The 116009-nt window shown below is 50.3% G+C and overlaps 3 protein-coding genes across 4 annotated transcripts; 2 read left to right on the forward strand and 1 right to left on the reverse strand.

Moving 5' to 3' along the window:
- The first annotated feature begins 27346 nt into the window (after positions 1 to 27346).
- On the forward strand, positions 27347 to 37195 carry EDEM2 (ER degradation enhancing alpha-mannosidase like protein 2). Its single transcript, XM_066330560.1, has 11 exons — positions 27347 to 27510; positions 27579 to 27689; positions 27762 to 27801; positions 28161 to 28266; positions 29321 to 29446; positions 30684 to 30895; positions 32014 to 32155; positions 32427 to 32551; positions 33240 to 33384; positions 34399 to 34520; positions 35401 to 37195. The coding sequence occupies exons 1-11, from the start codon at positions 27392 to 27394 to the stop codon at positions 35890 to 35892; spliced, it is 1740 nt and encodes a 579-aa protein (XP_066186657.1). The 5' UTR covers positions 27347 to 27391; the 3' UTR covers positions 35893 to 37195.
- Positions 37196 to 38809: 1614 nt separating this feature from the next.
- TRPC4AP (transient receptor potential cation channel subfamily C member 4 associated protein) lies at positions 38810 to 73414 on the forward strand. The gene is made up of 19 exons (XM_066330554.1): positions 38810 to 39016; positions 49691 to 49819; positions 50067 to 50183; positions 52673 to 52730; positions 53693 to 53748; positions 55257 to 55385; positions 56463 to 56664; positions 58119 to 58307; positions 59349 to 59491; positions 63955 to 64086; positions 64781 to 64839; positions 66810 to 66911; positions 68258 to 68341; positions 68638 to 68728; positions 69242 to 69382; positions 70458 to 70566; positions 70771 to 70883; positions 71101 to 71307; positions 72257 to 73414. Exons 1-19 carry the CDS (start codon positions 38876 to 38878, stop codon positions 72392 to 72394), a joined length of 2340 nt encoding a protein of 779 aa, XP_066186651.1. The 5' UTR covers positions 38810 to 38875; the 3' UTR covers positions 72395 to 73414.
- A 1675-nt stretch (positions 73415 to 75089) lies between these two features.
- On the reverse strand, positions 75090 to 103719 carry MYH7B (myosin heavy chain 7B). Of its 2 annotated transcripts, XM_066330555.1 has the most exons (43): positions 103715 to 103719; positions 102836 to 102984; positions 101832 to 101935; positions 100037 to 100180; positions 99803 to 99959; positions 99675 to 99702; positions 98663 to 98759; positions 97760 to 97783; positions 95964 to 96056; positions 95214 to 95277; positions 95015 to 95113; positions 93921 to 94024; positions 92926 to 93064; positions 91583 to 91701; positions 90676 to 90825; positions 90168 to 90338; positions 89296 to 89475; positions 89079 to 89211; positions 88558 to 88634; positions 86942 to 87029; positions 86395 to 86512; positions 85722 to 85845; positions 85227 to 85363; positions 84566 to 84821; positions 83805 to 84047; positions 83260 to 83436; positions 82776 to 82921; positions 82128 to 82218; positions 81178 to 81567; positions 80682 to 80808; positions 80261 to 80379; positions 79878 to 80074; positions 79348 to 79697; positions 78711 to 78835; positions 77702 to 77817; positions 77411 to 77603; positions 77130 to 77333; positions 76898 to 77023; positions 76613 to 76783; positions 76232 to 76336; positions 75742 to 75837; positions 75452 to 75586; positions 75090 to 75254 (listed from the first exon to the last, which is right to left on the reverse strand). In XM_066330555.1, the coding sequence occupies exons 2-43, from the start codon at positions 102933 to 102935 to the stop codon at positions 75249 to 75251; spliced, it is 5823 nt and encodes a 1940-aa protein (XP_066186652.1). In that variant the 5' UTR covers positions 102936 to 102984; positions 103715 to 103719; the 3' UTR covers positions 75090 to 75248. The 2 variants fall into 2 exon arrangements, with proteins under 2 accessions (XP_066186652.1, XP_066186653.1); XM_066330556.1 differs by lacking the exons at positions 97760 to 97783; positions 98663 to 98759; positions 100037 to 100180; ... (1 more) ...; positions 102836 to 102984; positions 103715 to 103719 and having other exon boundaries at positions 99803 to 99862.
- Positions 103720 to 116009: the final 12290 nt, after the last annotated feature.

The following is a 116009-nucleotide window of genomic DNA, read 5'->3' on the forward strand; positions in this document are numbered from 1 at the left end:
ACAGCCCCAGGGAGATACGGTGCTTTCAGGCAGAACCTGTGCCACCACACCTTCAGAAGAGGAGCAGGTGCAGCCTCAGGGACCAGTTAGACATGGGCAAGTGCCAGAGCACCATGGGCACCAAACAGTGAGAGCTTTCATCCCTGGTTTGTGGGAAGGCCATGTTGGACAGTGATCACTGCAGCTCTCTCCCCTTCACAATGTGCTCTGCAATAGCAGGGGTTGTGTGATCCAGATCCAGCCATGCTCCAGTGCTGCCCTGCTGGGGAGGTGTTTGCCTCTTTTCCTGGACTGCTTTGTTCTTCCTCATGTTCAGCATTTGCCCTGGGCTTGAAAACATGTTTCACACCAAGCAGCCCAGAAAGCTCTTGCTGCCAGCCAACAGCTTTTCCAGGTATCAGCATTCCCATGGCTCAAATCCCCTGTAAAAACCCAGAGCTGCTCTGTCTTTGAGGGCTGTACAAACACACACCACTGCGGCTCCAGAGGAGCCCTGGAGCTCCAGAAACACAGGCACAGACTGGATACCTAAACACAGATATGTTCTACCACAGAAATGGGATAGCTGAGAATTTCTCATGGATGCAATGGGACCTATGGGAGACCCACTCCCTCTTGATACCCTGAGGCACCTTAAATTCCTGTCTTAAAGGCACTTTATTCACAAACCCCTGCTTTCTTTTCGGGTTCACGTGAGAATGTTTGAACGGGTGGTCCAGGATCTGTGGAACACCTGCACCCCACGTGTGGTGGGTGCTGTGTACAAGGACCATGGGGTAGGAGTGTGGTCAAAAACTGGCCTAAGCTATGAGTGGTTTGGAAAAATACCATAGAGAACTTTGGCAACAGAAATATTCCTGCAAGTTACCTGGACTGACAGGATGGGGGTACATTACGGGACTATTGACTGGATCATGAAGGACTTTCCTCCTTGCCATGAGCCCAAGGGGACTTTCACTTCTGGCATGGCTGTTTCCAAAGGCCAGTATAACAAAGGACTAAGGAGAAACTTTCTGGCCTTCTGCACTGTAAAAGCTGAGAACTGCAACAAGAAAGGGAGAGGAGAAGGTGGGGCAAAAAGGCAACTGTGAGTATCAGTGTGTAAGACTGGGTAGGGAACTTCACTGCTACTTTTACCAGGAGTTACCCGCTCATCGAACATTTCTGAGCCAAAAGAACTTTCTGAAAGCAGCAAAAGTGGATCTGGTCTATCATCTTGTCTCCAATCTGTTGCTCTTCCTTGAGATGAGGGAGGAGACCCTCACTTTCTCATGGACAATAGAGAGGATGTGTTAATTATGCCTTTATTCCATGAAGACAGTGAAAAGCAAATCCAAGTCCAAATCCTGGATGGGCTCTCAACCTGGGGAAAACTCCCTCATCTTGCTGCTCCAGACTGGAGCTGTCACTGCATTCTTGTGAGCTGCTCCCTGTGGTTCCTGGACTGAGATGGCTGTTCCCAACCAGCCTTTGCTCCTGGATTTGCTCTGGTCTCCACACAGGTCCTGGTTTCATGTCCCTGGTCAGTGCTGGACGATTCTCTGTGCTGTGACAGAGATAGCTGTGCATCAGCAGCTCCTCCCTGCTGCCCTCAGCTCTGTTCTCCTGGCCAGGAGAACACCCAGGAGAGGGTCTGGGGGGCTCCAGGGAAGACTCCAGAGGGTCAGAGACACTGCCTGTGCTGCAGAGCCCAGAACACAACACATCTCTTCTTTCTAGAGGCAGCACGTCAAGCTAAATTGAAGATACTACACGTAATTGCAGTTTGCTTTAGCAAAACACACTCCCAGCTGTCTGCAAGAGACATTCAAGCACTGAGTGCTCCTGATCCAAATATTAGCACATTTGTGGGATTACAGCTGCAGCCCACCCCTGGTGGGAGCTTTGCACTGGCTTCAGTGGGCACTCCAGGGCTGGGAGCAGCATCAGGGAGTGCCCAGGGCAGGTTAACCCCCTCTGCAGACACCAGGGGAACAGGATGGCAGCATTGTCCCTCCAGGTGGAACAGGATGGCCAGGAAGGCCACCCCAAGCCAGGAACACTTGCCATCAGCCTCTGCACCATGGAAACCATTGGCTTTAGCAGGAAGGACCTGGTCAGCAAACCAGGAGTTCCTACAAAACCAATCAGAGGCTTTGTCATAATGAGATGAAATGGGAATATCAGGTGGGCAGCAGGAAGCTTGAGTAATTTCCCAGAGTGAGATTCATCAGGTTCTGGAATAATCTCTCCAGGGAAATGGTGGCAGCCCCCCAGCTTTGGAAATTCAAACTAAATTTAACACAAGACAATGAGAGGGATGTATCTGCAGCGCCTTTTCCAGTGTGATGGAGACAGGGAGTGTGCAGGAGGGTTGTGGAGGAAACCCGTGGTCCTGGTTGGCAGCAGACTGCCGGAAATGGAGAGGGAGGAGGAGGGGGATAGCTGATGGATGGCAGTGCTGGGATACAGCTCTGTCACCTGAGGGCAAGGGCAGCTCTGTGGGACACAGCAGCTGTGCACAGTGACAGTGCTGAACACTCACGTGGAGGGTATGGGCCCACCAGGGAGGATAAACTGTGGGCACTGGGAAACTAAAATACACTGGAGACATCCAGACCTGTGTGATGGTCTGAAGTGGGATGGGGAGAGACAAAGAGATGAGACTTTGATAGAGTGAGGGAAGTGCTGAGGGAAAAGGGGAGATGGTGGTGAGAACAGGAGGAGGGCCCTGAGCGTGACCCAGCCATGGTGATCTCCAGACAGGCAACGCAGGCACCAGCAACGGGCCCAAAGGAGCTGGAAACATCCTGAGCTCTGCCCAGGCCTGCCATCCTGGGAAAAGCAGGTTCCAGGCATGAGGTCCTTTTACCAGCCACAAAAACCCTCTCCTTGCTCTCTTCTGGGGCTCTGTGCCCAGGAGGGGCAGAGCAAAGGCACCAGACATGGCTGATGCTGCTTCTTCATATTTTCTTCTTCTTTTCCCATTTTTCTTGCAGAAGGAGAGTGAAAAGCCTTCAAGATGAGAATTGCCGAACTTTCAAACTTTCAGGAGCTTGATGCAAGCTGTTTCACCTGCTGAACGTGTAGCCTGAATCTGTGTTTCCAACCATAGTGAAGAATTTACTTTGGCATTGGTTTTTTGTTGAAAATAAAACTGAACTGAGGGCAGGATGTTGTCCTTAACTAGTTTGAGATGACTAATTATTAAACTCATTTTCTAAAGGTTACCGTATACAGAAAAGCAATTATACAGAGATTAAAACAAGTTCAGAAACCTGATTCATTCTGAAACTATGGTAAACCCAAATCTTGTACTATTTCTGATTTTTAATGACCTCAGGAACATTTTATTTAACTTAGATGTCAAATGCAATCCTGAAATGAGAGATTAAATGTATTTCATGCTTTTCTTTCCCTTTTTTTTTTTTTTTTCCTTCCCCCTACATAGCACAGTGCACAAATTTCCAGTGCTAATTCTGTTAGTGGATAGGCTGGCAGGAAAGCTGTGCGTGGAGAGAGGATCCTGGTTAACCCCTGGCTGGCTGCACTCCTTTGAGACACTCCTGCCTGGGGAATGGGTGCCTTGGGCTGCAGCCCCAGAATCCCCACCCTCCATCAGAGCTGTGCTTTGGGGTGTGGGGGTGAGAGCAAAGAGGGTCTAATAATGTGGTTTCTCCTCAGGGTTGCTCCCCACTGCTCTGACACAGTGACCCCAAATCCTCCCCTGGAGGCTTTTGCTCACATGGATTATCTGTAAAAAGAAATAATTTGGTTTGGTTTGGTTTTTGGCAGTTCCTCTGATCCCAGTCCCTCAGGGGCATCCTCTCTCGGGGTGCTGACACTGAGCAGCACCAAATCTTTGGTCTTCTCTGCCAGTAGCTGCTCTGGGGCATGGGGCAAGGGGCAAGGGGAAAATTCCCCATTTTTAAGTAAGAAGAACTCCCCTGACCTGAGGACAGGTCGACATGAGATATTGTGTACACATGTACCACTCTTGTTTTTTTGGTGTCTGCCTCTGACCACTGAGATGGACCCTCCATTCCAATCCTTGGGGTCATTCCTGGGACTTTAACCCCAGTCAGGTCATGCTGAAGTAAATCTCAGCTCATCCAAGTTGTGAATAGGAGTGCAAGAGGCAGAAAGGATACATTTTGGAAGGATTCTGGGAGAAACATCACCTTGCTTTTGTTTCTTGTTTTAATTTGTGGTCCATAGGGGGAAAAACGAGTAAAAGGGACTTAGGACTGAGCATTTGGGTTTGGCCTTGTGACAGAACATGGAGTTCTACTCCTGGACATCCCTGTTTCCCCCAGGCTGGCCAAAGACAGAAGTTGTTCCCACAACTCTGGTCTCATTTTCTGTCTCCTAAAGATAAAGAAAGCCAAGCAATAAACAAGGTTTTAAAAAAACACCAACTGCAGGTGAAGAGTTCCCAAAATACAGCTGCACTGTTGAGGAGCTCACACAGCAAAACACTCCCCCCTCACTGCCCTTCAGCCCCACTCAGGCCAGGGCTACCCTCCCTGGCTCATCCCCCTCTCTGCCCTCATCCCCACCGCTGAAGACGCAGCCCAGATGGGTCTGGGAGTGACAAATTTGGGCTAAATGCGCCGCTTTGGGGGCAGAGCTTCAAAGCTGCGTGTTCCATTTTGACATGCACTAACCAAGGGCTCTGCTGTTATCACATCAAACCCATATCCTATGGAGAGAGGCGTCTCAATTTGCTGCTGCTGCTCGCATTGAGGGGAAAACTTGTGTGAAACAACATGAAACACTCCATCTTCAGTTCAACCAGGCGTTGCAGTGGGCTTCCCTTTTTTCCTCAGGAGCTGATTGCACTTTTGGGGGCCATCCAAAGCTCGCTGTTTGCAGCCACAGAGGGTTTGTTGGCCCAGCACCAGCCTGGGGTCAGACAGCAGTGGCACAGGCACAGGAAGGTGTGGGTCCTGCTCTGCCACCACAGCGTCCCAGTTGTCCCCAAGGACACCCAGTGGATGTGCCTGCCTGGCTCTGCAGGGCTGGAGAAGAGGATCTGAGCAGGTCCCGTGCTTAAGCCATGACAGCACAGCAGGATTTTCCAAGCTTTTTCAGGATTCCACGATGCTCATCGCTGGAAGAGTTTACCCATCCCTCCGGGGACAGGCACCTGCCCAGCCCTGGCCACCATCTCCTGTGTGACAGGGCTTCATCCCGCAGGAAACACGGTCCTCCCGATGGCTGGGGATTAATTAGTGCACTGGCAGCTTAACTCAAGGCGCACACTGGCCTCTAGTGGGCACAGGCAAATCCTGTGTGATGGCAACTCCGGAGTTGTCGCAGCAATGGGCTACAGCACAGATTATATTCGTTACTTTAATCAAAATTATAAAAATAAACATCATATATATACACTCTCATATATGTCTTTATAAATACACACACACATGTCTGGGTTTTTAAATGCATTTCTATACACACAAATAAATATCTATTTGCCCCTGTATTTCTATATAGGCACATATAGAAGACCTGTTATTGTATGGATGTCATACCTAACCCCAGTGCTGCCTCGCACTGGATTTCTCTCTCACCTCAAACTCCATGAGTTTGTGTATTGTCCTTTTCTGGCAGAACCAAAGCAGCTCCCTGTGAACTGAAGCTGAGCCATGGAACTAAAATCCAGGGGCTTGGTGGTGCTTTGGGGAATCTACGGACACCACACATTGACTGATGGCTCCTGCTGGGTTCCAGTGGGCTGGAATCCAGAAAGAGGAGTGACAAAACTGGGGAAAAAATCATCTTGAGGCTTTGGGATGAAAAACAGCTCCTCTATGAAAATCCTGGGGGGGAGAAAAGTTGGTTTGGACACACAGGGCAGGTGGACCTTTTGGTCCATCAGAGGTGTCTGACCAAGCAGATCCCAAAAGCGTGAGCTCTGCTGAGCCTGAGGAGCAAGGACATCCTGGCTGGGCTCCAAGGGAAAGCCAGAGGCCTGGACTTGTTTCTCCTGAAATAAGCAGTACATGAGTAGATTTGCTTGGTTCAGTGGCAGAGCTGAAGGGGAGCACAGGCAGATCTCACTCTGCCTGTGGAACCTGCTGCTGAATTCGGGTGAGGGAGCAGGGCAAGCTGCCGGTGAGGCTCACTGGGAAGGAAGGAACTCCCAAGATCCAGCCTTGGGGATCTGCCCAGCAGCTGACAGAGCCCTAGCTCAGGACTGGAAGGATAATTTGGCTTAAAAGGGGTCCTTAAAGGTCTTCTAGTGAAGCCTCCAGAGACCTCTGTCTGCTGATAGATCCAGCAGTGATGATGGTTGTGTTTGTTGAGGGAGATGGTCCTTTAAGGTATTCAACCCCTGGGCAGGACACAGAACCTCCTGGAGAGCAAGGACAGGGGCAAGAGCCCCCAGCAGTGCCCTCTGCTCTGCTGAGCTCCTTCATTAGCTCCTGCCCTCCTGTTCAGCCTCCAAACGATTGCCTCCTTCCCAGGGGGACCTGATCCTTCATCCCTCTTCCTTTCCAGACCCTGGGGCATAATAAATGTGCCACACTTTCAAATAAGTTTTGGGCCACCCCCATCCCTCTCACTGGGCAGCTGCCACCTTCAGCACCCATCTGACCTGCCCCAGTTACCCGCACTGGGAAGTGCCCAGCTGGGATGGGGGTCTTGGCAGAGCCCACCCCGAGCTGCTGGGGCAGCTCTGCAGAGCATCAGGGCACAAACATCAGACCCAGCACCTGAGTGAGTGAGGAAATGGCCACAGACAGCCCCAAACCCCGCTGGTCCTTACATCTCCGGGCTGCTCTGGCCATCGGTGCATTTGTGCCATTTGGTCCACAGGCAGCTTAACATGGGGCAGCTCCCACAGGGAGGAAAGGAGCCACTCGTGAATTCAGGAATCACAGCAGCTTTAGCAGCTATCAAACAGCCACCTTATCTGCTAGGCATGGGAAAATGGATATTTACTGACTGCAGGATGACAGAAAACAGGAGAGTGAAGAAATGGAGGAGGAGGAGGAGGAGGGGGAGGAGGAGAGGAGAGGAGAGGAGAGGAGAGGAGAGGAGAGGAGAGGAGAGGAGAGGAGAGGAGAGGAGAGGAGAGGAGAGGAGAGGAGAGGAGAGGAGAGGAGAGGAGAGGAGAGGAGAGGAGAGGAGAGGAGAGGAGAGGAGAGGAGAGGAGAGGAGAGGAGAGGAGAGGAGAGGAGAGGAGAGGAGAGGAGAGGAGAGGAGAGGAGAGGAGAGGAGAGGAGAGGAGAGGAGAGGAGAGGAGAGGAGAGGAGAGGAGAGGAGAGGAGAGGAGAGGAGAGTTCTGAATGCTGCTTGGAGGTATATATACATTAATATTTCTCACACTTATGGATCCTTTGGGTTTCCTCTGGTTATCCTTTAAACCACATCCACATTGTTCTGTGCTTTTCCCTGCAAACACCAGGACACAAAGGTGATACAGAACAAAAACTGAATCTTTGTGGTGCACTTCAGCTCTGAGACTTTAGCTGGTTCACAAACCAGCTGCACTTCAGATGAACTGAAAATTGCCCCACCTGAGAGTTTTGTACAAAAAGATTCATGAAGCTCCACTGGAAGAACTTTTACTAATTGCATATATGAATTTTTGGCACTAGTGGAGCTTCAGGACCTTCAGCTATAAGCAAAATATTGGTCCCAAGTGATACATCAGACAGTGATCTGCAAAACTGCTGCAAACCTCCTAAAAGCCCACAAGAGACAACAGATAAAAATCTGTGGGTGTCTATTATCTGATGACTAATAAATGTTGATCAAGATGTTTGTAATTCTCACAGTGAGAATATGCACTGGCACACTCAGATGTTGCTCAGCTCAGCACAAAGGTCTCCTTCCCACCACCCCACCAGGGCACAGTGTGAGGAGGGCTGTGGGATTGACTGGAGGGTTTGGGTTGTCAGAGAACCATGGAACCATTTAGGAAAGGTCTTTAAGTCCAACCATTCCCCCAGCACTGCCAAGGCTGCCACCAACCCATGTCCCAAGGGCCACATCCACAGGGCTTTTGAACCCCTGCAGGGATGGGGAGTCCACCACTGTCCAGAACAGTGCTTGATGGTGCTTGACAACCCTTTCTGTGCAGAAATTTGTCCTAATCTCTAATACAAACCTCTCCTAGTTTAAGGCTGCTTCCTCTCACCCTGGGTCACCTGGCTGTCCCCTCCTGTCAGGGAGCTGTGCAGAGCCAGGAGGTCCCCCTGAGCTCCTTTTCTCCAGGCTGAGCCCCTTTCCCAGCTCCCTCAGTCACTCCCCTTACGGTTTGTTTAACCAAAAATACTTTTCTTTCAATAGTTTTGTTTCCATGGTACACTTCATATTACAGCTCATGGTGACAAGGACCAGAAGAGTCACCCAAGCCTTGGAGATGCCACCAGGAGGCAAAACAACATGAGATCAACTGTTCCCACTTGGTCCTCCCTTCTCCCTGTTGTGAGAGTCCTGGTAGGAACTTCCCACCTCCCAGTCTTTGGGCAAGTTTACTTGAAATGAGCCCTCAGCTGTAAAAGCTGTGTGGAACTCACAGGGAGATGGCAGAAAGACAGCCAACAAACAGGATCCATGAGATGGATCATGACCCCAGGCTCTAATCCCACCAGTGGGGAGGAGAGGACAGGAGGACAAGGCCAGACAGGGAGAGCCATCAGGAAATGTAACCTGGTTGCTCAGAGAAGCTGTGGATGACCCATCCCTGAGAACATTCAAGGTCAGGTTGGATGTGGCTCTGAGCAACTTGGTCCAGTTAAAGATGTTCCTGCCCTCTGTAGGATGAGTTTTTATGTCCCTTCCAACCTAAACTAGTCTTGGATGCTGTGAAATAAGAAAGGCTTTGAAAAAACACAAAGGAATTGCAGGTTCCCTTCAGAAAGAGCTCCAGGATCTCCAGGACAGGACAGGGGTTGGAGCAAACTTAGACAAACATGGAGAAATAAGATTTTCTCTGGACCCTTCATCCTACAGGATGAGAAGCCAAAGCAGAGGGGCAGAGAGCAAGGATCCCCACAAACAACCTGACTCCAGCAGTAATTCCCTCCCAAAAACAAGAAGCAAACCTGAGCTCCCTATCACGTCCTTGCTGTAAATATTTCTGCTTAGCAGCCAACATAAAAATGAACACAAGTTCTTGATCCAGGCCCAGCAAGGACAGGTTTTTTCCCCCCCATCTAAGTGAAATAGGGAAAAATGTAAAACCAGGGAATGTTTTGACTCCCTTTGAAACATTTTGACTTCCACTGAAGAAACTCCCTTGGGTGCTTGGACATTATTTACCACTGAAAATGGTTTTTGTGCTTTTGTAGTCTGAGTTCTCCCAGGCAGGTGCCATCTCAAAATAAAAGTGGGAAGATTTTGTTTTGGAGATTTTGAACTGATTTTTTTTTCTTCTTTTTTCCTTTTTTTGTCAACTACCAAGTGAAACATTTTGTTCAAAAAAAAATGCCTAAACAAAATATTTTGACATTTTCAAAATGTTCTCTTGTTCCTTTTAGCCAAAACACATTGCTATATTCAAAGCAAATTCACAGATCCCTTCAACCCTTCAAAAATGTTCTGGATTTGCTGAACTGCAAATTAATAGTCCTGCAGCCACGGAGGCTGAGTGAGAGGCAGGGAGCATGGAGGGAACTGAGATGGGCTTTGAGGAGTCAGAGAGGGAAAAATGAGGGAGGCAACAGCTTGTGGGGGTGTCAGGAGGAGGTGGGAGAAGCTGGAAGAGGATGAGCAGCTGACAGAGAGGGAAGGAGTCAGGGGCCTGAGCAGCTCCATGGGTGTGGGTGACAGGGTTCATGAGGTGGCTTAGGGGCAGAGAAACCTGCCCAAAACAGGGCCGGATACAGTTTTTGTGCCCACGACCTCTGCTACAGCTGCTGCAGGGAAGAGGAAGACCCATCCCTGCTCCCTACCAGGCTGTGCAGACACTTGGATGTGCCCCCAGGCTGAGAGCCACTTCCTCCTGACATGCCAAAACTCCTGGAGGAGAGCTCTGCTCACAGCTTTCCCCTGCGGAGAAACAGGAGGAAAACAAAATACCCACATCTGAAAGGCTTCAGCAATTCCCGTTTCCTGGCAGCCCTGCCCTGCTGCTGCCCAGAGAGTGTCAGTGGAAAGAGCCCAGCCACCAGCACCGTGGGGAGCTGCTCCCACCTCTCCATCCATCCTGGAGCTGGCCCAGGGGAAGGGGCCCTGGGGTGCCCTGTGAGGCAGAGGGGTGGGCACCATGCACTCGGTGTCCTCCTCCTCTCCAGGTGGCCAGGACTGGGTGTCACTTGGGCTGGACGTTTCCTGCAGAATGCTCTCCACCTCTCAGGGCTGGCAGAGCTGTGAGGCTCACCTACCCCAGCCAGCCAGGAGAGGAGGCACACCCAGTGCCCAGATACAGGAGAGAGGCAGCTGCAGAGCATTACCCTCCTGGGTGCCATCCAAGCCGGTTTCCATGGCGAAGGGAGAAGCAGGGAAGGCACTATCGGCACCATCACCATGGGCTGACGCCTCCTTATGCCCGTGTTTCCTGTTATTTCACCAGAGGTACGCGCGGATTCACCGCTGAATCACGGGGTTCATGACCTTTGCAGGTACTGGGGCGCTGGGGACGCTGTGGGTGGCTGCTAAAATTAGTGACTAATCTGGTGAATTCAGCAGCACAAGGCTCACATCACCCTGGCACGGCAGGTGCCAGCAGCAGGCCTCATGGCAGGCTGGTCACCATCCCACACGGGTGGGTGGCCCTGGTTGGCAGCACAGCTGTAGAGAAAAGGATGGGAAGGTGCCGTAGGACCCGTGTCCAGACCCACAACAGACATCTCCCCCCATCCCATGGGGCTGTCCTGCCCCAACACACAGCCTGCAGTGATGATGATCTACACATCATCCATGTCTCCCCCAAAAAAACAGCCTGTGATGGAGAAACTCTTGTGCCTGCAGCAGCAGGAAAAACAGGAATGCTGAGAGGAAGGCAAACCAATGGAGTTTGAGGGAAACTCAAAGTGGAAAGATGGGGTTTGTTTGATGTTTTCAGCATCATGCCAGTGGCAGGTGTTCTGGGAGCTCAGCACTGGGGCTGGCCTCATCCCAGGGTGCCTAATGAAGGTGACCCAAACTGGGAGCAGCAAAGAAGAGATTTGGAGGATTCTGGTGAGATGTCTCAGCATGAAGGCAATTCCAGGTTGGCCAATCTAGGTGAAGGCTCTGCTCTTAGCTGTCCTCTGGTACTGGTCAGGAGCCAAGCCATGACCGGGTGGGACATTCTCGGAAGCTTTAAAGGAACCCACAATTTTAAAAAAGCAGAGTAGCCCTCCAGCCCTACCCTCCATCACCTCTCCAGAGCTGCCTGGGACCATTGGTGCCTTCCACATAACCCAGCATGGTGTGGGGTCTTCTGGGCAGGACTCAGCATCTCCCCACCTTCACCATGCTGCTATAAGGCCAGTTTTCCCAGCAGAAGTTTTGGCCCAGCAGTTTATCCTCCCATCAGCAGCACAAAGCTGCATAGATGGAGGATTTCAAGGGGAAATTATTTAGATAAGAGATTATCAGGTATACCTCCATGTCAGCTGAGCTTATGGGCTTAATGCAGAATGATGAATCACCCATCCAAACACATATTATTTTCCCTGGAGGCATTGTCCTGTGAAATTTATTTCCCACTGAAGGGCCTTGTAAATAATTTGTAGCAAATAAACCACGGTATTTCCAATCCTACGTGTTCTAAAATCTGGACTCGTGTCTGAAGACTGGCCTAAAAGCCGTGAGATCTTTCCCTTGTACCAGTTTCAGGAGACGCGCCTTTCTCTGCTTTCTGACCTTTTTCTGCTCACTCACCCATTTTCCAAACTTCCCTCTCCACTCCCCACTCCTGGCTGTGTGTTATGCTTTCATTCCCCCATTCTTGTGGTGCTGGAGGACACGATTTGCCCAAAAGCCTTTGCAAACCCAGGCACTGAATCACTCCCACCACCAGCAGCAGCCAAGAGCTGCAGTGGGATTTGGAAGGCAGGGATTTTCCCTGATGGGGAACCGTGCTCAGAAGCACACACTCTATGGCAGCTCTCTGCCACTGGCTTTTGCCAATCAGCAGTGGATTTGCTGGGGTTATCCAGGACAGGCTGTGTGTCTCTTTGGCTCAAGCCATTTTTTGAGGCTCTGTGGGGTGGTTTTGGCAATGATTTCATTCCCTGTTCTCCACTCCAGGAAGTGGATTCAGAGAGACTTGTGTCCCAAGCATAGCTGGGTTCCCCACTGGGGTCTTCTGAATCCCTGCCTGGGGACAATCCTGACCAATGGCTCCTTTCCCACTGCTCCATCTCACCCCAGCTTGATGCTCTCCTCTCTTTTGGCCTCTTGGAGCTTCATTTGGAGTTGGGCATTCATTGAGTTGGATCCCTGTGGGTCCCTTCCAACTCAGGATATTGTGATTCCATGATTTCTGGACACCTTTCTTGGTGTCCTTTTCAGCCACCCTTCACAGCAGAGGAATCTTCACTCCCACCTTAGAGACAACCATGAACCTGATGGCCAGCAATCAGCCTGGGCCTCCACTGCAGCCCTCCAGTGCAGCAGATCCTTTGGCCACCTCCGCAACCAGCCCACGACTTTGGGGCATCAACATCCACCTCTCCTTGAAACAAGTTGGTGGAGGAGACCTCTCCAGCAACTCTCTGTGGCTGTGACAGGAAATGTAATGGGAAATGGCTCACAGCAGGACCAGGGCTCCTTGCCACCAACCTCAGGGCCTGAGTTTTCTGAAATACTGAAGATCATGGGTGCTGCAACAGCAGATTTTCAATGGACATTAGGGGGAATAATTTGTGCCGAGCAAATTCTGCAGCAGTTGCTGCCCCATATCTGATCATCTCCCACGATAGGAGCTCAGTCCTATCTGATCCAGCAGTTATTGAAAACTCAGCTGAGTGTGACTGGGATCATTTTTCAGGGTTTTCATGTTGTTCTGTAACCACGGTGAAAATTAAAGAGCCAACTGTGGAACAGGAGAAAGCGCTGTACTTTCACTATGACACTTTCTGGTAATGAGATATTTATTAATGTTCATTTCTTCTGAAAGGAAACAAACCAAACCCAATCCCTTATCTCTCTCTCAGTGTTTAAGTTATGAGTAACACGGGAAGCTTTTAGGCCATGAGACAGCAAATACACCCTGCTTGGGAGCCTGTGGGTGTAGGAGATGCAGTGATAAAACCAAGATAGATCAAATCACTCCCATTTACCTAGAGCTTTTTGCAACTCTTGAAATGAAGGAGGGATTGAAAGATGCTTTGTCTTTTTTATGAGAAAAGCAGCTGTGATTTAGCAGTTTAATCACTTTTGTCACAAAGAAATGCAAAACAAAGCCCATCACCAGGATAGATTTTCTTTTTCAAAGCTGTGTTTTGTTTCCTATCAGTAAGAAATGATTTTAAATGCTAATGGTGGGCTGAGACAGACACCTAGGAAGCAAAGTCATTGCTTATACAGCAGCCAGGCACAGATCAGCTCTCTGAAGCTGCTGTCCCACTAAGGGCTTAGCAGCGGTGTTCATGGTCAGAGTGCTGATTTGGGATGCTCAGCAGGTTGCCACAGGCAGCTGGCTGACCTGGGGGTGATTTGGAACTAGCCACATAACCAAGAGCCGCCTCAGCACCTTGCAGGGTTTGGCTCACAGGTTTTTGCCCTCAGGTGACTTCTGAATGACCTTGTGCAGCACGGCAGCCTGGCTGCTGCAGCTCCCCACGTTCACACCTGGTCCCCAGCAGCCGAGTTCCGTCAGCCCCGATTCCCTCCCACGCTCCGGACTTGCAAACTCCTCACTGCTCCACACACGGGCCCTGCGCTGCCAGGAGATGAGTTTCCTAAGAAGAAGTAATCATTTCCTTTGTCATTATGATCACGCTCATGTGATTTATTAGCAGGGATGGAAACTTCACAGAGCCCTGCCAAGAAAGCTGTGGGTCTCACCAAACCCTGCTGGCACTGCTCCCACCCCAGCCGCAGCTCCCTTCACCAGGTCATTTCCCAGCTGCTCAGCCCCAGCTCCTCACAAGAATCACCAAATGCTTTGGGTTGGAAGGAACCTTCCAGACTATCTTGTTCCAAGCCCCTGCCACGGGCAGGGACTCCTTCCACTAGCCCAGGTTGCCCCAAGGCCCATCCAACCTGGCCTTGGACACTTCCACTGATGGGAAGTCCTTTGGGATCTTTGTCTTATACCTTCCTATTCCCTCTTCCTCATCACAGTCCAGCTCTCCCAGTACTTGGGAATGAGGAAGAAATGCAGAGGAATCCATTTCCCTGCCTTGGTTGGTGTAGATGGGAGCTGCAAAACAACCCCTGACCTCCATTTGGGGTGTTTGCTAGATGAGATTTTTCCAAAGATTTGTGGTACAGCCAGATTCAGGGCACATTATCCCCACAGCAAAATGGTTGTCTGTTCCCAGGCCCCAAACCCTTCCCAAAGAAAGGGCCACTACTTTGTGATGATTTTGTGATACATCTTATGTTTTTACACCTTAAAAATGGTGGTCAAAGGAACCAAAGCTCACGTGCTGCTGCCAACCTGGACAAGAAGGGTTGTACAGGATTTGGAAGCCTTGTTTCCTCAGGAGCCTTTTTTAAAAGCCAATTTTTAATTTCCGATTTGCTGGCTTTGATGTATGACTGCATTTCCCAGTGTCAGGCTGCGGCAGTGCAGGAAAAGATCTTGTTGTGCTGAACAGCACAAGGGGTGATGGTTTCCCACTGCCAGAGGACAGGGTTAGATGGGATTTCAGAGAGAAATTCTTCCCTGTGTAGGTGCTGAGGCCCTGGCACAGGGTGCCCAGAGCAGCTGTGGCTGCCCCTGGATCCCTGGAAGTGCCCAAGGCCAGGTTGGATGGGCTTGGAGCAGCCTGGGACAGTGGAAGGTGTCCCTGCTCCTGGCAGGGGGTACAGACCCAGATAGGCTTTAATGTCCCTTCCAACCCAAACCATTCTGTGATTCTAAGACTCCAGACAAAGCCTGGAAGGGAAAAAGTCTTCCTGGAGCTTTGGAGAAGCACTTCTCCTGGATGAGCTCTGGGGGTTCCCAACCTGAGCACTCACTGGGTGCGTCCACAGCCTCCAAATCACTCAGGCAGAGGCACTGCATGGTCATTCTTATGGAGAAAGGCCTTTCCACAGGGCCTGCACCAGCATCCCAGCCAGGAGACACATGGTGCTCCCATGTCCTTCTCTGCTGCACATCCATCCTGGCCCCTGAGGTGGGGAAAAATGCAGGCAGGAGCCAATAAATGAGCATTTACCCTCTTTAGTTATACAAATAGGGAGTGGAGACAGAGACTCTCCCTTCAGGGAGGGGTGGATGGGAGTGAGTCTCCCAGGGGATGTGGGGAAACACCACACCAGGAGCATCAGCTCCCAGGTGGGTCTGGAACAGGACAGGTGAGAAGGCAAGAGCCAGCCTGGCCAGGAAGGACAGGTCCTGCTTCTCATGAGAGCCTCCAGCAAGGCAGGTTTGCACTGCAGCCCAGAGAGTGGGACGTGTTTGCAGGCACAGCAGCGCTGCAGAGCGGGGTGACTGCACCTCACCCACCCCTGGGGCACAGCCACCTCTGGGCTCGTGGCAGTGCTGCTGTTTGCAGCCCCACCGCAGTGACAGACAGCAGTTGTGAGATGAGCTGGCCCTTCACCTCCCTGCACCTCTGCTGGCAGCACGGCTGGAGGCCACGGCTGCTTCTGGGGCAAAATGGGCAGTTCAGGGGACACCAGCAGACCTTAAAAAGCCACAACTCCATCCCCTGTGAGGTGACCAACCCCACGGGACATGGCAAACCTCAGGCTGGGCTGCTGCACCTCTCAGCTGGTGCTCCACGTCCACCCCACAGGCCCCACACCAGGCAGTGCAGGCAGCACGGGCACCCACGCCCATGATGATCTGGTGCCATCTCAACGCTGCTTAAAATTTCAAGGCATGTGGCTGTGCCTGGAGAAGGCACTGATGTCCCACGAACTTCCACTGCTTTGGCCAAGCACCAGTGGCTCCCAGGAGTTTTGTTTGGTTCCCTAAACCCAGTGACAGGATCCAAGGGACTGGTATGAAGCTGTGTGATTAAGGTGGATATCAGGGAAAGGCTCTTCCCCAGAGAGTGCTGGCAGTGCCCAGGCTCCCCAGGGAATGGGCACGGCCCCGAGGCTGCCAGAGCTCCAGGAGTGTTTGGACAGCGCTGCCAGGGGTGCCCAGGGTGGGGTTGTTGGGGGTCTGTGCAGGGCCAGGGGCTGGGCTGGCTCATCCTGGGGGTCCCTTCTAGCTCAGGATATTCCATAATTCTGTGATTCCATCTCCACCCAGGTGATGCCTTCAGCTGTCACTAAGAAAAATGAAATTTGAAAAGATCTTGGACCCTTTAAGTCTCTGAAACAAGGAGGAAAACAGGCAGAGCTCAAAAGTTCTAGAACCTTATAATTTTGCAGCCCATATGCTGATCTCTGTGCCCTGCTCAGCCCTCAAACATAACACAGGGATAATTTATCATCTGCTGCACACAACAGTGAGGACCCTTGCAGAGGACAATTTGAGTTTTCCTTGACTGCAGGTTAAAAGATTCTTCCCTAATCTGCAAAAGAAATCTCTCAGAGTGTTTTTCATAGGATTTTTTTTCTATTTTCAGAGAGCAGAGGGAAGTTCCACAATTTCCAAAAGGTCATATTTTCCCCTTTCAGCTCTGAAAGCAGCTCCTTCAGCTGTATGCATGTGCAAAAAATCAGAAAGAGTGTGTTGGTACAAGGTATTACCCACAAAGACTTGTTAGATTAAAACACAGATAAGCATAATCTGAATTTCAACTACATTTCACTTGATTCACTATATTTTTGAGTGAATGATACATGAAGATGTTCTCCAAGATGCTTTAAAACACCCAAGCATGATCTATAAACTTACAACCTATTTCTATAGTTAACCTTCATTGAGTTTTGTTACACCACCAAAAAACCTCACCAAAAAACCCCACCAAAAAACACACAACCAAACAAAAAACAAGAAAGTGGAAAAGACAGGAAATAAGCCCGAACAACCAGGTGTCAAAATGAGTAAAATTCAACTCAGACTTGTTGGCAAGAATGCTATCGAACTTGGTCCCAAAGCTGCAGGGCATTGTTGTGGGAGGGTGGTACCTTGTTATTGTTATTTGCCTGTTGATGCTCATCCAATTTACAAGAAATCACAAGTGCAAAGCCACAGCCCTGAGAGGTTTGACGTGGAAAAGCAGGTGTGACACAGGCTGGAATGAGGGCTCGTGAGGCTACAGCTGATCAGTGATAAATGATGTACAAATTATAAATGCATTTTTTCCTCAAAACACTGTAGGGAACATGCAAGAGCAGGTGCTGTGCCCACCGTGACTGTGGCATCCTCCACTCACCCTGAGCTGCAGATAATAGTGCCATGACTGGTGGCTGGGGGTCCCTTGGTATCACTGCTGGTTTCTTCTTTGCACACCAGTAAAAGAAAAAGTGCTGGAGTCCAGAGCATTCCTCTGGACGCCCTGGAAGGTCACAGACCTCAGCAGAGAGGTTTGGGATCAGAGCAAGAGGGTTTGAGATTGTACAAGAGGGTTTGAATCCTGGCCAGGGGGTTGCCTGGCACAGGGCCCAGGAGGACATAGGCTTTGACTTCAGTCTGTGGAAAAAAGCTTCTAACACTGAGACAAGAATTACAAGTCACAAAGGTGTGAAAACAGTAGTGTAGCTTATCATGAGGTGAAAAACTGTGTAGTTTTGGGGTTCTTAAAATGAAGGTGAATAGGGAACAAGATGGGGGATTTAGGGCGGTGCCCTGGGTTCCTCTTCTCCCCTGGCCTCCATCTCCTGCTGTGACATGGCACAAAGTAGTTTAAGGGGTTGGGTCAGAGCAGAGGTGCCCCTGTCAGTACAGGTGATGGGTATTGGCACATCACTGTCAATAACAGACACAGAATTATCTGTATCAGGACAGTGAGCTCCCATCGAGGGGGAGCCGTCCTGTGTCCCAGCAGCAGAACACCTCGGCCAGGAACAGAGAACAGTGTCAGGTAAGAATTAATAAACAATGTGAGAAACCAAGAAAAAACAAGATCTTGAAGACTCCATTTCATTCTTGTGTCTGGCTCAGGGCCTTCAGAGGGCAAAAGACTCTCTGGAACCACCACCTGAACCTCGGGTGAGCAAAGAGAACCAAACCTGAGAAAAAAGAGGCTGGGTTCAGGAGTTGGCTTTGTCCTGAGCTCAGTCACTCAGTGAACATCAACCTTCAGAGCTCAGGATCTCTGCTGCCACACTGATGAACAGGGATCTGTTTTAGCAGAGCTGGGAGGTCACTGCAGGGAGTCTTGCACTGCCAGCCTGTCATTTTCCCATCTGGGAGCCTGTCCTTTTGGAATCCACTGCCACCATGTCACCTCACTGCCTCAGAGGAGCTCCACAGCTGGAGTGGTGCCAGATGCTTCAAAACACACATTTTGTCTGGCATGAAAACGGAGCCAGCACTTATCTGCAAGGCTCTCTAGAAGGCTCTAAAGAACATTAGCAGAGAAAAAAAAATAAATATCATAGACATAAATATCATCTTCAAATAAGAGAACAAGGAGCCCTCCAGCCCACTGACATTTGAGTATTCAGACAGCAGCAGCAGAGCTGCCATGAAAACTGTCCTCTCATGACATGGACACTACTGGACCCCTCGCAGCAATTGTTAATAAGACACACAAATTTCCTTTAAAATTATTTCTGTGTTGGCAGCTGTGTCAGCTGCAGCACTGTGCTCATTCTTGTGCCTGCAGCCAGCACCAGAATGGGCTTTTCCCTGGGAGGAGAGGAGACCAGAGCACCAAAGGACCACAAAATCCAAGGACAGACAGGCTGGAAGGGACCGCAGGGGCTCATCTGGTGCCACCTCCCTGCTCAGGCAGGGCCAGCCCAGAGCACAGGGCACAGGATTGAGTCCAGAGGGCTCTGGAGCATCCCCAGGGAGGAGAGCCCACAGCCTCTCGGGGCTCTGCCCAGGGCTGGGCACTGCCCAGGGCAGGAGTTGTGCCCCTGGGCAGGGGAATGGCTGGGCTCAGCCCTGCCCGGGGCTCTGGGGCCATCGCTGGGGCTGGAGCAGAGCCTGGGGCTGCTCTGCCCTCCCTGCACACGGGGACAGACATGGGGACACAGGGACAGACATGGGACACACAGGGACACCCAGGGACAGACATGGGGACACAGGGACAGACATGGGGACAGACATGGGGACACACAGGGACAGACATGGGGACACAGGGACAGACATGGGGACAGACATGGGGACACACAGGGACAGACAGGGACACCCAGGGACACCCAGGGACAGACATGGGGACACCCAGGGACACCCAGGGACACCCAGGGACACCGAGGGCACCTCTCCCTGGGGCTCCTCTCCAGGCTGAGCAGCCCCAGCTCCCTCAGCCTCTCCTGGGCACGGAGATGCTCCAGGCCCTTCCTCAGCTCCAGGAGCTCCTGTCCCTGCTGTGCTGAGCACCCAGGGCTGGGCACAGCACCAAGAGGTGTCCCCGGGGCTGGGCACAGCACCCAGAGGTGTCCCCGGGGCTGGGCACAGCACTCAGGGGTGTCCCCAGGGCTGGGCACAGCACCCAGAGGTGTCCCCAGGGCTGGGCACAGGGGCAGGATCCCATCCCCTGGTGGCACACAAAAGCAGTGGCTGTCCCAGGGTCCCAGAGCAGCCAGGGCTGAGCCCAGGGGACACTGGCAGCAGCAGAGATGTCTTTGCCTGTGCTGGACATGGGTGGACACCCATGGGGCAGTGACAGTGGTGGGGCTGTGTCTCACAGCAGAGGGACAGCAGCTCTCTGGGCACACAGAGCAGGCACACAGGGGTGCAAAGCTGCCTTCAAAACAGTTCTGGTTGACCGTGGAGGGAGCAGGTGGTTAGCCACCAAATCCTGCTCTGAAAAGCCACTGCCAGTGAAAACATTCTTGATTTTTATCAATAATCCCAAACTAACAACTGAAAACTGGAAGTTTTGCTTTTAAAGCAAAGCTGTCATTGTTTCAGTTCTTGACAAACCACTAAACATTTGCCAGAGAGGTTTCAACAAAAATACCTTGGCTAGCACCTCGTTTTCTGGTTGGAATATCTGTCCAGGCTGCCCCAGACGTGGTCAGTGTGGGGCTGGGTCTCCCCATCAAAAGGTGTCCTTGTCCACAGCTTTTACCAGGAAGCAAAAGGGGACATCAAAATGTCCCTGTTGTCCTCCTGAGAGCTGCAGAGCTGAGGTGTTAGAGGAGCCCTTCAGGTGACAGCAGTGGATGTGGCAGCAGTGCCCGGGGTGCTGGGATGTGCCACACCAAGGCTGGGAGAGCAGACACAGCCACTGCCGTCCCTGGCTGAACCTGTGAGTCTCCAAGGACCTTGGCTTGCTCACAAATCGCAATTCCTGAGCCTTTGGGGCTGCACAGATGCCAAGAGATGCAATGTGAGCAGCACTCAGGACACACACCCTGTCCGTGTCTCTGTCCTTGGGCAGGGACAGTGGCACAGCTTGGTGGGTGATTCCCTGGATGGAGGGGGGAGCCTGAAGCTGGGCAAGGAGCTGATCTGCTCCCACTGAGTCCTGCTGCAGGCAGGAGGAGCCAGGGGACAGCCCAGGCTGCTGCATTCCCCAGCTGGAGTCAAGGTGGGAGCCCCACTCCAAAACTCATAATCATCTGGATATCACAATCCCTGGGGAGAGGGAGAGGGAGAGGGAGAGGGAGAGGGAGAGGGAGAGGGAGAGGGAGAGGGAGAGGGAGAGGAGAGGAGAGGAGAGGAGAGGAGAGGAGAGGAGAGGAGAGGAGAGGAGAGGAGAGGAGAGGAGAGGAGAGGAGAGGAGAGGAGAGGAGAGGAGAGGAGAGGAGAGGAGAGGAGAGGAGAGGAGAGGAGAGGAGAGGAGAGGAGAGGAGAGGAGAGGAGAGGTCCCCACCATCTCCTTTCACACCGCAGGAGGGGAAGAACAGCTCTGTGAGGATGAGTCCAGGAAGGACAGGGTCAGGATCCACCTGCTCACCTGCAGAGTGAAGCTTTTAAATAAATTTGCTGGAATGCTTCTCATCAAACATGGATGAGACACTGAAAATGCCATTATGAAGATTCCCAGGAAAGGAGGCCAGAACCTCAGCAGGAGGAGGTTATTTGGTGTGTGAGTGCAGAAAAGGGGATGTAGATTTTGAAGGCACTGAGTGTCAACAGCATGGACACAAAAAGCAGGTGTTTACTGCAGAAAACCACGATGGGAATTCTCTCACAGCCAACTGATGAAGGACAGGAGGTGACAGAGCCTGGGCTGCACTTGGGCTGGATTTCATTGCCCCACACCTTTTGCAGGATGGAGTGAGGTATGGCCAGCATATAGATCCCACCCAAATCCTGCCAGGACCTGGCACTGGTGCCCCTCAGGTGGCTCTGGCTCCTGTGCAGAGCTCTTGTGAGCCAGCCCAGCTGAGCAGGAGTCCCCATGGGAGATGTCACCAAAATCAGCTGGGCTGGGGCTTCCCTCTGCACTGCCTTCCCACTCCAAACCACCCCTTCCCAAGCCCCATAGGGTGGTTATTTCCATTAATGACCATTTCCAGAGATCATTTGTGCTGTTTTCATGGAAATTTCTACATCACAACGTTGGTAATGGTCAAATATCAAAGTAATTTTCACAGAGAACAATGCCTTTCAGGGTTTTCCAGATTATTACCCCAAGCAGGTTGAAACAGCACTAGCAGAGAGGAGTTAACTCTTTACCCCTGCCACAAAATCAGTCTGGGGACAGAGGCAGCCATCAGGGTTGTCACCCAAATGCCTTAATAGGTGACATACAGTGTGTAGCAGCTGTAATCATGGAATCTTAGGATGATTTGGGTTGGAATTGACCATAAAGTTCATCTTGCTCCATGGGCAGGGACACCTTCCACTAGACCAAGTTGCTCCAACGTGGCCTTGGACACTTCCAGGGATGAGGCAGCCAAAGGTTCTCTGGACACCCTGTGCTCCAGGTGGTTTTAGGTTGTTTTAAAAGGCAAAGCCAAGGTGAATGCTGGAGAAGCGTCTCCTCCAGGTGTGCTCTGGTGCATCTCTGTGCTGTTCACACCACAGAACAGGGTCACTTTGTGCTCCTCTGGCTCCTGTGTAAACCTCAGCCTGGGCTCTGATTGTCCCAAAGTGGCTGTTGGTGGTGTCCCTCTTCCTCCCCTGTCCCTCCTCAAAACCTCAGGACAAAACTCCCTTTTCCCAAATGCCACAGAAATCTCCCAGCAGCTCCAAACCACCTCCCCCGGTCCTGCAGTGTGGAGTCAGACACTCCTGCACTCAGTCCTTGTCTGCAGCAGAGAAACAAACTCACCCCTGCCCTGCCCTTTGCCCAGCAGCAGCAGATCCTTGTTCCCTGACAAGTTGCAGTGAATTTGTTTTACATGACCATAAACCAGGGAATAAAATGTCTCTGCCATCTGTGTTTCCAGAGAGCCATGGGAAATTTTTCTCATTGCTTCTCTCCAGCTGTAAACTCAGCCCTTCCCATCAAACCCAGCCTTTCTAACCAAACTCAGCTCTTCTCACCACACTCACCGTGCTCATGTGAAAGGTGAGGGATTCTCCCTGACACAACAACCGTTTTGAACTCCAAAGTCCAAATTCTGGCTGAGCTGGAGCCACTAACTGAACTTCCCACCCCTTTCCCACTATGTGTGAGGATAAATAACCCTTCTTGTCCATTTTTTTTCTTTGCAAGCCCACCAAGGAAAGCAAATTAGGAGTCTGTGCAGACCCTCCTGACCATCGTGGTACAAGGGGCTGAGAGCAGAACCCAACCCTCACCTTTCCCCTGACGATCTGCTCCTTGGCTGTGGGGACGTGATGGATTTATGCCATAGAAATTCTGCCTGTCCCCTCTCTGTCTACAGACACCACCCACCTGAACACCTCCAAATCTGCTGAGTAAAAAAATATCAAAGCCACATTCCCCATGGGAAACTCCTGTCTTGGATAAAGAAAATGAAGCCTCATTCACACAAGTGGGGCAGTTTTGGACTTTGTTGGTGTCACGTAATGTGAGTGCCACAAGTCCCCACAATAAAACCGAGACACATTGATGCTAACTCCATTTTATTTTTGCTTTCTCATTTGTCAAGATATCAACAGACTCACACAAACCACTCAAAGTCTACACCGAGCCACAGTTCTTCATGAACACAGTACAAAAACTTCTGTATAGCCCATTTTGGAAGAGACCTGGAGCAGGAGCATGGCTTAAAATCACATCACTCAAAAGAAGGCCAGAAACCAGGCAGCCCATCAGATTTCTGTGTTTTCTGTCTGACTATATTTTTCTCCTTTATTATGTTAGTCAGGTGCTAAACAAATAAAATCAATTCCGAACTTATAAAAAGCAATTGGAAATGTCTAGTCTTTTACAGTGAAATCTCAACTTAAGCAGCCCACAGCACCTGGAGAAAAATCAATCATCATTTCCATCCTGCTACGTGTGCTACTAAAATTAAGAATTGATGTTCAGCTGCAAAGGAAAATTATTTCAAGAGAACCACCTTAGCAACAGTTTTCAGTGCTCATAAACCTCCTGTTTATGGTTCTTCTCGTGGCAGACAGACTTCTACAACCCACCATGAATTATAAATATTAACGAGGGATCCTAATTTACATAGAGTTTCCATCTTAATGGGCATCAAAACTGCAAGCAGGGCAGCAGCACCACTTATGGTAATAGCAAGTAGTAAACATGTCCTCAGCCTAAAGAGGTCATAAACCAGAGTTCAACGCTCCTGTAATTGCAGCCTCTCCCACATCCAAACCAAAGTTCACATGATTTTGCCAGTAGCCTTTCCATAAAGACAGAAATGGAATGGGGCATCTGAAAAAGCACTTAGCTCTGATGCAGCCTAAATATTTCAGCAACATGCTCTGCCCATTTGGAAGCACCACTCCCTGCATCTTCATTGATTTATTGCAGCCCAGCCTATGTAACTTGCATGATACAATGTGCAAACCACATTAATGTCTCCAGGAATATGCCACAGCCACAGTGAAAGCCATCCCTGCCTCCAAACAATCTCCAGCTCACCAGCTGTATTTATGAATGAGCACACAGGTGATTTCCACGGCACCAGCTGGAAGCTGCTGTTTCTCCAACACCCAGGGGCTGTGCAGCACAGCACAGGGCTGTGTGTCCCCCTGAGCACAGCACTGTCCCCTCCAGCCCACCTGGCTCCCCACAGGCTTTTCTCAGCCTGTCTGTGCTGGGCTTTGTGGTGGCCACAAGAGTCACCGGGCTCAGATGGGGTTTGTAATCAACCTGCAGGATTGCAAAAAAAAAATCAATTAATTTTGAAGAATTAAGGACTTTAGTTAAACTAGATATTGCTGAGGTTAGACAGATAAACTTCCCTTTGTTAACAGAAGCCGAATTTAAGGAACTGATAAATCATGAGGCCTGTCAACTTATGTTTGTGTTTTCTGAGTAATCAATAGACTCCAAGAACACAATGTGATCACAAATCAGATAGTCTTGAGAAAACAGGATCCAGATGTCACGCCACACTAAAAGGTTAAAAAGCCAAAGTGAAGAAGACCCATCTTACTTCATCATTTTGAGACCACTGACCCATTTCAAAGAACAAACTACGCATGCTTAATTGCTTTTTGGCTAATTATCACACAAAGCGGGGAATGGGATGGAGCAGAGTTATGAATATGCATTTGTGTTTTGGGTATTCGATACTTCTGTACATAAAAAGACCTGTGACCATCTGTAAATTGTGGTATTTGGGAGCTATCCCACGCTGCCCAGCGTCGTGATAAACACACACTTTGTAACTTCACACTATTAGAGAGTCTTGGTCTGTCATAGTTGGATCTCGGTATTAGATCAATATCCTTATTTTTAATAATTCATCTCAGGAGGTGCCTAGGAGGAAACAGCCCCACGTCCCCCAAATCCACCCACAGGGTGCTTGGCTGCCTAAAGAAACGGTAAGGAGGGTGAACACCACTGCACCAAACCCAGTTTTTAAAGTTTTTCCCGACCAGTTTTGAGCCAGCTGGCTCTCCCAGCCATTGCTTTCTTGCCCATCAACCCCTGAACTGAATCCCATTTACACCACCCTCTGTTCATCCCCTCTTTCCGTCTTTGATCACTGCAATTAGCACCTGTTATGTTGCCTCACGGCAGAGCATCCCACCTTGCCGGCTCTCTCTGGCGCTGGGATGGGGACACTGCTCCTCCCTCGGATGCCAGGAGGGGGACACGGCACGGCTCTGCCTCTGCCCAGTCCTGCTTTTCTTGCATCTGTTTCAAAAAGATTGCAGTTAACTTTGAGAACTGAGTAACTGACTTCGATAGGGAAATTACTGTTTTAGTATACAGCAAATAGCAGTGCTCTGGAACACTGGTAAATCAGAGTCTGGAAAATGAATTTTAATAAAAAATATTCCAGCAATGTATTGTGACAGCTTTTAGTGAAATCAGCTCCAGTAGTTTGATTCTCCCAGGAACACAGCGAGATACCCCCGCAGCCTTGAGCCATGGCATCAGCAAGCAGACACTTCTATGATAAATGGCCCCAGAAAGCCAAATTACAGCCGCAGCAAATGAACAGTATGTTGGAAATTACTCGGTGGCTTTTTGTCTGAGCCATTGTGCTGGTACCTGGGCATGCACTGACACCTAGTGGCCTCAGGCTGGGAGCAGAGGGGTAAACTGGGTTGTTTTCTTAAAGAATATCAACAGCCAGCCCCTCTTGATGTTTAACCTTGGTGTCCATGGTGGGGTGGCTGGAACTGAGTGATCTTTGGGGTCTTTCCCAAAGAAAATAATTCTATGAGTCTATAGCTGCTGTGAGATGACAGTGTTGGGTTATTCGTGCCACTTCCTCTCCTGCAAGCAAAGTGGTTTAGTTTTGAGTTCTAAATGTTGCACCTCTGCCATCTAACGGTGGATTCACTCCTCTTGTTTCTGCTCTCCCTGCCTGGGTCACCCCCATCTCATTTATGGGCACAGGTGGGAAGAACAGCAGGGATTTGGTGTGGATAAACCAAGTGTAGAGATGCAGGAGCAGGGAGAGCTCTGCCAATGGCTCTGATGTTGAAGTTCACCGTGCTGGTTAAACTGCAGGGTACCAAAATGAGCGTGACCATGCAGGGAATGCAGGCTGGGGAACCTTTCACGGTGTGACCCGCAGCTCACACAGAATCCCAGAACGGGTTTGGTTGGAGAGACCTTAAAGCTCCTCTCATCCCACCCCCTGCCATGGGCAGGGGCACCTTCCAGGGCACTCCAAGCCCCGTCCAACCTGACCCGGGACACTTCAGGGATCCAGGGGCATCCCATACCCATGGCTTGTCTGGGAAGCTATGGATACCCCAGGGGAGCGGGTGGCCTCAGGGAACCAGGCTGATTTCAGCCGCGGTGTCCTGGATCCACCCCTGCCCTGCGGCAGGGGAACACAGCACACCCCAACCCAGCTCCAGCGCAGGGAGGCGGCACCACTGCAGGACTCCCGTGCACGGATTCCAAAGCAGCTCCTGCGGCACCACACAAACCCCACCCGGAGCTGGGTTCGAATTACGAGGAGAAACAGCATGAGGAGGGTTTGTCACGAGAGATGCTTACAGGCCAGCAATCGCTTCACAATTACTCTGGCCCACTTCCAGCCCCAGGTCCCGACAGGAACCGCACAGGAGCGATGCCAGGCACCACAGCCTCGTCCCACACGGCACCAGCACCTTCCCGGGTGGCAACACGCCATTTCTATGGCAGCGTCACTGCATTCGATATCCTTATTCTGGCACCTAAAGCGCTGCCCGCTCCGCCACTGCCCTGCCCGCTCAGGCTCCTTCCTGCCATCAAGACGGCAAGTTACAGCCTCCGGAGAGGTACCACAGGACCCTCCCGCCTCTCTGCGAGCAGTCCCGGGGGTAACTCCCGCAGCCAGGGCCCCACAGCCCCGCCGAGGCGGCGGTAACACCCCAAAGCCACCAAGGCAGCCCGGCTCTCCCGGCACTGCCGCACCGCCCCGGATACCGCCTCACGGCGCCGAGCGCTTCCGCCAGCGCGTGCGCCGAGCTCGCCGCTCCCATTGGCTGGAGGGGGCGGAGGGGCGGAGCCGGGAGGAGCGGAGACCCTTCCATTGGCTGGCAGGAGGGGCGGGGCTAGAGACCTCTTCCATTGGCTGGTGGGGGGCAAAGGAGCGGGACTGGACAGCTCTTCCATTGGCTAGCAGGGGAGGTGGGGCGGGGCAAATCGGTGCGAACGCCGCTCCCATTGGCTAAAAGGGGAGGAGGGGCGGGGTCACAGCTGAGGCGGCCCTGAGGGCGCTCGGGGTAGGGGAGCGGGAGGGTTCGGGGTGCGATTGCCGGTGAGGGACCCGGCTGAGGGACGCCGCCATGCGGGGTCCCGGCGCGGCCATGCAGCGCTTCCTCGGCCCGCTGCTGTGCCTCTGGGCGCTGCGGCTCCCGGCGGGCAGCGGCGCGGCCGCCCGCGGGCTGGATGTGGCTTCCTACCGGTGAGTACGGAGCGGGCGGTGCGGGACCCAGCCGGGCCGGGGCTGAGCGCGCCGTGCTTGTGCCGCAGGGAGCGGGTGCGTGCCATGTTCTATCACGCCTACGAGCACTACCTGGAGAGCGCCTTCCCTTACGACGAGCTGCGGCCGCTGACGTGCGACGGGCAGGACACCTGGGGCAGGTAAGGGCCGGCCCCGGGGCGGGGATGGGCCGCCCCCCTCAGCCGGGACTCACCTCGCTCTCTCCTCCGCAGCTTCTCCCTGACCCTGATCGACGCCCTGGACACTCTGCTGGTGAGTAGCGGCCAGCCCTGAGTGCCCACAGCCTGCTCAAGGCCTCTGGGTGCCACCTGTACGCCTGGATTTGATGCAGTGGTGCCAAAAGTCATTGACCTGAGAACTTCCCATTTTCCTTTGCTTCACCCGTGGGAGGGGTGGCAGAACTCACCTTTCCTTATTCCCTCTGGAGGAAAGACCTAAAGTGTGTGGGAAAAAGCGTTTTGAAACAAGATAAAACTGTCAGTCAGTTTTTTAGTAATATCTGTAGCTAATGATTTCACAAAATAGTAAAACCAAACTAAAATCAGCCCCAAATATTGAACTGCTCTTTGTTTTTCCATGAACTCTAAGCCTGATTCTCTGTTTCCCTGCAGATCTTGGGAAATGTTTCTGAGTTCCAGCGAGTTGTCAACGTGCTGCAGGAGGGGGTGGACTTCGATATTGATGTCAATGCGTCTGTCTTTGAAACAAACATTCGAGGTGAGGTGGGCTTTTCTGTGGGGTTTGTGTTGGCTTTCCTTCCTGTACGAGTCTCAGAGGTGGTGGTGACGAGGTGGTCAGAAGGAATTTGGGATGCAGAGTAGGAGGGCCCATGAAGAGAGAGAAAACCCTCAAGCAAACGTCACTTCCTTTTAGTCTTCACACATCCCTTTTGGCTGCTTGTCTCAACAAAAGCAGAAGTAGATGTGGCACTTTCAGTATTCTGGTGCGAGGTTTTCAGCTCTAGAATAATTTTATTTTTCACTGAAAGCATACAATCTTTTGCATACCCTTTTGGAGTAGAGATTATCAATTTCTAGGATTATTCTTTTTTTTCCCTTCAAAATCACGAAAGCCTTTGGAATCTTGCACCTTGAATGCCTGACTGCTTCAGTACCATCCAGCTAAAAGACACTGTCAGGACACAAAACTGTTAGTTATGCCTTTGTTGTTTGTCCTGCCAAATATTGCTGTGCCAATTTTTGCAGCAGTGTAATTTCTCTGTGGTTGTTATGTGACTATAGACAAGCCTGTGAAATATCAAATATTAGCTAATATAGCTGTATAAACTATATAACTAATAGCTAACAGTTAACTATAGCTAATGACTCACAGCTGCTGTCACAGAGAAATTCTTGACTCTTCCTAAACCAAAGAAATATATCATGGAATCTGAGAATTATTTGGGTGGGAAGGGACCTGAAAATCATCCATTCCACCCCTGCCATGGGCAGGGACACCTTCCACTGTCCCAGGCTGCTCCAAGCCCTGTCCAGCCTGGCCTTGGGCACTTCCAGGGATCCAGGGGCAGCCAGAGCTTCTCTGGGCACCCTGTGCCAGGGCCTGCCCACCCTCACAGGGGAGAATTTCTTACCAATATCCCCTCTAACCCTGCCCTCTGGCAGTTTGAAGCCATCACCTCTCGTCCTGTCACTCCACACATTTCCGCTGCCCTGCAAACAAGCGCCAAGAAACAAATCACTCTTCTTTTGTGGATTTGACTCAGGCTCATCCCTCCCCACTCGGTGTAATGGATTGTGATGTGTCCTTGCAGTGGTGGGAGGGCTCCTCTCTGCTCACCTGCTCTCCAGGAAGGCTGGGGTTGAAGTGGAAGCAGGCTGGCCGTGCTCGGGGCCTCTCCTGAGGATGGCTGAGGAAGCAGCTCGCAAACTGCTGCCAGGTGAGCCCCTGTCTGCTCTGGGTCACTGTGCTGGGGTCATGGGCTGGCTGCTGCCTGTGATAGGAGAGACACTGCTGCATGAGCCAGCCCCAAAACCAGTCCTGTGGTGTAGGTGAAGTGACAGGGGGAAGAGAGTAAGAGAGAACAAGAGTAGGGGGAAGAGGAAGGGTAAGAGTTAAGAGGAGAGGTAAGAGAGTTGAGAGTTAAGAATTATGAGAAGAGATAAGAGCAAGAGTTAAGAGCTAAGAGGTAAGAGAGTGAGGTCCTTGTTACAATACATTGTATCTTCTTTTGTGATGAATATTCTGATTTACAGTGACCAACCAATAAAAGACACAAAATCCTATAGAATCTACATACAGCCTACAAGAACTACTACATTACCACACTGTGTTATATTTTAAACTCTAAAAACTACTCTTTAGACTTTTCTGTTTTGCTACATTGACCTTTGGATCCCTTAGCCAGCAGAAAGGTATTGTTCAATCAAAAGGGATTCTCCTTCAGCTAGCTAGGCTATTGTTTTCAGGTTTTATAGTAACTAAGACTCAGTATCCTACAACTCAAAGTAAGCTTTCATTTTTATTTCGATTATAGGTTTCATATTTTCAGAATCTTTTGCTAAGCAATCATATTTATAAGGTTTCCCTGATTCTTCCCCAACACTGTGGTCCCTGAGCTCCAGGCTCAGTGCTCCAAGGTTTATTTGTAGGGAGGATGTTGTTGTATGTGTGCATGCCAAGTGCTGTGTGTGCCTAGCACATCAGTGTGCTTGTTGCTTGTTGAGGGGAAATACATTTAACATAAATAGTAAATAAAGGCTGTGAGGCAGCAGCTTGTAGAGACAAGAAGCTGCAGCCTGATGTGCTGTTTGTGGGCTGCAGCTGGGCTGTGTGCCCTCGTGGCATGGCACTGCTCCTGTGTGCAGCCATGGAGGGATCACAGCCTCACTGTTTGGTCCTTGCTGGCCGTTGTGTTTAGTGACCACCTTGCTTGTGCTGTAAAAACCACGGGGATGCAGTCTGCTGCTGTGGCAAGGTGGAAGAGATCCCCAGGACTGTGTGTACCTTGGGATACCCTCTCTGACCCTCCCAGGGTCACACTCCACTCCTCATTTTGTTCTTTGCAGTTCCTCCAGACCCAATTCCATGTGCAGTGGGATGTGAGGCCTGTTTGCTTGGGAGTCTGTTAAACACAACACTGAACACCCCTGTGAGCCCAAAATTCTGTGTTTCAGCTTTCCAGACCCCGACTGGGATGCCCTATGGCACAGTGAACCTGCTGCATGGAGTAAACCCTGGGGAGACCCCAGTCACCTGTACTGCTGGAATTGGCACCTTTATAGTGGAGTTTGCCACCTTAAGCCACCTCACTGGTGACCCAGTGTTCGAGGACGTTGCCAGGAAGGCTTTGAAGGCACTGTGGAAAAATCGCTCAGACATTGGGCTGGTGAGTCAGGAATGATCTTGGAACGTGCTGGGCTACTTTTTGTGGAGCTTTGTGGATGCAATTCTAAGTAAAAAAACATCAACAGAGAGGAGATGGAGTTGGATAAATAAGCACAGTGCTCCTAACTGGGCTGAAGGCTCGTGTTTGACATTGTTCCTGAACACCTGCAGCATCCCCATCCCGATTTACTGCAGCAGCCCAACATTATCCATTGTTCTGGCCCACACCAGATGTGGCTGGGAGACAAATGCCTCCTGCTGGGTGCTGCAGCTCTTGTGACAGCAGCTGTAGCAGATTAAATGAAAGGTCTGTCTGATGCCTGGTGGGACAAAGGCTTAGGGAAGAGAACAAGAGCATGGCAAGTGCACTGAGATATTACCAGCCTGTACAGCTCTGGGGTTCAGCAATATCCAGAGCTGGCACTATTATCTCCATGTTCTTTATCTCCTGCTCTTTTTTATTGCTGCTTCATTGACCTCTGTGAAGTGTTGGTGTTGCATATATGAAGTGAAACAGAATTACTTATACCCTGTATTTATTGCCACAAATTATCCATAGGCTGTGTCAAGGAATGTTTCCCTTTGTTGCTCTGGGATTGTTTATTTTTGATTTATACCCCAAATCCTCAGTCACCGCTGGGTTTTTTTTCCTGTTTGCTAAGAAAAACATGATTGTGTATTTAGTTCTCCATCAGCTGGGTTTGTTCACAGGCTGAAGAGTGCCAGCATGTATTTAAATATTAACATGGCAGCTCTTGTGCCTTTGACATTCTTGGCCTCTGTGTCTGTATCTGCAGCTCTCCATCCTTCTGTAAGATCAGAATTAGGAGCAGACACTTCATGTTGAAATTGTGCATTTTTACAGTAGCATTATAATGTGTTGTTTTGGCCAGTGAAGTGTTGATATTGGAAGCGTAAGATGTTTGTTATATATATATAATACATTATCAGCATGAAAATTGTATTTTCTACAGTTTTTATTTCCCTGATGCTGATAAATATGTCCTGTAATGGAAAAAATGCTGCTTGGAATGGACACTGTGTATGTGTGAAACTGATGGTCTGAAAAAAAGGCCCAGGATTTCTTGTGTCACTTTAAGCCCCTCTCTCCCTGTCCAGGTGGGGAACCACATTGATGTGATCACTGCCAAGTGGGTGGCCCAGGATGCTGGGATTGGGGCAGGGGTGGACTCCTACTTTGAGTACCTGGTGAAAGGAGCCATCCTCCTGCAGGACAAGGAGCTGATGTCCATGTTTTTAGGTGAGTGTTTGTTTGCTGTGGGAAGGGGCCCAGCACCTGTGCCAGGAGGAGATGAAGGATCTGATGGGGCACGTTCAAGACTGTTCTGAAAACTTTGCTGAAATACTTTTGAACAGTCTGTGATAAGAGAGTTATTAAAGTGTGCACCCTGAGAAGTCATTGAACATGGCTCAAGTGAAAAAGAGGCTTCTCTCATTCTTAAAAATAAGCTTTTTTTTTTTCTTTTTCTTTTTGTTACAGATGGCTTACCTACCCATCTGTTTCTTTACAGAATATAACAAAGCTATCAAAAATTACACCAAGTTTGATGACTGGTACCTGTGGGTTCAGATGTACAAAGGAACAGTGTCCATGCCTGTGTTCCAGTCCCTGGAGGCCTATTGGCCAGGCCTGCAGGTAAGAGCTGTCACACCAGCAGCATCTGGTGATTCTGTTCATCTGTCAGGGGCTGGTCTTCAAGAAAAAAGTTACAAATATAACCCTCATTCGTTCAGGTTTAAAAGTTTGGTTTGTTCTCTGGTGAAATTTGCAGTAGCCTGAGCCTATAGAAGATGATGTTGAAGAAAATGTTGGTTTTATCTACAGTCTCCATTAGCATGATGAGAGGGCACTTTTGTTGTAGCAAACTCCACTGACAGTGTTCCATAATCCAAATGGGAATTAAAAAAGGAAACTCACACTCCTTTTTCTGTCTCCTCACAAATGTTTATTTGTGTGAATTTCTTCCCATTAAGAGCTTTACTTTCTCATCAGTCTTCATGTTTGGACTGAGACTTTGTTTTCCTGACTAAGAGATTGGATGCTGTGATTGACTAAACATTTGACTGAAGAAACATAGCCTTCTTTAAAAAAATCAGTCTTCATATTATTTCAGGTGTGAGAATGTGACTAAACAGAAAAGCAGCTTTTTCAGTCTTACCTGGTCTTAAAGCATCGTGCCCCCGTATCAGTTACACCCCTCAGAGCTGCTGAAATACCCATTTCTGTCACTGGGTATTTCTTTGCCTGTAGCAGTGTTATTGCATCAGTTGCTGTGCTGGTTTTCCTTCACTGCCACGTGTCTTTGGTGTTCCCTGTCTCCCAGAGCCTCATTGGGGATGTGGACAATGCCATGCGCACCTTCCTCAACTATTACACGGTCTGGAAGCAGTTTGGGGGCCTGCCTGAGTTCTACAACATTCCCCAGGGATACACAGTGGACAAGAGGGAAGGATATCCACTCAGGCCTGGTAAACAGAACTGAAATTAAAAGGGACATGAACTCCTGCTTTAGCTCTGGGTGGGAGATCAGATGTTGGTAACACCACAGTTCCCTCCCCAGTTTTGCTCTGACTCAGTTCCTGCATGGATTTGAGCAGGGAGTTACAGAGTTAAAGCTGCACATTTTGCTTTCCCCCAATCACAAAGACAGGAAGGAAACAGGAAGCAAACCGTGGTGTTACTATAGAAAGGTGGCCTGGTAATGAATTTTGTTCACAGTGTGGGATTTGACATGTTTAAGTGTTAGATTGTCTGGCATGGGGTGCTTCAGTCATGTGAAATGTTAAAAGGACTGCTTGTGTCCTTTAAATTCAGGAAGTGAAAGTGAGTGTGAACAGACTGTTGCAGTTCTGCATCTAGGAGGGATTCTATGTTGTCTGTGATACTGTAAGGAAATTATCTTTCTTTTTCTCCCATTTTTTAAAACGGACCAAAAAAAATTTAACCTGATTAGTGGGTCCATAAATATAAATGAGAATAATTAACTTCCTTTTGGTCTGAGCGTTCAGGTGGCATCCACACTGGACAAATCTACCAAAAATACTCATCAGCCCTATTAAAGATCTGTTTCTTTACTAAGTGAACACAGCATGGTGCTTATGTTGTCTGTATAGTGTGTTTCCACTGTGTTGTTTAAAAAATGTATTTTGAAGATTAAATTTCTTGTTTGTAATCCTTTACAGAAGCATTTTTTTAAACTTTGACAACTGAGTATTAATCTTTTTGTCTCTTGCTTCTCTCCCACTGGCTGAATGTGGGAGGGAGCATTAGTCACTCTCACCTGAGCTGCTGCTGGCTGGTTAGAGGGAATTTCTTTGTAGCACATCCTTAGGAAAAGGAAAATCTGTGCTTGGAGCCAGGCAAGCCAGGCTGTTCACCTGATTCTGCTGAAGTATTTTTAAGTTAGTTCAAGGACTAGCTCATCTTGGCTGTGAGCATGGTTTGATAATGTTTGTGCTGGCAACGTTTGGGGTGTTTTGCAGAGCTGATTGAGAGCGCCATGTACCTGTACCGGGCCACGAGAGACCCCACACTGCTGGAGCTGGGGAGAGACGCCGTGGAGTCCATAGAGAAAATCAGCAAGGTGGACTGTGGCTTTGCAACTGTGAGTGCTCAGTGTCTGCCACGGCAGCTGAAGGGCTGCTAAAAGTCAGCTTTCAGAAGGTGTTCTCCTGAGTGATGTTTTGCCATTGAGTCAAGCATTCATTTTGGGGAAAACATGACTTTTTTCCAACAAAAAACTTTCTCTGTGAAGCTGCTCTGGTAATTGCTGGTCATGTTTCTGGTCATAGCTTCCTCACAGTGGGCCAAATTTTATCATGGGCTGTTGCCCCAGAGCCCAAAACATGGGAAAGCTCCAAAAGCTTCTCTTGTATTTCTAGTAGGTGTTGCAGCTGAGCAGGAAGGCTCTCGTGCAGGCTCCTCCTGCCAGGTGTGTGATTCTGCTTTCCCACTATGCCTTGAAAATCTGGTCAAACACACGAGAAGTGCAGGAAGTGATTTCTATAAAGTTATTTAATAGAGGATTTCAAACATGCTATCAAACTCTATTTTACAAAAAACTCTTCAAAAATATTGGGAGTAAGTAGGTAAAAGTCTTATGATATTTTTCTTTAGTGGGGAGGTGATGGGAAGCTCTTTTCCTTGCCCAGACTGAACTGAGGATGAGTTTAATGTTAGGAAGAAATTCTTTGCTGTGAGGGTGGGGAAGCCCTGGATCCCTGGCAGTGTCCAAGGCCAGGTTGGACAGGGCTTGGAGCACCCTGGGAGAGTGGAAGGTGTCCCTGCCCATGGCAGGGAGTGGAATGAGGTGGGCTTTAAGCTCTCTTCAACCCAAACCATTCTGTGATAAGACACAGGCCAAGTTGGTGTCCTACTGTGCTGTTTCACTGAAATGAATTCCAAGCTGGTTTTATTTTTCTCCCTAAATTCATAACTTACTGAATTCAATGTCACTGTAACCCACTCTGTTTCTTCTCTTGTAGATCAAAGACTTGAGGGACCATCGGCTGGACAATCGCATGGAATCCTTCTTCTTGGCTGAAACAATCAAATACCTGTACCTGCTGTTTGACCCAGACAACTTCATCCACAACGACGGCTCCGACTTCGACGTGGTGGTGACACCATTTGGGGAGTGTGTGCTCAGTGCTGGGGGGTACATCTTCAACACCGAGGCCCATCCCATCGACCCCGCTGCCCTGCACTGCTGCAGGAAGCGCAAAGAGGAGCAGTGGGAGGTGGAGGACTTGATGAGGGAGTTCTACTCACGGAAGAAAACCAAGAAATTCGCTTTAAAAAGAGCTCCTGACCGTGGGGAAGGGGAAAATGCAAAAGATCCTGAGGATGCCTCTTCAGAGAAAGCTGGAGAGAAGAGAAACTCTAAGAAAAGCTCACACTCCCTCCTGAGCTGCCCCAGTCAATCTTTTAACTCCAAGCTTGCAGTACTGGGACAGGTCTTCCTGGATAACACCTGATCCTCTTTGTATTATCAGTTTAAATTATTGAACTCGTTTCAGATTCTGGGAATATATTTTTATAGTTTCATAATGGAAAGTGTGGTACCTCACAATGTGAATTCTTTTATGAAGTGAAACAACTTCCCATTAAATTCTGCTACTGCTCCTTTCACGACTCACATACCAGCTGTTAGTGCTGTGGAGCTGCTGATCTCAAGGCAGCTGGTTGCCTGAATGTCAAACACCTGTCCAGAAAAAGAAAGGTCTACATGTTAAACTTTTTTTATTACATTTTGTGACTTTTACAGGCTTACAGAAAAGACCTCAGCTTACTTTGTTCTATAAAAATGAACCTGAGCTTCTCGTCATAAAGGGAAAAGCAGGAATTACTGTAACTTCACTACAACTCTCTGTGTGCTCCATCTTTTATCTCTGACCACTTTATAAACATGTAGTTCCTGCTGAAAGATTGCTGCCCAGTGGAGAAAACCTATTTATTTTGAGGTGAAGGCTCAGATTTGTAGCTCTGGCAGTTCAGTTGGGCATGGAGGATGGTGTAGGGGAGAGGAGCACTTGGAACATGGGAAAGTGCTCAGTCCCCCTGTTTCAGATCAGTGTGGGTCAGTACCTCCTGCCTGAAAACCACTTTAGTAAATGTCCAGGTAATGTCTGGATAAAAAACTGAGCTGGAGGGTGGACTAGGAAATGTTTGATTCCACAGTGAAGCTTGCTTTCTTTTTCAATAATCTGACATGCTTATCTTTTATTTCCCCATTTCCTTCCTCTTTCTAACTTCCCTTTGGGCCTCACGTATTTCAGTGTACCTCGGTCAGTGCAGCCACCCCTGGGGTGCCCCAGCTGAGCTGAACACAAGGCACAAGGCTTGGCTGGAACTGCAGCTCTGCCTTGGTGCAGTGAACAGATAGATGTTCACGAGCCTCTCGGTGTTCAGCTGGCTCAGCACATCCAAACCTGTAAATACACTATTGGTGTCTTTCCAACAGGTGTGTGCAGTGACCAGAAAAGGAGGAATCAGTGTGACCAAGAGGTTTTCTTTCTAAAGGAAAAACAAAATGGGGGCAGAAAAGTGATGGACTTTGTTCAAGCCTGCTGGAAAGTGAGGAGTCTGCAGCAAGCTACACACAAGCTACAATTATTTGAGGGGACTAGAGGTACAAGATAAATAAATCCCGGTGAAATCCTTAAATACAACTGGACCAGTGCCCATTCTGTGTTGCTCTGTGGTTGCCTTGAGAATAATGTTGTTGTTTTGACCTATACTAGTGCTGTAAAGTTAAATAAAATTTCCATTTTATCCTTAGGGGTAGAAATCCTGTTGCAGTTGTGAATGAGCTATGGTAAGAGATGCAGCGTTAGACAGGCATACTGAAAGGACTGGTAAGCTACAGAGTTTCTAGTTGTGTCCTTTCCCATGGCAGCTGGGGCAGTGCAGGAATTCTGCACTGACAAAGCCCTTGCAACCCTTCTGAGAGAGGAGCACCCAAAACCAGGCATTGTTGGACAATGATGAAGCTCTTGTTAGTGGCTCCTTGTTGTCACTGTAGGTTATCTTTTTATTTTCCAGCTGTTCACATCTCACATGCTCTTCATTGCTTAATCTGCAGAAAACAAACCCCAGGCCTTCTCCAACAGCTTTGCTCAGTGCTGGCTCAGGTCCTGACACTCAGCCTTGTCCCAGCTGTGAGGCAGAGGAAAATAACAGGACAGGAGGCAGAGCTCCAGCTCATTAGATCCCTCCTGACCAGGGCATTTTGGTACCCTCATCCAGGAACTTCCAGCAGCTGAACCAGGGGGCTGTAAACTCAGGAGCTGAGGTTGTTCCTCAGCATGGTTGGAGCTGAGAGAACTCATCTGCACATGGCTACTGTGATTAATTAGATGGATCTTGATTACATTCCCAGATTTGTCTGTGTTAGAAGGCACCCACACGGATGATTGAGTCCAAGTGAGTGGCCCAGACAGGAACTGAAACTTTGGTATTATGACCAAGTGAGCTAATCTCAGATGAGTTCTGTAGGCTGGACAGAACACCACAGAACAGCCTCAACTGTTCCTTCTTCCAGTGTCATTCCATCTTACAAAGCCTTTTTTTTTTTTTTTTTTTAACAAAAACGAATTGTGATCAGAGTTCTCAGTGAGCTTTTCTTTAAACAGAAAACGATGTGGGCTGGGCCTTACTGAGGGAAATAAAAGTATCCTAATGGACACAGAGGCATCCCGGTGGAAATAAAGCTATCCTAGTTGTTATAAGTATTGGAGAATTAATTCGTGTTTTATAGAAATATAAGGTATTGAATAATTTTAATTCCACCAAATAAAAGTAATTGTGAAATTACAAGCCTCGGTCGGGAACAGAGGAAGCAACAGAAAGAAGTGGTCTCCACCAGGAGCTGGGTCCTCTCCAAAGAGGAGATTGTCAGCGACCCGGTGCTCAACACCTGCTGAAAATCTCATCTCCATCGGCCTGGGTGTGCATGCCAATACCGGGTTCCTGGAAATGCCACCAGCCGCCCAGCCCTGTCCGGAAAACCATTCATCGGGCCGGCAGACGGAGAGGAAAGAAATATGGATATGAAACAACGAGTGAGTTGTATTAAAGTCGGCCCTGCCTGCAAAAGCGGACTTTGTGAACGGGGGAGGATACGGCACGCTGCCGCTTCTGAGCTTCACCCAGCACCGATCCCGGGCTCGATGCCCTCCGTCCCTTGTGGCTTTTTCGAATTTCTATTTCGCAATATTCCTTAATAAACTGGCATACCGAAGAAACCGTGCTGATCACTCACTCCCCCGGCGGCCGCAGAGGCGGGCGGGCGGACCCTGAGGCGCTCCGCCGGGAGCGGCCCCGCGCCGCCGCGGGCCCCGCGCCGCCCCGCCCGCGCCCTTCCGGCCGCCATGTTGGCGCGTGCGGCGGCGCGGCTGCGCACGGGCGGAGCGGCCCGAGGGAGGAGGCAGCGCTGTTTGTGTCCCCAGCGCGGAGGCCATGGCGGCCGTGGCGGGGGGCGCCGCGGGGCCCGGCACCGCCGCCGCCGCCGCCGGCGGGGCCCGCGCCGCCACCACCAACATCTTGGCGCAGCTGCGGCACGGCCAGCTCAGCGGCCGCGGGTTGACCCGCGGGGCGCAGGTAAGGCGCTGCGGGGCCGCCCGTGATAGCGGGGCCCGGGAGAAGCGGGGAGGGCCGCGGGGCCTGGGGAGCCCGCGGGGATTGGGGCCGGGGGGCAGCGCCTCCTGCCCACGCCTCTGGCGGAGCTGCGCGGCCGCGGAGAGCCCGGCCGGCGTCGCGGGGCCTGCTCGGGGAGAACGGCCGCTCCCAGCCCGGCCTCGGCGCTGCGGAGCGCCCCGGGGGCGCCGGTGCTGCAGGGGCGGCACAGGGTGTCCCGCTGCCTTCGTGCTCCCTGTGCCGCCTGCCCGGCCTTAGCTGGGCTCGGGGGGCACCGAGGAGAGGCGCGGGCGCCTGCCCAGCCGTTCTCCGCCTCCTCGGTCGGTGTGGCCTTCCCTGCAAAGAAAGGAAGCTCTGCCTGGGACTGTAACAATGCAGCATCGAAATTTAAACGTATTTCCTGCACAAAGGCAGCCTCGTGGTGTTAGGGCTTAGGAGACATTTTAGCTCTGTAACGCAGGTGGTTTTATGAGGAACTGCTTCAGGTCTGTTTCTTATTTGTCAGCTTTGCCAGTTGATGATGCTGGGAAATACCAAGGAATGGAATCAGTTCCTTCCTTACCCCGGGCCTGTGCCTGTCGTGTGCTGATGGTGTCTTTTTTTGAGAAGCTGCTGAAGGATAATAGACCATTAATTCCTTTTTCTGGAGAATAATTGGCTTTTTTTCTTGCAGATTAAATGCAGAATGCGGCAAAGACTTGGAGAATGAAACATGAGATAAAAACTTGCATTCGGGTGTTGATTTATTGAGCTGACGTATGGAATATAAAATGGCATTTCTCTAATTTATTAGTGCAGATAACAGCGTTTTCCTTCATAAGCAAAGATTCTGAGTAATTATTAAGGGTACATTTGTTTCATGCCTTTTCGGGACTACCTCAAAACAGAGTCCAGACAAAATTAAAAGAACAAAAAGCAGTTATATTTATCGGAGGGCCTTCAGGTACATCCAGGGCAGACAAAGCCCCCCAGGGGATACACTCAAAATGGACAATGGTCACAGTTTTACACACTTTTATAAGTTTAGTCCATATTGGAGCTTAATATTCCAAGTAACAGCTTCAGGTAGTGGAGTAATTTACCCCAAGTTTGCTCCCCCAAACTCACTGTTGTTTAGCTTTCTCAGGGCCTGAGGCAGTGAGGTGTCCTTGATTCCCAGGCCTGGAGAGGAATTGTTGTGTCTGACCAAAGTGGGGAAGCAGCAGCTCCCACTGTGTGTGGGGTTTGGAGTTATACACTAAAGAGTTACAGGATTCCAAATGAAAAATATAAAAGCTAAAGTCCTAAGGCATCAGTGTTTATCATGAATGCCTGTGCCTTGTTCTGTAGCAGAGAGGTAAAAAAGCAGGTGGTTTTTTTCAGCTCTTTTGTCCTTATTTTGCTGCTTCCTCGGCTGCGAGTTTGGTTAATCCTTAAGAAGAGCCCGTAATTTGCATGAATATAAACCTGTATTGACTCTTTTCCTTGGGATTGTTTTAGGAGTCGATTTCCTAGAGCATGTGGACAAACTTTGTTTCACTGCCTTACCTGTCCGTGTCTGCTCTGTTTCTTTCATCTCTTTCTTTCATGCACCTCCTCTGCCACTACAGTTTCAGTCAGGTAAACCTGTTCCAATCTCATGCACCTCTGTTGTCTGTCTGATGATGCTTCCACCTCTGGGCTTTGCCTGAAAAATTCAGTGGTATTGTTTTCATTTTGGGCTTTTAGACTTTTATAGCAGTCAAGGAAACTTCTGTTGGTTGCATACACCTTATGGTGCCCAAAACTGAGGTGGAGTTTTTGTTGCTGGGGTTTTGTTTTGCTTTATTTGAAAAATTTTGGCATCCTTGTACTGCCCTGGGCATTAAAGCTTGGGCACATAGAGCTCCCAGCACTTCATAAATGCTGTATGAGGATATTTTAAATCACCTTGTGTAAGAGCATGGAGGGACAGGACAAGGAGAATGGCTTTACAGTGCCAGAGGGCAGGGATGGATGGGATATTGGGAAGAAATGCTTCCCTGTGAGGGTGGGCAGGCCCTGGCACAGGGTGCCCAGAGCAGCTCTGGCTGCCCCTGGATCCCTGGCAGTGCCCAAGGCCAGGCTGGACAGGGCTTGGAGCAGCCTGGGACAGTGGAAGGTGTCCCTGCCATTGGCAGGGGGTGGCACTGAATGAGCTTTAAGGTCCCTCCCAAACCAAACCATTCTGTGATTCACTTAAGCTAAGGTATAGGGAATAACAACTCCCTGAATGATTGTGAACTTTATAAATTCCGTGTCTCGGTGTTTTCACCTTGAATCAGTTTTTGTTTGTAGATGATCTAAATATAAAACTCTTTGATGTAACTTTTAAAGAAGCACAAGGCAGTTTTGGCTGGGTTTTGGGGGGTTTTTTGTTTGTTTGGTTTTTGGTTTTCAAGTTTTATTTTATTAAAACATTCCTTGTTTTTGTGCAATTGACTCCTCAGTGGCAGCGTGGAAGCCCTTGCTTACATTTCTCAACTGATTTGCTCCTGCAGAGCCTGAGAGCAGGTCAGGTTGCTGTGTTGGGGTGTAGAGCAAGTCATGAGAGTGTCCTTGAAGCTCTTTCTAGCTGTGTTTTGGAAGGAAGTTTTGGATCATGTGCTGCCTGGACTGAACTGCTGGTGTCCTGTGAGGAGGGGAAACCCTTCTCAAGGTGTTAATTCAGGGAGATTGGGGAACACAGTTCCGTGCTGGTGTGTCTGCCATGAGCAGCAATGGCATTTCACCCTGAACAAAGCTTTGTGTACTATTCTTAGGTGATCTCAAGGTCCATTTTGGTATGAGGAAAGTAGGGGCTTAGCTGTGAGCTGGGAAGGATCACTGTTGACAGGCCTGCAGCTAAAAGTTCATCACTCTGATCTTACAGGGACACAAAAGCATTTTTGACATCAACAGCCCCCTGAATATCTGGCAGTTTTGAGGTCAGCTGAGGCTCTGAAATCTGGATCTCTGTGTGTTCCTGCTGTGCTCACCTACCCAGAGCCCTTGGCTTCCTTGCCAGTTGGTGTCTTGATTTATTATTAATAATAAGTTATTCAGAGAAGGGCAATAGAGCTGGAGAGTCAGTCATATGAGGAGTGGCTGGGGGAGCTGGGAGAGGGGCTCAGCCTGGAGAAAAGGAGCTCAGAGGGAACTTTGGCTCTCCACAGCTCCCTGACAGGAGGGGACAGCCAGGTGAGGGTTTGGCTCTGCTCCCAGGGAACAGGGACAGGACAAGAGGAAACGGCCCCAAGCTGTGCCAGGGGAGGTCCAGGTTGGACAACAGGAGGAATTTCTTCCTGGGAAAGGATGGTGCAGGCTTTGTCAGGGACTGCCCAGGGCGACGGTGGAGTCCCCATCCCTGGAGATGTCCAGGAAACAACTGGATGTGGCACTCAGTGCTCTGGGTGGGTGATAAGGTGGGGATTGGTCATTGGACTCTACATTCTTGGAGGTCTTTTCCAATCAAAATGATTCTGTGATGAGTCGATTAGCTAAAGCAGATTTCAATAGATGCTGCCATTATTTGTTCCTGTATCTATATTATCCATATTGCTGGCATCAGCTGCTGCCCTGCAGACAAACCTCAGTGTTGGTATCAGATTGCATAACCTTGGATCAGGATTTGCCCTGCCCTGAGCACAGAGCCAGTGCAAAGGGCTTTGCAGGTGCTGGTGAGCCAGCAGCAGACCAGCTTTCCAAAAGCGACACATTTCTGATAAGGAGGAATATTGGTTGTGAGGGGCCTGGTGTGTTGTCCTTCTTGGGGCACAGCTGTGCCATGGATCACAGGCTCTGGGACAAGTTTTGTGCTGCTGTTCCTTGAAAGCCAAGAACACTCTGGCTCGGCTGATCAAGCTCAAATCCGCTTAGCAAGAACGTACACGCTTCATCTGCTGCAAGCCAGCTCTGAACAACATGGATGTAGCATGAAACCATATTTAGGTGCAGCTCTAGGAATCCTTGTAGACAGAGCAGTGTGATAATGGACTAACCAGGGATTTGTTGAAGTGCTCCTGGGGCAGTCCCAGGAGCTGAGCGTCAGCGCTGCTCTCACCCCCGCAGGATTGCCAAGGCTTAGCTGAAACAGTCAGAATGGAATAAAGGAGTCCCTTTTTCCAGCTGTATTTCATGCTTTGCTATCCCTAGCAGCAGACACTTCCCTTAACAGGATAGTCCCTGTCCACTCTAAAAAAAGCTCAGTGGAAAGAAAACATTTTCTTCCTCAGACATCCAGATCTCCATCTCCTGCCATTGCAGGTTATCAGCAGAAGTAGCTTCCTAACCCTGAGAAAAGATTTTGGTTTTGAGTCAGCTTTTTATTTCCTCCTTACAACAGCACCATTTCACGTGTATATAATCCACTTGAGGAGCTCTAATTGTGTGGGTGTTAGCAGGCTTAGGCCTCTTCAGGGGAGGACAGTGAGGGAGTGTTGGAAAGCCTGGATGTGCTTTTGTTATGTAACAGGGCCAGAGCTCTGTCGTGCACTAGAAATGCTCAGGAAGTGGCTGTGTTGGACTTAAGCTGTGTTGTCTTGATTTTTTTATGTGGCTGAAGATGAGTGAGAAGAAAAAGGTAGATGTAATACTCCCTCTGCTTTTTCTTAGATAGCCCTGCAGATTTTGTTTTCTTTCAAAATGAATTAAAGAAGACCCTTAGGAAGTTCCAAGGAAAAGTATTAACTGAGAAATTAATAGGATTTTAATATAATTATACATATTGATTTATTTTTGATTTTTCTCTTAGAATAAGCTCAGCAAAACAAACGTTAGTAGCTCTGTTCCGATCTGTTAGATCCTCTAGTGGGTTTGGAGAGTTTTCTGGCGTCAAAGGTCTGTGTTGGAATTGTCCTGCTCTGGGAAGTGCTGTGGGGATTGGAGAGTCAGGAGCCCTGTTCCTTGTCTTGGTAGACCAGCTCTCCTTCCAGTTCTGGTGAGCAGAGCTGTATGGGAGCTGTGGGAATGGTTAGGCCTGGCTGGAGGCTATGGCATGTTCTGTCCTAGAACAATGTGTCCCTGGGTTCATGCCTGGTTTTTGGGTTGGCAGGAGAAGGGCTGGGGAGGATGGAGAAACAGGGAATCTAAATCTAGCTAGGGGAATCTTGATCTGTGCTTGAGGAATCAAGGAGCTGGAAAGATGCTGAACATAAGTGCTGCTACATGAATTTCTCCCAGCAGAATTCCCTTTTAGGATTAATATCTGTGGGGCTCTGCCCTGTTTGTGATCAGAGCTCAGCTGGTGACTAACCAGTGTGTTCTGCCCTGGAGCTGCAGGGCTGCAGTTCTCAGCTTCTCCCATGGAATACTTTCCAGAATTGCTCCATGGGCCAGCAGCTGTGTACCTGCAGAAGCTGTTGTGTTAAGACCAAAACTTGTGGGGTCATTTGCCTTGGTTAGAGGCTTTTGTGGGGAAAGTTGTGTGAGGAAGGACACAGCTTACCCAGGCTGCTGGATGGTTGTTAGTGACTGGAAGGGAAAATGCAGTACAGAGCTGGGATGGTGGGGCACTCCCCAAAATCTTGAATAATCATTCTCCTGGAAGTCTGTCAGAGGTGAGTGACTACTTAGGTTGTTACTGTTCAGAGGAAAATTAAACATTTAATTGCACAAATATTAGTTTCCTGAGCTTTTTTAAAGGTACAGCTTAAAAGACTTGAAGGAAAGGGTATGGAAAGGCTTCCATTTTATTAAAAACACGTAGAGACCATGTGCTTGCATCTCTTTGTCGAGATCCATAATCTTGTGCCTGTTTCCTTTGAAACTTTCAGGACATTTAATATATACTTCGGAAGTGCTCATGGAAAATCCCTAGAATGGAAATTCTGCTTTTCTTAACAGCTCTTCCAGTTTTAATGTATGGTTGCAATGAGAAATTGAATTTAAAAAACCTCAGTGATGTGTCATAGCTGTGAAGTCTGTCACAGCAGGAACCCTTCAGTGCTGTGAAGGATGCCTGGACACCTGAGTCACTGGTTTTGCTTTCTGAAAGATGACAGCAAACGCCCTCCTGTAGTGAGCACTCAGCAAGACAGTGAAATGTTTGAAGGGTAAAATGTGAATTAGAGACACAATTTTATCAGGAAACTGTTTGCCCTTCCCTGGAGAGCAAAGGGAGGATGAGCTCCTGGTATTCCTGCTGCTGGCACCACTGCTGGGCCTTTGGTTTCTTGGCAGTTTTGGGAAGACACTGAGAGATGTCACTGACCACAGCTCAGCACAGAGGTGGAGACAAGCTTAGGAAAATCAGAGATTTGCTTTGTAGGGCAAGGAAAACTGTCACAGTACGGGAACAGAGGTGGGGAGGAAAATCCTCTCTGGAAGGGGAGGGAATTTGGGAGCAACTTTAGCTCCAAAAGATCTCAGGGCAGTAAGAAAATGCTCTGGCAGTGGTGGTAGCACAATGCTGAGCATTTGCCAGGGCGTGGACACAGAGCAGGGGGGAAGAGCTGCTCCTGTGCTGCTGGCACTGGCTGTGCCTGGAGGATGAGCAAAGTGGAGGGGGACAAGTGAAAGGGAGACTAGACTGATCAAGGGATGGATTTAGGCAGATATTAGCATATAACTTCATGAAAATGCAAGTATTATTCATAATTATTTATTGATGATCGTGCAAAATGATGCTGTCAGGGGGCGTTTAGGTTGGGTATCAGGGCAAGGCTCTTCCCCAGAGGGTGCTGGCAGTGCCCAGGCTCCCCAGGGAATGGGCACGGCCCCGAGGCTGCCAGAGCTCCAGGAGTGTTTGGACAGCGCTGCCAGGGGTGCCCAGGGTGGGGTTGTTGGGGGTCTGTGCAGGGCCAGGGGCTGGGCTTGACAGTCCTTGTGTGTCCCTTCCAAGTCAGAACATTCTGTGCTTCTTATTCTATCATTTCTGAAAGGCTTTAAAAGACAGTAGGATTAGAAAGAAGTTTAAAATAAATACTTAGAGTTGTATGCAGTGTCTTTTTTCAGCCCTTTGTGTACTGTCAAAGAAAATTATGCACAAAAGTTATTGAAACTGTGTTGTAGGAAAGTGTTCCTATGGTATTATCAGTCTTTAGAGTAATCTCCTGGGAAATCCTGAGCTCCAGTTCCTTGGGAGTCTTTAAAGAGAAAACCACTCAGTCTGTTCTGCCTTGCAGTCAAGGCTGGGCTGGTGACACATTTTTTATCTCTCAGTGTAAATCCTCTCCAGGGTCTCTGATTGCCCTTCCAGCAAATCCACAGCACCGTGGCACGGCTGGAGCAGGGGATGTGGATGGGTCTGGTGAGGTGCTGATCACCTGGCTGGGGAACAGCATTCAGGGAACCACAGGTGTAAAACCAGGATTGTACAGACTGCTCTGGGCTGGGACATAACCTGGCAGCTCTGGGTAAGCTGGTGTGTGCTGGTGTGTTTCCAGGGGTCTGTCAGGAACAGAACAGCTCCAGAGAGCCCCAGTGTGCTGCTGTCCTCTGGTTTCTCTGTCTATGTGCCAGAACTGGGATGTGTTGCAGCAATCTGGGAAGTGACTATGTAGAGTCCTGGGATTTGTACCAGTTTGCTTTGCTGTACCTGGCTCTTACACGGGTTTATGTGCTGCTGCTCTTGTTTTCCCCAGAAGTGATCCTTACTCTGTTGTGTTCTAACAGCAGTAAGGTGTGACAATTCCAAACCCAGCTGCCAGCACTTGGGGAGCTCCTGGCTTTTAATGGAGACCTCTTCCTGCTGGGCTGCTACAGCCTCTGCTTCTTGCTAGATTATACCTAACTTTTCAAGTTTCATTGCAAGATTTCAGGTATTTTATCCAGAACTTGCCAGTGAATGAAGAAAATCAGTGTTGGATTGCACTTTTTGTGCTTGAATGAGACAAAACCCACAGAGGAAAAGAACCAGAGCTGATTTTGATGACTATTCAGTAAAATTTCCCCCAAAAGAAAAGCATTTTTGCTTATAAATGAAAAGCATTTACTAGCTGCTGTTATGGAAAACAGGAGATGCAGTTTTTAACCAAAATGGCTGTGAAGAAAGACAGCTCCACAAAGTCTGATTGAATTTTAATCCCTTCCCAGAATCCAAAATCTTTGCATTGGCAAATACCACCCAGCCACAATGGAAATATTCAGATCCAGAGTAGCCTCAAATACAGAGCAGGGACCACAAGCCAGAGCTTGCAGTGAAACCAAGATGTGTTAAATCAAGAGAAAAAAAAAAAGTTTTCTAAGCACTTAAATGATGATGAGAGCAAGGAAACATTTGCTTCACTCTTTCAGAATTTCAATTCTGAATTTCAGAATTTCCTGTGGCTGCCTCTTGGAGCCTGGGGCAGGGAGAGGAAGCCCTGCTAGTACAGAAATGGAGATGGCTCAGATGGATCCTGCCCCAGACCAAGAAGCATACATGTGATTATGATTAACAATGTGGTGTTAAACCCAACACAAGGTTTTAATGTTAATTAAAGGGTTTTGGACTTTCCTAAGAGCTTTTGAGTGCTGAATCCTGCTCTGTGGTGCTGGAACCTGAGACTGCAGTCTGTGCACGTCATCCCTGCCTGTGGTATCTTCCACATCAGCTGGAGCTGGAGAGTTGGACTCTTTCCCTGGCATTTTGCTCTGTGTTCTTTGCACTTTGCCCAGCAATTAATCCCATTCCTCCCACTGCCTGTGGGTTTGTCCTCCTCCTGCACCTGGGATGGGGCAGTGGTAGAGCTCCTTTGGCCCCCTCTGTGCTTGGTGTCTCAAGGGGAAATGGAATCTGTGACTCCCAAGGAGCTGACTCAGAGCCCAAATGATGAGAAGTCATTTTGGCTTTCTGGTTTGGTCCTCTGCTATTTCACCTGCTGAGAAGGGAACTGTTTCATTCTCCAGCAGTGCTGGTTGATTCCTCTGATTCAGAAATCAGAAAGCAGGGAAAAAGGTAAAAACTGGAGAGAATTTTATGTCCTAGGTGTGCTTATGCTGCTTCAATCACTACTTGTAGCAAGAAAACCTAGTACTTCAAGACCCATGAAGTTCTTATTTACCTAAAAATTTAGGTATTTCATCAGGAAAAAAATCCTAAGTACTTGAGAATTTCACAAAGAGGGTGAGGACTCACATTTTAGCTACATTGCCAGGCTGAGTTCTCAGCTTGAATCAGTTTTCAGGTCTTCCTGTACAACAAGCAGAGAAAAGGGTTAAATTCTCAGTCAGAAGTTGGACTATATTTGCATATAATTGCCTAATCAGGAATTGAATGGCCCTTTGGAATTGTGCACTGAGATGAATCTGAGATTGATGTCTTGGCTGAAAGAATAAGAAGTGAGATTTAAGCAGGTGGGAGGGAAATGTCACTTAACCACAGAAAGGTGCAGAATGAGAACAACGGAGGGGTTTAGGCCTGGGAGTAAGAGCAAACCCCTGAACCTATCAGGGCTGGGTCAGGCTGGGTGTCAGGGCAAGGCTCTTCCCCAGAGGGTGCTGGCAGTGCCCAGGCTCCCCAGGGAATGGGCACGGCCCCGAGGCTGCCAGAGCTCCAGGAGTGTTTGGACAGCGCTGCCAGGGGTGCCCAGGGTGGGGTTGTTGGGGGTCTGTGCAGGGCCAGGGGCTGGGCTGGCTCATCCTGGGGGTCCCTCCCAGCTCAGGGATATTCTGTTTTCTAAGGTTTGCCTTGAGGTGCTGACCACCTCAAGGTTTTCTTTATTTCGTTGTTTTTATTTGGAGGGCAAATAAAACGTTTATAAACCCAGCCCAAAATCCTGCTGGAATTGTTGTCTGCTTTACCTTCTCCTGTGCACAAGGGTAAGTCCCTGTGTTGGGGTTGCTTTAGGTACCTCTCAAGTATCAAAGGAGAAATGAGTTAAAGTTTGGTCAGCACTGACTGGATGGTGGATTTTAATTGAATGTCCTAAGCTCCTTGACAAATGTCCTGGCATTAACCTGGAAGGCTTCTAAGTATCTTTTGTGGATTTTAAACAGAATATTTTAGTCTTGTGCTACTACTTTTATTTTTTTGTGTGTTAAACCCAGTGATGGATGTTAAGTTTTTTTTCTACTTAAAGGAAGAAGGAGGAATATTGAAGAAAGTTTGGACAGCTATTGTAGCAAATGCCAAGTGTTCTTTTCTGTGGTTGCAGCCTGTTTCTCAGGATAATGCCAGCCTTGTTGTTCTGCTGGTTTAGTTGGTGATCTCCATGACTACAGAGGGAGTTTTCTGTCTATCTTTGATATGTTCCTGCTTGTAAATCTTCGTGGTTTGGGTCATTGCTGTGACCAGTAATAACTCCAGGGACTTGGCTGAGGAAATACTCCATTCTGGCTGAATGCATCAAGTAATGAAGCCTTTCCATCCTCAGCATTCTACATCTTAGACCAGTGTAATTTGAGATAGTGTCAGGGCACCCATTTCCTCCTTCACTGACCTGTCAATTGGAGTCCTGCTAATGGAATTGTTTAGAGGCTAATGTGTTCCCATTTAAAAATACACAATCAATATTAAAGTACAGAATGAGATTATGTACTCTAAATGACATCTGCTTTAAGCCCTGTGCTGCTTAAGAAACTTTGCATCTCTATAAAGTTCTGCAGCTACCTGTCCTGGATAAATTGCTGCCTGGAAAAAGGTACTGCATTTTGTGAGCTCTTTTTCCAGGAAGTGATAAGGTTATTTTCCTGGTTATGAAGCAATGGACACATGGGAATCACATTCTGTCTTCGTTGCAGATCACAGAGGCCTTGTTGAAGGAAAGAGATAAACAAGCAAAATGGAATGGGATCCCCTTGCTGTTGCAGAAGCTGTATGAGCACAGCCACCCAAACAGCGACTTCTCCCAGTGCCAAAGCATCCTAAAGGTACTGCCTGCACTCTTCTTCCTAAAGCTTGAGATAATTTTGTTGTGGCTTTCTTTAAAGTCTACTGTGATCATACTCTATTAATTTTTTAAGCTGTCTGCATGATGGTATCTGTCCAACATTGGCTGGTAAGTAAGAGCTGGGGATGCAGGTAGTGATTAGTCCACAGATAGCAGAAGATAATTGTGTTTATACTGATGAACAGGGGGTTTTTTAAGCCATCTCTTTATTTTTTCCCTACATGCAGGAAATTTCTCCACTCCTTTCGATGGAAGCCATGGTTTATGTTACAGAAGACAGAAAAGCTGCTCAAGAGTCCAGTTTTCCAAACACATACACCTTTGACTTGTTTGGAGGAGTCGATGTAAGTGTTCTTTTTCAATATTAGAAGATCTGCATGATAATCGTCCCACTGAAAGATCTCTTCAGTGAGGTCTTTGAAGCTTCTAAATGCAAGCTACAGAATGACTATGACTATGCCAATTTAATGTTAACCATTGGAATTGTGCCACTTTCTGTCAATCAGAATAGGAGAGGGATGTATCTTTCAAGGTATTACATCCAAAGTGAGGGGTTGTGTTCTTATATGATATAGAACACTTGGCTATTTCTTTAGTCAGTCTGTTTTTACCTTAAAAAAGATGAGACCTGTAGTTCTGAATGAAGACAGTTTCACATGATTCCTGGTTGTGAGATCAAACACAATTGGCATTGGAGCAGTGAGAATTTCACTTAACACTGGGGAATCTATGGCAGTTTAAGCACCCCAGCGCTGTGTCTTAACTGGGTTGTCTGCGGTTATTGCTTCATCTGTGGCAAAGTTTTTGAGCAGAACTGGAAGGTTTCTGTGGACATTCTGGCAATTTATCATTTTGTTTATTTTAATTCTACATTGCACTAATACCCATTTGCTCAGTTTCATGGTGCCCGACTCTGGCTTGGCTATTATTAGAAATGTATGATTTCTGTTTTCCAGTGAACTAATTGATACTCCTTTTCATTTCATTTAACTAAACAAATTTTGCTATTAATTTCTTGTCACATTTAGCTTGCTTTTACTTAAAGCTGCTGTTTATGTCGTTTTGAAATGAGCACTGGTTTAGCTGCTGCTGTCAGTTGAGGGCAAAAGCCTTCACCTACCCAAGCAAATGAGAACACCATGAAAATGTTTTGGATTTCCCTTGTTTTTAAAGGGAAATAGTGGTACTTCTGTAGAAATTGTTTTAACATAGTGCACAGTATCTGTGTGTGTTAGGGACAAGGTTTGGTTTGGCTGGTTGAGGCTTGGTTGTTTTTCCCCCTTGGGCTGGAGATGGTGAATATCAGATCCACTGTAATTACCTGGTACTATAGCCAGAGATTTGGCCAATAGAGGTGGGTTTAATGTGATTAAAGGCAGTGATGGAAGCCAGTGCTGTGTGTTTTCAAAAATTCTGCTCTAGGATTTGAAAGGGAAGAAGTTTGATTTGTGTGTACCATGTGCTGATTTTATGTTGCAATATTTTGTACTGTGGAACCTGAGTAGCTTTGAAGGACACAGTTTGCAGGGTACTCTAGGCTACAATGTTCCAGTTAAACTGTTTTTTTCATTCTGACAGCCTTTACATGGAGAAAGAACAAAACCAGCTATGTGGCTCCTCCTTTTATATGAATCCATGTAAAATAACACCTGACAGTGCAAATACATAAACCTCATGGATTTTATACCTGATTGTAACCCCATCCCAAGAAACACAATCTCCTAATTCCCTTTCTGCGCCTTCTGCCTCTGGTGAGAGGCAGAAAACCCAAGAAAAACCCATAAACCCCAAACTTTGAGGTGTGCATTCTCCTCCCAAAACACAAGCCATTAATATGAGATCTGTGTTACTGCAGTCATTTTTTCTCTACTCTATTAATGGTACAGCTACGACTACAAATACTGCTAGAAAATGTATATTCCTCTTAAAAGGAAGGATATTTATGCGTATTTATTTATTTATGTGTCAGTGCTTTTAATGTAGCCTCCAGTGATGCCAGGTGGTTTCCTCTGTGTCTGGATCAGTAGTTCATTAAAAGAAGAGTAATATTAAGATGGAACCAATAGATCAAGTTGTAAACTCTTTTTCTGAGTTGGCACTGACTGGGTGATGCCTGCATTGCTGTTAACAATTTCAAACTGAATTTTAAAACCAACAGCATTTACAGGGGTTCTTGCAGAAGTCATCAGTTCCTTCTGTTCCAACTTCCATTTAAAAATAAAGTGCTGTTTTTTCAAATGTTTTAAACTAAACCAGTTGTACAGACTAGAGCAACTAAAGATCAGTTCCACATCAGTCAGAACCACAGACCTGGTCTTGAAAACCTGGTCTGATTGCTACATTCTTAAAATAGAAATATAAATGTAAATATACATAAGGGTCCTGTACACAAGCAGTGGCTTTTTGGTGCTGAGGTAAAATCTGGAGCTACTAAATTCTGTCTGGACCTGAAATGTTTTTGAAGCCCAGCAAGATTTAGGGAATGCCTTTGCAAAATTTGCATCTCTTTGCAGATTATTGCTAAAGATTCCTTATTTAAAGAGATGTGTGATCACCATCCTTGATGTTATCTAGAGGCATGTGAAATTACATTCCTTGCAGGCTCAAATTCTTTGAAACTTATCAGTGGGAGACTATTTTGTACAGCTCTTACTGTTTCTTCAGTGTAAATGCAACTATTATTTGTCAATGTGATTTTGGCACTAGTTGAGTGTTTGATTGTAGAGCCATCATTATTTGCCTCTGTGACCAGCAGAGACAGGTTTGGGTTTGTCACTGACAAATTAATTGGTTATTGTGATCATTCCCTTAATTCTTCATCTTATTTTTACAGCTTTTAGTAGAAATTCTCATGAGACCAACTCTTATTACACAGAAAAAGAAGCAGAAAAGTAAGTAAATAGATGTTTTTTCTCTTTTCCCCAACTTTGCCTGTTTCAGACAGAAATTGTTCTATTTTTCTGCTATTCTCTTTCCATCCCAGCAATTTCCTGTTGATTCATTTAGGAGTGAATCATTGGTTTCTTTGTTCTCTGTGGTTCTGATTGGTGCTGGGATTTGGGAGAGTCACCTGTTTCTGGCACAGTTCCGGAGATTCACACACTCAGCACAACACACTTGACTCAAAGCTCTAAATCTGCAATCAGTGGAAACTCTTATTGTTCCTGGGCTATAGTTACAGTAAAAAGTTATTAGTAATAAGCCACAAAACATTGTTTGTGTAATGGGAGCTACAGAGATTGTGAGATGAGCAGCTCAGGAAAACAGCATGCTTTTTGTTACGTGACTGCTCATTTCCACATTGCTGTAAGGAGAGGGGGTGCAATGGCTTCAGCTCAACTTTCCTGCTGGAACAGCTTGGCTGCAGTGTTTTCATTTCCCCTGTTTGGGATTCTGCTGGTTCCCTGAGCCCTGCTGAGGGAAGGGAATGTCATGGTGTACCCTGTGCCCTCCAGCCAGGGAACTTCAAAGGTGAAGTGACTTAAACTGGAGCTTTAAGCAATTGAAGGTTTGTACTGAAAACCTATTTTAAATATTAAAATGCTGCAGTAAAGCAGATTGAAAGTTTTTCGATGAAGTCCAGGTGCTGAGAAAACAAGCACGAGTTTCCAGTGGAGAAAACTGCATGAACTGTCATTTCTTTCCCCCCCCCCCACCCCAAAATAATTTAGCATGTGAATAGGTCGGGTGCAGAGTGTTTCTTGTGGCTTCTACCCCATAAGGCATTTGCATGTATGCTCTGAGCTGGCAGCCTGCAATTGTCACCCATCCCATAGCTCTCCATGTCCCTCCCACGGCCACTGGAGTTCCTTGGCAGGGAATGGCTGCTGACTGTCTGCTCTCTCCTTTGCAGTAAGTGATGACCTCATCAAGGACTGTTTAAGCATACTGTACAACACCTGTATATGTGTAAGTGCAACTCTTCTGGTCACTTTTTACTTGTGCTACTTGATAAGACAACAAACAGATTCTTTTAAGTGTAATTTAAGCTTGCTCTGAAACTTTACATTAAAATTTTTTCAGTTAAATACAGGATCACTCTGTATCTTGATGTGTTGCTCAAATAATTTGTTTTCTGAGCCACACTGTCAAGCTTAAGTTCCCTTGTTTGGATCTTTCTGTCTCTGTGTTTCCATAGGGAAGCTGTGCCACCTTTGTTATGTTCCAGCTTAAAATCTGAAGCTGGGAGTAGATGCCTGTTAAGCCCAGCTACAGCTGGTCTTGTTCAGAATTGGGGCTGGCAAAGGGTTTTAAATATGATCCTGCCACTCCATGTGCTGGGTTTTAGTTCAGTTCAGTCGTGGCAGATCAGTGCAAAGGAAGGTGCTGGGTTAAAGGCCTCTGGAAATACCTTGTCTTTAAAATCCTGAAGCTGAATTATGCATGCAGGGAACATCCTCAGGATTGTTTACTTCATCACACACCTCATTATGCCATAACCTAGGGAACATTGTTTAACAAAAATTAAAAAAGGAGCCAGTTAGTGGCTTGGAGCTCTTCCAAAAACATCAGTCTAATCTCCAGAGTTTGAGTCTTGGTAGATCATGTCTCACTGATAAGGATCTGTGTACACATGGGAGGGGGAAGAGAGGGAACACTTTTTTCCTTGGCTTGGATGACTTATTTTTTACCTGCAAGTAATGCAACTTTTGTAAACTGAAAATGGCATGATATGCTAAAAAACTAGTTTGCAATTTCTAGACTAGCTGCTCTGTTTTAATTTACTTTGGGATTACTGCTGGGATTGGATGAGGGGTATCCAGGATCACAGAAAGGGTCTGTGAGCAATATTAGCTGGTTTTGTGCTTATCTGTAAATACTGGGGAATTATCTTTTCTAGCCTGGTTCTGTGAGCACTGGGAATATGTCAGTCATGGATAAAACACAGTTTTGCAAGCAGTGAGGATGTAATTGTGAGTTCCAGGAAAGCCTGACTGTGCTCTCAGCAGAGCAAGAAAGGCAACCTTACACTTGGGTTTTCATGCCTCAGCCTGACTTTGGGGCTCATCACTCCATCCATTCAGGCCAGCGCGTGATCTGAGTTGCTCAGACAGAGCAGTGCTGAGGGTTTAGGAGCTGCCCTGTGTGCACACCATGGCATGGAGCTGCTCACAGCTTGTATGGCACAGCAGAGCCAGGCCCCTGTGGTGTGTGCCCAGGCAGGCAGGGCTGGCTTTACATTTCAGACAGGGAAACAACTGCCTTGAGGTGAAGCCTCTCATCCCGGCGGTGTTGCTGGCGCCACGTTGGCTTCAGACAAGGGCTGGGGCTGGTTTTGGTTGCCACAAACACAGTGTTTCCTGGTTTCAGGAGCAGCTGGCTCAGCACTACATCATCTGTAGGGCTGTCCTGCATGTGCTGTGCTGTGTGGCTGCTCGGGGTGGGCTCTCACTGCCTCTGTGTGTGCTCGTTTGCAGACGGAAGGAGTCACAAGGCGGTTGGCAGAGAGAAACGACTTTGTGTTGTTCTTGTTTACACTGATGACAAACAAAAAGACATTCCTACAAACTGCAACGCTGATTGAAGATATCCTGGGAGTTAAAAAGGTTGGTTACTGCTTTCTTAAGATCATTAGTATGGCCCAGTAGAGGAGAGACAGCTGTTTCTTTGAAGAGTTGGTGAGGAAGGTCCTATAAGCTGTCATTCTCACTTCTTGTAGCTTAGTTGAAACCTGCGTGTTCATGGTGATGATTAACTTCAATCACTTCTCATAAAGAAGCTAAACTATTCATGTGGTGTCATACTTGCAGTGCTTTTACCCAGTTCAGACAATGATGGGAGCAGTGTCCCCATGATCTGAGTACCTGACTGTCATTAAATAACAGCCAGTATTGCAAATGAAGAAGACGAACCTCATATAAATTCAGTTTTCATCCTTGTCTGCTGATTGTATTTCACATACTTTACTTGTCTTCCTCACATCTGAGAGGCTTCCTGTGTGTTCCTGACTGTTTGTCACCTCTCTGGGAAGTTACAGGCTGGGGACACAGGGCACTTAAGTCTTCTACACAAACCTGGTTACTGAAGTTATTTAGCAGCATCATTGCAGCTCAGTGCCCTGATGTGATGCAAGTAAAATACTCGATGTGTAACCTTGGGAAAACCTGGATTGGAAAGAGTCTGTGTACATTTTGTGGAGAAGGCCAGAAATCTGATGCTTTATTATTTAGAATAAGGTTGATGTTGATGTCCTTCCTGAAATAGGAAACAAGCTTAGTTTATCTGAAGAAAAAAGTGGAGTTTTATTTCTGAAAGCTGTTTTCAACATCTTTTTGTTAAAAAAAAATCTGATGAAAAGACTGAGAAATAATGTAGAAGTCCTTACCTGTGAGTGTCGAAGAAAAGACTGGATTGGAAAGTAAAATTGAAACTTCTAATACCTAAACATAATCTGTGTATTAAATTACATTGTGGTTTTTTCAGTTTAAAAAGGTCCCCAAATTTTTTGTAAAAATAAAAATAGCAGTTAAAATATGGATGTGTGTACTTTTGAAATTGCTAAGCCTGACAACAGTAGTTAATCCAGCTAACACTGGAATAACCCAGAGAATTCCCCAGGGAGGATCTGTCTGTGTTCACTTATTGACCATCACATGTGACTGAGCTGGTGTTGTCTTCTGCAGGAAATGATCCAGCTGGATGATATTCCCAACTTGGCAAGCCTGGTGTCCAGCTTTGACCAGCAGCAGCTGGCCAACTTCTGCAGGATCCTGGCTGTCACCATCTCAGAGCTCGACACGGGCAGTGATGACAAGCACACACTTCTGGCCAAAAATGCCCAACAGAAAAAAAACTTGGGCCCTTCCCGAGCTGAAATTAATCAAGGTAATTGTTGTGCTGTGAACAAATCAGAATAATCTCAGCCATGTTTAAAGTTTTCCTCTTCTCAGTGTTACACAGTGTTATGTTTCTGAAAGATAGTGGAAGTGTTGTGTCTTAAAAAGCATTTCTCTTGATTCATTCCCCTCATATTGTTTCTTGGAAACAATGTTTCCTTTTAGTAAAAATTTATAGCTTTTGGTTTCATGTGGTGTTGCTAATTAGGTGGGTTAATTTCTGTCATTTTAGCACTCTCTGAGTGACTTAAAATAATTGGATTTGTTTTCTGGTCCTCAGCCACATCCATGGACTTCCCATTAGCAGCTCTCTTATGGGAGAGATGTCCTCCATAAAATATGAATTCCTGAACTAAAGCTGCCTGCAGTGTGGTTGCTGTTGGAGCAGTTCCTTCTCTGATTTTATCTGATGTTGTCCTGAACAGGATGTCTTGTCTTTATCAAATAGAGAAGTGTGTTTAATATTCATTATGTTGCCCAGTGTTACCAAACCAGCCTTGGAAATCTGTGGGGCTGATCTCAGCCTAAACTTTGGGCACAGTGCAGCTTTCCTTATTTTGCTGAGTACTTCTCAGTGCAGAAGTCTTGCCTAGAAGGATGAGTAGGAATTGAAAAAGGTAAAGTACCATCAGATGTAGAATCTGCTGTTTTCAGCTCTTACTATGCTGAAAAGCTTTTGGGCTTCTGAAGCAGATATTTGTGTAGGCCCATGCCAAGCAAATGTTTAGCTAATCATGTTTTATGGGCACAGTCAGAGACTGATTATAAGGCTGTACAGGAGCCTGTTCTTCCAGAGATGCAATTCTCTCATATAATGTTCATGGCCAAATTCTTTGTCCTGTTCTCCTTGCCCCCTGCAAGTGGGAAATTAAGCTTTAGCCATGTATCTTTAATAAACAGGTCCTGTAATTAAGTTATTCTTGAGGGCAAAATGCACCTCCCCAAACATTTTGCAGAACAGTCACTTCTTGCACTGCTCTTTGTAAGGGTGCAGTTCCACAGTTAAAACCCTCACACCTGGGGCTTCTGTGGTGTGTTCTCACCTGCTTTGCTCCATGAGGAGCTAATTCAGGAACCTAGTACTTGAAAAGCTCAGCTTCCCTCCCCACTGCTGCCGGGTGCCAGTTCAGTCACTGAACACCACAGGAGGGAAAATCAAGGAGGAAAAGGGAGGTGGAGCTGCCCTTTCCAAAGGCTGCTGCTCTATTTCTGCCAGCTTAGTTTTCAGCCTGATCAGTTCCTTGATAAGACTGGAGAACAACACTGAATTATTCCTGGGGTATGGATGCTGTTTTCCAGTCCTTAAGAGAAGAGTGCACTGAATTCTTCCATCTTCAGATCTTTTTAACCATACCCTTCTGTATTCCTAAAGGAGATATGCTGGTACCTTGTAGTGATTTTAAATTGTAATAAAATTATTTATCTTTTTTTTTTTTTTTTCAGCTACACTTCTGAATATTCCAGGCTTCATCGAGCGGTTGTGCAAACTGGCCACACGGAAGGTGTCTGAAACAACAGGGACTTCCAGCTTCCTGCAGGAGCTGGAGGAGTGGTACACCTGGCTGGACAATGCCCTGGTGCTGGATGCACTGATGAGAGTGGCAAATGAAGAGGCAGAGCAGAGCAGTACAGGTACCTGCCTTGCATCCCTCCAGCCACCAGCAGCTGATGCACGTCTTAACCTTTCTCAGGGTTTGGCACGTGTTGCTTTTTCTTTCATCTGGCCCTGATTCCCCTTTTCTTGCATGGAGGACTCACATATCAACATTTAGGTCTAACTCCCATTCAGTTCTCATGTAACACTGATTTTTTTACTGGATTAAAACTAGCCAAAGCAGAGATCCTCCAGCAGTGTGTGCCATTTGCATGCCTAGTTAACACTGCAGTGCTGTGCATCCTCAGCCCTAACCTCCTCTGGTGTGTTGAAAATAATCCTCCTGGGGTTAGTGCCTTCCACCAGCATTTTCTCTAAAACTTTGGCTCATGACTTTGGGTTCAGATGCTTCACACGAAGCAAGTGGTCCCCTCTTAAAAAGGAAGGGTAGTTCGAGCTAAATTAAAGATGTTAATTGGAAAAAATAATTGTTCCAGTGGAAGTGTTAATACGACCTTAGGAAAATGCTTTGGAGCACGTGTGTGGTTTGTTTCTTCACCCTTTGGTATGACAAAAATGCCGTGTATGTCTGGTAGAACTCAAAGTACTTCATACTCCTGTTTCTGCTCTTAGCAGGGTAATTCTCTCAAAGGTTATGAAATTTATTTAACTGTGGCCTAAGAATACTGATACTCAGCTAGGAAATGAAAGTAGATTTAATAGTAAGTGCTTCTGATAATTTCCCATCTACTTTAATTACCTTTCTGCCATGCCTTTGTGCAGTAGTTTATTAATTCATTTAGGTGAGGCTACTTATTTTAGGGAGATGCTGCCATTTAGTTCATTATGGGAAAAGAATTTTAAAAATCTGATTTTCTCTCTAAATTTTCAGCTGTATTTTTTCTCTAGCATGTAATTCAAATTAGTTATTTGCTGTACATCACTGTTTTTAGTTAAGAAGAAAATTCCAGCAGATGTGCTGCTCCTGCATCTGCAGCATTCAGTGTAAAAGTAACAACTGTAACAAAACTTTTCCTATTGAAGCTGCCACAGTCTCACATCTTTGCCATCTTTTTCAGAGTCTTCAGATGAGAGTGGACTGGCCAACACCTCCACAAGGACACAGCTGCCCCAGTCCATGAAGATCATGCACGAGATCATGTACAAGCTGGAGGTGCTCTATGTTCTCTGTGTGCTGCTCATGGGCAGGCAGAGGAATCAGGTGGGTCCCTGTGGACACTCAGAGCTGGTGTCTCTTTAAACCTCAGTGCTCATAAATGAGGTCATGGGGCTGCCTTGGGAAGGCTGACCTGAAACAGAGACTGGACAGAGCTAAGGTAGATACTTATTGAAAGGCCCTTAGGATACACCTTGGGCAGGAAAAGAGCCTGACCAGGGCTACACTCAAGGTGGATGCAGAATAGTCACAAAGTGGTTGATGGGTTGTGAGGTCTCACACTTTTATAAGTTTTGGTGCATTTGCATATTGGGATTTAATTGTCCAATTCCAGCTCCAGGTTGTGAGGTCTCATCCTTCTTGTTCCTCCCTTCAGCCAACCCTTGTTTGTGCTGTTGTGGTGAAAGTTGTCCTTGGTCTCCAGCAGGGAAAAGATTTGTTTTGTCTCCCTATTCTGTAAAGAGAACTCACCAGCACTTAACATGAGGCTCAGAACTGCATCCCTGGGCAGCACAGAATCTGAAAGTATGAAGGCTTAAGGCATCAATGCACACGGGAATGCAAAGGCAAAGCTCAAGGTACAAAGCTGGGCAGTCCCATCCTGGCAGCCCTGCCCAGAAAACAGGCAGTGTTTCACTGGGAACAGCTCAGGCAGTGGTAACACACTGCTCTGCTGAGCTCTGCTCTGGTGCAGGAGGGATGCAGGAGGATGCCTCCTGTGTGTGGGTACCTGGATGCTGCAGGAGCTGCTGCAGTCAGGTGTTCTCCCCCCTCCTGGTGCCCAGTTTGGATGGAGCCCCTTCAGGCCTTACCCTTCTTTGGCTGCTTTCCCTTTTGAAAACTCTGGATGATTTTTACAGGATATTGCCATGATTGGCAAAGCGTGAGCATGCTGTTAAACTCCCACTGAAGATGCACTTCAGTGCTGTCTGCACTGGTCACTGCCTGGAAATCCCCCTCATCTGTTCCTTTGCCTTTCTTCCTTCTGAGGGAAAAAAAAAAAAAAAAAGTTCCCTGCCTTGCACAGACTTATGAAGACCAGTCACTGCAGCTCGGCTGTGGTGTGATTTAAGTGGGTCAAAAGCAGGTTGTGAAGGGAAGAGCAAAGCAATCCTTGTTTCCAGCTTTGGCAGTCTGCTCAGCTCAGCAGAGCTTGGGATAGCAGGGGCATTCAGATGTCCTGGACACTGGGAGGGCCAAACTGGTGTGAGTTGTTGAAAGGCTGATGTATTAGGCAGGAGAGGCTGTGTTGTGGGCAGGGGTTAGAGCACATTTATCTGGAGTATTTTGTTCTCTGGTAGTGACCTCCCAGGGTATCAGTCACAAACACTCCCCAGGGCAATCTCCTAAATCTCTTAATCTGAATACAGGTGCAGTTGTAGCTCAGTCCCAAACACTACTGACCTGTTCCCTCCCAACCTTCAGCAGAGCTTGTGGACTTCCCATCCCTGGAAGTGTTCAGGGCTGGGGCTTGGAGCAGCCTGGTCTGGTGAAAGTGTCCCTGCCCATGGCAGGGGAATGAGATGGCCTTTAACATCCCAAACCATCCTGGGATTTTGTGATTCTAAGCAGACACTTGGCATTAAAAGAAGCAGATTCTGCATAAGAGGAAGCAGAGGGAACCAATAATTCTTGCAGAAAGCATAATCACTGCCATAAACAACTCCTAATCATGTTGTTATACCATTTAGAAGTACTGCTTCTGTTAGGCCTGAAATAAAATGTAAACAAAGCCAAAAACATAACTGAAACTACCAGAACATGGACCTGTTTTTCTTTGCCATTGTATCAAGGCAGATAATTCATCTCTGCCTGAGTTCCCCACAAGAATGCTGCAGAAATTGCTTGCAGCCTGCACTCATCCTGCTGCTGCTGGAGGGAGCTGGAGGTGCTGGATTCCTTCCCTCCCTGGGTCACTTCTAGTGTGTTCCTGTCAAATGTGACAAGGCAAAAAATCTGCTGCTGAAGCAGCTAGCTTTGAAGATGAATTTATGTTTTAATTTCCTGGGAACACAACTCTTATCCTTCATCTGCTATTTCTGCCCCTGTGCAGATGGAGGCACTAATGATAAAATGGCCTGCAGTTCACTTCTTCCCAGGACTGATTAAGGACTGGAGTTGAATTTTTGAAGGATTTGAGTTACTGCATTTCCACATATTTCTTGTCCAGAGCCAGGGGGGGTTTTTTAGTTTACTTTTGTGAAATCCTCTGCCTTTAAAACACATGCTACATCCTTCATTTCTTAATCTGCATAGGACTTGTGTGGCAGATGTGAATCCCCTGCCCTTTCAGGCAGAGAAGGGACTGGAGCTGAGCTGTTCTGCATGGGAAGCTCTGGAATGCAGGCACAGCAGTGTGCTACAGCACCCTCAGACAAGCATTTCAGCTGCTTCTTGGTCTCTTTTCTGTGAAGGAATAAAAGCACAGGATCTGTGGTAGCAGTCTGAGCAGGCAAAGGGCTTGCTGGTTTTAGATTGGATTCATTTTGCATAGAACTTTATTAAGGGCATCACAAACCTGCTTCAGTCTGCTGTAATAATTGACATAATGGTCTGGCAGTGCTTGAAGCAAGGTGCAGCCTCCCAAACTCAACCTGTCCCCAAATGAATCTCTGAATCCTTGGTTTAAGCTTGATTGCTGGCTAATTTGCATAGATTGATAACTGTGTAGCAGTGACTTGGCTCCTCCTGTTGCCATGTTGGGGATGATCTCACCCTGGGGAATAAGTGGTGTTTCTCTGCAGATCTGGGCCTTTGCTGCCTTCTCATTATGGTCACACCCTAAATTACTTTCCTTATGTATTTTTCTAGGCTGTCCTGAATGTATGTGTTGTGGTGAAGAGGCATCAGCTGGTTTCCTTGCTCCTGCTGTAGGGAGCCACATTGCACACTCAAGTTCAGCTTAGTAGAGACAGTTTTAGTGTTGAGAAAGCAACAGAGCAATTCCTGTGAAGCTGGATGGCAGCAGGGAAAAGCCAAAGTAGCTTAAGGTTGAATATAGAGCAGGGATTGTCTGGCATCCTCAGGCAGAGTAATTGTAAGTTTGGGCTCTGGGAGAGGGAGGGATGCAGAGGCAGTGATGTGACTGAGGAGCTCAGTCAGGTGAGAATTCAGAGCTGAGCAAACTAAACTGCAGAGATTTGAAATCTGAGTCATTTGGAGCGTTCTTCCTTTAGTGAGGGTTGAGGCTCTTGCAGGAGCTCATGCTTGGCTTCCTCCTGTTGTGCCTGTGCCATGGAGGGACAGCAGCACTCCAGGGAGCACTGCTCAGAGAGATTCCTCAGAGCTGCTCTTGTGACTAAACCAAAGTGTCCAAGAGTGTTTCAAAATAATGGAGCAGCAGAGGACTCCAAGCTCAGCAATCTCAGGGCAGTGTGGGTGGGGTGGAACTGTCTCAGGAGCTGGATGTTCCTCAGGTATGTATTTGAGGTGTCCAGCAGCAGGAATGTGATTTCCATAAAGGTGGGACAACTGGTGGCTACAGCCAAGAGAACTGCAAAAAGCCATCAGCTGTGCTGCAAGCTAGAACTAAAACCTGTAAAAATAATCAGCTTCAGATATTTGGATTCATTCAGGTGTTTGAGTAAATAGAACAAATTAGATTGAAAATCTGCTTGAAATGCTGCTGGTTACAGTTCTGGATCTTGGGACAACCTGGGGTGTTTTTAAGTGATTTTGTTTGTTGATTTTAAGGAGCGTGTCCATTACTTGGGCACCTAATTTTTGCAGAATGTTGGACATTCCAGTCATGTAGTTTTCATTTGTAATCACATCCCAAGGAATAATGCTTGTCCTAAGCCTACAGCTGATAAGAATTCCACTTTATATTTCCCTTAGTCCTAATGTTCTAAATTCGTTACATAAAAAGTATCTGAGCTTGGGCTGAAAGTATTAAACAACTGTTCACACCAAAATTATTAGCTTTTTTATATTAATAAAATAGATGTACCTGGCAGACTGATAAATGAACCTGAGCAATTTGACATTTTATTTCTCAAAGTTCAGCTTCTCTTTAACCTGAAGGAGCAGTGTGGTGTGGTTGTGTTACTGCTGGACTCTGCTCAGGACCCCTGCCCAGATCACCTGAACAAAACCAATACTGATGGGTTTTGTTGTCATCAGAGGCCTGCCTGAGCTGCAGTCCTGTGTCTGGAGAGGGAAGGGACACTCAGGGGGTTGAGTGGCTGTAAAATATCCCCAGCTCAGCTGTTTGGTATAGATGCATTTTCAGTGTGCTGAAAGTGATGTCCTGATGCCCAAAGCTGCTTCCAGAGACACAGTGATTAACTGAAGCACTGGTGAAGCTTTATCCCAGAATGTCTGCTTTCTATCCATGTCCACCACATGGAAGCTGCTGCACTGTGGTTAACACAAACACTTCCTGTTTGAGAAAAGAATTCACACCCTTTTGTCAGAGAATGACATCCTTGTGCCCATCTGTTTCCAGACTACATGAAATCTGTGTTGGAGGCTGGAGCAGACATGTTTGTACCTCTCTTGTTCCCCAGGTTCATAAAATGATAGCAGAGTTCAGGCTCATTCCTGGCCTCAATAACCTGTTTGACAAACTCATCTGGAGGAAGCACTCAGCCTCAGCCCTGGTTCTGCATGGACACAACCAGAACTGTGACTGCAGCCCGGTAAGAAACTTTGGGAATTCTGGAGAGGATTTTCATCCTGGCACACAGTTCTGAGGAGCTGTGCTGAGTGACTGGGTGTTTGTGTAATCAGTGGCTTGAGATGTGGTAGCATTCAGATTTTGGAGGATTATTGATTTCACTGAAGGCTATCCTTGGCTCATGCTAGCAATTTAGCAGGGCCAGTGTAGCCTCTCCCCTCTCTTCTAGTTTGTTTGTTAATTTTAAGGAATATGTTCAGTTTGGGAACTGAGAAAGGAGTAAATTTCTGGACCCTGGAGGCCAGAGGTAGAAGACAACCAAAATTCAAAGAAATGATACCTAGGAGAGGCACAGAGTACAAATTGTGCCACAGTCAGGTTTAGAGGGGGTTTGGGTTTTTGTGCTGGACTCTTTGTATTTTTTATTTTTCCAAACTTAGACATTCTGAATTGATCAGTACAATTCTAAGCTGCTTTTGTCTTTGCAGTGAGAAGGAATTATTTTACCTGTTATGTGCATAGGCTTGGAGGCAATCTCCATTTCTGTTTTGAGTAGTGCAGCCTCTCCATTTATTCAAGTCGATTGCTCTGCTTTCCAAAGGGGCTTGATTTGGAAAGGTTTTCCATTCAGCTCGTTCATGCCAGCTTGGTAACTAATGATAGCCAAAAATACTAAAGCAATAATGGTTTTTTTTACCCTTCTTGTCTCCTTTTAGGACATTACTTTAAAGATACAATTCTTGAGGCTTCTTCAGAGCTTCAGTGACCACCATGAGTGAGTATGAGAAGCTGTGGTGGGTTGTGGCTTGGTGCTGTTTGCCTGGTTGTGGTTCCAGGTGTCCAGGGCACAGGGCAGGCTCCATGTGAAGGGGATGTTGTACTGTCCCTAAACTTCATATTCCTTTCAGCTCTTGCTGAAACAGCCTAAGAATTTGCTCTGTGGTGGGCATGTCTGAATATGTCTGCTGTGGTTAAACCCAGCCCATTTTGTCTTGTGTTGAGATGAGCTGAAACATGTACAGGATGAGTTAACACTTTCTGGCTGAAGGAATAATGAGGCAGCTTTCCTCTTTTTTGCCTTCTCCTGAGATCTGACAGTGAGCCAGGGAAATAGGAAGAAAACTTCTGTCTGCCTTCAGAAGGCACCCTTAGGAAATCTTGGATGTGCTGGAATAGTTGGAGGGGTGGTGCAGTTAGTTTGGGGTTGTTTAATGCTGTCCTGCTGGTACAGAGGTGTTTGTGACTTGTGGAATTGCAGCCTGCACTCCATCAGTGTCCTGTTGCTCTGGCTCAGTCCTGGGAGATGGTGTCTGTCCCCTTCCTTACAAACTCCTGGGTTAGAGGCACATTGCACTTCAGGTGCTGCTCACTCCTAGAGCCAGGCTGGTATTTTTGTGCAGGATTTCAGTCGAGTTGGATAGATTTCAAATATCAGCCTTTTTGATTGTGGAATATTGGCTTTGAGAATGCGGAGCTGCTGGACATAGAAGGGGGAGAATGCTGACCTATTCTAGATCCTTCATGCAAGACATTGTTTGCCTGGGAATCGCTCCAGGTTTTCCAATAAAATCTCTGCAGGTGAGGTTACCACTTAAGTGGCTGCTACAAAGGTCTCAGGCTTGTTTGAGCAGAAAACAGCTGCCAGCTGTAACATTTGAGCAAGTGGAATGTGTGGAATCTCTTTGGGGGTTTAAATAATTACATGAACTTTTCTGTGAAATCACAGATAAGCTGAGTTAACTGGGGACAAGATGAGAGCAAAGAACTTGTATGCTGATATTAATTCAGTGAAATCACATCCAAAGCAGACTTGCAGAGCTGTTCATTGCAGGGGGAGAAGGGCTCTGTTCTCACTGCAGAAAGCTGTTCAATCCACATCAAAGGAAGCTTTACACAGGAGCCTCAGTGAGCACTAACCTGATAACAGTGTTGGAAGCAAGAAGGAACCTCACAGTCATTCCTGAAAAGGAATCTTTGCTGTCTGATTTTGAACACTTAGAAGCAGAAAGACTCCCAGGGAGCACACTGCCATTGGGCACAGGGAGCCCTTAGACTACATTTCTACTCTGCCAAATTTATTCTGCATTTAGTTCACTTTACAGGCAAAATAATGCATTTTCATTATGAAAAGTTCAGTATTTGGTAAAAAAAAATGTATATTCCTGGAGTTTATATCCATTTTTATATGGATCTTTACATTTCATGATATTTTAAAATATTTCCAGGGTAAAGTTCGTTCAGATAATAAAATGCCAGGATGACTGAATCCTTTTTTGCCATTTCTGTTTTCTTACTTAGGAAAATATTTATTACTTAAAAAGAGCAATCACTACAGGATGGAGAAAAACTTCAAGAAGGTGTGAAAAAGTTTGCTATTTCATGTTTATTTTCATATGAAATGCAGCAAATGTTGCCGAATTTTTTTTTTTTTAAATGAGCATTATCCAGAAGAAAATATTTATAACCCATAACGTCCCAAACAAGTCAGTAAAGAACCATGATCTCAAAGCTGGTCAGTGCTGGAAGTGGCATTTGGTAAATTTTGGAGGAAGTTTTCCCCAGCTGCAGCTGGCTGGCCTGGTACAGGGAGCAGAGTGGGAATGCTGTGAAGAGCAGCCAGGAGAAAGCAGCTTGCCCAGTCCTGCAGCCCTTGTAGGCCTGTGGCTCTGCTTTTCATGGAATTGCATTTTTGCCTCTTGAAGTCATCCTGCTTTTCTCCCCTCCTCCCCCACTGTCTTGCTCTAGGAACAAGTATCTCCTTTTGAACAGCCAGGAGCTGAATGAGCTGAGTGCAATCTCCCATAAAGCCAACATCCCTGAAGTGGATGCAGTGGTCAACACTGACAGGTGAGAGGGGACTGAGGGTGTAGGTCAGCAGTTTAACAGTTTGGGAAGCGCTTAGACTGGAAGTTTGATATCAGCTGTTTTGTTTGACCTCTGTTTGTCTACCACACTTTGATTTCAGTGACTCCTTTCAGTGGGAGGTTGTCCAGGTTTGTGGGATGTTGATGGTCATTAGCAAATCTCAGATATGCTCGTGCTCAGAATAAGGTGCTTTAAAAACAAAAGCAACTTTAAAACCACTAAAAAGCGAGGTTTGAGTTCATGGCTCAGGCTTCACTGTGATGAACTGGGTCTGCATGTCTGGCCTTCCTCAGGTCAGGCATTGCAAACAGACCTGGAAAGTAAACTGTGATCCCTCAAATCGTTAATTGCTCCTGCTAATAAATCTTAGTTCTGGCATTCAGGAGCAGTGTGTGTACACATCAATTTCCATTTCCAGGCTGCATGAACACATCCAAGTGTCTGCTCAGAGTGTTTTAAGAGCAGCTAATATCCAGAATAAGCTAAATTAGATTAACACTTCCAGAATCTCTTCTGTTACATATGAGTATCTATTAGATGCACTGTTGTGATCTAATAATCTCTTCAATACATAATTCTGTGTATAAACCTCAGCAGATGGAAGGTTCTTTGCAGAATTGAGTTTGTCAGAATACTCCAGTGTATCATCAGGGACTTGGTCTGCACAGAGCAGATTTACCTCACTCCAAAAGGGAATCTCTAAGAAGATTTCTAGATTACAGTTATTATCATAATACTCTGTCTAATAGGGAAGAACTTGGGGTGTTATTCATCCTTAGCATTTAGTTTTCATGTTGCTTTTCTTGATACGTGAGATCAAGGCGTTACTTCTGTATGAGTTGAATGCAGGTGGATAGTGCACTGATGGTGCTGTTTAATACAACTAGGATTGCAGTTGTACTGCCTCAATGCTTTTACTACAACCTCATGTAGCATCCAGCTTTCCATACTCTGCTCTGCCTCCAAAATGGAATTTAGACTTTCCTTTACATTTTTTGAGGGGGAAAAAAAGGGGTTTATTTAATTCCTAAGCTCGAGTGTAGTATTTTTTTCCTTATCTCTTGATTCACACAAGGTGTGAATTGGTGTTTCTGAAATCATTAAAATCTGAAAATTTTTCTTTTCGATTTACTTGGAAGTTGTGTTACAGGTATTGCAGATACTTATTTACCAAGAGCAGTGAGGAGAACTCTTCTGCTGGTAAAACTAGCACAATATTTATACTGTGTTCTTCAATACTGAGATTTTGATCATCAAAAGCTCTGGATCAGTGACTAGATTCAGTGCTCAGCCCTTCCACTCAGCTGTCATTTCTCTGTCTGCTGCAGGAGTCTTGTCTGTGATGGGAAGAGAGGATTGTTGACCAGACTCCTTCAGGTCATGAAGAAGGAGCCAGCAGAATCCTCCTTCAGGTGGGTTCACTTTGCCTCTGATGAGTTGTTTGAGACTCCTGGGCTGTAGCTTTGGTTTCATCCAGCTTAGAGCAGCTGGGAATGTTGGAGAACAAACTGTGGAAAAGTGTGGCTTTGTGCTGTGGTGGCAGTATAGCTGTGAAGAAATCACAGCCAGTGATTTTCTGCAGGATCAACAGGTAGGACTCCAGCTTCAGAGCAGAATGACACAGATCAGGAAACTGGATTTAAATTACAGTTGTGATCAAGTACTTCCCTTGCCCCAAAACTAACACCTCCTTTCTCCTCTTTCTCAGGTTTTGGCAAGCAAGGGCAGTTGAAAGTTTTCTGCGAGGCACCACCTCCTATGCAGACCAGATGTTCCTCCTCAAGAGAGGACTCCTGGAGGTAAATAAGTTTATGTCAGGTATCCTCCATAGCCATCAATAAGGATTTATCTGCAAGGAACCAAAATGGATAAAAATATCGTGTTAATATTATGCTGGGTTTAAAACTCAGTGGGGAAATGAAGGCCACTCAGACTGCCCCATTGAAGTAGTGGGGAAATAAACACTCAGGGAGGTAAATCAGGATCACAGTTTACTAGAGAAATCACAGTAGATGCAGCAACAATAATAAATTAAAAACTGCCCCTTATTCCTGTGTAAATATGACAAATACTGGGAACACTTATAAAAAATACCTGTGAATTCTGCTCAGATGTGGCCATTTGTGTAACCAGCATCACTGGGAAGTTACTTTAACAGGAGACTCATCTGAATTGTTGTCTTCAGTTTGGTGTTGCTCCATTCATTCACCCAAGAACTTGCAGATAAATGCTTTAAATACTGATGAAATCAGAGTCTTGTGCTGCTAGCTTGGACTCAGCTGTGACAATAACATGTTTTCCTCCCCTGCCAGCATATTCTCTACTGCATCGTTGATAGTGAGTGCAAGTCACGGGATGTGCTTCAGAGTTACTTTGACCTTCTGGGAGAGCTGATGAAATTCAATATTGATGCATTCAAGAGGTTCAACAAGTACATCAACACAGATGAGAAGGTAAATATTTATAAAAGCTACCCCCTGTGGCCCAAATTACACCATAGCACTAAAACTCGGATTCATTTGGTTTTGGTGTGGTTTTAGAGCTTGGGGCACAGTAAACATTAAGGGGTGAACTGCCAAAGTCCCTCAGTGTTTTCAGCAGTGCTCCAGCTGTCCTGAGTCAGTGAGTGCTGAGCTGGTCAGCAAACATTGCCCTGTTTCAGGCAGGTCTAAGGTCAGGCTCAAGGGCAGCAGAACATTTCCTGTGAAGTTGCCGGATTTGCGGTTAAGTGATAGTTGTGGACATTGAGACAGCTCCAAAAAATCTTTTACTGAAGCTTGCACTGGGAATTCCTTCGTGAATAAGGCTTAAAATCCTTGATGTATTTTATGTTATTTGAACTTAGAGACATTTTAAGAAGCTGTGGCTTATGTAAAATTGAGCTGCACATCAATGAACAGCTCTATGAAAAGTGGTTTCATGCTCTTGTGCACTTTCGACATGTAACATCAGCTGGTGGGTAGGTTCTGAATGGCCTTACACTCCTGCTTTTGTTACTGTAGTTCCTCTCGCGTTGTTAGGTCTGGTAGACCTTGGAGAAGGGATGTATAAATGTAATTAAAAGAAAACTATTTATTTTGGGTTTTTTTTCTCTAGTAAATTAACTCAAACTTTCTAGAGAATGTCTTTGTATTTCCTGTGTGCTTCCTGTTTATTGATCTCTGGCTGGGTTTAGTTCTCATTCTGTGTGACTCCCTTACTGTATTCCTCCCTAGTGCTGTCTGCTTGTACAAAATCAAGCAGGAATTCTCTATTTCAAAACAAGTAGTGTATGAAATCTCACTTTCATTGGAGTGACATAGCTTCAAAAGAGATTTTAGGGATGCCAGGATGGCATTTTTCCATTCCATAGTGTTTTTAAGGAAACCTTTGGTCAGCCCTCAGTGCTAGTGTTGGCTTGGGCTGGGTGAGGGAGGGCTGGAAGTGATGTCTCCTCTTACCTTGTTAGAGATAACAAAAAGGTAATGACCTTGAGTATTAATATATTTAAATCTGTTAAGCTCAACACTACAAAGTGTTTCTGTTCAGTTCCAGATATTTTTAAACCAGATCAACAGCTCTCTGGTGGACTCAAACATGCTCGTTCGCTGCATCACGCTGTCCCTGGACCGGTTTGAGAATCAGTCTGATGCTAAAGGTGAACAGGAAGCAATGGGGTGGGACTGGGGGATGTTCGGTGGTGTGATAATGGTTAATGGAAATCTGGCCTTTGACACTTTGGGGCTTAGACAAGGGAAATGCCACCCTGAAAGTTTGAGCACCAGTTTTTACTGCCCCAGTGCTTGGATCAGCATGTGTGAACCTCCAGCAGCTGGTGATTTTGTTTCTCCTCTTGCTGCAGTTGCAGAAGTCCTGTCCGAGTGCCGCCTGTTGTCCTACATGTCCCAGATGTCCATGAGAATGTCCTTCCTCTTCCGTCTCATTAATATTATCCATGTCCAGACACTCACACAGGTAAAGAGCTGCAGGGACCTTGCAGATGCCTTACTGGGGCTGGAGTGGTGAGCAGGGAGGAGCCTGGTTTCCCTGGAGGGCACCCATGTCCCTTTTTCCTTGCTCTGTGCAGGAACACTTCTACTGTGTGCTTTCCACAGGCTTGTTTTAGAGGGACTTGTATACAACAGGTTATCTTGGTATTGAGATTTTTTTGCTGTGTCATTTTCACTTCCAGGAAAATGTCAGTTGTTTGAACACAAGTTTAGTTATCCTAATGCTGGCCCGAAGGAAAGAAAAGCTCCCTTTTTATCTGCGCACCTTGCAACAGATGGAATACACGGAAAAATACCCTGGCTTCATCCTGAACAACTTCCACAGTCTCCTGCGATTCTGGCAGCAGCATTACCTCAACAAGGATAAAGACAGCACCTGCTTAGAAAATGTATGTGACCCTCTTAGCATGGCAGGAGTCAATCCTAGCAACACCTGTCTCCAAAATGGGAGGTGGGGAAGGGAAGGAACGGAGGAAGTTCTGCCCCCAGTGTAACTCCTGTGGTGCTTTTCACAGCTCAGAGTCAGGCTGCCACAAGGCAGGTGCTGGGCTTCCCTGTAAACACGACCTGAGGTCTTGGCTCTGGCACACAGAAGTGACACTGGTCTGTGCTGAGTGGGGTGGAGAGACAGGGCTGGCAGGATGGCCAGGCAGGGGGAAGCAGGACAGAATCCAGTGCCCAGGCTAGTTAGCACATTAGCCAAACTGTTCCCTCTTCCTCGTGTGGCAAACAGTGCAGCAAGAATATCTGATACTGCTGCTGGAAGCCAAGGGAGCAGCCAGCAGGTTCCTGTGCCAGAGCTGGTTTGTCCTGGGTCGCTGGTGGGTAGAAAGAACCAATGATCCAGTTATGTGGGTGACACATGGTCTGATGTTGGCCTGCTGGGGTGGCCTTTGGCTTTGGGGAAATAATGCAGGAGGCATGTGAGCAGGGAATGTGTTGGTTTTTGGGTCATCTCGGGAGTGGGAGCTACTTCCAGCATTGGTTGTCTGCGGCACCACAAGGTTCCAGTTTGTGTTTGAACTGGACAGCAAAGGAGAAGTTTGGGATTATGGGTGTACTGGCCCAGGTGGGCTGGGGTCACCCTGTGCTGCTCCTAGCAGCTGCCAGAGGCACTGGGAGTCCTTGTGCACATCTGGAGAGTGGGCAGCTGGTTGTAGAGGGTGTAGCTGTTCAACACCCAGCCCTGCTGCTGGGCCCCAGGGAGGGAGGGCATAATGGGGGATCCAAAGTGTTGGTCACACTGTGGGGCTGGGTAGCTCAGGCTGAACAGGAAGAGCTTTGGGAGGTGTTTCCTGCTGTGGCCTCCACTGACCCCCATGTTGTGTGTGCCCACAGAGCTCCTGTATTAGTTTTACCTACTGGAAAGAGACTGTTTCGATACTGCTCAGTCCGGACCGGACGTCCCCCTGTGCCATAGTCAGCTACATCGACGAGGCGTACATGGACATTGACAGAGACTTTTCCGAGGAGTAATTCCTGCCTCCAGCTTGTGACGGACAGCTGGGAGGTCCCTCGCAGCCCGGGGATTTTCAGGGATACGCTGTGTAGTGTGTGTGTGCAGCTCGGAGCTGCGGAGCGTCGTCCCACCCCGCCCTGCCCTGCCGGCCCCCAGCTCTGACACTCGGACGGCTCTCTGGGCAACACATTCAGGGATGTATCTTCCAGTTGTTCTGGGATAAAAATAATCACCTGCACAAACCAGCCTGTATTATTTTTTTCCTCTCTCCCAGTCTGGTGGGGCTGGCAGAAGGGGTTTTGCTGACATGAGGGTTCTCTGTACGTGCCAGTTGAGGTGTGGCTCTCTCAGGGCTGCCAGGATGAGCAAGTTGAAAAGCACAGCAATTGCCCTCCAAGTGTGAGGTCCAAGGAGCCCGTGTGAGCAGGACCCCACCACCAGCCATGTGCAGAGCCACCACGAGGACTCCCTGCAGGTGTAACTCTTCCGCTGGGCTTTGGAATCAGGGCTTTGGGGTTGGTTAGAGCATGAGTGTGTGTGCGTGTGTGTGCTTTTCATTCCTGAGAGCCCCAGCTCCAGTCACCTCTTTACCATCGCCTTTTGGATCATTTGGTACTAAATCTATCTGTGCATTAGGAGAGAACCTCTGCTCCTGCTGTCCTTCCTGCAGCTCCTTCCCATCTGGAGGTGTTTCGCAGCGCTGGAGAACTGAGACATTTCAGCAGTGGTGGAATTGCAACAGGGGTTGGCTTTTTCATGGAGCACTAGCATTAAAATGTACTAATTTTTTAAACTTGCGGCTTGTCCCTTCTTGGGTAACTAATCTGGTTTTAAAATCCTTTTCAGGACCATTGCTCTTGATGTTAACCTGCTATGCCTGGAAGTCTTATGTCAGTCTCTTGCTTTCAGTCCTTAATATCAACACACACATTAATCTTGAAAGTGCAATATTTACTGGAGATGTCCGTTTTTTTTCCTGGATCTGTTTAATCAGAATGTGTTAAATGCTGGGAATAAACACTCCTGGTTGAAAGTAACTTTGTAGGATATGTTGGGAAAGGGGGAATGGGGTATTGGCAGCCTTGATTGCCAAGCCTGCACATTGCCTGCCCACCAACACCATATTGCTCCAGCACATTCAGATAACCCAGGAATGAGATACACTACTCATAATCCACTACGTTTAAGTCAGAAACATGTCTTGCAGCTACAGCTAAAAGAAACCAGTTTTGAAACACACATCTGAATTTTTTAAACATTTTCTAATTTATTTGACGAGATGACTTCAGCTCTGTCCAGGCTCTGAAGGGTTGAGGATGTCCCAGAGCTGCGGCCTTTTGTCTCCTCGTTGCCAGCAGCATGAAATCCACCCTGAGGCTCCCTCTGCTGGGGCTGGAGAGGTGAAGGAGGTTCCAGCCCCAGGGGCAGGACTTGTCTCTGAACATCTCCCCTTTTCTTCTCCCACACCTCAGTGTCCTGCTGTGGGCTCTAACAGAGCTGCTGAGTGTGTGCATAAAGCTGGAGCCTTGCAGGAGCTCCTGGGGATCCTGGTGTCCCCCCCTGGGAGCTGCATCCCACTCTGGTGAGGATCCCCTGGGGAGCTTCTTGCCATGGCAGCTTCACCTCTGATCCTCACCAGGTCAGCCCCTCCTTCCCCTCAGCTCATTTCTTTCTCATCTGTACTTTTTTTTTGTTCTTGGGTATTTGTGTTTTTGGTGTATCTTTGCTTCTTCTTAACTGTAATAGATGTACACTTAAAATAAATGCTTCAAATTAAAAGGCTTTAAGTTAAGGGATGCCTTTTCCACAGTGTAGTTAATTGGTGCAGCCACTGCTTGCTGCTAACGCTGCAGTCTCACTCCTCTCTCTGTTTTAAAGACAGTTTGGGGCCAGCTGCCTCTGGCCTTGCCCATGGGCCTGGGGGCAGCTGAGCTGAGCCCACACCATCTGTGGGGGACCTCCCAGGCCTGGGAGCACAGGCTGGGTTTTGCTTTTGGGCTGATTGAGCAGAGAAGGGCACAGGGAAGAAACCCCTGGCAGCTCCTCCAGGGCTGGAGCGTGCTGGGCTCCAGGGAAAAGGCTCTGCCCCAGTGCACAGAGGGTCACAGGCAAATCCCAGCTGAGGCCACATTCCTTTGGGATGTCTGTCCATGCCAGATGCTTCAAGAATCTCATGGTGAGAGGGACCAGACCCATGGAGGTGGCAGCAGGCTCTGGGCTGGGATGAGAGGGAGGTGAGATCCCTGGCACTAACAAATACCTCTGGAAGTCTGCACTGTCCCCATGGATTATTAAGGTTCGTGCTGCCCTGATTAATGCCTATTTGCTAACTGCAAATAAACGTATTAAATGGAAACTATTAAAGAAATCTATTTTAAAGAAATGAGTGGAGATGTCTTTCTTTCCAGTGCCTTTGCCAAAGCCATAACCCTCCCCAGGGCTGTATTAGGGGGCTTATGTTCTCAGGAGTAGTGGCTGAGTTCTGTCATGCCTCATTGCCTCAGCTCTGGTCCCCTGCAGTTAGAGGTGTTTTGGGGGGAGGTATGAGGAAATGGCTCTTTTCCCAAAACCTGTCCCAAGCCAGGGCCCTAGAGCTGGGAGAGGGAGGCCTGGCCTTCTCTCCTGCCTGTGCCTCCCTGTGAAAAATGCTCCCCAAGACCCCAGGGGCAGAGGCCAAGGCCCTGGTTACCCTGTGACACAGAACAGAGCCAGTCCTCGCAGATGTACATTTATTCATGCAGTGCAAAGCTGACGGTGACTGTTGCAGCCACTTTCTTCCAACCTACAGCAGCAGCTGTAGGAATAGCAGCAGCAGCAGCAGCTGTAGGGATCCCAGCAGCTGCACTAGGGCAGGGCAGGGCAGCCAGGCTCCTAATGCTGGAAAAAGTGCCCAAAGGGCTTTAGTAAGGGGGGATCCAGAGGCAGGGAGCACTCTGCCACCCCTCAGCTCCAGCATCATCGGTGGGAGGTGAGGCAGCAGTGCCACAGCAGGGTGTGACTGTGCTCACTGCCCTGGCTCCAGGGCTGCCAGGAGCCCCTGCCCACCTCCCCGTGCTCCCACCAGGAGTGCCCACCTTGGAGATGATGTCCCTGGTGCGGGCGCGCAGTTTGTTGACCTGGGTCTCGGCGATGTCGGCGCGCTCCTCGGCGTCGTCCAGCTCGTGCCGCACCTTGCGGAACTTCACCAGGTTGGAGTTGGCCTGCTGCTCCTGGGCAGGGAGAGGGCAGGGCTGGGTGCATGGGGCACGGGGGACAGCAGGCTCCGAGCTCCCCACAGTGCTCTCGTGGCCCCTGGCAGCCACGGCAGGCAGTCCCAGGGAGGGACAGCCCTGTCCCCTGTCCCAGAGCAGTGATGGGCACTTACTGCCTCCTCAAACTGGCGCTTGTAGCTCTTGACCTTGCTCTGCAGCTTGTCAATCAGGTCCTGCATCCGAGCCAGGTTCTTCCGGTCTTCCTCAGCCTGCAAATGCCCCAGCTCCCTTAGCCAGACCCAGCAGCCCCTCACATCCACCTTTATCAGAGTCCCAGTGGTGCCACCTCACAAACACAGCACCAACCTGCCCCACCGACCTGGCCTTGTGTCACAGCACCCATCCCCTGGACCCCCCTTTGTGTCCCATCATCACCCAGCTCAGGAGGTGCTGGGAAATGGGCAGCAGGACCCAGAGAAGGGAGAGGATGTTGTGATGGGGAGAAGCCGGTGCAGTTGTTGTCATTCCCCACAGAGAGCCCAGAAGAAGCCCAGCCTGGGCTGAGCCTGGTGGATGGGTTCTTGGGTAACATGAGGCCAAGCAAAGATAATTGTGCCAGGGGCTGCTGGATCGGGGCTGAAGCTCTGTCCAGAGCTGCTGTACCTGGTAGCTGAGCTCCTTGATCCTGCGCTCGTACTTGCGAATGCCTTTCTGGGCCTCTGCCATCTTCTTCTGCTCCGCATCCAGCTCTCCCTCCAGCTCCCGCACCTGCAGGGGGCACAGACTGGCTCGGCACATGGCTCCCTAGCACCAGTGCCAGCCCAGCTAAAGCCAAGCCACTCTCCCAACTCAGAGAAGCCACAGCAGATGCTAAAACCATCCTGAGCTGGGCCCAGCCTGGCAGGGTCTTGGGGACTGTCCCCTGGTCCCCCAGAGGCACCACCTGTCCTCAGGGATGGGGCAGAGTGGTGCCACAGGAACTGGGGCAGACCCCAGGGTTGGCTCCTGAAGAACACAGCCAGGGATCTGCCCCTACTTTCTCACCCTGGTCTCCAGCTTCTGGATCTGCTTCTTGCCCCCCTTGAGAGCAATCTGCTCTGCCTCGTCCAGGCGCGTCTGCAGGTCCTTGATGGTCTGCTCCATGTTCTTCTTCATGCGCTCCAGGTGTGCGCATGTGTCCTGCTCCTTCTTCAGCTCCTCTGCCATCACAGCAGCCTGCGAGGCCAAGAGCACAGGGACATCAGCTCAAGGCCAGGGGGCCCTGCCAGACCAGAGGCTCAGTGGAGATGTCACCACAACCCCACAGCACAGTCCCCACCACTCTCTTACATCTGTGATGGCCTTCTTTGCCTTCTCCTCAGCATTGCGACACTCCTGCACTGCGTCGTCCACCTCACTGCTCATCTGGGAGATGTCTGCCTCCAGCTTCTTCTTTTGGTTGATCAGCCCCGTGTTCTGCACACAGAGCAGGTTCAGTGTGACCAGGACTGGTCATTCATCACTGCTGGACAGGCTCCTGGCTCTCCTACCAGCGCAGACACAAGCCTTGGCAGGGCCTCACCTGGGACTGGAGCAGGGTGACCCTCTCGGTGGACTCCAGCAGCTCCTGCTCTGCCAGCTTCCTGCTCCTCTCCGCCTGCTCCAGCGCTGCCCGCAGCTCCTCCACCTCGGCCACCAGCAGGTTGTTGTGGCGCTCCAGGGCATCTGCCTGCTCCTTCAGGTCGTCGTTGTGGCGCTGGGTGTCATCCAGCTCGATCTGCAGCTCCTGTGGGGCAGCGTGGGGTCAGTGGGGACAGCCAGGAGCCAGGCTGGCAGCAGGGACAGCACCGAGTCTGTCCCAACCTTGATCTGGGCCTGGAGCTGGCGGCTCAGCTTCTGGAACTCGGCGGCCTGGCGGTTGGCGTGGTTCAGCTGGAGCTCCATCTCGTTCAGGTCCCCCTCCATCTTCTTCCTCAGCCGCATGGCCTCGTTCTTGGCCCGGGCCTCTGCGTCGATGGAGGCCTGCATGGAGTCCATGGCGCGCTGGTGGTTGCGCCTGCAGGAGAGACCACACATCAGCCCCGTCCCCTGGGGACACCAGTCTGGGCAGCCCTGCCAGGGCCATGTCCCAGCCTGTCCCCTCACCCCACACACCTCATGTTCTCAAACTCCTCGTCCTTCTCTGCCAGCTTCCTGTCCATCTCAGCCTTGATCTGGTTCAGCTCCAGCTGGATGCGCAGGGTCTTGCTCTCCTCGTGTTCCAAGGCTCCCTAGAGACAGCTCAGCCATGGGGAGGTGGTTCCTGGGAAGGGGACTCTCCCCGGCCACCCGTCCCACCCTGCCCTTGTCCCCCAGCCCTTTGCTACGGCGGGCAGAGCAGCTGGAGCCTGTAGTGCCTGCAGGACCCCCGTGTTATGAGTAAGGGGCGGTGACTGGCTCATGCAAATGAGAAAGGGTTGTTGAGTGTGGTGGGGAGTTCTGTTTGGGTTCACAGTTCTTTTGATACATTTCTACTGTTCCAGAATAGTTTAGAACCCTTTTCTGTTCTCCCTCCAACCCTCCCCTCCCGTTCTGTGGCTCCAGCCAGACAGCTCTGACTTACACGGCCCTAAAAACGTGGACGGGGAGGGGACGTGTTCTCTGTCCCCTGCAGGAGGCGGCAGGGAGCGGGGACACTTGTTGCTAGGAGGCCGGGCAGGGGAACATGGCACCACCAATCAGGGTATGAGAAGGGCTCCACCAATCAAAAGGCACAGAAAGACTGATTGACAGGCCATGGGCGGAGCAAAGTATCCATATATGGGCAAACTGCAGGCTGTGGGTGTGGCCAGAATGCCATATAAGGGTTGCTCATTAATATTAATGAGGTGATGCACGCTCAGTGTATAAAAGGCAGAGACACCATTTTGTGACAGCAGCTTCTGGTGGACAAGAAGCTCTCAGCACTGTTCCCCCTTTGCTTTGTAATTTTAATGGGTTCAAATTAAGTTTTATTTACTCATTCCTGCCCATGTTTAGAGTCGTTTATAACACTCATCAATGGGATTCCCAGGAGTTACAGCCTGGTTCAGGACTGTCACCGTCCAGCAACATCCAACCACAGCTGTAGAGGGGGGCAGTGGCTTCTGGGGGCAGCAGGAATATGTGGGAAACAAGGACTCACCTCAGCCTCCTCCAGAGCTGCCTGGATATCACTTTTCTCACTCTCTAACATTTTCTTCACCTTCTCCAACTCATGGATGGTTTTGCCTCCCAGACTTATCTGGTCAGTCAAGTCAGCAATTTCCTCTGCCAGGGACAGAATCAGTTTGGTCAGGAAGGAGTTCCTAGGGCCAGCCCTGTGCAAGAGACATCCCCATCCCCCTGCCCAGGCTCAGCTGATGTCCCCCAGCCCCTCAGAGAGCAGCCAAGGTTCTGCCTGGGGACATTTCTGCAGTCTGGGAGAGAGCATAGAAGACGCATTCAGGATCTGGGGAGAGCTGTTTGTTCCCCAGGAACACACCCAAGGCAGTGTCATGACACAGCCATGGCACTTGGCAGCACCATTTGGGAACAGGAGCCATCTGGGGACAGGAGCCAAGTGGCTCTGCCTGTCCTCCCCAAGTGTCCCCAGCATGAGGGCAGGACACACACTGGCATCCCAGCAGGGCTGCTGCATCCCTCCACTGCTGCATCAGTGGGTGGGCTCAGCAGCAAGGTTCTCTCCTGGCCAACATGGGACCCAATCCCACGTGTCTGAGGACAGGGCAGGAGCAGGAGCCTGGGCAGAGCCCCAGGGGAGTGCCTGAGCCCAGTCCTACCCTGCAGGTTCTTGTTCTCCCTCTTGAGTGTCTCCAGGTTGTCCAGGGACTCCTCGTAGGCATTCTTGAGCTTGAAGAGCTCTGTGCTCAGGCTGCGCGACTCCTTCTGTGACACCTCCAGCTCCACCTGGGTCTCCTCGTACTTCTGCTTCCACTCGGCCAGGATCCTGTCAAAGTTGCGCTGCTTCTTGTCCAGGGCAGCGCAGGCCGAGTTGGCGCGGTCCAGGTCCACCGAGAGGTCCTCGATCTCGGTCTGCAGCCGGTGCTTGGTCTTCTCCAGCGAGGAGCACTTGGCGTGGGCGGCCTCCACAGCCTCCTCTGCCTCCTGCAGCCGGGTGGCCAACTTCTTCCTGCCCATGGCACCAGGGTGAGCGCTCCCTGCCCCACTGCCCTCCCTGCCCCACTGCCATCCCACCCCACAGCCTCTGATCCAGGTAGGAGCATGCTGTGTCACTCCAGGTCTGGGAGTGCTCCATTGCTGAACAGGACGTTGTCACCTACAAGGAACCAACTTGTGCCATGCGACTTACTTGGCTTCCTCCAGCTCCTCAGTCCTCTGGATGGCATCAGTCTCGTACTTGGTTCTCCACTGGGCCACCTCGGCGTTGGCTTTGGACAAGTTCCTCTGGAGCTCGCTCTTGGCCTCCACCTCCTCCTCATACTGCTCCCGCAGCAGGTCACAGTCATGCCGAGAGGCTTGCAGGGCATGGGCCAGGGCATTCTTGCTCTGAGGAAGGGACAGCAGCAGCTGGCTCCAGGACACACCCCATGGCACCAGGACTGGGAGCAACAGCAAGGAACATCTGTCCTTCCAGGTGAAGAGCTGCCCTGTGTGCAGGGTATGTCCCACCTCCCCAGTCCAAGGGTCTGCCACAGTGTCACTCAGAGACCAGCCCATACCCTGAAACCTCACCTTGGTCTCTTCCTCCAGCTGCCTCTTGAGCTCCTCAATGCTCTGTGTGAACGAGACCTTTCCACGGCTCAGCTGGTTGATGAAGGACTCCTTCTCCTCCAACTGCCGAGTAAGTTCCCCTGGGTTCAAACAGAGCCAAAACAGCTACTTCAGGGCTGTAGGGCTGCAGTGTGCGCTAGCCCAGACTCCTCCGGAGCCTGTGGCCTCCAGCTGTATCCCCACCACAGCAAGCTGGGCCATGGGCAGAGGTGCGACCAGCTAAAGTCAAAGGATGCCAGTGTGGAATCCCTCCTGAGGCACAACTAGTTTTCCCTCTGTGGCAGGAGGAGGAGGAGAACTGCCCAGCTGAACCCACTCCCCGAGCCAGACAGCCCAGAGCCCTCCTGAGGCAGCAGGGTGCCCTGGCTTGTGCCCCACACACCGTTCTCAGTCTGCAGCCTGCCCCGCTGGGCGTTCACGTCCGTCAGCTGGCGCTGCAGCTCGTCCACTCTGGCCTTGGCCTCGTTCAGCTGGTCCTCGTAGGTGCGGCACAGCTTCTCAGCATTGGCCTGCAGGCACCAAGCACGGCCTGGCTGAGCTCAGCTCTGGCCACGGAGCACCCATCTCCCACCCTGGGACAGCCTGCCCTGCTCAGTGGATCTTATGGACACACAAGGCAGAGAGCAGGAGCTGGCCAGAGCTCACTGCTAAGCTAATAGTGTCTCTCTGCAGTCAAGCCTCCCAGGAAATGTCTTCCCAGAGCCTCCAGACTTGACTAGGAGAAGTAAAGCATCCTGTAGTGACAAAGGGACAAGCTATGGGTCAAAGAGCTGTTTGAGACACCACTCCATGGATGTGGCTGTGCTGGTCATGCTGCACCCCGCTGCACTGATGTCCAGAGGAGAGACCAACCAACCCCGTGGAGAATCAGGACCCACCTTGTTCTTGGTGACATACTCCACGTTGGAGGACAGGTCATCAATCTCCATCTTCATCTCGCTCTTCTCCTTCTCCAGCTTCTGCTTGACGCGCTGCAGGCCGTCGATCTGCTCGCCCAGCTCGGCCACGGTGTCCGCGTGCTTCTTGCGCAGGGCGGCCGCCGTGGCCTCGTGCTGCAGCCTGGCCTCCTCCAGGTCCCGCCGCAGCTTCAAGAACTCCGCCTCCCTCTTCTTGTTGAGCTCCAGCTGCGTGGCCGTGGTGCCGCCCGCCTCCTCCAGCCGCTCGCTCAGCTCCTCCAGCTCCCGCGACACCTCCGCCCGCTGCTTCTCCACCTTGGCCCTGGCCGCTCGCTCGGCCTCCAGCTCCTCCTCCAGCTCCTCCACGCGTGCCTGGACACACAGCAAAGGGCAGATGTGCCAGGCTGTGGGGGAAGCGCCACTGTCTCTGCTCTCCACAGTGGGGCAGGATCTCTGATGATGATGGGAGGCAAAAAAGCCACCAGTCTTGGGCTGTTTTGGGAGGCAGGCGCTCCTTGGTAGCACGTTTGGAGCTCCTGCTCTCCTTTGTCCTTGCCATCAGGATCCAGCTGGCATTACCTTCTGTTTATGGGAACTTTCATGACTGGGGGGACCTGTCTCTGATAGGAAGAAGCCCAGTGTCCTAGATTTGGGGTTTCAGAGTTTGGTTACTGGATTAAAGGGTTTATTTTGGACAGAGGACTACATCCTGGAAGCTGTTTCTCAGGCTGGTGACCGTGTTCATCTCAATTTTTTAATTTTCAACCCACCACGTTTTGGCGGAGGGCTTGGCTCCTGCCACCCATGGCAGCTTTTTCCAAAGAGATGCCCCTGTGCTCAGAGAGGGACTGGCTCATGCAGATTCCCCAGCACATCACATCTAATGGAAATTCTGGACTCCCAAGATGTAAGAACAGCTCTTCCCACCATACCTGGACCTCCTTGATCTTTTTCTGCAGCTGGGCCTCCATCACCTGCCCATCTTCAATCCTTGAGTTCAGCTGACTCATCTCAAAGTCTTTCCTGTAAAGGCAGAAGTCGGAGCCTCTGGTCAGACAAACACTGTCCTGACAAGTCTCTGTGGCACCTAAATTTCCCTACACTCTTACACCCAGGCCAGAGGACAAACAAACCCACAATGGAAAGGGACTGCAGGGAATAAGCAGCAGCTCATGGAAGGCTCACAGGAAGGGCTGAAGTAGCCAAACTGGAAAACAACTGGCTCTGAGAGTTTCCCTCCAAGGTCCCAAGGTGCTCTCCAGTTCCCCAATGAGAACGGGACATGACTGAAGTCTGTACTTGCAGCTGAGGCCCAGCAGTGTGTTGGATCCTGCCAGGCAGGTCCCTCCCCTCCAGCCCCATGTACAAAGGAGGGTCCATTGTGCCCTGGTCTATGAGCCTGTCACAAGCTCCTCAGCCTCTCTGCAAAGTGCTCAGGAAAGCCAAACCTTCACTGTGCCTGGACTGGTCACCCACCAGTGCCCAGAGCCACAGCCCAGCCACCCCTGCAGAGACCACACATCTGCTGGATTTAGAGGTGCAGGGCAAGCCCAGAGCCCAGGCATGTGTCACACACTCACTTCTTGAGCTTCTCATCCAGCTGCTGTTTGTCATTCTCCAGATCCATTACAGACTCTTGTGACAGCTTCAGATCTCCCTCAAGCTTCCTCTTTGCTCTCTCCAGGTCCATGCGGACCTTCTTTTCTTGTTCAAGAGAACTTTCCAGCTGGAGAATGAAGAGAGGTGGGGTAGGGAGGGAAAGGACCTTCTGTAGCCTTACCCATGTCCACTGATGTGGGAACTTCACCAATCCCCTGGGAGCCAGAGGGGTTTCCCTGCTGGTCTCCAGTCCCATTCCCTCAGCCCAGGACTGCTGCCCATGAGGGGCTCTACACCACCTCTTGTTTCAGGGGTAGTTTGTCAATGGGATTTTCAATCAACTGGCCATATTACAGGGGGATCTGGTAATGATCCCACATCCAGATCCCACTCAGGGATCTTTGGGCTCTCCTGGAGATGTGACTCAAACTTCTCTTGCTTTATTCTCCCTGGCCTACAACTCACATCGTCCACTTGCTGCTCCAGTTTGGCCTTGGCTTTGGTCAGTGTGTTGGCCTTGTCTTCCTCAGCCTGCAGGTCATCCAGGGCCTGCTGATGGGCCTCTTGCAGGGCTTTCTTCTCCTTTGTCAGCTTGGCAATGATCTCATCCAGACCAGCCATCTCCTCAATCAGGTTTTTAACCTGGATCAGTGAGGACAAAATTAGCGAGCAGCTTCTCAGAGGGAAGCTACCCCAGCAGCCCAGCACTTGAAAGGCAGGACTCCATCCATGGGCAACAGCAGCTGGGCTCCCCACCAGCAGCCAGCCCCTCTCCCCTTGGCCAGGCTGGTTTTCCATGCCTCAGATCACTTGCCACGGCACAGAACCATTGTCCCACAGCCCTCTGGGCAATGAGGCAGGACACAGAGGGTTTTTCCCTCTCACACCTCCCTTTTCCCTCTGCCACGCCCCAGTTCCCCCACACCAGCAGCCTTATCCCAGATGTTCCTCCAGTGTCCCCACAAGCACTGAGGCCCCAGGGCAGTGAGGTTGGACCCTGCAGGGGTTACCTTGTTCTCTGTGGCGTGTTTCTCCTTCTCCACCTTGGCCAGTGTGATCTCCAGGTCATCAATGTCCTTCTTCAGCTCTGCACACTCATCCTCCAGCTTGCGTTTCTTGGCAGTGAGCTCTGAGCTCATCTCCTCCTCATCCTCCACACGCTCCATCAGCTCCTTCACTTTGGCCTCCAGCTGGATCTTGGACTTGATGAGCAGGTCACAGCGTTCTTCTGCGTCTGCCAGGTTGTCTTGCTCCTGGGAGAGGCACAGCAGAGCCAGTACTCACCCTCTGCCCCAGGACTCTGCTCTCAGCCCTTTTGTCCTGGCCTTCTCCTTGTGGAAGGGGCAGAACAAGGTCAAGGTGCTCAGGTGTACCAAAACTACAGCTCCAGTCACTGCCCATCATCGAGGTTCGCAGGACAACCACTCACACTAACCAGGGCCAAAGAGCAACTCAATCTTTCCAGAGGAAGGACATGCTGGCACAAAAAACAGCACAAAATTTGGCGAGCAAACGTTGCCATCCCCTCCCACTCCTTTGTGTGGAGAACACCTTTCCCAGAGCCAGGGGATCACAGATCCCTGTGACAGCCCCAGGATGTGATGGTACTTCAGGTCTGCAGTCTTAGGTTGTGCTTCAGACAGATTGTGGCAATGAGGGGAGCTTCAGAACTGCAAGAGGCTGAAGGAGGGGTCTAGGACATTCTGCTCCTTCTTCCACCCATGGACCCTGCACTGTCTGAACACCCCCAGAGAGAGAGTGAGGCACTCACTGCCTGCAGCTGGAGAGCCAGGTCGTTCTTCTCCTGGATCATGGAGACTTGCTTCTCTTCCAGCTCCTTCCTCTTAGCCTCAGACTTGTCCAGAGCCTCCTTCAGCTTCTGGAATTCCTCCTTCAGGTTGGACATTTCCTTCTCAGTCTGAGCAGACTTGAGTAAAGGCTTGATCTTGAAGAACAGCTTCATCCAGGACCAGTTCTTGACAGCGTTGAAGGCACGGATATTCCACTGGATGGTATAGAGGGCTTCCCTGGGGGAATGCAAGCACAGCATCATCAGGGGAGGACATTCCTCATGTCCCATTCTGGCTTCTGCAGGCCTGGATATGGCTCCATTCTCCACCAGCTGGACAAATGGCAGAATGGTAAATGAATGGAACATGGTCTGCACACTGTAGTGGCGCTGCTGGGATGGGTGGGGTGGCCTGGATTTCAGCTCTCCTCACTCTGCCTCCCTCTGAATCTTCCAGTGGAAACCAGAGGCTCCACACCTAGATCCCCCCTACCAGGGCCATGCCAGACCTCTTGCAGGTTTGCTTCCATCCCTCAGGACCAATCACTGCCAGACACAGATAAACCCCACAGGTCAAACCCATGGACACGAGCAGAAGAGACAAGGAGACACAAAGTTCTGCCTTTTGCCCCCACAGCTCTACCTCCTGCTGATGATCTTCTGATACTCCACACGCATGAGGTACCCACGGATCCTGGCCTGGAGCATCGTCAGGACCTTGGCCAGACGTTCATCTCGCATCTCCTCCAGCAAGCCCAGCAAACCAGCCTTGAAAAACACCTGTGGCCAAGAGAGTGGAGTCAGCAGAAGGACAGAAGGCTCAGGGGTGACACAGCCTGCCAGGGAAACATGGAGGTGCAGCCACACATGGCACAGGGAACCAGATCTGCCCTGAGCATAATATGCTCCCCAGCAGGGACAGGATGATGTGGTGGGTGGGATGAGGTCAGGCAGCAGTGACCTGCTCAGAGCTGTTCTTTCTCTTCCCAGCCTGCACTTTCCTCTGCCCTCCTGTGTCCCTTCAAGGGCCGCACACACCCTGCAGAGTGCCAGGCACTCTGTGGCCAGGCAGAGACAGGCACAGGGAGTAACAGGACGGGAAATTTCTCCCTCCCAAGGATCAGCTGCCCACTCTCACCTTGGTGTGACCAAACTTGTACTGTGCACGGTCCAGTTCCAGGGAGCTCAGCAGCTTCTCTGTGGCCTTCCTGCTGTCCACAAACTTGTCCTCTGGAATGGCTGCTGGATTGAGGATACGGTAGCTGCAGGGCAAAGCAGAGGGGGCCATGCAAGAGGACTGCAGCACCACCATCATCCCAGAGCCCCAGGAATGCCAGTTCCCACTGGAGCCATGGGGCTGCACTGCAGGCTGGAGCTGCATGTGAACCAGTTGCTCCAGGGCACAGGATTGCAGGCATCAAGGAACCCTGACAGATTTCAGTCCCTGAACATCAGGGAGACTGTGCAAGGAGGCCACTGGCCTCACTAGGCCTGGGCTGAGCAGCATGGATGGGCCCCTAAGGTGAGAATCCTAAGATCCATCCCAAGGGCAGAGAGAATTCTGAGCCAGGATCAGAGGGGCCTGAGCCCTGCCACCCTCCCCCTGCACCAACCCTGCTTTCAGTGCCTCAGACATCCAGATCTCATCCCAAACTCTCCATGTCTGGCAGCCCAGAGCCAGCAAACTAGACAGGCACTGGGGGTGTGAGGGGGTTCAGACCAACCCTGCACAAGCTGGGGAGCAGGTCAGAGCCAGGACAAGTCTGTCTGCCCTTGAAACACGAGCTGGGTGAGGAAGAAGAGGGGGTTACCGCTGCTTGAAGTCTGCGTAGAGGATCCTGTTGGGGAATCCCTTGCGGCAGATGCGGATCCCTTCCAGGACGCCGTTACACCGCAGCTGGTGCAGCACCAGGAAGGAATCTATGGCTCCTGTGGGAGAGGACAAACGTGGGGCAGATGCTCAGCTCAAGACAGAGGAAATGGAGCTCCAGCCTGGGTCTGAACCCTGGGAACATCCTGTGGATTGGACATGGGTGGTCAGCCTGTCCTGCAGGTCTGTGCTGAACACCAGTGCTGCAGCCTGGGCCCTGGATGGTGGAACTGAGCCTGGAAGAGTCATCCATGCCTGCTGTTACACAAGTGCCAGGCTGCACGGCCAGAATGGGAGCCTGGCAAGGCTCATTCTCCCCAGCAGAGGAGATTGATCTGGGTCACAGGAGTTTCAACACTGAGATAGGGTCAGGGCTCAGTGGCAGCATGGAAAGGGTTGGGAAGAGGGTGGTGCAAGAATCCCTGCCAGTTGCCACACGTGGCTGTCCCCAGGGGCACTGCCAGGCCGCTGCCCCAGCTGTCCCATACCTGGGGTCTTTGTCTCGTTGGGGATGATGCAGCGGACGAAGTGGGGCTGGGTGGAGCGCAGGTTGGTCATCAGCTTGTTGAGATTCTCCTGCAGGACAGACACAGGGGCTGAGGGGACAGCTCTGCTTCCCTGCAGAACTGCTCTTTCCTGCCCCTTTCCCCCGCAGGCAGGGAGGGAGCAGACCCTGAGAGCTCCTTATGGCATGAGGAAGGGGGTATTTCTCCCTGCTATCCTGGCAGTGGACATTCCCCCCGGGGCAGGATCCGTGCCTCCTGCCAGGGTGGCAGAGGGCACTGGGGCACTGGGCTGGCAGACAGCCCAAATGGCACTGACAGGTTTTGCTGCACTACAGAAGTTTGCCGTGCCAGATGCTTTCCAAATGTTTGTAGGTAAAATTTTGTTGTAGGGGAGAGCCAGGGACATAGGCCTGAGCATATTCCTGGTACAGAGCTCTGTGCTCAGCACCCTGCAGTTCCAGTGCTGGTGCCCACACAATGTTAGGATATGCAGGATTTCTCTGCACCTCCATAGTGCTTCACCCCCTTTGGCCATGACAGAGGGCCCTGCTGAGCCAGACTGCACCTCCTTTTCTCTCCAAGGCATCTCTACCCTTGATCTTTTCAGCTGCCTTCTCCTGCCTGTCCAGGACCAGCTCAGAAAAGGGAACACCTTCCCAGAGCTCCACAGCACCATGGGGCAACTCCTCACCAGAGACACCTTTCCCCAGGGCCTGTGATTTGTCCAGAAGAAGAAAGTCACACTTTTCCCTGAACAGGGGCTCTGCCACAGAGCTTCTTCAAGGTGAACTCTTTCTGAGTTGGAAAGAACCCACAAAGATCATCCAGCCCAGCTCATGGCCCTGCACAGACACCCCAACAATAACACCCCATGCCTGGGAGCGTTGTCCAAACACTCCTGGAGCTCTGGCAGCCTCAGGGCTGTGACTTTTGCCCTGTCACCACAAGGCTGCCATGGCAGGGCACACCCTCTGTGCTGCTCTCCAGTTAGTTGAGCTCTGGGCTGGACAAGTAACTCCTGTGGTGACATGGGATGGAGCTGTGTGGCATCCTGAGCTGTAAAATGGGTCAGGTCACCCCTCCCCGGACAGGGAGCTGCCTGCTCAGAGACCTGCAAGATCCTCCTCCATTTTCTTCTGCCCAAAGGTGGTCCTTCCCGCTGACAGGAGTGAGAAGTAGCACAGACTTAAAGTGATGTTCATGTAATTAATTATCTAAACATCACTACAAGTCTTAACTGCCGCTCTCTCAAAGGCGCAGGGGCTGCCGCGAGTGCTGTGAGGGCAGGAGCAGCACCAGCCCAGCTCCAGGGGAGCTCTCCCAGCCTGGAGCTTGTGTCCTGCCCTGGGGGCACAGGGACAGAGCTGGGGCTCTGCCAGGCACAGGCCCCTTGCCCAGGGATGAGAGGGAGCTGGGGGCTTTGGCCTATGGTGGTCCTTCAGGAGCTCTCCTGGTCTCTCAGGAGCTCTCCTGGTCCTTCAGGAGCTCTTATGGTCCTTCAGGCCCCAGGAGGTGCAAGAAGCCAAGAGTCTTGGCAGGGAAGTGGGACCCTCGGAGCATGTTTCCCTCATGGCCCTGGATGAGGGGCTGGCTCTCACCTTGTGCAGCTGTGACACTGTTTGGAAAGAAGCTGCCTTTTTACGTTTCTCCTTGGTCCCTGGCTTGTGAGGTTCCTCTGTTGGGTTGAAATATTGGTTATTTACATCAGCAAAACATCTGCCTGCCTTGAAGGACTCATGGGCACCCCCAAACGCCCCTAAAATTCCCACAGCCTTTGCTGTGTCTAAAGCAGAGGTGGTTGTGCCCTGCTGCAGGACAACGGGCACTGACCAACAAAAACATCTCCCACAGCACCCAGCTCTGGGTGTTGATCCTCATCTCCTGGTAGCAAGACACCCCTTTCACACTCCCAAAGGCACAGGGCCACCACAACAACCCTACAGCCCCACACAAGCCCTTAAACCACCACCCACCTGCTGAGGCCAGGGAGGATTTTAGGGATCAGTGTGGGTTTTCCCTTTGCCTGGGCTGCCAGGGACAGGGATGCTGCACCAACAGCTGGGCATGGAGGAGAGGAGGGGAGAGACAAGGGAAAAAACGGGGTGAGGGCATTGCTCACCTGAAGCAGAGCCCACGTAGTTCTCATAGAGGGAGGCCAGGAGCTTGTTCTGGGATTTCTGGAAGACGGACACCACTGTCTCGTTCAGGGGGTCCTTGTTCTTGTCTAGCCAGCCCACGATGTTGTAGGGCACCTGTCCCCAGAGAAGAAAGGTCAGGACAGCCCTGTCCCTGCCAGGGGAAGGTGTGGGGGCTGGGAAGAGCAGGCAGGGACGTACCACACCAGCGTAGTGCACCACCTCAAAGTGCGCCTCGTACTTCCGCTTCTTGTCCGGCCGCGGCTTCTGGAAGTTGGGAGACTTCCCGATGTGGTTGTCGTAGAGCTTGGATTTGAAGGTCATGTCAGAGGCCTTGGGGAACATGCACTCCTCCTCCAGGATGGACAGGATTCCCATGGGCTGCAGGGAGAGGGGGGGAATAAGGAGGACTGAGCTCAGTGCGGCCACGTCCCATCCCAAAATGCGATTCTCTGTGCCACTGAGCACAGGCTTGACCTGGGAGATCCCATCCTAATCCAGGTGAAAAACATTGGCCAGAGGGCCAAGCTGACACTGGCATATTCCAGGCTGTCTCTGACCTCCCAGCCACATGTGGGACTGGCAAGGCCTGCAAGACATGAGTTTGCCCTGGAGCAACAGATTGTTGAGAAGGAGGGATCCTCTCCAGGGTTGCTTCTTCCCAAAAGAAAAAAAACCCAATAGTTTCCTTTATGCAATGGTAGAAATACTTTCTACAAGCTGCTCTGAATGAGTGAATGCTCAAGGAAGAGGCACTGATGGGCTGCAAGTGGGTAGGAAAAAAGGGGAAGAGATGATTGCTCTCTGGAGGAAAAGGCTGCACGAGGTTTTGTGGCTCCCCAGTGAGTAGAAACAGAAATTCCATGTTTTCATAAAGTCAAAATTTGTGTCAAAAAGGTCTCAAGGGGCTGGAGGCTCTGAGCTGTAAATGTGAGGGAAAAAAGGTTGGGCACTTGCCACTGACCGGGAAGGGAATCATTTAATTTTGGTAGCAGAGCACCTCTCTTCTTTGCAGCCTTTGCAAACAAACCACCCCCAGCAGCACCATTTCCATGCCCTGCCTCACACTCTACCTTCTCAATCAGGTCAATGCAGGCCTGCAGGTCCAGGCCAAAGTCAATGAAGACCCATTCGATGCCTTCCTTCTTGTATTCCTCTTGTTCCAGGATAAACATGTGGTGGTTGAAGAACTGTTGCAGTTTCTCATTGGTGAAGTTGATGCACAGCTGCTCGAAGCTGTTGAACTGCAAGGACAGAAGAGAGCTGAGTCAGGAGGAGAAGCTCCAGAAGGGGAGGCATTCACTCCTGTGCTTTCCCTGGGTGTGAAGGGTGATCCCTGCCAGGCTCAGCTGTGTTGCTACCAGAGCAGGTAGCCAGCAATCACTAGAGATGTGCCCACAGCAAAGTTAAATCATTCCTTGAGAGCTGCCTGTTTGCTCCAGATACGTCAATCCAGACAAGAGCTCCTTTTCTCATTAAGGCCAGCAGTTTCTCAGAGGAGACAGAACTCTCAAACACCAGGGGACTGAGCTGCCCCTACAACACTCCCCTGAACCCACTGCAGGGGCCTGCAGGACTCACATCAAAGATCTCGAAGCCTGCAATGTCCAGCACCCCGATGAAGAACTGCCTGGCCAGTTTGGTGTCCAGGGTCCTGTTGATCCGGGCCACCAGCCACTTGAACATGCGATCGTAGGTGGCTTTAGCCAGGGCCCCCACAGCATACAGCACCTGCCAAGGCAAACCCCAGGGCACACAGTGAGCTCCTCCCTGCTCCTGCAGGAGCCACAGGCTGAGAGAGCTCCTCCTGGCACACAAAGGGCGGACAGATGGATCCAAGGTGTTGGTGGTTACAGTACGAGCTCCAAAATCAGTTTTACATTCCTCACAAGTGTCTTCTGCCTATCTGGACTGTCTCACCTGCAAGGTCTTAGGATATAAATTCAGTTTAAAGTGACATTTTCAGAAGCCTTGTGCCTGGCAGGAGCCTACAGCCCACTTTGGATAAGACACCATCTCCTGAGGTCCTGTTGGATTGTGCTCAAGGCCTGGCTTGCACTATTCAGGCCAGGTCTGTGTTCTCAGCTGGGGTGTGCCTGGAATCTGACAAGACACGTCTTGGGTGCATTTGAGTCTTCTACAAGATCAGCTCAGGTGAGTGTTTAGATATCTAGAGTTTTCTACTTTTCAGGGCTGAACTCTTCACAGGAGTGTGACTGTGTCTGAAGCAGATCCACAGAACCTGGACCTGCTCTGGCTGGGATCCAACCCACATTTCAAGGACACTGCATTGACCCTCCAGCCTTGGCTGATGTGCTGAGCTATCAGCCAGCTCTGCCACCCATTTCCCCTGCTCCTAAAAGCCAAGGACCATGGATACACCTTCTTCTGCTGCTCTGGAGTCTCCACCTACACCCAAGATGGACTGAAGCACCAGTGGCACCCCAGTGTGAGCAGGGGACATGTGTCCTGCTGTCCTGTCACTCACCTGCTCCACGTTCTGACCTTTGGTCACGTACTCATTGCCCACTTTCACACGAGGATGGAGCAGCCCCTTGATGAGGTCAGCTGAGCTGATTCCCATGAGATAGGCAGCTTTGTCAGCACCTGGAAGCACAAAGCAGCACAAAGGCATGAGGAGCCCACAAGGAGGGTCTGGGAAGGCAAAAAGGAACCAAAATAAAAAATGACTTGCTCTTATGATGATCAGTACTAACCACACTAGTTTTTCCACCTGCTCCAGAGCCTCCTCCAGTGTCTAGTGTGATTTTCCATCTTGGATAGTCTATGATGCTTTAAAGTTTGAACCTCCTGCCTGAGAAGTTACTCTTTGGAGGCCTGCTGCATCTTATCAAGTTCCTATCAGGTTTTAGTCTTCTTGATCTGGATTCTCTATGCATTTTCCAGTGGAGGTTTGAATTTCCACACAGTGAATCTGAATTGGCCAGAAGATAGGTGATTGTCTTTCATAAACTCCTAACAGCAGACTGTAGCTAGAAAATCACCTCTGTAGTGAAATCACTGCCATATCAAAACCTTATTTAATTACCAGGTAGCAGCTAAAGCCTGTGTTGCCACTCCTGAGGCAAAGAGGACTTTTCCTTCATGAATGTTAACATGACAAAGGCTGATCCAGGTAGTCATTTCTGCTGGATCCCTGCTGAAACCTTCCAAGTACGTGCTAGTGCTCCCCCTTCTCACCCTCTCACATTCTGGAATGTCACCCTCTCCCTTCAGGTTTGCTCTGCAGCCTGACTGTTCTTAGATCTGTGAATTGCATTGGATTTCGCTGAGCAACAAACCAGGAAAGTGTTAGACAGTGATCGTGTCCTACTCTAACTGCTCTTCAGGAGGCTGTGAGCTGAGCAGGTCCAGCTCTTTGGATGCCCTGCTGGAATGCTGCCCAGTGAAGTGCAAGAGATGAAGAGCAGGAGGAGACTGCACAAGATGAAGCCCAGCTCCAAACAGTAACTTCTCAAGCAGAAAGTTCAAACTTTAAAGCATCATAGACTATCCAAGATGGAAAATCGCACTAGACACTGGAGGAGACTCTGGAGCAGGTGGAAAAATGAGTGTGGTTAGTACTGATCATCCTAAGAGGTGTGACACCCTGTGATGCTGCTGAGACAAGTCTGATGCAGATGAGAGCACCTTGCAGAGAGACTGTCCCAAATACTCCTGCTCAAGGACAAGCCCTTGGTGCAGCCCCAGCAGGGCCTAAGACAGTGTGGGTGTTTGGGGTCAGGGTCACTGACCTCACAGGCCAGGAGTGGGGGAGTTATGGGGAGTTATCCCAGCCTGGGCAGGTCTGGAGCACAAAGCCCCACTCACTTTCAGTGCCATCAGCCTCTGCCTGCTCCTCCCGCTGCTTCTGCTTGAACTTCATGTTCCCAAAGTGCATGATGGCCCCCACTATTTTATAGGAGCCGTATTTCTCATCGTTGCTGAAGCCCAGGATGTCCATGGCATGCTGAGGAGACACAAAGCAGTAGAGATAGAACAAATTCACCACGCTGAGGTGAGGGTTGGTTCCTTCTCCCACTGTCTCCTAAGGTACTCTCCGTGTCCTGGGGTGGGCAGGGTGTCCTCTCTGGTGGGCACCTAACCAAGAAATCCTGTCCACTGGCTTTTGAGTGTGGCTCCAGCTCCCACAAGACCTATTTGAAAGCAAAAGGAGTGGCCTAGGATCCACAAAGAGGAAGTTTTCTAAGCTGAGGGCTCAGGAGGAGACCTGACTGATCTCTAGAGCTCCCTGATAGCAAGGGGCAGTCAGGGGGGATTGGGTTCTGCTCCCAGAGAACAGGGACAGGAGGAGAGGGAGCAACCTCAAGCCGTGCCAGGGGAGGCTCAGACTGGTCATCAGGAGGAATTTCTTCACAGAAGGAGTTGTCAGGCAGTGTCAGGGGCGGGCCAGGGCAGTGGTGGAGTCCCCATTCCTGAAGCTGTCCAAGGAAGGACTGGACGTGGCACTCAGTGCTCTGGGCTGGGTGTCAGGGTGGGGATAAATCACTGGTTGGGCTCAATGATCTTGGGGGTCTTTTTCAAATTTAATGATTCTGTGACCTTCATTCTCACGGGCACTATGGGAAGTGCTCATGTGCCACAGCCCTTTCCTGATGCAGGGAATTACTCTCCCTTCCCTGGATGAGGCTGTTGGAGGAAATCAGAGTCACTCTGCCCCTTCTTGTTAGGCTCACAACAGCCACCAATAAACCAGAGGGAATTCCCAACTCATTTAAAGAGGGACACACAGAAATCCAGGACACACCCCCAGAGCTGCCCAGAAGGAGGCTGTGCCCTCCCCAGGCCCAGGGCTGTGCACGTACATCAGTGGCCATGAGCTCCTGGCCATCATCCAGGTTGTCCACCGTGGTCACCCCCTGGGAGCAGAAGTGGTAGTCGTAGGGGTTGAGGGACAGCAGCAGCATATCTGTAGGGGGATGACATGCAGAGGGTGAGGCCAGCCTGGCAGGGACAGCCCTGGGCAGAGGGACAGCCCTGGGCAGAGGGACAGCCCTGCACACAGGAAGGATTCCCCCAGCCTCAACCAGAGGGCACCAGCTGGGAGAGGAACTGGCTCTTCCAGCACAGGCAGGTCCACACATGGGTCCAGCTCTTCTGTGCTTGCCTCCTGCTTGCTATCTTGGGATATGGCCTGGCTGCAGACTGATTTAGAAGTGGCCACCATGCCCTTGTGACTCCAGATAAGATTACTGCTCTCTCAGACCTGCCTAATAAGGTACTGTTCAGCACCAAGCTCAGGAGCCCTCAGCCAAGAGCTGACCATCCCCAGGGGGCTGTGCCAGCCATCCTTCTGCGTGGGGAAAGGCTTCCTGAGGGTGATGGGGCCACCAGGAAGCTGCTCAGAGCACAGAGCTGCCCAAAAACTCAAATCAGGTGGGGCTGTCCTGGGGATCACATCTACACCAGTGCCCAGAGAGAGCTGTGCAGCTGCTTCCAAGCTCACCTGAAACAGGTCATCTCACTCATTGAGGAGGCTGCAAAACACTTCCCTCTATCCCAAAAGGAGTAGATCTTCAGTCTGCACGCACTGAGGCCACTGCTGTTCCCACCACCCCACGAGGACTCCATGCAAGGCAGCTTTATTCCCACATTCCCACCCTGCAGCTGGACCCTGGGTGAGCTGCTCCTACACTGTGGCAGAAAGGGCTTTAGTCTGGCTTCTCAGCCTGTGAGGATAATGGAAGCTGGGCTAGATGACCTCTTGAAATCCCTTCCCTCCTGAATTATCCACCAATCCTATGATCCTGCACAGCTAGCAAAGTATTCATGGGCAGGAGCTGCATGGTGAGCTGGGTCTGCTCATTCCTGTGGACCCCAAAGCTGACAAGAGAGCTCCCTGGGGCTGTTTTCAGGCCATCCTGCTCTAAGGGCTGTGCTGCACTTTTGGTTGCCTCACCTTGCAGCTCTGGTTTCTTCCCAGAGAGGATCTGGTAGAAGATGTGGTAGCTTCGCTCTTTGGGTTGCTGGAAAATCACTCTGGATTTTTCCAGAAGATCTAGAATGAAATAGGGCAGAGGGGTCAGAGCAGGGCTCGTTCCTTCCCAGAGCTGAGCACAAATGGTGGGAGGAATTCCCTCCCCAGTGCAGCCACTCACAGATGTCAATGTCTGCAGAAGCCAATTTCCCTGAGGGACCAAAGTGGATCCGGATGAACTTGCCCTGAAAACACACACAGGAGGTAAGTGCTGGGCAGTTCTGAACAGCCCCTAGAAACTAAATTCATTTCCTGCTTCTTGAGCTTCTGCTGATGCCAGGCAAATTACTGGGCTCTGTAAAGGGGTGAAGTTCTCTGGTTTGTAATGTGAAGAAGCTCAAAGAGCATTGCCCAAGGGTTTAAATACCAGGCAGGCAGAAATTTCACTGACAGCAGATAAAGCCCTGTCCTCAGGTCTATTCTTACCACTGACTGTTTCTGCAGGGCCCTGTGACCTCCCTGCAGCCTCTGCTCTGTGCTGGGCTCAGGGTCTCCCCCAGCAGTGCCCCGCTCCAGGCACAGGAGTCACAGCAGAGCCAGGCTGGGCTGAGCAAAAACAGTGCTGCTTCCTGGAAAGGACACACTTGTCTGTCCCAGAGCACTCCAGGCTGTGCTCACTGTCCCTCTCAGCTTTGCTCCTGCCAGGGATGTCCCTCCAGCCACAGTGACACCAGGGCCATTCGTGCTGGCCACCATTTGCTGCACTGATGGAACCAGAAAAACTTGGCTCTGGCAGTCCAGTCCCACCAGGAGGCAGATCCAGCTGCCTGTTTCATTCCTGTGGCTCCCAGTGCACGAACCCCCAGTGCCACCCATGGTGCAGGCAGCCCACACAAGCAGCCACAGCTCCCTGCCCTGCTGAGGCACTCACAAAACGTGAGGAGTTGTCGTTCCTTATGGTTTTGGCATTGCCAAAAGCTTCCATGGCTGGGTTGGCCTCGATGATTTGATCCTCGAGGGTGCCCTGGAGAAGAAAACCAAAGCATGTGTCAGCTCCCACACAGCAGAGGGGGTCTGTCACCACGAGCACGGAGCAGTGCCAGGGGCTCCTTGCTGCGCTCCTCAGCTGTCTGTGGGACCTGCTGCTCCCCAGGCATCTCCTTGTGTGCCCAGGCCACGCAGCTCAGTTCAGGGACCAGCACAGCTGGGGGTTGCAGCAGTGCCCTTTGTGGCCTCTTTGCCCAGCTGGAGTCCCAGGCTGCTGTCCCCTCTGCACACATCTGTCCTTACCCTCTTTCTTAGGAGCTACACTCTGCAACCAAGAGCAATCCTGTACTGTCACCATAACAGTCTGAATCATGCCGAGCTCTCTGACGTCAGGAATTTCCTCTTCCACCAAACCAAAGTCTAGGACAGCTCCCATCAACAACATATTGTGAAACAAGAGGTCCCTACACCACCAATATGCACTGCAGGGTTCCAGGGTGATGGGAATACGCCACAAGTCCCAGCTGGCATGATCTGCTGGGAACACTGGGGCTCTCCTGAGCAAACCCTGAGGTGAATCCTCTCCTAACCTTGTTTTTCCATGTGTGTTTCTCTGTTCAAAGATAAAGAGATAGCCTCTGACCAATGCAGGTAAAGTGGGACAAGGATTTGGGGAGAGGGGCAAGAGACTGGTGCTAAAGCCCATGAAGGACGGTGGGGTTTGACACCTGATACAGAGTTTGGTGGCACAGGCACCTGCAGGACTTTTCATGAGAGCTCTGCCCATGCTTTGACACATTACAGTCCCCAGGGCTTTCCTCGGATGGGGAACACCAGCTCTGAGCTGCCCACCCAGAGCCACCCTCTCTTTCCAATGCTGGAACCACAACTGCTCCCCACCTCTGCAGCTCCAGGTGTGTGAAGGGCAAAGAGACAGGGAGCAGCTGTGAATCACACAGTTCCCAACACACTATCACTTGAGCATCCCTTGGTCTCTTATCTCTAAATCCAGCCTGGCCTGGGAGATTCCATGTGGGCAGCCCCAAGACCCACAGACTCAGCCCTGAGCTGCCTCACTCTCTTTGCCCAAGTGGCCACTCCTGTGATGATAAATATCCCCCAGGCAAGGGCATGCACCAGCTACAGGCTCAGAGAAATGAAGGGCCAAGGCTGTGGGACTGAGCCCTTGGGGTCTTGGGAGCCCCAAAAGCTGAACCTTTGCTGGTTTTCCTTGGAGCAAACCCCTGAGGAATGTCCCCCAGGCAAGGACATCAGCTGCCTGCAGCCGTGGGCAGCGCCAGTCCAGGGCTTGGCAAGTCTGAGCACCAGCAGGGCACTGGTCTGCAGCCAGAGCACAGGGCTGCCTGTGGCAGAGGACCTTCTCCTGCCCCCCAGCACCACCACCCCCAGCTGGGCTTTGGGGCTGAGGAGGGTCTTCTGGGTGTGAAGGCTTCTCCTCACCTTTGGAGGAGCCCACACCACTCCCTGGCAAACACTGGATAGAAATGAATGTTTGAAGAGTAATTATCCCTTGAAGGAGAGGTTGGAGTCAGAAAACACCGAGAGATGAAACAGCAAAGCTTCCAGCTATGGGAAGGAGGGAGATACAAAGCCAAGTGGAGAGCTAAGCACTGCCAGATGCTGCTCTCAGACCTAAGGCAGAGGCCTCACACATCATCCCACCATAGACCTGTGGTGCAGCAGAACTGTCCTCAGCATTAAAGAGCCCACAACACTTACCCCAGTTTTAGTGGCAAGAGCTGCCTAGAGAAAGGAGAGAAAATTGTCTTTAGAAATCCAGAAAAGCCAGGCAAGAACCACAAGAAGCATGGTCAGAAAAGCAGGGCATGACCATTTAGTGCCAAAAAAAAGTCCAAGAGAAAAAAACCAAAAAACTCAGAGGATTAAACTTTACAGGAGAGGCCAAAAAGTTGTTAAATAGATTAGCTCAAGAAAATAAAGAAATGCATCAAAAAGTAAGAACAGTTAAATTCAAACTCAAAGAAGAGGAAAGAAAATAATGCTGAAGAATTGCTTGTGTGATACCTAGAGCAGCCAGTTTGCTTCCACAAGGGAAAAGCAGGCTGGAGCCTCAAAGTATCCAGAAGAAATAAGCAATTGCAAGGGCAGCTCAAAAATAACCAGCGCCAAAGAAAAGCAAGATTCAAAACAAGAGCATGAAAAGCACAAGGTAGAAAAGGGTCAAAATTAACAAAAGGAGGGAAAAAAAGGAGAAAATGCTGAAAAGCAAGGCTTAAAAGAGGCAAGGTGGGAAATGGAAGGTTTACTTCATCCCTTTAATGCTCCTTAAGAAGATCATTGGGGTGTTGAAGAAGGAAGAAAAAAGAAAGAGAATAACTAAAGCACCTCTTCCAGGCTGCACAGATTCAGATTGAGCAGCCACATAAAAAAAAAAAAATCCATTTCCCCTTGAGCAGAATAATTTCAAGCCTTGCTTGTTCAAAAGTCAGGGAAAAGCCAAGCCCTGGGTGGGTCAGACCAAAACACGTTTCCAAACGCAAAAAGTTGGGGAAGAAAAAGCAAGAAAAAAGGGAAAGGAGGGGGGGAAAAAAAGAAAAAAAGAAAACAAAAAGAAAGGAAGGAAGAAAACAACAAGAACTTTGTTTCAAAAGAAGGTCTTACTAATTTCTTGCCCGGTGTGTCGCCCAAGGCTGCGACAATGGCAAAGTACTGAATGACCCGCTTGGTGTTTACAGTCTTACCAGCACCAGATTCTCCGCTTAGAGTAACAGAAATACACAGATCAAGGGCATGAGCAAAGAACAGGTAAAACTCATCCCCGACACCTTGCCGGCCTGCGCCCCGGGACGGGAGGGACAAGTCTCAGAGTGATGGGGAACAGCAGCTCTCCGCTCCCCGGCCTGCGGGGGTACGCGCCGGCCTTTGGGGCTCGCCTTTGGAGCCACTGCAGGCTGGCCGTGTGCCCCCGGCTCCCGGAGCTGCGGCGGGGCTCAGCCCGGGGCTGCAGCTGTCCGGGAGCGGCCGCGGGGCTTCAGCACGGCCGCCTGTGCTGCGGCAGCTCGGAGGTGGCCGGTGCCCCGCTGAGCTCATCCCTATAGTTAGTGAGCTGCTCTCCCATTGTAATCCCAGATGACAAAGAGCCGGGGGGAGCGGGTGGCCGAGCCGCCACCGGACACGCGCCAAGCATCGCTCCGCAGCCCCTGCCTTTCCTAATTAGGCCATGGCCCGGGCTAAAAATGGCCGTGGCTCCTGGCAGCGGCGAAGGGTCCTTTAGAGTCCTTTATATAGCCCTTATCTAGATGGCACTTGAAATCCACCTGGCCTCCACCCTCCCGCGTCACCCTCCTCCCCCGCCGCCGCCCCTCGGGCCAGCATCTCCCCGCGGCCGTGGCCTCCATCTCCGCTGTCCCCCGCCGCCCGGAGGCTGCCGGTGCTCGGGCCGCCCCACGGCAGCTCCCGCAGCTGTCGGGGTGCGGGGGAGCCCGGCCCGCGCCGGGCTTTGTCACCTGGCACGGTGGCGGCGGGAAGGGTGACAGCTGGCCGGGAGCGGGAGGGGACACTGCCGGGGAAGGGGGGCTCCTCCGGGCACAGGGTGCCCGTCCGGGGAGCACAGCACGGCGGCTCTCTGCTCGCAGCGGGGCTGGGCAGGGCCAGGGGATGGAGGGGCACTTACGTGATGAGCATGGACTGGTTTTCACGGTCTGGAAGAGAAGGAGCCCGCGTTAGGGCAGCGCTGCCCTGAGCTCAGCCCTGCCCCAGGAGCCCGGAGTCCCGAGTGTGGGGTCCCCGGGGCAGGCTTACTGCGCAGCATGTCGTTGTAGGCGTTGTCGGCGATGGAGTAGATGTGCGGGGGTGCCTCCGAGCGCCGCTTGCCCTTGTAGGCTGCCACCACGGGCGCCGTGTACACGGGCAGCCACTTGTAGGGGTTGATGGTGACACAGAAGAGCCCCGAGTAGGTCTGCAGGGTTAAAAGGGGTGGATGAGGCCCGGGGATGTCCCGGTGCCCGCTCACCTGCCCATCCCGCAGGAGCTTACATAGATCATCCAGTGCGAGTAGCGGCGCTTCAGGTTGTAGAGCACGGAGGGCTCGTTGAGGTGTGTCAGCATGGCCATGTCCTCGATCATGTCGAACTTGGGGGGGTTCATGGGCTGCACCTCGTCCTCCTTCACCACCCGTGTCTGCCAGAGGAGGGACACACGTCAGAGGGAGCCCAACACCCCAAAACCTGCCATGTGGAAGGGCAGCCTGACGGTCCCATGCTGGGACAGCTTGGCCACGGTGCCTGCCGTCATCCTGACAGGGCTGCCCAAGGTTCGGGGTGACAGGCCCAGGGCAGCACCCAGCCACCAAGCCCAGCCGGGACAGGCAAGCCCAGCTTGTTCCCTCCTCAGGGAGGAGGCAGAGGGCTCCAAGTTGTTCCTCCACAATGTGCGTGACACCACCGTCCTGTGTTCTCCTTCCCAGCCTAAAAGCCCGTGCCAGCGCTGTCCTTTGCTCCAAGAGATCCCTGGTTATTTGGGCAAACAGCTGAAGCCTGTACCCCATCACTTAAAACTGGATTTATTTAATCCCACAAGACCAAGCACGGGGAAAATATCACGTTACGTATCTGGCCTGGATGGGAGAAGCTGGATTTAGCAAATGGTCTTGTTAATAAAGATTAAATTAAATCTTTCAGAGGTTTACCTTTTTTATGGGTGAAGACGAAGTGTGTGGTGTTAAAAGGTGCCAGGTGTTAAAAGCAGGAGGGTACACAGAAGGATAAGGGAGGGCTTTATGTCCCTTGAAACTTTCTGCTGGAATGCTTATCCAGGGAAAGCTGATACAGTTTCTGATTTTGTAAATCCATGACAAATCATCAAAAAGACAGTTTCAAGAGAAAACAGCAAAAGAGGGTTTGGGAACTGCTCTGTTCTAAGAATCTGAAGGTGTTCTGAATATCAGAATAAACGTTTAAAATTTATAACTCCTCTATAACATATTTTATTTTGGAGAGAGCAAATCTCTTTACTTGCTTTCCAAAATTCAGACAAAAATATTTTCAAAGCCTTGACACATTTCAAAGACAATTACGTTTTTGAGGTTTTTTTCATTTTGATTTTTTTTTTTCCACATTTAGCAGGCACAACCCCTTCTTAGTGCTATTCTTACTAGAGAAGAAATGGAAATAACAAAGCCTATCATCATCTACTGCCTGGTGAGATCCTTGTTCTTTTTCCCAGTTTCCTACCAGTATCTGCTCTGCAGTGAAGTTGCAGGGTCATGAGACTCCCAGAGCCAAGAAAGGAATATTAATTAAGCTCATTTGCAGCTAATTGCACTGCATATTATCTTGACAAATACCAGCTGGTCCTTGCTTGCTTTGCCGCGGAAAGCTGGAGCCTCACCACCAGACGTAGCCTGTCCTCCCAACAGCTCACCCCACTGTAAATCTGGGCTAAAAGGAGCAGGAACTGGCCGATTGGCCCCTTACCTGTCGTTTCAGGCCCCGGGATGAGCCGGGCACTGGTTCAGCATCTCGAAGGGCTGTGCTGGGGCTGCTTCCCCATGCAGGAGCTGTGCTGGGCCAGCCCCGTGCCCTCGGTGTGTCCCGCAGGACACCCCGGCTGTGACAGCAGCCCCTCGGTGGGAGATGCTGAACTGGTGCCACTCTTGGCAAGGAGCTGGGCTACGTGTGCTGACACTGCCGTGTGTGTCCCCCCGGGGCACGACTATCAGCGGGACAGGGTTATCAGCAAGAGCTCTCGGCTTCAGACGTGATCTTGTCACACGTATCCCCCCTCACACACACACTTGCTCTCCCTTGGAAAAGGAAAGGTATTTGCTTACTTCCTTATCTTTGGTTTCCACAGTGACTTTGCCACCAGAGCTTTCTTTTATTTCCACTTCGATGTAGGCTTCTTTCTCATCTGGGATCCAAGCTCGCTTCTTTCCTGGAGGAGAAATGGAAGAAGGAAAGGAAGGGAAAGGAAAGGAAAGGAAAGGAGAGGAAAGGAAAGGAAAGGAAAGGAAAGGAAAGGAAAGGAAAGGAAGGAAAGGAAAGGAAAGGAAAGGAAAGGAAAGGAAAGGAAAGGAAAGGAAAGGAAAGGAAAGGAAAGGAAAGGAAAGGAAAGGAAAGGAAAGGAAAGGAAAGGAAAGGAAAGGAAAGGAAAGGAAAGGAAAGGAAAGGAAAGGAAAGGAGAAAGGAAAGGAGAAAGGAAAGGGGAAAGGAAAGGGGAAAGGAAACATAATGCAAGTAGAAATGTAAGAGACGATGTGAAATTGTCAACTGAAAGCCACACAAATGCAGTTTGATACATGGAAGGACAGTGATTATTCGTTCCTGTGTTCTCGGTCATAGGAGATGGGATTTCTTTGTTGCCTTCATATTTGGCAGCTTTTTACTTTGGTCTGGTTAACTTCTAGCCTGACAGAAATCTGCTGCTTATGTGTGCCTGCACTCAGAGTACCATGAGAAGAGGACAGTGTGAGGAAGCAAAACTCTTCTTCAGCAAAACTGCAAGGAGCAAGTTTGGCCCCGGATCCTGAGCATGGCAAGCCGTGGAAAGAGCAGGGTGGCTGGGACAGAGAGGAGACCTCCAAAATGAAACAGCTGCAGGAGGCTTTGACACCAGCCCCTCAGCCCTCCTGCCCCCCAGGGTCGGGGGAGATGCAGAATCACTTCCACTCACACCTCAGCATCCAGGGGGAAGTCAAAACCGTGCTTTTCTCACTAGTGAGATCTTCTTGCCCTCCAGGGTGCTGGGGGAATTCTGCAGTGCCTGTGATGCCTTAAGGTGCAGGGAGAGAGCTGTGGCAGAGGGGCAGGCTTGGGGACAGCCCGGGGCTCTTACCATCGAACGGGACTGTCTGAAGCTTCAGCTGCTCCGTGTAGCTCTTCCGCAGGTACGGAGCTGCCTCCCCAAACGCAGTCATGTCCAGCAGCTTGTCCATCTGGGAGAGACTTGGCAGCAGCAAAGGAAGAGTGAAAGACACCTGAGTGCTGAAAGGAGGGAGAGACAAGGGGTCAGTGCATGGGGAAAGCTCCCACCGCTGGGTTGAGGATCGAGAGCAACACGGACACCAAACAGACTTTTAGTTCTAGACAGTGAGAGAAGACAGTGACAACACTGCTAGCTGATAAAAGTTGTATCAGTGACACAATTACTGAATAATTTCCCTTTTGCTGTTTTCATCCCCATGCGGGAAGTCCCAGCTGGGTGAGCCGGAACCACTTTGGTGTCAAAATCCACATTCCCATTTTAGGTGAGATTGTCAATAACATCCCTGTCCTTGATAAGCTCAGCTAAAACCTACCCCAGCCCTACAGACCCGCTGGAGCCCTGGTGCCCTGCACAAAGACCCAGGGCTGCTCTGCTGAGTGGTACTGCAGGAAGATAAAAGCAAGGCTGGATGGATTATCCCTGGGAAGACCCTTCTAGAAAGCTGCCGTGGCAGCTGCTTGGAAAAGCGTTTTTATAACCGTGCGTCTTAATATCCATCTAATGCAGTGCCACCCTGCAGAGCTCTGGAACGCCGCAGCCATCATGAATGGAGGCACAACTTGGCAAAACACACAGTCCTCAGCAAAAATGCTGATGATCCAGGTCTGTCCCACCCTCCCCTGGGCCACCAGAGGCAGCCCCTGTCCTCTGGGATCAGCCACCCTGCCGGGGTGAAGCGGGTTAGTACAGGGGACACGCGTGCACACAGACATGCTCTGTATTACTGACCTTGGTGCTAGGACTGAGTGGCTCTGTGCATGCTGCAAAGCCCCTTTTTATTGTGTCTGTCAAGGTCAGAGTGGGAAAAGATATGTCAGAAATTCCCATGTGTCATGTCCACACAGCTCCATTGGTGCTGCTGTCCCACTGCCCGGACAGACACAAAAGGCAAACTTCACTTTTATCTCTCTGCAAATGCAGCCTGGTTATTTTTATTCCTGTATTGTCAGGCGAGTACAAAGGCAGAAGTGAGAGACAGCAGCTTGGGAGGGCAGCACAGCTCTCCCAGCCTGCTCTGCCTGCTCCAGCGGGGAGCTGAGGAGTGAGAGCTCTGCCAGTTCCTCCTGCACCTGAGCTCTTGCTGCTCCTGCATCACACCATGCCAGGGGAGCTGCTGCTTGGTGGGATGTGTGTGGCCGCTGGCTTTTCCAGCTGGAACATCCCAGCTTCTCACTCAGCTCTGGTTTAGCTTCTCCCAGACAGACTGTCTGGGACGGGAAGGACCCTGGGGCTTGATCCTCCAGGTTCTGCTCCCTGAACCCCTCACCTTGGCATGGGAGCTTGTTTTGTGGCTAAGCCAAGTTCGTAATCTCTCAACGGAGAGGTTGCTGTGTTTCCTGCACACCATTTTACCCAGACAGCACCCAAAGGTGCTGTGTACAACACGGTGACCTCAGCCTGCAGCACACCTCCATGGGCTGCCTGAGATGGGAACAGGACACCCTGGTGCCCTGCCAGCTCAAGGAAAAGCCATTTAGCTGCTGGTGTCCAAAGTGCAATGAGGTTTCTACCCTGAAGAACCAGGGCCCGTGGCTGCAGGGTGTGATATTCCCCATTCAGCACCTCTCACACCCCAAAGTAATTTGGGGCTGCTGTACCCTCCTGACAGTGGGAGAAACGGAGGCAGAAGTGGTTCAGGATCAGCTGTGCAGTGCTGTGCCCAGGCTGGATGTGGCACAGGCTCTGTCACAGCCAGAATAGCAGCACTGGAGGCTGCTTTGGGTGTGTGGCTTCAGCCTGGGCACACAGCCGAGGCTGCAGAGAGATTTTTGCAGCCCCAGCAGCTGCCCTGAATCTGAGCCCCAGCCACGGTCAGTCTTTCCATGCAGCACACAGGTTTGCTGCTACACCCCTCAGTCTGGGTTCCCAGTGCCATCATCTCTGCACCCCCCAGCAGAAAGGTCCCTGCCCTCCCACTCTGCTTTGGAGAGAAGTCTGGGAGGTTCATGGGATGGAGGAGGACTCCAGAGCCATCCCCTGTGGGCTGAGGCCCGGCAGGGAGGATGCCTGGGCTCAGGGATGGGTTGATGTTGCCTTTGCTGGCAATGCAGTGTAATGTCAGTGCTTTGCATGGTGCCAGACTCCCCCAAGAACTGAAATGCTCCCATGAAAGGGAACCTGTAGCATGAACAAGGATTTGGGTACATCAGGATAAAATGGGGTGCAGGGCCCCATCTCCATGTCCCATGTGGGCACTCCTCAGCAGGTGAGTGTTCAAGAGTGCAGATCCTCATCTGGATTTGTGAGCAGCTGGTGCAGAGCTGGACTCCACCAAAGTATCTGCTGCTACCCCCCAGGGGAGACCACAGGGACACCAGTCCTGAGGTCCCTCCTGACCATGGCATGCTCAACCTTGCCAAGAGGGCTGAGTTCCAGCGTGCTGAAGAGCCACAGGCTCTGGGGGACCACAGGTCCCTCTGAGGTTACCCTGGTGGTCTTCTGCCTCTCTGTCCTGGGCTCGGAGTCAGGTTTCCACCCACTCCCTGGAGGGACCCGAGGCTTTGGCGGGTCCTGTGCCAAGTACCTTTGCCACAAGCGCCCCGGCAGTGGGAAGAGCCCTTGGCCCAGACCCACCAGCTGGCCCAGCCTCACACATTCTTCTCAGGCCATGTACTCGCCCCGCACTCTGCTCACCCCCTCCCCTGCCTTATCTTTAAAGCGATTTTATTTTCGGAGATTCCTCCTGCGGTTCCTTCTGTTCGCCCTGGTTTCTCTCCCTCTTTGAAGAGGTTCCAGCAGGGTCCATCAAAGGCCAAACAGATCTGTGGAAGGGGAAATGGGAATTGGTCACTCTAGCAGCTGCTGAAGGGTTCTTCCGCCAGGTTTGGGTGTTTTTGGCACTGGTGTTTGTGATGTGGCTTTTCTGGATGGTGGGAAGCTCATCCCTGTATGGCTGTGCCCTGCTCAGGCAGGTGGGACAGGGCAGTAGGATCCTATGGACCTCCCACAAAATCCCATGGGCACAACGAGGAGCTCACAACTTCAGCCTGAGCAGAGGGGAGTTTTCTTTAGGTGGCTCTTGCCCAGAGTGAACAGCCTGCCCAAACGATCCCCCAGCCCTGCATGGCCACTCTCAGCAGTGAGGTATCTCCCCTGACCACTGAGACACCCCTGTTCTTCCCCCTGGGCTCTGTGCCTGGTGTCCCATGATATGATGGAAAAGGATGGGGCTCCTCAGCCAAGCTCTCGAGGCTGGACAAGCCTCTCCCTGTGGGACAGGGCACCACCAGCACCAGACAGCAGAGCTGCCCCTCCAGTGAACATTTTGCGGTCAGACCAGCCCCTACCCAGCCCTGGAGAGCCAGGAGGGTGTCAGGGGCTCAGCCACCCTCTCCAGAGAAATCCCCTGGCTGCTCCCTGACCCCCAGGAGGAATGTTTCCCATTAGCAGGCTCTGATAAGTGGCAGGAAGGAGAATTACTCTCCGTGTCGGGCAGCTCGCTAGAGGTTTCCACACTTAACATATCCCCACTATCAGCTCCCTGAAATGCACTGGAGGGGGGTGCAAAGGCGGCTGATTAGATAAAGACAATCTGCAGAGGAGCTATTTCAGGCATATTTCCATGGAGTGGGAATGTCTGCTCGCAGGGAGGCAGGAGGTGACAGGCCAGTGCTGCCAGACTGCTCACATCCCTCCAGCTCAGCCTGGCCCTGCAAGGCCCCCTCCAGGGCAAACCCCCCAGCCCTGTCCCACCAGGGTGACAGAGATAGCAGCCACCAGCCCAGCACAGCCCCCTCGAAGTGAGCAGGAGATGGGGGCAGCAGCAGTGCTGGCATCCTGCAGTTAAAGTGCTCCTGTGGGGTTTAGGATGGGGTTAGCACTGGATCCCCTCATCTCACTGCTCCCTGGGCACCCCCCACACCATGGGTGCTGCCTGGATGCCCCACCCTGGGGACAGTGCTGTCCTTTGGCTGGCAGTGCTGCCTCTCTAACCCTCCATGAACACACACACAAAGCTGCTGCTGCTGAGCACCTTCCTGCAGTGGTTCCTGCCTCACCACGCATGAGCCCTGGGCAGCACAGGCATGTTGGTGGCTGACCCTGCACATAGGGAGCCTCCAAAATGAATATCAGGAATGAGAAAGTTTCTGGAAGAGACATGGCATGAGAAATTAGTGTATAGAGTTGAGAAGCAAGGGCACACACAGGAATGGAGAGAGTGAGGTCACTGGAGACTGGGAAAATTGGAGAGGTTTTGTTTGTTCACTTTGAATTTTCCAGCTTTGAGGTTCTGGGGGTTTTCTTCTGGGGATTGCCATGATAAAGCATCTGTGTAGGAATGAAGCTTGTACTGAACACTGCAAAACTACAGGAGTGTGTGAGCCTTCACTGAGGCTTTGGCAATGCACTTCAAAACAATGAGAGTAAAGAGAATCTTGCCCTGTTCATTTGAATACTTAATAGCACCTTAATTGCAGCTGGCCTGCCAGGACAGACCCTGGAACACGGCAGCCTTTGGAAATCACGACCAGCAGCTGCCTTGGAGGCTGCAAGGGAGGAGCAGAGGCTGATCAGAACCAAGGCTGGGCTGCAGATCTGACACTGTGTGGGCACAGTCTGCCCCTGCAGTGCCCCAGCTGCTCTGGTTTTGCACAAGTTTTCGTCTGCGGTGAGATCTGGGAGCAGATTTGGGTGATTTTTAGAGGAGGTTGGGTGGGTGTTGTCTTGCACATACACACCAAGCCCACACCACCTGTCCCTGGGAAAATCCCAGCCCAGCTCCCTGCTATCTCCATCCCTCTTGCACCTTCTCCCTCACTCCTTGGGAAGTCTCCCCACTGCTCTGGGTCATCAGCCCTCACAGGAGATCGAGCTCAGCCCATCTCGTGGCAGGGGACAATTGTTCAAAGTGGAGTGGACACAGGCATAGGAGTTCTTTATGGGATCTGCTCAGCTTGGACCTTTCTCAAGACCCAGGAGGGAGGAATATTCCTGCCTGTGCTCACATCACAACAGAGGAACTTCTCACCTCACTGTGGCACATCAGCCAAGACAGTCTTTTCTGTGTCAAAACTGCAGTGGATGTCTGGTTCCAGGTATGCAGTCTCTGGTCTGGACTGCAGACAGCAGCTTTCCCCCGTAAACCATCCCCTGTCCCTAAACAAGGCTCTGTCCCTAAAAAAGGCTTTGTCCCATGTTTTTGGGGCTCAGGGTTTTCCTGAGCACCCCAGCACAGCAGCTGAGCTGGACACACACACACACAGTCTGTGCTCCCACTTGCTTGGTGGTAAGTGAAATAAGGGAAAGGCTCTTCCCCAGAGGGTGCTGGCAGTGCCCAGGCTCCCCAGGGAATGGGCACGGCCCCGAGGCTGCCAGAGCTCCAGGAGTGTTTGGACAGCGCTGCCAGGGGTGCCCAGGGTGGGGTTGTTGGGGGTCTGTGCAGGGCCAGGGGCTGGGCTGGCTCATCCTGGGGGTCCCTCCCAGCTCAGGAGATTATAAAAACTCCCTGAGGAAGTTAAGTGCTGCTGCTGGTGGGGACCTGCTCCCAGGCGCAGCTGCTGTGTCCCTGCACACGCAGCGCTGGGGCTGTGCCTGCAGGGACGGCACAAGGGGATCCCCATCCCTGGCTGGCCCCAGCCCTGTGCTGTGGAGCCTTGGGCACAGCTCAGGAAGCAAAGGTACAACCTGGCACGGCAGCTCCGCTCGCCACCCCCGGTCCTGCTGCCCCTCTGGCAGCCAGCTCGGGCTATTTATACCTCACTCCACGGCCACTGCACGGCACAGAAGGGGCTGCTGGAAAAGCCAAGGAAGTGAAATTACTTTGGGGAAGAAATGACACTACCCGCTTATAAATAAACCCGGGTTTCATTGATCTTTTAGATGCTCCCTTGGCAGAGTCCAGTGTCACCGCTCCAGCAATGCAGACAATACTCGGGCATTGTTTTATTCTCAGTTACAGGGGAAAGGACAGCACCAGCTGCCGTTCTATCTTTAGCCCATGAGAGCACCCTTCAATTGTTCTGCACTTCAAACAATAGCCACACGTGGGGGAGAGGAGGATTGCTGGCTGTACCAGAGCGTTTTACATCGAAATGCAGCCTTAGAGACAATAGATTTCTGTCACACCCGGGCTGAAGCTGGTGCTTTTACCTCAGGGAGGTCGGGGTTCCAGAGCTTCTTGTTTTTTTTCTTGTGGATGATGGGCCAGCTAGAGGTTTGGCTCCCCGAGGAGACCTCTGAACTCTCTTCCGTGAAAATAGCCCTATTGTTCTCTCTTTATGGGGCTGGGGCTGGGCATCACACCGTCTCCTCCTGCCGTGGCTTTGGGGCTGCTCTATGGCAAACACTGCTTTCTGCATTGATGCCCAAATATCCTGAGCCGCCCAGAACCTCACACTGGGCTACAGTGGTTTCTCTGCAGCTGGAAATGCAAAGGAGAACCCACAGAGGCTCTTTTAGGGTAGGTTTTTTCTCATTATGGGGTACCAGGGAAGCGAGTGTGCGAGTGCTGAGCAGCTCCTTGAGGCGCAGAGGGGCAGGCAGTGCCCAGCTCTGAGCCCAGTGGTACCTGTGGGGTATCCAGGGTCCCCGCAAGGCTCAGCAGCGCTGTGGGCAAGCGAGCCGCTGCCTCTCGGTGCCCTGTGCCCGGCTGGGGCACCTGGCATGTGCCGTGGGCATCCCGGCGGGGATGCGGCTCCCCGGGGGATGTACCTGCTGCAGAGCTCCGTGCTCGTGTCAGCCTGGGCTCAGCGAGGAGAGCAGGGTCACGGCACAACCATCCATCCCCCCACCCCACCGTGCCTGGTGTTGTCTCGAGTTTCAATTGTCTGAGCGCAGGGCAGCCTTTGAAAGGGGATGCGACAGCCCAAAGCCACAAAGCCCATCTTTGAAGGCTCTAACAGCGAGAGGAGAGGTTTACAAATATACAATGCTTTTCTTTATACTTTGCGGGACTCTATTTTTAGCAAATAAAGATAATGGCCCAGTTGCTGTTGTTCATCTTTTGTTGCACGGAACATGCCAAATACTTACCATGTCTGCCATATTTTTTTATGATTCAATCTCCTCTGAGCTGCATTGCAGCTCTCTGACCCTGTAGCAGAGATTAGGAGCAATCAGCGTGTACAAATCCCCCCCCGGCTACTGGATTACTCTGGACAAAAATCTCCTTCTCCAGAGTGACTTGAGAAAACAGACAGAAAAGGCAAGTCACAGCTCTCTATAAAATACTTCTTTTCGGAGCAGGGTACATTCATTCCAGGAGCTCCCAAGGAAAGGGCAGAGCTTTTTTTCCCCAGTTTTCTGCAATGAACTTGGATTATTTTTGCAATGTTTTGTTTAGGAACCGAAGCTTTTTATGCCCTTTCTCAGAGCAAATATCAAGTAGGGGAGATGCAGGACCCTGAACAGGACTGAGGATTGAGAAGGGAAATGCTTCTGTTTGAGAAAACTTTGTCCTTCTGCACCCTTATGAAAATTTGTTTCTCACTTCTGATGGGGTCTGAGCTGGATCCTGGCCCAGGGCAGGTTTCCAGTGAGATAAGACTGGATTACCAGTTGCCAAATCCACAGCCTGGATCTGTATTAATTAAGGTGTGAATCCAGAGTTACTGCTGGATGGGGCAGCAGGGAGAAAAGAGTAGGATCTCTGTGCCCAGAGAACAAACAGGGTGGGTCTTTATAGGGTCACAGAATGGTTTGGAATGGGAGTGACCTTAAAGTTCATCTCATTCCATGTCCCTATCACTTCCATACTCATGTCCATGTCCCTTCCACTGTCCCAGGCTGCTCCAAGCCCTGTCCAGTCTGGTCTTGGACACTTCCAGGGATCCAGGAGCAGCCACAGCTTCTCTGGGCACCCTGTGCCAGAGCCTGCCCACCCTCACAGAGCAGAATTTTTTCCCAATATCCCATCTAACCCTGCCCTCTGGCAGTGGGAAGCCTATTCCTCTGGCTTTGTCACTCCAGAACCTTTGTCACTCCGTGTCCAGAGTCCCTCTCCAGCTCTCTTGGAGCCCTTTAGGCTCTGGAATGGGCTCTGATGTCTCCCCAGAGCCTTCTCCTCTCCAGGTGAACTCCCTCAGCTCTCCCAGCCTGGCTTTAGAGCAGAGGGGCTCCAGCCCTTGGAATCCTCATGGCTCTGCTCCAAGCTCCCACAAGAGCTGTAACTACAGAGCTTCATTTCTTCATAAGAACAGAGCTAAAAGGCTCACAGTGACCTGGATAACTCCTGGCACAGGTAGCAGGATAAAGAGCCTGTGATGAACTCTCTGTGGAGGATGACTGAAGGCAGATGGAACAACAGGTACTGCCCAGCTTGCTGGAGGCACATCCCAGGGTCAGGGCTGCCTTTTCATCCTCCTCTTTGTGCATTCCACTCCAAGGTGCCCTGCTGGGATTTCCCCTTGCTGCCCCAGGGTGTTATCCTTAATCCACCCACAGCCTCTCTGCAGGTTAGGTGGGTCAGGAACCCTCTGGTACAGTTTAGGGGTAAAGGGTTTTCTGTGGGGCTTAGCACCGTGGGGCTTGGCACTAGTGCAGTGATAGACTTGGTGCTGCGTTTGCTGCTGCATAACAGCAACTCTCAGGACAGCTGGGACACTGATGCAAAGGTTAAAGTCACTGGCCCAAGGTCACCAGCAAGTCAGTGGTCAAGTGAGGAAAGGATCCATAGGAGGCAAGTGACACATCCTATAGCTTTGGGACAGGGTTACTCAGGAAATGGAGAGGTCTCCATCCTGGGAGATTCTTAAGGTGTGGCTAAATAAAATAAAGCCCTGGCTGCTCAGTTCTTGTTCTAAGGATGCTCCTACTGGGAGCAGAAGGTTGGGTTGGAGACATCTCCCTTACAGCAGGAAATGTCTGAGCTAACCCCTGCTGGTAGAGCAGACAGGAAAAAAAAAAAAAAAAAAAAAAAAAAGTATCCAATGGCAGCCCACTAGAGTCAATTAAATAATCTAAATTTTCTCAGTTTTGTGACTGCAGCATCATACATGGATTTACTCATCCCACTCCCAAAGCTGCATTGGTAAAAACTGAAGTGCAAAGGTGCAGGTGTCAGGCTGGTGTCCAGCTGTTGCTCTGTTGGCCACACACCAGCATCACACACGCGTCGCCTCACCAGCCATCGATGATTTCAAACATTCATGACACAGTTCCACGGGCTGAGCAGAGTCCCTGAGGGTCCTGCTTAACTCTCACGGTGGGCACAGGGTCTTTGTAAAGCCCTGTGAACCAAACTGCGGAGCCGCTGGGGAAGCTGCGGGCCGAGCGGCACGGCGGGCTGGGAGCGGAGCAGCGGGGGCAGGAGGGTTTTGGTGCTGGAGCTGGCGCAGGGCTGTCCCGGGGGTGGATCCCCGGCAGAGCGCAGCCCGGCGCTGGGTGCGCGGCCCGGAGCCCCGGCGGCCCGGGAGCGAGGGTCGTGGGCGCTGCTCGGGAGGGGCAGCGCAGTGACAGGGCTGGAGCTGCCGCAGCCCCCGGAGCCTCCTCGGCCGAGCCGAGCCCCCGCTGCCCCCGGGTGCCGCCGGCCCCGCAGCGCGGCGGCTTTGGGCAGGGGCTGCTCCGTGCCCAACGCAGGGATGCTCCGGGAGCGCGGGGCACTGCGGGACGCTGGGGAAGGGGCTGAGTTCGGGCACCTGCTGGGGGACGGGCTTGTCGCAGAGTGGCCTCGGCTCCTGTGGCAGCCCCGGGCCCTGCCAGCACCGCATCCCCCGGGGCTCGGGGCCGGCACCCAGCGCTCCCACCGCGACCCCGCGGCCGCCTGCCGACACCCACGGGCACAATGCCCCGGACCTGCCCAGCGCGGCCAGCGCTGCCCCCGCCGGGAGCGGGGCACAGGGGCCGGGGCCGCTGCCAGCAGCAACACATGCAGGGTGAGAAAAATGGGCCAGGAGACCTGCTCCCTTAAAAAGGCCTTTATTGAATTTTCAGCTCTTTAAGGGGAGTCTCGAGGGGTCGCCGGCGCCGCCGCTGCTCCCTAGCTCTCGGGTCGCCGCTGAGGAGGAGGTCCAAGGCGAATCTGCTGCTCTCGCCGCAGAGTCGGGATTCCTGCCTCACGGGAGTACGCAGGAAGTCACTTGGCTCGCGTCGTCTAGGGGTGTTACTTTTGTCCTTCGCTCTTTAGGTCATGGCGAGGAGGTAAAGACTGCGCTAGGCATCATGGTAGTCTTCTGATTTTCATATTAGGCGGGGGCAACAGTGTGACGAGCAGGCAGGGGAGCATTAGGCGTGGTCAGCAGTTTGACGAGCAGGCAGGGGAGCATTAGGCGTGGTCAGCAGTTTGACGAGCAGGCAGGGGAGCAGCGGAGGCCTAGCCCGACGGAAAGACAGGAAGGATTCAGGAAAAAGGGGTATGTAACTTGGAATACAAGACTGAGGGACTTACAAACTGGGAAAAACAGGGTGTTGGGAAAAATGGGGGGACAAACATTCTTAACAGCTGATACAATTCCTTCAAATAACAGGTTTAGCATGGCTTTAACATATTAACTCATGCGTAACAACAACACAACAGGAGTTTTCTGGACTTTGTTTATCTCACAGGGCAAGGATCCCCTCGCTTGGATTTTGTCTCTTGGACAATCTGGGCACAGGGCAATGCAAATCAGGGCGGGAAGTAAAGGCCAGAGCCTTTGGGGGCTCCAAGCCTTTAACATCAGCCCCTGCGGCTGCTGAAGCTGATTCTCAGATCCTGGCTCCAGCGATTCCCAAGGCTGTCATGGCCTTCAGAGCATGAAGGTGGATTTTATGTCCCTGTGGCCTGATGTGGGCTCTCGGCCCAGGGCTCCCTGTGGCTCCAGCAGGAAGGGTGGCAGAAGGTTTCCTGCCTGCTTTGGTGGCATCGCTGCAGGGGCCACTGCTGTCAGAGCCCCCTCTCTGCTGGGGACAGCTTTGCTCCTGGGGACACCGCTCTGCAGCAGCCCAGGAACATGAGCAGTGCCCGGTGCAGGGAATGGCATCAGTGGGACCCCCATGCACAGGGACCCCCAGCCCAGGGGTGGCCATGCCAGCACCCCCAGGGACCTCCAGCCCCAGGGGCCCTGAGCAAGTGGACACCACAACTGTGCAAACACTGCCTGTGCCCAAAGCAAATGCAAAGAGAGCTGGGATGTGACAAACAAGGACAATTTATTTACAGAACAGCAGTAAAAACAATATATTTATTTACATTATAAGAAACATTATAACAACAATCTATAGAATGTATTTACAGAAGAGTCTAAGAAATAACAATCTTTAAAATGTATTTACATAAGGCCCAACGAAATAACAACTTTTGAAACGTATTTACATAATACGTAATTACCCACAATATGTTACATAATAAAAATATTCATAACATATTTACAGGAAACTATCAAAGAACAACCTATAAAATATATATACAAAATGGATGATTTCTGCAGCCAGCATCTCTGTCAGTTTTAGAAGAGAAGGAAGCAGCATGGCCACTCCAGCCCAGCCCTGAGTGCTGTTCCCTGTGTCCCCAGGCTGGCACATGCTGGCACAGCAGCACTCTGCCACCAGCACTAGCCCAGCTGGGGCTGGGAGCTGGGCCCCAAGTGCTGGGACCGGGCTTGCATGGCCCAAAGCAAGTGCAGGGCAGGCCGGGGGTGCCACCACAATCCCTGGGGCACCGTGTCCCTGAGCGGGGCCACCCAGCCCAGCCCCAGCCTGGCTGCAGGGAACCCACTCTGCCTGTGGGCAGGGCATGGCCAGCACCTGCCTGTCCTTCTGGTGCAGTCGGTCTTCAACCCAGGATCACGTCTTCCACCTCATCCTCCTCATTCACCTCCATGTCCTCCAGCTTTCCTTCACATCAACCTCCAGCTCCTCGACAAACTCTTCAACATCCACCTCCATAATTTCATTATCTACCACCATATCCACTTCTGTCTCCTCTCCTTGATCTCTATCAGGGTGCATGAGGCAGCACAACCTCACAATGCAGTCCCTGTCCCACACCATTCCCCACAGAGCTCCAGCCTGCCTGGGCAGTTGGGGGGTGCTCCCTCCTTGGAATGGCACTGTACCTTCACTGGGACAGGAGTGCACATCCTGCTGGGATTGGTGCTTCAGTCCAGGCAGCAGGAACAATCCAGACAGCAGGAACAGCTCAGAACTGATGGGCATATCAGGAAGCAGGTGACAAGTGACCACTGGTAGCAGGTGAAGGGAGTCCTGTGCTCATGTCCAGCTCCTGGCAGTGCCATCTGGAACACTCTGGGAGCTGTGGTATCACCAGGATTCCAGGCCTACTCCGCAGGGGTGGATAGGGATCCTAGAATGATCAAATCCTTGAATGATTTCACTTGGAAGGACCCTAAAGATCATCTCGTTCCAACCTGATCCACCTTCCACCAGACCAGGTTGCTCAGGGCCCCATCAAACCTGGCCTTGAATGTTCCCAGGGATGGGGCATCCACAGCCTCCCTGCACAGCCTGTGCCAGGCCAAACACCCTCACAGGAAACAATTTCCTCCCCTCATCAAATCTAAACCTGCTCTCTTTCAGTTTGTCAGGAACTGCAATGACAGGACAAGGAGGAATATGTTCAAAGAGTCCTTTTCTTCTTCCCTGTAGCCCCTTCACACTCTGGGAAGGTGCTGGGAGGTCTCCTCACAACCTTCTCTTCTCCAGCCTCAACAGCCCAAATTTCTCAGCCTTTCCCTGAAGGGAATTTCCCCTCAGGGACTTTGTGGCCTAATCTGGAGCTCCAACAGCTCCATGTCCTTTTCCCACTGTGGCCCCAGAGCTGCAGGCAGCCCTGGCTGTGCTGGGAGGGGAGGAGAGGCAGGGTCCCCCTTCAGAGGCTGCCCACGCTGTGGGGTGAGCCTGGCACATGGGGTGTTTCTGGGGTGCCAGTGCCAGGGCTGGCTCCTGTTGGGATGCAGATGTGAGGCTGGTGTCCAGTTCTCGCTCTCTTGGCTGCACATGAGTATCACACCCCATCTCACCAGCCATCCGTGGCTTCAAACGTTCCTAGCACAGGTCACAAACCAACTCCAGCCCTGCAGTCTTACAGTTCTGTCCTAAATGAGTTGTCAAAATGCTCAAGTCATTGTGTTATTTCAGTGGATACACA

The sequence above is a fragment of the Sylvia atricapilla genome, chromosome 16 (genome assembly GCF_009819655.1).
Source record: "Sylvia atricapilla isolate bSylAtr1 chromosome 16, bSylAtr1.pri, whole genome shotgun sequence".
In the NCBI taxonomy this organism is placed as follows: Eukaryota; Metazoa; Chordata; class Aves; order Passeriformes; family Sylviidae; genus Sylvia; species Sylvia atricapilla.

What these genes read in the sequence shown, in the direction of transcription:
- EDEM2 (XM_066330560.1), top strand. Translation starts at nt 27,392, where the DNA reads ATGCGGGGTCCCGGCGCGGCCATGCAGCGCTTCCTCGGCCCGCTGCTG. An exon ending in CTGGATGTGGCTTCCTACCG is followed by an intron (nt 27,511 to 27,578) that starts GTGAGTACGGAG and finishes CTTGTGCCGCAG; the next exon opens with GGAGCGGGTGCGTGCCATGT. An exon ending in TGGACTGTGGCTTTGCAACT is followed by an intron (nt 34,521 to 35,400) that starts GTGAGTGCTCAG and finishes CTTCTCTTGTAG; the next exon opens with ATCAAAGACTTGAGGGACCA.
- TRPC4AP (XM_066330554.1), top strand. Translation starts at nt 38,876, where the DNA reads ATGGCGGCCGTGGCGGGGGGCGCCGCGGGGCCCGGCACCGCCGCCGCC. An exon ending in ATATCCTGGGAGTTAAAAAG is followed by an intron (nt 55,386 to 56,462) that starts GTTGGTTACTGC and finishes TGTCTTCTGCAG; the next exon opens with GAAATGATCCAGCTGGATGA. An exon ending in GCAGTGGTCAACACTGACAG is followed by an intron (nt 66,912 to 68,257) that starts GTGAGAGGGGAC and finishes TGTCTGCTGCAG; the next exon opens with GAGTCTTGTCTGTGATGGGA.
- MYH7B (XM_066330555.1), bottom strand. Translation starts at nt 102,935, where the DNA reads ATGGACAAGCTGCTGGACATGACTGCGTTTGGGGAGGCAGCTCCGTAC. An exon ending in TGGAAACCAAAGATAAGGAA is followed by an intron (nt 100,181 to 101,831) that starts GTAAGCAAATAC and finishes CTCCTCTGGCAG; the next exon opens with ACACGGGTGGTGAAGGAGGA. An exon ending in AGCGCCAGTTTGAGGAGGCA is followed by an intron (nt 75,587 to 75,741) that starts GTAAGTGCCCAT and finishes CTCCCTGCCCAG; the next exon opens with GAGCAGCAGGCCAACTCCAA.